Raw genomic sequence first — 144,179 nt, 5'->3', positions numbered from 1 at the left:
AAAAACTCTTACTGATTATCAGTTAAATTGTTATGGTTTGGATATGGCTTTGGGCCTATTATGCTGCGTGTATTATTGTAATGGATCAGTAGGTAGTAGGTACTTTGCACTTGAGCGAGCAGCACTAACGTTCATGGGCACTTTCATACTTAAGATTATCGAGAGGAGGCGGGTCTTAACTCAATCCTGGTGGGTTTAGGAATCACGCGTACATGAGAGAGAGAGAGAGAGAGAGAGAGAGAGAGAGAGAGTGCCTCCCCCTCTCTACTTCCTTCCTACATCTGTGTGACTCACTGAAAAACTAAAAGCCTCCATTTTGACATTGATCTCGTTTCACAGCCCAGCCATACATTGATGTCAGTGTAAAGGTATGTTAAAATACATTGTTTTACAAAACCAATGTGTGTGTGTATGTGTCATTGTGAACGTAAATGTGTAAATTCTGTTCCGAAGTTAATTCCACAGTCACTGTGCTCTGCCCGATGACAGGCGGGAAGTAAACTGTATTGTAGGCTGTTGTTTCGCATGAATCAAATCTACTGTGCGTGTGTGTGTGTGTGTGTGTGTGTGTGTGTGTGTGTGTGTGTGTGTGTGTGTGTGTGTGTGTGTGTGTGTGTGTGTGTGTGTGCGTGCGTGCATGTGTGTGAGGGCGCCAAAAAGTGACAGAGATCTAGCCTGAGAGGTAGTGAGTTAGCGAATGGGAGAAGAGAGATACAATACAAAGTGTGGGACATACGTTCATACAGTACATAATAGACAAACCCAGATGTAGCCTACAGTAGGAGTGGTTAGCACCTATCGAAAAGGCAGAACTAAAACAACTAGCAACATCAATAAAACATGGACACACAGGAGGATGAAGATGATGATTTACATTTATACTAGCATGCTTAGAATTCTAATTTATTGAACATTATTTCATTTATTATCTTTTATTGAAAATCACGTTTTGATAATAGGAGCTGTATTATGTTGTTAGCATCCTCTTCCTCACTACCAGCTCAGTGGCCTAGTGGTTTGAGTGTCTGCCCTGAGACTGACAAACCCCGGTCGGGTCATACCAAAGACTCTAAAAAATGAGACCCAGTGCCTCCCTGCTTGGCACTCAGCATCAAGGGTTGGATTTGCGTCATGTCCAGGGGGTGTACTTATAAATCAAGCTGCCTCACGCTACAGAAACAGGAAATAGGCTCCTGCCCTATGAGCCTCATGGCTCGGCCGAGTCATATGGGCCTCATGGCTCGGCAAGGCTTACTTACTTACTTTATCCTCACTATCAGGCAGAAACTGTTCATGTCCAAAACAGAAATGGAAAAAAATAACCTGTGTCCCAATGGATACAATGTAGTTATTATTTAATCACAAGCTCTTGTTAATACAAACTCACACACAGATGTGACAAATGTGTCCACCTGTTGTCCATATTATGTAATTAAGAACATTTTCTTTTAACCTATTTAGGACAGGGCTTTAATCTTTAAAGACAGGAACCCCTTTTTGGGTCATTGTTGTTATGTGTTGTTATGTGAGGTCATTGTTTATTATTGTGATGTTTTATCTGCTTATTGTAAATCACTTTGGATTAAAAGTGTCTGCTAAATGCCTAAACTGTAAACTAAACTGAAGAAACTTATTATTTCACAACACTGTCATATAACAAGTGTCTGTGTTTATATTCCCTGTGTGTGGGGAAGAGACTGCATATCACTGATCATTTCTGCACTTTTTTATTGTTTTTTTACAGAGACACAACCTCCATACAGTGATCATAAAAAGAGCTATACAGCAGATGTTTGTGGTCTGGGTCTGAACTTCAATCAGAACACAACACGCCCAATGCAGAATATAACGGGTGTGCATTAAGACGTAAGACTGATAGAACCAGACACACCCATAATTAAATAGGAACGGACAAAACATTTTAATTGACACTATTAACATTTTCTAACTTATTGACTCAGGATAGTATAGGCAAAGAAGAAGAAGAAAGTGACATGGCGTGTACAGGAGTGTCAGCAGAGGAATGCCTCCGTAATGCCAGACCAAACCTGGTGAGGGGATTACACAATATTTCAATTATTGTGGAGAATCTGCTTCAGCAAGAAGTGTTCACTAAGGAGGCGGTCAGTCAAATAGAGTCAGAGAAAAATGACTATGATAAAACAAGGAAAATACTGAATTCGATCACAGACAAAGGGGAGGCAGCCTGCTATGAATTACTGAAGATCATTTACAAAACTAGGATGAGGACCTTAACACCAGAACTACACCAATGGATCACCTGCTTTCCTTTCAAAGATGATGTGGACATGGATATAAGCTATTCTACAGGTACTATATGTAAAGCATAAATTGCCAAATACATTTGGGGAGGAAGCGATTGTGTAACTTTATGAGTTATTTTATTGACACATTAAGTATGGGGTGGGTGGTTCCAAGGTGAAACAGTAAGTAAGGGGCAGAACGGGCATAGCCTGATTTCAGACTCTACTCTGGGGCTTGAGTCTGAAGTTGTCTCCATTCTATTTGATTGAAAAGGGGAGGGGATTTAAAATTTGAAATTCCCAATCACAAGAGATCTGGTGGGAGGGGTTGTGTTTGACTTTTGCACACAAAACATTCCCTCCTCCCCCTCCCCTCTGTGACATGCACCAAACAGGTCATTGTCTTTGATGTTTCATTGATTAGAGAGAATCACTAACGAGCTATCGACACTTGTAGTTGCAGCTCTTCTGAAGATCAAAGGAGGCAATTAAGAACGCTGGTGAGCCACCCCTCCCTCCACTGTTTCTGTTGATTTTCAAAAGTTAGACGCACCCCTCCTCCGTATTGCATTGATTTCATTGGTCGGTAGGCCAAGATACCGTATCAAGAGACGCGTCATATGACACATCCAGACCAAGAGATGCAGTTCACTCAGAGAGTGGGCGGGTCTATTGGCTGGAGCCAGGCTAGAACGGGCAGGCGGTCAACAGGTGAAACAGTCGATAAATAGGGAATCTTCTCTTGCGTGTTTGACATTTCTACCTAGAGCTTGAATGCCCGGATGAAACTCATTGTCTCCTCTAAACATAGTGATATAGTAAAGCCCCTAGCAGGGAGTAGGAAAATCATAAACCATGTTAATCTAATCCATGTAATCTCTGTCAGACTCTGTCAGATGTTTATTCGCAAAGTAATGCCTTATGCCTCATTCACATACAGAAAAGCCAAGCTAATGGGTTGCTTGGTAATTCAATGTATTCTCTATGCAAACAAGCTTTTAAAATTTCCAAGCTGGAAAAAAAGCTTGGAAATTTTTAAAGCTGGTTTGCATAGAGAATACATTGAATTACCATTAGCTTGGCTTCTCTCAGTGTGAATGCAGTATAATGCCTCATTCACACTACAGATATATAGTTGAACGTTTTGCTTGGTAATTCAATGTAATCTCAATGGAAACCAGCTTTAAAGGCTGGGCATGTCGGCTGTCCTTGGAATCCAGCCTTTAAAGCTGGTTTCCATTGAGATTACATTGAATTACCAAGCAAAACGTTCAACTATATATCTGTAGTGTGAATGAGGCATTACTCTGTCATAGAAAAGCAATGAGTTAAAACATTTCTTTTTTTAAAGTATCGGATTTGGGCACAAGGTTTCCACCCAACATCGACGATATTATGCTTGGTAACTGTTGAGTATTACTGCAACAGGGTAAGAGTTCATATTATCATCATTGTCACTTATTCTCTTCCAGGGTTCAACATGGAGGCTAGAGAAGTGATCAGACAGAGCAAGACGAATCTTCAAGCCATTCTAATGTCAAACATTAACTTTGTCACTCAGTATGTGTTTGAAAAGAAGCTTTTGGACTTCTGTGAGTATGCCGACCTGAAGAGCATCTCTGCCCCGTCCCGCGCAGCCACTGAACTTGTGGACACAATGATTTTCAAGGGGGAAACAACTTGCAGCGATTTTTTGAGTCTGTTACAAGACACCAAACTAACAGACGTGTTTCCTGATCTGAAGATCAGGAAGGACCTGATGGATCAACTGAAATCTGAACTAAAACCTCAAGAGGACAAAAGAAAACTATACAGAAAGGTTATGGATAATTACAAAGCCATGCTTGAAGGCAACAAGAGGCAGGTGGAGGTCACAGAGAAGCTGATCAGAGCAGAGTTTGAAAATAAGCACCAGTTCCTGAGAGAGGAAGAGGAGGCCCGACTGGCAGCTCTGAGGGAGGAAGGGGAGCAGAAGGAGAAGGCTGTCATCGAAAGGATGATGATCATTGAGCTTGAGATCTCCATTCTCTCGAATAACATTTCTGCTGTAGAACAAGAGCTGCAGACATTTCACAGCAGTTATGAACACAAACAACGTGTCCGTTTGGCTGTGTCAGAACCACAGCTATGTGTCGGTTTGGCTGTGTCAGGACCACAGCTGGCCTCAGGAATGATGATAGACATTGCCAAACACCTTGGAAACCTGACCTTCAAAGTCTGGGAGAAGATGAAGGGGAGGGTCAAGTTCACTCCTGTCATTCTGGACCCAAAGACTGCATCCTTCTTTATGTATCTGTCTGATGACCTGACCAGTATGAGATGTATGAGAATCAAATGTAACGATATGTCAATTTGGCCTCACCCTCCAAACCCAGAGAGGTTCACACAGTCTGGCATCATTGCTGATAGACTTCGGGGTTATGTTCTGGGTTCAGAGGGTTTCATTTCAGGAAAACACAGCTGGGAGGTGGAGGTCGGAGACCATAGAGAATGGGGTATAGGTTTGGCTAATCATTCTGTTTACAGGAAAGGAGATATATTTGAATCACAATTATCACAATTGGAAATATGGCTCTTAGGTTTTGAGGGGGGTTGGTACTACACTAGAGGGGGTTACAACATCTACCACACTAGAGGGGGTTACACCTCTAGTAAAATCTCAGTCCAGAGGAATCCTCAGAGGATCAGAGTCGAGCTGGATTATGATGTGGGGGAGGTGTCCTTCTACAACCCTGAAGACAAGACTCACATCCACACTCTTAGAGACAGGTTCACTAAGAAACTCTACCCTTTTTTCGGGGTTGGACCTGAAGACGAAACAAAGGCTATACAAATCTGCCAAGTAGAGACATGTCTCTCTAGGAAGATAGAGATGTCAGAGAGAGAGGGAGAGAGAGAGAGAAAGAGACTGAGAGAGAGAGACTGAGAGAGAGACTGCATGTTGTGATGCCCCTTTCTAGGATAGTGGGGTGTGTCAGTCAGACTTGATGACTCATGGAGGCATCAAGTTCAGTTCATGTCATTCACTGTCAACTCAGCCGTTCAGTTATGCCATCCATCAATACTTTAGTTGATTATGTTGGGTTATTTTTTTAATAAACATTTATTGATTTGACACACCAGTGTCCCTCCCCTTATTTGTCATGGCTTTGGACCTGCCATGACTGTACTAGAGTAGTGAACAAGTGAAGTGTGACGTAATTTACACATCCTACCTGTAGGGCTGTCACGATATGACATTTTACATGACGATTAATTGTCACTCAAATAATTGGCGATTAACGATTTAATTGTGTTTTTGTCGTTGACAATTACATTTCTGTTTGGCTTTTAGGCTTTGAAGTTGCACATGGCAGATATGACACAAAACCTAAATAAACGAAGAAATTACTGACATATTTGACAACTTACTACTTAAAAAATAACATTGATAGTGGAAATAGCCGATCTACAAGCTCACAACGCGTGCTATTTCCACTTTCTGACATTTTTCAACATTCACGATTATGACGATTGACAAAATAATTGCGATAATGTAAACTAATCACGATTAGACGATTATGTAATAATTGTGACAGCCCTACCTACCTGGTTCGCGGTTTTCTACCCCCCATTCTGAATTCCCATAGACCTTTTTCATACCGCGTCATTTAAGAACTGTGTTCCAATTATAGACAAATTATCTCAGCGGTTTGACTCGTATGGATATGAAGAATCAACTGATGGTGAGAAAATGCTAATGTTACCGTTGCCAAATTAGTTACATTTTCTCTAGAAACAGGCTTTATCAAATATGAGCGACTAACTATCATAAACCATACAGAGCCACCTCGCCGACAATATCGCAAAGACCGTTTGTTTATTTTTGGACCGCAATGCTTATATGAGACGATTTAAGGTGACTCAATGTTATTCTCTCCATAGAGGATTACTTCCGTGGAACCGGGGGATGAGCGAGTCACGTCATGACTTCACTGTTCTATTCTCACCAGGATATGTATTACTGCGATGAAACGAAGCCTGGAACGCATTGTTGTAAAGTGCCCTTTGTTTGGGCTGGTGTGAAGGCTCATTCTGGTGCGAATCAAGCAAACAAATTCTAATTTGCCAAAAAAAACAGGGGTTTATCTTCGCTTCCAGGCGCAGCAGAGTTCGGTTCACTGTACTGTGGTGAATGTGAATGCAATCCGCAGCAAATACACACACATATAAGGATTAGGGTTCAGACATTCCTCTCGTACTGAGCGGGATTACTATTGCAACAACACATCATCAGTAGGGTAAAACTAACCTGTCTCACGACGGTGCATATATTTTGGAGCGGTGCAAACCGGTCCTACATTTCACTTTGTGTTAGTCAAAAATCCGTGTTAGCCCAATCACTGGCCGGTCTATCCGTGACGTCAGTTACTCTCCATACATGGAGATCCAAATATATTATCCAAAATAAATTGCACAGATCTCCATGTGCGGGTGCAAAGTCTGGCTAACCCCACATCATGGACCTCGCCTGAGCTTCAAACACCACCCAGGAGGACCCGAGATTGCAACAACACTAACAGATTGTAGTCACTGTCCCAGGTCCCAGGCGGCATCCAGCCAACACCAGCACAATATAAGCAAGGGGATTATCTCGACTTGTCCTTAAAAACAACCCGACCTAACTAACTAACTAACTAACTAACTAACAGCAAACAAACCCTTATATCCACAAGTTTCCAACATCCCATCGTGCATTGCGCAGAAGGTGTGCGGCAGTTTCTGGCAGCCGAGTGTGATCTACAAGCTCACAACGGTTGCATCTGCGACACGACATGAGCTTGTATGTCTGCTATTCTCCGGAAGTGTCCCACAACTACAGTAAATTATCACAGAAACAGGTGGATAGCCTGACCAGGACTCTAGTCTGACATCATACTCAACAATAAAATATTGCCATGCGTGACTCACAACAGGACGCCCGCTGGCCTAGTGGTCTAGCCGCATATACCACACAGGCTCTGATGCCTGCTGGTGGGCTCGGGTTCCATTCCCTTTATTCCGAAACCCCCTGTGTGTCTGGAATAAAGTTTGAATTTAAATTGAAATATTTAATGTATTATTCTATAACAGATTCCGACCAAATCATTAACTTTTTATGACAATATTAACCAAATAAGAATAATTTAACTGCCAATAGCATGACTTGCAAAACGATTACCTTATGCATAAAAAAAAGGTTTTCATTGGTCCATCATTCATCTGACTATTTTGTTAAGAAGTATTCCAGACCAAGTACCGAGTGCATACATTAACAACAACCTTTCAGGAGTTTGACATTTCTCTTATTATAAATCCTTCTTTTGAGTGGTTGTGTGTACTATTGTAATATTTTGAGATATGGATTTTTTGGTCTTCATGAGCTGTATGCCATACAAATCTAAGCCTATGGCTTGTTTCAACTGAGATCTTTTTTTAAACTCATATAACATTGAATGACAGATACATAGAACACAGTACTATGGAGAAGATAATCGTTAAACAAACAGTCGTAAAGTAAAACACAATGCAAACTAAATGGTATTTGCAATAGAAAGGTCAGGGGGGGGTAAGGATAGCTCTGGTCCATCGCTTTCACCTCCCGCATTGCTCGGGAGCAATGCGGGAGGTGAAAGCGATGGACCAGAGCTAGGGTAAGGATAGGCTTTGTTTTCATTTACCAGTTTCGATTAACAGTGGCTTTTCAGTGCCGATAATATGTTTTCATTGCATAAACAAAAAAGAAGGGAAAAAAACAACACAAAGAAACATACCTCCTCCAAGAATGTGTCCTGTTAGAAAACACACTTTAACGCTGCTCTAAGTAAGGATTCTAGTCTCCACTGCTTTCAAGCTTCTTTTTGAAAATCGACTTTATATTTGTGTAAAATAAATTCCTCCCGTTTTCACAAGGAGCCTGTGTCGTCACTCTTTACACAGACTGCTGTGCAACGACACTCTCCAACACGAAAGTTAGTAAGTTACACTAAGGTTTTTGAGAACCTCTATTAGTTTGTTTATAACACAGAATTGCTCTGTATCATGTTCGCTCTGCTCTGTTTACGGTGTTTCAACCCGGACGAGAGAGAGGGAGGGAATTAGGGAAACGGTCCCCGTCCTTCCCTCTATCTTGTCCGGGTTGAAACACATCACACTACTCCAAGTTCCGGCCCCGCAGAAGTACCAAAAAAAAATGCTGATTTTGATTCAAATGTAAGCCATTTACCATGAGAGGGAGTGTAACTGGCGTCATTATTGTTATATTTTTTGTAATTTATTTCATGTACTTGCTCGCTTGTTTCATGGGTTTGTTTTATTGTGAAGTGTCTACCGGAACTGCTCACCGGAAATGTACCATTTACTCATTGCCCGGTAGCCTTTAAATGTAGTCGCTTCAGTATGGCAGACCAAGTGGTTGCTCTAAGCACTTCCTCACTTCTCCCATGCAAGCACAGAGTCGGGAGACAGGTTCGTTATTTGTTTGATCATTTGTTCATATATTTTGTTATCAAAGCCAATGTTGTTTATTGTGAACGTTTTGGTGATTTATTGATTTTGTTGTTGCAGTTTGAGTCACTGCACCTTGCTGCAGTTGTTTGTCGCTTAAGTTGCCTTACCTTGCTGTGGGCACACGTTTGGACTGGACAACCATTCATTCCCTTTAGTAGTACATGCAGCCAGCGAGGTGTGTTTGTTTGTATTTTCCTTTATTCCTTATTGCATTATGTTGTACAAGGTTTGTTTTTGCGTTCTATTATTTATGTTTGTGTATTGTTTATGCTTTTGTTTTGTACAGTTTTACGTTGGGTCTTTGCCAGCAAGAGCGCAAATAAATCCACCAGTATACAGAACAAGCTGTGTCGTTTTTGGGACTAGAGGGAGTGACAGTAAAACTCGACTGCAAGAAGCAAACCTCGGCCACCGAAGGAAGCCACGGCGGTCCATTCCAACCCGACTGAATCGACGGCGGTTGGCGACGACGGTCAACACGGTTCTGCTTCTGCAAAGTAGTCTCTCCGACAGCAGCCATATCGGAGCTGCCTAGAGCTCAGCCTGTGACAAGCCAACTCACAGGCAGGCAGTTCAACACGCCGCTGCTCGGCGGGGACTTAACCCCTTAGCGTCCAGCCCAGAGCCACACACAGTCAAGGCACAACGTGCTACAGACTGTCTAACGCCTGCAACAGGTTAGTGCACGACAAACAATGAACAGTGATGGTCGTTTAAAGGTACATTGAAGAGTCATTAAGAAGAGACATTTCGTTCAAGGACAAAGGAAGAGAAATTAGCATTATGCAAATGAGCAATTGAGTGATCTAAGGACAGTTTTATTTGTGATGTTTCAATTTGATGGGTTTAAGTGTTTCTTATTGTTGAATTAAATGACAGTTTAAATTTACACTTTCGATGGGACTGTTGGAATGGTTTTAATGGATTTAAGTGTATGGTTTGGTTCAATTTATGGTTAAGTGTGTGAGCTATATATATAAAAAAGATGTCTCAAGAAAATGGGAAAATGAAGGCATCCAATGAGCCACCCCCCTTAACTAAAGAATTGGAACTAAACAAAGAACCAGCCCCAACACAAGAACAAGCCAAATCAAACCGAGAAACTAAAGAGGCTGGAACAGTCCTAGATAAGCAGGCTTTGGAGCCTCGCAGAGGTGAAAGGCAACGCACACTAACAGAAAAAGGAAGAGAGTTGCAAATCAAAAAGTTAAGAGCTTTGTCATATACCTTTGATTGTGTCTACGAACACTGGAAATGCCAATTGAAAAGAACAAAAAAGGCTGTAATCGGCAATGCTCTAATTGATAACCTACAAGAACATGTTGCTGATGTTGAAAAGGATATTGCTGAATTGAATAGCATTTTTGAAACGTATAGAAAACTTGATTGTCCAAGTAATGAGATGCGCTGCAAGGTGGACAAGTGCAATTTGGTAAGCAAACATGTCATAACTAATGCTCAACTTCAAATACAAGGACTTGAAGAGGAATTTGCCTGGCCAGAAGTCAGCTCTGTGTTTTCAAGTGTCTCTAGTATTTACACTGAAGATTTGCTATATGACAATCCTAACCATTCTCAGCTACAAGGCAAGGAACAAGCTGAAGTGGAACTTGCAGCTACACAAACGGTTTTGAAAATTATGTCTGAGCAGGAAGAACAGCAGCAACAATTAAATATGTTGAAGGCACAGGCTGCAGCTGCTCAAGAGGAAAACCTCAAAAGATTAAAAGCAGTAGAGGAGACAAAGAAGAATATTGAGCATTTGGAAGAGCTTAAAAAGCTAAATGCTGCCAAAGCAAACATTACAGTTCATGATCAACCCCGCCAAGTTTTATTCTCGAACCCACCACTAGTAACAGTTGTTCCTCAAAGTGTCCCTGCAGATAATACTGCAAACCTCGTAAAGATTTTGGCTGAAGCTATCACAGCTAACCGGTTACCCATCCCAGAGCCCCCCATCTTCACTGGGGATCCCCTCAAATTCAATTTGTGGAAAGCTTCCTTTCAGATCCTGATAGAAAGAAAAAACATTCCCACTGTGGAAAAGATATTTTTCTTACAGAAGTATATTGGAGGTATAGCTAAAGAGGCCATTGAAGGATATTTTTTAAGTGACACAGAGGAGTCATATGTCGCAGCATGGAATCTTTTAAATGAAAGATATGGTGACTCCTTTATTATTGCAAAAGCTTTTAGAGATAAATTGCATGCTTGGCCAAGAATCGCCCCTAGAGACAGTGTTGAGTTGAGACGGTTTGTAGATTTCTTAAGAAGCTGTGAAGTTGCCATTGCTCAGAATGTGCATTTGAATGTCCTTAATGATGCGATGGAAAATCAATCCCTAGTTACAAAGTTGCCTGACTGGCTTATGAATGGCTGGAACCGCGCAGCCACACAGTTTCAACTGCTGTATGGACACTTCCCCAACTTTAGTTATTTTGTGACATTTCTTAACCAAGAAGCCAGCATTGCTTGTAACCCTGTAACCTCATATAATGCATTGCAGGCATTGCAGCAATGTGAAGAAGTCAAACTCAGACCCAAGTACCCACCTCCTCATGCTAGAACTTTCACAACCTCTGTAAGTGACCGCCGGTCCACAGTTACATGTCTTTATTGCAAAAGGACAGGACACGGTTTGCATAATTGTCGTGAGTTCATCACAATACCAATGGAGGACAAGGTCAAGTTCGTACAGTGTGAGAGGCTGTGTTTTGGATGTTTAACCCCAGGTCATCAATCCAAAAGTTGCAGTAACAGGATGGTCTGTGACACATGCTCAAGACGTCACCCCACCTGCTTACATGAAACCCGTTCAAACCAAGAACAAGTCCAAGCACAGAGTTACAAGGAGAAAATGGCTCAATCGACACAAACTAACATCACAGAAACAATATCCCACAGAGTTATGCAATATGATAACGATGCTCAGACTTCAGCAATTGTCCCAGTTTATGTTTCTAACCCAGAGAATTCTAAGGAAGTAATGGTCTATGCATTGTTAGATTCCCAAAGTGACTCTTCTTTTATTTTAGAACAGGTGGCAGATGTTCTTGATGCACCTACAGAAGCCGAAAGGTTGAAACTATCTACAATGTCCTCTAGAGGTTCATTTATTACCTGTAAAAGAATTGCAGATCTAAGAATAAGGGGGTTATTCTCATCAAAGGAGATTACTGTTCCTACAATGTACACCAGGGAATTCATACCGGCTAATCGGTCACACATACCAACTCCAGAGACTGCCAAAGTTTGGCCTCATTTGAAGCATCTCTCTGAGAAAATCGCACCAAGGAAAGACTGTGAGATTGGTCTACTAATTGGGTATAATTGTATACAAGCACTAACCCCCAGAGAAATTGTAAGTGGTGAAGATAACCAACCCTTTGCTCAAAAGACTGATCTAGGTTGGACCATAATCGGAAATGGTGGGAGCCCATGCAAGCTCAAGGAAAGGAGCATAGAAGGCCGTAAGCAGCAACAAGAAGCTCCGGAGGAGAGCAGTACTAAAGTGTGTGCTTCTGTTACTTGCCAGCTCAACAAGGCTGAAGCAACAAGGGCAAGGAAAGTAGTACCACCTAAGCAGCAGCAGCAGCAGCAGTCACTCCATCAACCTGTTCTTGTCAAGGACCCTAAGGAAAGGACGAGCAAAAGGAAGGCCAGGAGGCCTCTGACTGCTAGGAACCAACTAGGCAACAGTCACACAAGGACTGATGTTAATGTAAATAATGTTTCAACAACTAAGGAAGCCAAGACAAAGAGGAGACCACTTTGTTCCTCAAATGAGGATGTGAATAAGAAAAAGAGGACAAGATTTAAAGGTCAAACCGAACGGTAGATGTTAAGTGTCAAGGTGGGAAAGTTCCTTGGTAGACCACCTGATTAGTGTCAAATGTTTGCTCAATTTAAATAACTGCTGAACAAGGTTCAAGGTCGAGTTAAAAATGCTTTTAAGTGAAGCCACAATGTTTTCACTGTAAATTTTGTATGGGTTTTGTACGGTTTATTGCACTGCTTGTAGCAGGTTATGAATTTTGACATTTGAATTAATATTGGTATAGAAACTGTGAAATGATTTTGACATGTAATGAATTAAGACGAATTGAAATCCAAAAGATGAGATTTGGTGGGAGTGTAACTGGCGTCATTATTGTTATATTTTTTTGTAATTTATTTCATGTACTTGCTCGCTTGTTTCATGGGTTTGTTTTATTGTGAAGTGTCTACCGGAACTGCTCACCGGAAATGTACCATTTACTCATTGCCCGGTAGCCTTTAAATGTAGTCGCTTCAGTATGGCAGACCAAGTGGTTGCTCTAAGCACTTCCTCACTTCTCCCATGCAAGCACAGAGTCGGGAGACAGGTTCGTTATTTGTTTGATCATTTGTTCATATATTTTGTTATCAAAGCCAATGTTGTTTATTGTGAACGTTTTGGTGATTTATTGATTTTGTTGTTGCAGTTTGAGTCACTGCACCTTGCTGCAGTTGTTTGTCGCTTAAGTTGCCTTACCTTGCTGTGGGCACACGTTTGGACTGGACAACCATTCATTCCCTTTAGTAGTACATGCAGCCAGCGAGGTGTGTTTGTTTGTATTTTCCTTTATTCCTTATTGCATTATGTTGTACAAGGTTTGTTTTTGCGTTCTATTATTTATGTTTGTGTATTGTTTATGCTTTTGTTTTGTACAGTTTTACGTTGGGTCTTTGCCAGCAAGAGCGCAAATAAATCCACCAGTATACAGAACAAGCTGTGTCGTTTTTGGGACTAGAGGGAGTGACAGGGAGTGGGTTGTAGGCTGATTTACCACTGTTTCAGGGTTGTTTTTTTAACATCCGCTGTACCATGAGTTGCCCAGTTTGGGACATAATAAACGTGACCCTTATGGGTCAAATTGGTTCATTTTACGGGAAAGTCCCGATCTGGCGAAGCAGTCATCGTTTTATTGTCTTAAACATGGCTCTGTTTTAAGGCATTTTTCGTAGTTATTGAGTGCTTGCGCATTGGTCTCGCCTGTTGCCCGTGGCGTTATTGTAAATGACGCCGCAGCTCCAGGCGGAGCCGCTCGATTGTCCACGACACTGCAAGCGGCGCGAAGGCCAGCGGACCTTGGTCCTGCTCTTCGCCCCCGAGCGCCGCAGGCGCGAGTGGCCGCGAGTGGCGCTCCGCCGGCCGCGCGAGTTACGAAGCTGTGGTGAATGCAATCGTTATATTTATGCCCAGGCCGTAAGGCCTGGGCAAGCGCACGATAAACGCCCTGTCCAGAAGGATTAAACGAAAAAGACGAAAAATATGCAGAAGGTTTTTTTTCCCCCTTTTTTTTTCGCCAGATCGCTACGGTAGGGGACATTTCCCCTGTTCGCCAGTTCGGGCTTCGCCAAAAAGGTACGTGCCCCATTTTACACTCTCAAGAGCTAAATATCAATAGAGTCCAGTTGGTTTCCAACTCTCCATTAGGCTATTTTGCTGGGGAACCCCACTTGGAACCCCCTCAAGGACCACTGGTGATCCCCAGACCACTGGTTGAGAACCACGTTACAGAGCTATTGGTTTTAGGCTATATGATACCAGGACTCCTGTATCGTTTTGCAGTAGTTTAGGCATTTTGGTATGATAAGGTTGTGGGCAGAACAATTTGTCCTTGTTTGTTATTTGACTATTTTTACTTTAATTATAATTAAAGACACTTCATAGTGAATTAGTGATTATAATAAATAGCTATGTCGTGATTGTTGTTATAGCTAGATCAGATTGTGTTTATAATACAACACCGGCAGCCTCCCCCCCCCCCTGTTCCATTGTCAGAACTGCGACGCTGTTTTGATTCTACGCTGCCCAAACGGGCATATAATGGACCCAGTTCCAAGGCCCAAAAACCAGGCCCAATGGCCTATAGTGGGCCCAGGTCCAAGGGCCCGACAGGCCTAGTGCATTGCATTTTTCATGTTTTATTCCCCTATATTATCTGTATATATTACTTGTATGTTTGAGATCCTTTTTATTACAGATATCCATTTTAGAATCATTAAATAACTTAAATCAGTTCATGAACAGAGCTGTATTTTTGTGTTTCCCCACACCCTCCTGGAGGATGGAGCCACACATCAACAATTCAAAGAAAGTTAACATTTACATCTCCAGTTTCCTATAGTTTCTGTTGTCTAATGTGGGGTTTATTGTTCTCATGTTTCAGCTACTACAGATCACCACCAACAGGTTAGGGGTGTAGTTTAGAAGCCATTGTCCACAACAGCCCTTGCCACCAACAGGTTAGGGGTGGGGTCGGGGAGGGGTGGAGTTCAAAAGCCATTGTTCACACCCCTTACCTGACTGCTGCCAGTAGTGTAGTGTTGGGGGAAAAAAATGATAATTTCAGTGAACAAACAATTTTGTTCATGTTCACAGCAACAATCCGTTCAAATGTTTTGTTCATGTTCACCGTTCATTAGCGCTACTATTATATTGTAAAAAGAAGAAAAAAACACACCCTCGGCCTCCCATCCTGTGTGGGTGAACGAGTTTCAGGAAGTGAAGCAATTTTGTTCCTGTTCACAGCAATGTACTATTTATTTTGAAGGAATCAATCATGAACGAACCATCACTACATTAATGTGTCATTGAGATCGAGCCTTTTTACTCAGGACTAAATTGGTAACATAGCAGAAATGTCTCCGTGGATGAAAGATAATAGGTCTTTTAGCCAGGATCACGTGGCAGGGGGGCAAAATGCGGTGTCTGGCTATGATTGAGGCGAACTTAACTACTTGGCACCTACTGAATATGCCCACCACGGGAGACACAAAAAACACAAAAAATAAATTAAAAAAAGTTTCCAAAAAGGAGCATGTTTTGGTCAGAATGTAAAGTATGTGTGTGGTGAAAAAACCTGGTACAGGAGTATAACGTATTTTACCATACTAGCTGTACTGCCCTCCTAAAGGTGTCCTTTAACTATTAGTAGACAGCAGCCAAACTCCCATGGAATAATACACAGAGAGTCAGGATGTAGCGTTCTAGCTCCGGTTTTATGACTTGATTTGTGCATGTACAAAGGAGTAAACTGAAATACAGAAAATAAAACAAACACAACATTCTGTCAGCAAACAAGACAAAAAGTAATCTTACATTACACATTCTTCAAAATGATGCAATCCAAATTAAAAACATTTACTTACAGGCAATGCTTGCGCTGGTGTACACAGAATGCAACATGTGCTAAACAAACACTGGAGTACTGTTCTCTCCTCAAACTGCTGCTGAACTGACAGAAACTGGCCTGTGCCTTGATTACTCACTCACAACATCAGGTGCTATTCTAGAGATCAAACATGCTCTAAACAGGTGTGTACAAAATGACCCATCCCCCAGTCCCACTGCTGCCGCAATACCACACTAGAACCCAAAGGTGGTGCTAAACACAAAAATAACTGCCTGGAGGGCAGAACATTCCCCGTCAGGTATCTGAGATACCACTATCAAAATATTCACACTTTAACAACTTAAATTGAGTCATCTTTAGGCAAAAGAAGAATGACTTCCGTGACGGGTCTTACAGTAAGAATGTCTTTGAACTCCTTTGAGTCGTTAAGTCGACCTTGCGGACCTTACCATACTGGCTTGGAAAGGTCGAGGTTTCCAGTGGTATGGGCCACTGGCTTCCTACAGCTTGGCTGTCCTTCAACAGCACATCACCACCCTTCTGCAGGTTGCGGTGATCCTCAACCCACTTGCGGCCTTGATGTTTTACCAGCTTGTGGTGATGGCGTACTAGTAGAGTAGAGATGTGGCTGTGTTCGTGTAGAACGAGGGTGTTCTTCTCAGCGTGTTTTAGTCTGCCACCAATTCCCATGAGGTGTTCCTGGCGCACAGAATTTAGCTTGAAGAGTGGACTACGTTTTGGCAAGGTTTTGCCATCCAGTTTGGGACGGATGAGGTCGAAGGACTCGGGTTCCTCTTGCATGTCCTTATATGGTCCATGAAGGAAAGCTTGTGCAGTCGACCATGGTTTTCCAAGGTGGGACGCTGAGCCCGCCCTGGGCGTATGATCAGCCGGCTTGTGCTCTGTTGCTCTCTCCAGGTTGGATTTGTGGGTGCTGATTAAACTACTCGGTTGTTCCCCGCCATGGCACACTTTCTCTTCCAGGTTCATGAAACTGTTGCTGGGTGTCAAGCAGGAAGGACGTCCATCTTCTAACACGTGAGTCTTGAAGGTGCTTGTGTTAGGCTTGTGGGCATTTCCAAAACATGCTTCCCCAACCACTACCCAGCCCAAGTCCAATCTCTGTGCGAAAGGGGCATTGTCTGGTCCGTTAATGTGCTGTCTCACTTTGTGAACTCTGACAATATCTCTTCCTAGTAAAAGAAGGATTTGGGCGTTCGGATCGAGCTCGGGAATGTGACCTGCCACAGATTTCAGGTGAGGATGTAGGAGAGCTGCCTTCGGAGTGGGTATTTCTGACCTATTGGAGGGGATCTGACTGCACTCAGTCAGTGGCGGTAATGCAAGGGTGTCTCCTCCGTTCACTGGCTCTATGTGGAAGCCTTCAGCCTTTCTACCAGACATTTTGATGACTCCGGCACATGTTCTTAATGAATAAGGAGAAGAGTGGCTCTTGACATCAAATAGCTCAAAGAATTCTGGCTTTGCGAGTGAGCGATTGCTCTGATCATCGAGTACGGTGTACATTGTGATCGCCTTGTCACGCTGTCCCTGGGGAAACACTCGCACCAGACATATTTTAGAACAGGACATTGCTGGCTTCCCGTTACCACAAATCTCTGTGCAGTGTGAGGTGACATTAGTTGAAGATGTAGGATCTTCTTCCTCCTCGCTGTGCTCCGGCGTCGTAGTTGGAACTGGTGGTACCTCAGGTGCAGGTCCTGGATGCATAGCAGTAATGTGGCGTTCACTTTCACACTCACTGCATTTTATAGAGGCTGTACAGTCCTTTGCTAAATGGGAGATTGATGCACAACACTTGTAGCATATCCAATGTTCACGGAGAACAGCCTTCCTTTCCTCCAGCGGTTTTGCTCTGAATTCACGACACTTCCTTAAGGGATGTGGTTTGCGATGAATAGGACAATTCTTTCCCGGATCCTCAACTTGCTTTGGAGAGCTGTTTGTGTCAGATTCAGTATCTGGGGAGATGTTTGTCTTGTGGACTGACATTGAGATTCTTTCTGGCCGATAGACTGGTTTGTCCCTGGTGAGAGGATTGTTGCTGCTGGGGAGAGTGAAGCTTGGGTCGTTCCTGACTTGTGCTTCATGGCAGATGAAGTTTGTGAAGAAGTAGAATGGAGGAAAGAGCCCCTTATGTTCTTCCTTGAACTTGGAACCTTGATACAACCACTTCTCCTGTAAGGCATGAGGGAGTTTCTCTAGTATTGGGTTAATGCCACGAGCATTGTCTAGGTAGCTCAACCCAGGTAGATATCCATCCTCTTTTGCAGACTGAATCTCCATGAGAAGGTCTCCAAGCTCTCTGAGTTTGATAGGATCCCTACTGGAGATCCTGGGAAACATGTCTAGTTTCTTGAAGAGAGCATTTTCGATTACCTCTGGTGAGGCATAACACTTGCTCAGTCTGTCCCATGCTTTCCTCAGTGCCGCCCCAGGATTATTGACATGCGCCTGACGAAGCCTCCTGACATGGTTGGATGATTCCTTGCCCAGCCACTTGGTCAAGAGGTCCAATTCTTCACTGGGTGAAAGGTCGAGACCTCTGATGGCGTTAAGGAAGGAAGACTGCCAAGCCCTGAAACTCTCAGGTTGGTCGTCAAACTGGTTAAGCCCTGTAGTCACCAGCTCCCGGCGTGCTAAATACTTAACAAAGTCTAGGCCAGATGGTGTGGTGTAGTGAAGAGGAGTATAGGACTTAAATGGGTTGGATTGTGTGGGGTAGTGAGGAGAATAGGACTGAGCTGAAGGGTTCAAAAACGTACCTTGTGGTACAGTATGTGGCTTACTGTCTTCCTGATAGGTATTATTGCCATGAGGAAGTGTTTTGGAGGGCGTGTGGTCGGCAACTGGGGTCTTACTGGCGTGAGGAATTGACTTGGAGGGCCCGGGATCAGCAGCCGGGGTATGCTGATCAGGCTTTTTGTATGGGGTTCCCCATGTAACTAGGCTGTTATCAAGTTGGTCGGTCATGGGATCGGGAACATCAGGAGATGAGATAAACTCCTTCTTTATCTCATACTGCTGTTTTACATATGCACTAGTGCGATCTTCAATCTCTTCCTTTGAAGACTTCTTACTGTGTTTGCTGTGCTGTGATTTGTCCTCCCCTTCAGCTGCCTCCAACACCTCTGCCTGTGCGCTGGTGGCAGCAGCTTCTCTCTCGACTGCTAATGTTTCCAATTCAACCTCCACTCTTGCCTTCTCCAAAACATTGTATGCATCCTCCATTTTCTGTCTCGCCTCTCTCTCAGCCTGCTCCGACGTAAGCCTTGCTTCTCTCTCAGCCTGCTCCAATTTAAGTTTAGCCTCCTTCTGTGCATATAATGCACGTACGCGTGCTGCCTCTGCCATGGCTCGGGCCTTTGCTGCACCACTGCTTGAAGATGTAGATGTGTTCCTTGAGCTGGACATTGTGTAGCTTTACAAACTGTGTTTGATGTTGTATGTTGCAGTGGTTGATGTTGCACCAACTGGTCGCTTGCCTTTTACTGTACTGCCCTCCTAAAGGTGTCCTTTAACTATTAGTAGACAGCAGCCAAACTCCCATGGAATAATACACAGAGAGTCAGGATGTAGCGTTCTAGCTCCGGTTTTATGACTTGATTTGTGCATGTACAAAGGAGTAAACTGAAATACAGAAAATAAAACAAACACAACATTCTGTCAGCAAACAAGACAAAAAGTAATCTTACATTACACATTCTTCAAAATGATGCAATCCAAATTAAAAACATTTACTTACAGGCAATGCTTGCGCTGGTGTACACAGAATGCAACATGTGCTAAACAAACACTGGAGTACTGTTCTCTCCTCAAACTGCTGCTGAACTGACAGAAACTGGCCTGTGCCTTGATTACTCACTCACAACATCAGGTGCTATTCTAGAGATCAAACATGCTCTAAACAGGTGTGTACAAAATGACCCATCCCCCAGTCCCACTGCTGCCGCAATACCACACTAGAACCCAAAGGTGGTGCTAAACACAAAAATAACTGCCTGGAGGGCAGAACACTAGCCCTTACCCGTTCAAAGATATGAGCTCCAAAATGATGTGCAGTGTGTGGGTTATGGTATGTGCACTGTGCATACAGTATATGAGGGATGGAAAGTAACTTTAACTGGTGCTTGCATGATAATATGTAGGAGCATCAATGTAAGAAATACCCGTTTCGTTTAATGGCCCCCCCCCCCCAGCCCGCCCACCCACCCGCCTGCGCACACACCCGCCTGCCTGCACACACACACACACACACACACACACACACACACACACACACACACACACACACACACACACACACACACACACACACATAGAGAGCTGGTTAAACATGTTGCCTCATGCTAGATGCAGAATAGATGTGCCTCATGCTAGATGCAGAATAGATAGTAGATACACCATAAAAATGCTAATATACAGTATATGATTTGTGAAAGTGACAAACGGGCTTCACAGTTATGTTAGGTGTGTTCATATGCTAATGGTGATGCGATTTCAGATCAATTGCTCCAGCCACTGAGGAGAAACGCTGTTTCAGACAGACAGACAGACACTCACTCAGACATTCGCAAAATTATAGTATAGATATGGTCAGCAGGAGAGTGAAAACACTTGGTACAGGAGTCGTCAGGGGTCATCGTCATGCTGGCTTGTGGTGGACATTTTGGTCAAACTAGCCCTGAATGACCATAACAGGTCTGTAACTGAGAGTGTACATAAATTGAACCAATGGAACAAATTAAACCAAATGTGGTTCCATTTGTACATTCTCAAAGTTGTGTGGGTCCTTGTAAATAAAACATTTGAGAACCACTAGTACTAATGGACTCCTCATAATGCCATAGTGTCGTAATAAATAAGTGTTATACATAACTGGGTCTTATGAGCAAAATAAGAACATAATAATGGTGGGTAAAAAAGTAAATCTCAAATGTGCCCTTGTCACAGACACATTTTGTCTGTGTACGGACATATCTATGACCCCTGGGAGTCGTTTGTGTCTGGAAACATTCTCAGCTTGGCCCTAGTGTTGTGTGTCCTGAGGACCACTTTACATTGGACAATTAAGGCACACACACACACACACACACACACACACACACACACACACACACACACACACACACACACACACACACACACACACACACACACACACGCGCGCACACACACATACAGAGCAGGTAAACCTTGCAAGACTGGTTTACCAGCCTTACAACAGTTACAAGTGGAACCAGGTATCAGTGTAGTATCATGGCTGCGCGCACTGGTCACACCCCCCTGGTCACTGACATGTTGTTGCAACAACACACTGTGTGCCCAATCCTGTGAGACCTAATATAAAAGTGTCTGTTTCTACACACACTTCACACTTCTCCATGGACTGCACCACAAGAGCACAGGTAAGACTTGATTCATATGAACACTGGGTTGTGTCTTGTGGGTGAATGTTTCATTGCGTTGTACTGTATCTTGGCTGACTGTGGTTTATGGAATTCAATGCACAACAGGATTCATATTCATATGAACACTGGGTTGTGTCTTGAGTTCATATGTCTTGAGTTCATTACTTTGTGCTGTATGTTGGCTGATGTGGTTTAAGGAGGCTAATGATAATTTGTTGTTGGAATAGTCTAAAACAGTCTTATGACTTTACATGGAAGAAGCAGATATTAGTCGGTTTACTGTGAGTAACTAGTTAGAGTGAGTAACTAGTTAGTGTGTACTAGAGTGATACTGTCCTGCTAGTTCTATCAGCTAATGTGCAGCATACAGTATGTATTGTTTTGTACAAAATTAATGATGGCTTCTGGAGTATGGCTTAAGTCCGATGCATAGTACAATTTTAGTGCTGAAATAAACTCGGTTTGGGAGAGGTCCCTGACCCGATGCAATTTCGGCTCTATACAAGTCAACTCATATACTAATGTGGTCTCGTATAAGATGCTTACCCGCTTGCCCCAAATGTCAATGGTAATATATATTGACAAGATCACCCCCCCCCCCCCCCCCCCCCCCCCACACACACACACACAATAGATATTGTATAAAATTGTGTTGCAGATTAAAGGCTTCTCCCTCTACACCAAACCCTGGCCGGAAATAGCAGATCTACAAGCTCAACAACAATGATCTTTAGATCTTCTATTTCCGCAGAATGTCTCAACCCACAATAGGGGTGCCGGGGTTCAAGTGCTTTAAGGGTAATACCACTCATTTTCAACATTGAACTATGTGATTAATATACCTTATGCTGCATTCACACTGAGAAAAGCCAAGCTAATGGTTTGCTTGGTAATTCAATGTTATCTCAATGCAAACCAGCTTTTAATGCTCAAAATGCTCAAAACAAAGCTTGGAAATTTTAAAAGCTGGTTTGCATTGAGATTACATTGAATTACCAAGCAAACCATTAGCTTGGCTTTTCTCAGTGTGAATGCAGCATTAGAGTTGTAAGAAAAAGGTCTACACTTCTATGTTGCCTAGAACTGGAGGATTGATTCTCGGGTCATGTTATCAGATTTGGCTTGCAGAGTAATTTATTTTCTTCTTATTTCCACACGACAACTCTAATGACATAGTTCAATGTTGAAAATTAGTGGTATTCCCCTTTAATGACTCCCTGTTGAAAACCCATGCTATAGGGAAAGCAGCTGTGAGTGACATTTTGGGGTATGATCTATGACTATGACATAGCTAGAAGAATATGTTTGAACCATGTTATAAAATGTTTGTTGCGACCGTCAGGGAGCAGTTTACTATGAAAACCTCCACCGGCCGTCCGTCCGTCCGTCGGTCGGTCGGTCGGTCGGTCACACGTCACACGTCACACCTTTGCCCTGCTCATATCTCCGCATCAGTATATAGGGCTTGTTTGTTTATTGTATGACATCACGCCACATCATCAGCTGTGGACTCTGTGATGTCATCGTATCGCATCAGTATATAGGGCTTGTTTGTTTATTGTATGACATCACGCCACATCATCAGCTGTGGACTCTGTGATGTCATCGTATCTCCATATATGGCCATCTCCGTATATGGAGATATAAGTCGTCCATGCCCAAGTATGGGCTGGTGAGGTCAGACTTTGTGTGATGCGTAGGTTATCTCCATATATGGAGATTCAACATTCCAGGCAATGCTCTCTTCCCTAACTATGTAACTGTGTGCGTGTGTGCGTGTGTGTGTGTGTGTGTGTGTGTGTGTGTGTGTGTGTGTGTGTGTGTGTGTGTGTGTGTGTGTGTGTGTGTGTGTGTGTGTGTGTGTGTGTGTGTGTGTGTGTGTGTGTGTGTGTGTGTGTGTGTGTGTGTGTACCCCAAACATGATGCCACTCATGCTGATCTATTTTATTGATTGTAATGTTGACAGGTTTAATAAAGATCTAAAGATGAGTCGCTGTGTGGAGAGAGATGAGGAGGGAGCTGACAACCATCTGGCATCCAGCTGTGTGTCAATGAAAAGTGATCGCCCTAAAGGAAAACCTTCTAACTTCACTGAACCTGGACGTCCACACACACAGTATGTGACTCGTTCTCAATATACACAACACTATAACTATAACATGACGTCATCTCATAAGTGCAAATTATTCATATTAATTATTATGAAAACATCCTTTAGCTATCTATTGATCAAAAAGTTATTATGAATGCAGTCATTATTGGTGGCTCTTGGACATTGGGTAATTGAAGGGCCTATCCCCTGCTTCCTATCTGTATTTAAGCCATTTTGTCGACGCTTCATGCTATGACCTGTCGAAGATGTACTGATATTGAAACGTTGAGAACTGTTAAACTTTATTTGCTTGCACCCTGTAATAAGAACAGTCAGAGTCTGCTCAGGTGCCTTCCTTTAAACATACTTGACTCTTGTCTGTGTCTGTTTGCCAGGACAAAAAGACCAGCAAAACCATTCACTGCAAAAAGAAAAAAGAAAAAACCAACCACTGATTATGATGACGACTGGCAATGTAGACCCTGTACCACAAAGAACACTGCTAAGGATTTAAGATGCATGTTCTGCAGAGTGACAAAGATCATATCCAAAAAGTAACGTTGATTCTTTCTCTTTCTCTTTCTCTTCACACACACACACACACACACACACACACACACACACACACACACACACACACACACACACACACACACACACACACACACACACATATATTACATATATGTAATGGAATATTATGACATATAATAACAATAATAATAAGGGTAAGGGTAATAATAATAATAATGTATTTCTCATTGTTTCCCCTCCTCTTTTCTAACAGCTGGGACTCCATCACAGCCATCTCTCTCCGTGCAACAGACAGAAAAGAAAAGTCTTGGCATAAAGTCTTCACAAAGAGTGGCCGTGACCACCGTGTCCGCTGGCTGTGAGTGTTTATCAAACAGGAAGCAGAATCAATACAATGTGTTCTCACCATCTTCTTGACCCCAGACTAGCTGAACAATTATCACTTATTGAATGATGAGTTGTATCTGATGTTTGACTTTGTCTCTTTCATTCTTCTGTGTGTTGGTGAGCAGTGTAAAGGGCATGTCAACAGAAGACCCAGCAGAGGACATTACGGACCTGGTGAATGATGCTCGGTACATAGAGCGGAACATCTATAAGACAGCTAACGGCAGGGTAAGGATCTAATATTCTCTCCATGACATTTATTTAAGCCTACATGGGGCAGCAGTACTGTAGCTCAGGGGTAGAGTGGGCGGTAGAGCGGCTGGATGGAGAACCGCAAGGATCCCAGTTCGATCCTGGGCTCCCCCAGAGTTAGTGTCGAAGTGTCATTGAGCAAGACTCTGAACCCCTAACTGCTCCCGATGAGCAGCTTGGTGCCTTGCATGGTTTCCTCCACCCCCGGTGTATGATGGATGAATGTAATGCACAATCTAATTAGTTTGCTTATATATGAATGCACCATTTACCATGTTCTAATGCAGGGGTTCTTAAACCTTTTTATACCACAACCCACTATTATGAGGGAAAGTATTTGGCGACCCCCCCTCCCCCCCCCACCCACCCACCCACACACACACACACACACACACACACACACACACACACACACGGGCACTGCAAGCATTACAATGCTACGAGAACAGTATAAGCTATGGAGATGGTTCTGTACACATGTGTACTGTAAACTGAAGCATTTAGCCAAAATATGTTGCTAGAAGCACAGAATGTCTCCGAAAACCATGTCCCATAGCACCGAAAAAAACTCATAGCTCATTAAACTGCGTTCCAACTGTCCAACTGTCATGGCACTCCATCTTTAAGTGTTTATTTTTGTGTTGAGAAGAGCTGTACGCTGTGCGCATCCAACAAAGGCATTAGCTTGATTATATAGTTTGTCGGGCAAGTGTGTTGCGTCATGCTGAAAATAGCCGATCTGCAAGCTCACATAGCGTCTAATCTATGACGTATTGTGAGCTTGCAGACCATCTGTTTTCACTGACACATGGAAATGCAGTCGATAGGCTACGCAATGTCACCAAGACTCTCAGTTTGACTCTCATTGTCTATTGCTGTGTTAAATACAGGAGGAATACAGGAAACTGGTGGATGTAAAAACGTCTGAGCTGATGAAGAAGAGTAGAGGTAAGATTCTAGACCTCTGACTAACATGCGCTCTCTCTCTCTCTCTCTCTGTCTGCTATTTTTGCAGATTGTTTGCATATTTTCACTGAATTTTCATTGACTGATTACTTTATTAGCAGTTTGCAACAACAAAAAAAGCTGATGGCTTGTTTCCATTGGGGTTTAATAGATTAAACATTTAATCTATTAAGTCCTGGCCAGAATAGTGAGAGGTTGATGTGTTTAAACAGTGTGTCCATTTAACTCTTACTTCATATTGGAGGGGGAGGGGCCAACTCCAAGTATGAAAAACTAAATGGCCGTTGTGTGAATATGGTTAATTGAGTTTACACTGTAAAACAGTGTATCAGACCTCATGTCTTCTATACTCATCATGTGTAATGAATGTTTGTTGGTTGTTCTTCTGTAGAGATGAAACAGTCTGGTCAGATGGAGATGAAGTCCATGGATCAGACATCAACACTTCCCCTTCCTCCTGGTGACAAGGTTATTATAGTCATGCTTTTTCCCTTTGTTCTTAGTTAGTGTGTGTGTGTGTGTGTGTGTGTGTGTGTGTGTGTGTGTGTGTGTGTGTGTGTGTGTGTGTGTGTGTGTGTGTGTGTGTGTGTGTGTGTGTGTGTGTGTGTGTGTGTGTGTGTGTGTGTGTGTGTGTTGTCCAAGCCTTTTGCATTCAAAGGTCATATATTATTTAGATATGTTGCATATGCCATAACAGTAAACGTTCACCCACTGGTGGGCTGGAATTAAATTCACCTTTAAAACGTAATATTACACGGCTTGGTTGAATGTTTGATTCTGATTGGCCAATCACTGAATTCAACCCGGTGTGTGTTGTTTTCCGAGCTGTACGCGTTGCACTGGAATCACCTTTCATTTCCGTAAATAATAAATCCTTTTGGGTCAAGGTAGCCTATGCATTTCTTTATCAATTAGCGGTATAATACGTGTGATCATCAATAGGGAATTATTGCGACCGTAGGTCGCATTTACTATCAAAACCTCCACAGGCTGTCCGTGAGTGAGTCAGTCACACGTGAGTGAGTCAGTCCGTCAGTCACACGTCACACGTCACACTCTTGCCCTGCTCATATCTCCGCAACCGTTGCCCCGATCCATGCCAAATTTTGCACACACACTCCTTACCCCCGGAGCTCCAGGGACCCCCAGGTCCCTGGGGGACCCCCAGATGTAAAAAATGACCAAATGTGCTAAACTGACCAAATGACCACCCCAACGGGGCTGCTCACGGGGAATTCCCGGGGACCACCGACTCCTGGTGCTCCAGAACGGATGCAAAAGTGGTGGCGCCCCCAGTGGAGGACCCCCTACACTGCAGCTCACATAAAATGCCGTAACTCCGGCTAGGAGCGACCGGGACAGCCGGGGCCGGTACCTATTCGTCCGCCTTGGCGGCGCGGAGACCCCACCCCTCATTTCTCACATGGCCCTCTTCTAGCGCCACCATGAGGCCGATTCTTGCAAAACACATTTTTGGACACTGCTCCTACAATTTTTGCCCTAAAATCACGCAAATCGGTACACAGTATGTCTACACTCATCCCATCAACATGAATCTCTCCCATATAGCGCCACCTCCAGGCCGATTTTTAAAAACACATTTTTGGACACTGCTCCTACAGATTTTGCCCTAAAATCACGAACATCACTACACAGTATGTCTACACTCATGTCATCAACATGGATCAGGAAGATTTTGGCAAAACAAATCTTTGCCCTATTTGTGGAGATAAGTGACCTACGGTCGCTTATCTCCCGATTAGGGAGTCTTACTGGTTATTACCCTTATTATTATTATTACCCTTATTATACAATCAATCTTGAGAAACAAACCCTGACTGGATGATTAGACGCAGATCCAGCATTTATAAATACGAACAGATATTCTTTACCTTTTTTAATATCATGCCAGATGTTCTGCTTCTGTGATCTGGGAGTCATTCAAGGCTTAACCTAAATGTTTTGTTCTCTCTAGATTCATCAATCGTCCACATCTGAAAGAAAACATCCCGACTTCACTAATGAACCTGGACCTTCATACACAAAGTATGTATTTATAACACTAATAAACAACACTATAATACCAGTAAGACGCCTACGGGTGAAAAGCGACCATCTGTCTTGGCCATAAATCCCTTTCATGCCCATATATGGAGATCCCTGCTCTGAGTAGCTGACATCACAAAATCCCTTTTAAGCCCATATATGGAGATCCCTGCTCTGAGTAGCTGACATCACAAAATCCCTTTTAAGCCCATATATGGAGATCCCTGCTCTGAGTAGCTGACATCACAAAATCCCTTTTAAGCCCATATATGGAGATCCCTGCTCTGAGTAGCTGACATCACTGTGATGTCACCTGTTTTTATGCCCATATATGGAGATCCATGCTCTGAGTATCTGACATCACTGTGATGTCACAGTCATGTGTCAGGGGAACCTTTGTTCAAGTTAACATTTGCATTTCACTGTCAGCTCAAAGCTAACTCCCCTCTAAATAAAAGAAGACAACTCAACTGTGTTTATAATAACTCAAATCCCCTAAATGTTTTATTGTTGTTGCGACCGAAGGTCGCAGTATACCATGAAAAATGTTGTAGCTGAATCATTGTCTGATTTAGTGATTTGGCTCTAATCTTTCATTGCCTTTCAACAAAATCGAATTTCAAAACTAAGCAAATGCGCATACAAAGGCATGAAAGGCCTGTCAAATTGACCCAAATCTACCCGAACTGAGGTTGCCACAGCTAACACACAACTCTCTCTCTCTCTCTCTCTCTCTCTCTCTCTCTCTCTCTCTCTCTCTCTGGACATTTTCCACCTGTACAGTTATACATTGTCATAGAATATCATGTATTATTGCAACATAATATCATAATAATATGTTCCTCATTGTTTCTCCCTCCTCTTTCTATGTCTCTGTCTTTTCTATCATTTTCTCTCAGCTGGGACTCCATGCCAGCCCTCCCTCTCTCTGCAGCAGACATGAGGAAGTCTTGGCATAAAGACATCACCCAGTACAGACGTGACCGCTGTGTCTGCAGGCTGTGAGTGTATAGCACACAGAAAGCAGAACCAATACAATGTGTTCTCACCATCTTCTTGACCCCAGACCAGCGGGACAATTATCACTTATTGAATGATGAGTTGAATTGAATCTGATGTCTGTGTCTCTTTCATTGTCTGTGTTGATGAGCAGTGTGCGGGACATGTCAACAGAAGACCCAGCTGATGACACTAAGAACCTTCTGACCGATGCTCAGAACATAGAGAGGAACATATATGAGACAGCTAACAGCAAGGTAAAAAACCCATATGCTTGATGACATTTATTTACCAACACAACACGTTTTAATCACATTATGTGAAAATAGCAGTTCTTCATGTTCCCAACATGTCACTATGTGGCACGTTGTGAATATGTAGATCATCTACAAACAGATTTGGTGTTGAGGGAATAAAGCATCAGACCTGGTACAGAGCCCTGGTGGGCTACGGTCAACTAAGTGTGCTACGGCATAAAGTTGCAGTTCACACATGAAGTATTTGTTCTCATGCAAAAAACATTTATAAAAGAGTTTTATAGCACCTTGAATTTGGCTCTGTTTGTGCCCTCATTATAATGGATGTATCAATTATGCCAATATGCCACGCCGGCAGGAATGACTCCTAATGAATTTGCTAATAAGCCCTGTCCCTGGAATCAACATGCATGCAGAAAAATATGTTCAATATTCCCAAGCTTTATGAAGAGTAGTCTACTTAAAACAAACTGCTTACTTATAGTCCTACTGTACCTAGTGAGATCTTGATTATTTTGGAAATACAGGGAATTAAAGTCAATTCTAAGCAATGTCAAGGAACAGCCTGTTAACATCTTGATGTAGTTTGACTCTCATTGTCTGTTGATGTGTGAAATACAGAAGGAATACATACACCTGATGAAAGAGAAGATGGATGAGCTGCAGGAGAAGAAGTCGATGAGTAGGGGTAAGGATAAACACACGCACACACGCACGTATGCACACACGTATGCACGCACAAACGCACACACACTCTCTCTTTCTCTCTCTTTCCCTATACACTTTATTGACTAGGGCCCCACAGAGGTCTGTACTTGTTCCCTTCTACACCACATCTCTTTGCTGAAAATAGAGGATCTACAAGCTCACAACCTGATGCGGTGTGAGCTTGTACATTAGCTATTTTTGCAGATGGTTCATCTGTTGACCTGTCCAGAATAGTAACCATTTAACTCTTACTCCATATTGGAGGTGGAGCGCGGAGGGGCCAACTTCCAAGTATGATTGATGTAAGAACAAAATGGCTGCCATGTGAATGGTTAGCCTAATTGAGATTACAGTGATGTTCATGTATACAGTCATAAAACCTCGTGTCTTCTATACTCATCATGTGTAATGAATGTTGGTTGTTCTTCTGTAGAGATGAAACAGTCTGGTCAGATGGAGATGAAGTCCATGGATCAGACAACACCTCCCCTTCCTCCTGGTGACAAGGTTATACAGTTTTATTTTTTGTTTTACGTATATAATTTTCCCTTTTGACTAGTTTGATTTGTATTTATTTTGTATACATTTTAGTGTTAGTTTTATTTATTTTAATTTTTTTTATATATATATATATATAATGGGTATTAAAAAGTTCATGTTTTATTTATTTGTTTGTATTTATTAATTTACTAGCCCCAAATACACAGTTTCATTTGTGTAAACCCTCATTGTTATTTTTGCCAGACCCATGAAATGGGTAGGCCTACATAAGCAAATGTCGGTCTGTCCCTTTTCTATATAAAGGGTATATATGATGACGACATGATGATGACATGCCTACAAAAGGCATGATGTCATAAATGATGATGACAGACAGGGGGTCTGGCACAACCAGGTTGACCTGGTCTAGTTATTTCAGTTATTTCACTAAAATAACAACCTCTCTCTTTCCATCCATGCATCCATCACAGCTGTCTCAGAGTTGTTCTAGGATGACAGAAGGACAGGCTTACACTCCAGCATCAGTCAGCATCACTACAGACCTCCAGACAGGAAGCTCCATGACCTCCCAGAGGGAGGTGAAGATGGAGGAAGAGGAGGGGGGAGCAGAGGGAGAGAGCAAGAAGGTCAAAGATCAACCTGATGTGAAGATCGAGGAGAAACCAAAGGTGAGACCATTATTAACACAGAGGTTATCAACTCAGCAGAGCCCATGTAAAGGCAGAGTCTCTATAGTCACATAAGGAGAAGGGAAGCTCTTCAATGAGGACCTGGTTCTTTGTGTTATTGAAGCGGTGAAAGCTGCTTCCAAGGAGTGGCTTTGTGTGTCCCATGTCCATATATGGTCATTTCAGTCCAGAATGAACAGGTTTTATCAAAAAAAAAATGTGTGTCCCATGTCCATATATGGTCATTTCAGTCCAGAATGAACAGGTTTTATCAAAAACAAAATGTCTGTCACCTCATGTCCATAAATGGTCATTTCAGTCCAGAATGAACAGGTTTTATCTGTCCCGTACGTCCAGAATATGTGTGTAGTGTCCGTCCCGGTCTGATGATTGGATACTTTGAGGATTGGTCAAGCTTCACATGACAATTCGGCCCTCCAGATAAAATCATTCATTCATTCAGAATATAAAGAATGTATAGATCACAGAGTTCATAACTCTAGAACACATAGAATAAAGTTCACCGCTTCACTTCGAACCGAGGTTTGATTTTTTTGGTTCACAGTCTAGATATAATATTTCTCGGCTGACTGACTAGGTGTTCAGTGAGTGGGAGGAGAGCAGAGATGGGACAGCAGATCCTCCTGTAGTTTAACAAGGTGAACACTACTGATAGATAGATAGTTGGGTCGAAACTAGCCTCGGAAACCCAGACTTTTATTAGGTTGAAACCGATACTTCCGTGACCATGGAGAGCGATGCTCCATTTCTCCATTTCTCAACTACGAAGGTTAAATAACAAATTGAACTCCCATGAGCTATCTTACTGGAAAGTATTTCATACAGCTTTGGTTAAAAAAAAAACAACACTTTAAGTAAAAGTATATATAGTACTGTACTATAGAAATAAAAGTCAGCGATAAATTCTTTTTTGTAAAAGTACAAAAGCATTGGTCTTAAGGGTTAGTACAAAAGTAAAAGTACTCATTGTGCAGAAATATCATTACCCATAAAGAATTGCTGATCTACAAGCTCACAATGTAGTGGAGTAAAAGTGGAATATTTTCCATGTAGTGGACTAGAAGTAAAAGTATTGGAAATTGGAAATACTCAAGTAAAGTGCAAATACCTTAAATATTAAACAATACTTAAATAAATATACTTAGTTACTTTAAACCACGGTTTAGTCCAACTCTCTAAAAGGCTAGTTTAGCCTTGTAAACTTAATGTTTACATTTAGGCTATATTTCAATATATATTATAATTCCATGATTATATTATTGTATTTGTATTTTCTGTTAATTAACATAGCTTATTCCACAGTTTAACGAAACAGTGATACTCAATCGTTTTAATTTCAAAGACTCCAATCTACATGCTCAAAACATGCTACATGCTCAGTGTTATCTAAGTGTGTACAAATGGTAGGCCTAGAATGCTCACATCATAGAATGCATACATTATGTAGCCTACCATGGCACATACTGTACATTACACAATACTGTACGCCTACTGTACATATAGGCCTAGACATTCTGTCTCTTGTATTCATCATAATGCCTGTCACTTCTCAATATCAGTGTCAATGCATTGTAATTTTGTTGACTCATTTATATTTTGTCAACATGTATCTCCCTTTGTGTGTTCACATCATAATACTGAATAATAATGCTAGGTTTTTTTCATCATTTTTAAATTTAACTGCACCTTGTAGGCCTAACCTAGCCTCGCAACAGCCAGACTCTCCCAAGCACATTGGTGATGACGTAACTCGGGATGGCTTGCGAGGCTAGGCCTAACCTACAGTTTAGATTTAAATAAGCCATAACTTGATATGACCACACGGTGCACTCATCATAAGTTGCTCAGCAGCTGCTCAGGTTGCGCTCAGAAAAGGTTGGAGTCTTTGCTCAGACCGGTGAAAAAATAGAGGGAACATTGCTTCCCACAGGCACCACATTGGGTCGCAACCCATAGTGTGAGAACTGGTTTACTTTAGACGGATGCTCGGTTCTTGGTTGACCCCGGATCCTAGCATACTGAGGCTGCCATTGTGCCATACACTGTCTCTGCATTCTATGTACGGTATGTGTTTACCCCACTCTTGATAAGAAAGTATGCTAAATACATGTTGTTTTGATACTCTTTATTTATATTCATTTAATATCCTTGAATATATTTTTACACTTTTCTTTGTTTTCAGGGAACTATGCCTTTGCATGGTGAGATGGAAGAACATCCTGTTACAGAGTCACAGTCCTCTCCACATCCTTCATTGAAGCTCCAAGATGATTTGAGTTCATGCTTCAGCAGTTTGAATTTAACCTCACTGAGCCAAATTCCATCTATAGAGAACAAGACAGGTTTCAGAGCAAATAAACTCTCCCAAAGTATAATTGATGTTACACAGAAAATTACACCTGATACCATTATTGTTGAAAACAAGGAAAGCTACAGGTTCCACTGCACCCAAACAGGACTGTTCCAATGCAGCGTGACCGACCTGGTGTTTAAGATGGGAACAGAGGGAGATGTGACTTACAAGACAGTCCCATGGCATCGAAGGCTTCTCTCCCAGCTTCGCAAGGATCCTGTAGGACCACTCTATGACATAAAAGGTTCTCAGGGGTCTGTGTGTCAGCTACGCTTTCCACATTGTGAGATCCTCTCCACGGGTGCAGGCAAATTCTTGTCTGTTGTCCATGTGATGGATGATGGCTTTGAGCTGATCAAACCCCATACGATCACAGAAACTCATGTCATCATAGATGTAACTGGGTTTTCTTTATTTGGCATCATCATTGATAAGATGAAAAAGAAAAGGCTTGTCCAGGCATTGGTGTCACTGTTTTATACACCACCGATTGAAGATGATCCCAGTTCAATGCTGAAAGTATTGCTGCTCCCAATGAATGCTTCACGGCATGACATGCTGAAGGAAAGAAAGAGCATGGAGCAAAAACAAGAGGAGATTTACATTGAAATGCCTCCGTGTGAACTAATCTCAAACCATGAATACACGCTCTCCACTTCTCCTCAAGATGATGCCATCATAATTCCACAAAATAAGGCAAGATTTTTGGTTAATGAATCATCCTACAAAAATTACAATGCAACATTTGTAATTAATTTAGAGAAAAGGATGGAAACTGTTATTCTGCATCTACGAGACAGTAAAACCTCCACCTGTCCATGGAAAAGTTTTGTGAAACTCCCAGCTGCTGCTTTAAGAAGAGAACAAGTTCAGCCCACAGTGACTCTTCCAGCAGAAGCCAGACTGCTTTCTGTGCGGAGCAGCTTCACTGACAGTGTTTCTCTTCCCAATCTCAACTGTCTCCTGGACCAGCTTTTTACGAGGGAGGTGTTAACTGATGCCGAGCGGGAGATGGCTGCTGAGATGCAGGGAAGAAAAGAAAAGGCAAGTTTTGTCATTGACACAGTGAGGGGCAAAGGATCTGATGCAAGTTCAAGCATGATATTGATTCTCTGTGAACTGGACATGTGCCTCTCTAAACATCTTGGGTTGATGTAGAACTGGACTGATTGCGACCGTAGGTCGCATTTACTACCAAAACCTCCACAGGCTGTCCGTGAGTGAGTCAGTCAGTCAGTCAGTCAGTCCGTCAGTCACACGTCACTCGTCACACTCTTGCCCTGCTCATATCTCCGCAACCGTTGCCCCGATCCATGCCAAATTTTGCACACACACTCCTTACCTGCCAAACTACAACCTCCAAGGACCCCCGGAGCTCCAGGGACCCCCAGGTCCCTGGGGGACCCCCAGATGTAAAAAATGACCAAATGTGCTAAACTGACCAAATGGCCACCCCAACGGGGCTGCTCACGGGGAATTCCCGGGGACCACCGACTCCTGGTGCTCCAGAACGGATGCAAAAGTGGTGGCGCCCCAAGTGGAGGACCCCCTACACTGCAGCTCACATAAAATGCCGTAACTCTGGCTAGGAGTGACCGGGACAGCCGGGGCCGGTACCTATTCGTCCGCCTTGGCGCCGCGGAGACCCCACCCCTCATTTCTCACATGGCCCTCTTCTAGCGCCACCATGAGGCCGATTCTTGCAAAACACATTTTTGGACACTGCTCCTACAATTTTTGCCCTAAAATCACGCAAATCGGTACACAGTATGTCTACACTCATCCCATCAACATGAATCTCTCCCATATAGCGCCACCTCCAGGCCGATTTTTAAAAACACATTTTTGGACACTGCTCCTACAGATTTTGCCCTAAAATCACGCAAATCACTACACAGTATGTCTACACTCATGTCATCAACATGGATCAGGAAGATTTTGGCAAAACAAATTTTTGCCCTATTTGTGGAGATAAGTGACCTACGGTCGCTTATCTCCCGATTAGGGAGTCTTACTGGTGTACATACCTACAGTATCCAGGCAACTTCCTGCTTCTTTGTTTTTGTTTCTGTAGATGAAAACACAAGTTGGACACATTGTTTGTTGCAGTTGGGTTATTATTTAACTGTTATCTTCTTTGTGACATAATTATCCAAAGCAACGTCAAAGTAAAATATAGCTGCAAGCAGCGATAAAGTGGCCAAGCAAGGAAAAGGTAGGAAAGCAAAAAAGCAGCAAGGGGGAAAAAAGCAGTAAAAGTGGGAAAATAAATCAAAGAAAATCTAGAAGCAGTGTTCTTCCGAGAACAGGTACAAACTGCTCAAAATTGGCAGATATTACTTGACAAAGACACAGATGTGTTCCTCTTGAATCAAAGCACACGTGTAAGCAAGTTGCATGTCTTCAAGCCAAACGAGGCGTGACTTATGCCCGTTTGAAGTTTGAATTTTCAAACGCTTCGTATAGCGTATATTCGTATAGTTGACCTTGTACCAGTGAACTACTGTCATTAAACTGTACCTTTTCCTATGTAAACTTCTAATAAATACTTCAATCATTCAGTCTGCACTAATACAAACGATATGTATACATTTATATCTACTTAAAATGACGGTCATGTAGCGACTCCATGGTCCAGAGCGACCATGCAGAGCTAACACAATGGAAACATGTTTACCAGTTTCTCCACAGTTGGTTTTGTACTGAAATACAAATAAAGTGTTGAACCATAATTTTCTATGACTCCAAGCAAACCTTTTTCCCCTTCCAATTCCACATCAGGATGCTGGTTCATGTCAGACCTCATCCTCCACTGTTATGGCGATGTCATCATGAGACATCGTTGGCGTGTGTCGTGTGATATGCATAATGTTTTACAAATAGGCCTAAACATGTCAATAACTCAACCCAGTCCAAAACTGACATAGGCTACATGCTTAACATTAGCCCTGTCATTATTCCCTGTCAGTTATGCTGTGTTCATTATTATTTCACTATATCAATGTAAACTAGAAAAATATTGTTCCTTCGAAACAATTGTGGGCTCGCTTCAAGCCAGAAAACAATGGCTATAAAAGCACAAAATGTCAAGATCGCAGGCAGTGCTCTCTTTGACGTTACTGACGTCAAAGATTGGTCCATTTTGTTCCAAAAATGTGTTGTGCAAAAGTTGACCCGCTGGTGGCGCTATAACAGGCCAATGTGAGAAGGGTGGTATCTGTTCCTTGACCTATTGGGAATGTGCTTGCAAGATTTCACGCACATTGCAGGCTGTGTTCATGATTTGAGGTGTTTTTGGCTTTGGCCACTTTATCGCTGCTTGCGATAATAATATATTCATTATTATTATTATTTTTTCTTCATAGGCATATTAGATAAAGGTCCTTAGATTGTGTGTAGAATGTTTCATGCAAATTGCAAAAAAAAATCCTAACGGGTTTAAGCGTTTCATAAACTGCTCAAAATGATATAGCGCCCCCCTTTGGCCAATTGGGGTAAGATTGGTTTTAGTGATATTTGGACTAACACTCTACATCTTTGCCAAATGCCATGAACATGTTACTTTGCATGTATGATTTAGAGGCAGAAGAATAATTTGCATAAAACTGCAATATTCATTGAATTTATTTTAAAAAGCATGTTTCAATTTTAAAGAAATCCGATCTGACAGATCTTTAGATATCGGTCCAAAGTTCACGTAAAAAAAGTTTTGTGCACGTGGAGCGAAAATTCCAGAATAAAAGCGGGTTTACGCGTTTTACAAACTGCTCAAAATGGCGGAAAATCGAAGGGCGGAGCTTACTTAACAACGACACAGATGTCTTTCGCTCGAGTCAAAGCACGCGTGTAACAAGTTGCATGTCTTCAAACGAAACGAGTCATGACTTATGCCCGTTTGAAGTTTGAATTTTCAAACGCTTCGTATAGCGCCACCCTTTGGCCGATTGGAATAAGATTGGTTTCAGTGATATTTTGACTAACCCTCTACATCTTTGCCAAATGCCATGAACGTGTAACTTTGCATGTATGATTTAGAGGCAAAAGAATAATTTGCATAAAACCGCAATATTAATTGAATTATTAAAAAATTATATTTCACTTTAAAAGAAATCCGACCAGACAGTTTGACCGTATTGGTCCAAAGTTCATGTGAAAAAAGTTTCGTGCGCGTAACGCGAAAATCCCAGGAGGAGATAGATTTTTACTGTTTTTCATATAATTCCAAATTGTGGGAGACCTAAAGGTCAGAGGTCAAAAGTCAGAGGGTAAAAGTTGTTCGGCATGAGGAGACGCATACGTGTATACAGGTTTCATGACTGTAACTCAAACACAGCATGAGCTATACCTGTTCAAAGTTCGCACTTTCGAAGGCTTCCTACAGCGCCACCATTTGGCCGATTGCTATAGAAAATAATAGCACACTTCGCCACTGTAAACTGAACACATTGATGTTTTTATTTTCATTTTCTCACTAAGTATGTAGGAGTAGAAAGGAACCGAAGTTCCCGTCTACTGATTGCCTGCCTGATAGATAAATAAACTAGAATTGACAGAGTCAATTTTGACAAGTGTGCCTGCAGCGCGCTGAATGCGCGACCTCGTGCGGCGGTTCGGACCGTGAGACCGTCCGCCGAGTCGCCTGCGTTTCGTTGTGAGAGGGTCGGTCCCCGTGAAAAACGCGTTTTGGCACGAAGCGGTTACGTTTCGCGCGTTTGTGACGCCCCCTAGGGGTCGAAGTGGAAATGCTTTTGGGGATTCGTTGAGTATGCCACCCCCGACCTGTGGTTGAAATTCAGTGTTGACTCGACCTATTGTTTGTGATTTATGGCTATCGTTTGCGAAACGGGCCCCTCCCGCTAACTTTGGAAGCGCGTTACGAACGAACGGTACGGACTATCGAAATATCCTTTGACTATGTTTATCGCGTGGCTGCATAGATCATGTGTACCGGTTTTTAAGACATTTGAAGAAAATATGTGGGAAAAGGAGCAAAAAGTGTGTTTTGGAGAAAATTCAAGATGGCGGAAAATCTACCCATACGCAAATGGGCGTGGCCTATATGGGGAGATGCGTCTTGACCCAAGGAATCCAGGGAAAAAAGAATTTTAATTTTCCGAGCTACGGTTCAAGAGTTACGAGCCAAAACGTAAACTGGGCTGTTCTAGCGCCACCATGAGGCCAAATGACACTATTATTTTTTATTTAATCCTTGAAATCATTACGAACCTCCTATCCAAGTCTTGAAACTGTAGCCCCTATGGTTTGCGAGAGAAAAATAATTGAATGTGAGTTTTTGCGATTCCCATTATAAGTCAATGGGGAAGCGTTACGTTTTGCGCGTTTGTGACGTTTGTGACGCCCCCTAGGGGTCAAAGTGGAAATGCTTTTAGGGATTCGTTGAGTATGCCACCCCCGACCTCTGGTTGAAATTCGGTGTTGACTCGACCTATTGTTTGTGATTTATGGCTGTTGTTTGTGAAACGTGCCCCTCCCGCTAACTTTGGAAGCGCGCTACGAACTAACGGTACGGACTATCGAAATATCCTTTGACTATGTGTCTCGCATGGCTTCAAAGATCATGTGTACCGGTTTTTAAGACATTTGAAGAAAGTATGTAGGAAAAGGAGCAAAAAGTGTGTTTTGGAGAAAATCCAAGATGGCGGAAAATCTACCCATACGCAAATGGGCGGGGCCTATATGGGGAGATGCGTCATGACCCAAGGAATCCAGGGAAAAAATAATTTTAATTTTCCGAGCTACGGTTCAACAGTTACAGGCCAAAACGTAAACTGGGCTGTTATAGCGCCACCATGAGGCCAAATGACGCTATTATTTTTTATTTAATCCTTGAAATCATTATGAACCTCCTCTCCAAGTCTTGAAACTGTAGCCCCTATGGTTTGCGAGAGAAAATTATTGAATGCGATTCCCATTCTAAGTCAATGGGGAAAATTAATTCACTAATAAATTAATATCAATTAAACTATAGAACCTTTCTCTTAGCAACTTACTAGCACACCATTCCCGCGTAAGCCGGTCGATTTGACATATGGCGCGAGTGTGTGGTGCAAAAACTGTGGGAGGAGTAGCGTGCCAAACTTTGGGGAAAAGTATGGACAGAAAGAAAGACCTAAATAAATATGAGCGAGAACAATAAGTGTCCCATGCTATGCATAGGCACACTTAATAATGACAACTAGAAAAATATTGTTCCTTCGAAACAATTGTGGGCTCGCTTCAAGCCAGAAAACAATGGCTATAAAAGTACAAAATGTCAAGATCGCAGGCAGTGCTCACTTTGACGTTACTGACGTCAAAGATTGGTCCATTTTGTTCCAAAAATGTGTTATGCAAAAGTTGACCCGCTGGTGGCGCTATAACAGGCCAATGTGAGAAGGGTGGTATCTGTTCCTTGACCTATTGGGAATGTGCTTGCAAGATTTCACGCACATTGCAGGCTGTGTTCATGATTTGAGGTGTTTTTGGCTTTGGCCACTTTATCGCTGCTTGCAGCTAGATTTATTATAATTATTTTATATTTTTTTTGTGTGCACTTCATAGGCATGTTAGATAAAGGTCCTTAGATTGCGTGTAGAATGTTTCATGCAAATTGCAAAAAAAATCCTAGAATAAAAACGGGTTTAAGCGTTTTACAAACTGCTCAAAATTATATAGCGCCCCCCTTTGGCCATTTGGGGTAAGATTGGTTTCAGTGATATTTGAACTAACCCTCTACACTATTTTGTCATGAAAATGTGACTTTGTATGTATGTTTTAGAGGCAGAAGAATAATTTGCATAAAACTGCAATATTGTTTGAATTATTTAAAAAAGCATGTTTCAATGTTAAAGAAATCCAATCTGACAGATCTTTAGATATCGGTCCAAAGTTCACGTAAAAAAAGTTTTGTGCACGTGACGCGAAAATTCCAGAATAAAAGCGGGTTTACGCGTTTTACAAACTGCTCAAAATGGCGGAAAATCGAAGGGCGGAGCTTACTTAACAACAACACAGATGTCTTCCGCTTGAGTCAAAGCACGCGTGTAACAAGTTGCATGTCTTCAAACGAAACGAGTCATGACTTATGCCTGTTTGAAGTTTGAATTTTCAGACGCTTCGTATAGCGCCCCCCTTTGGCCAATTGGAATAAAATTGGTTTCAGTGATACTTTGACTAACCCTCCACATCTTTGCCAAATGCCATGAACGTGTAACTTTGCATGTATGATTTAGAGGCCGAAGAATAATTTGCATAAAACCGCAACATATATTGAATTATTAAAAAATCATTATTTAACGTACAAACTTCTCACCACATAGCCTGTGTAGATATAGGTTCAAAGTTCATGTGAAAAAAAGTTTCGTGCACTTGACGCGAAAATCCCAGGAGGAGATAGATTTTTACTGTTTTTCATATAATTCCGAATTGTGGGAGACCTAAAGGTCAGAGGTCAAAAGTTAGAGGGTAAAAGTTGTTCGGCATGAGGAGATGCATAAGTGCATACAGGTTTCATGGCTGGACCTCAAACACAGCATGAGCTATACCTGTTCAAAGTTCGCACTTTCGAAGGCTTCCTACAGCGCCACCATTTGGCCGATTGCTATAATAAATAATAGCACACTTCGCCACTGTAAGCTGAACACATTGATGTTTTTATTTTCATTTTCTCACTAAGTATGTAGGAGTAGAAAGGAACCGAAAATCCCGTCTACTTACTAGATAAATAAATAAATAAATAATGACAATATCTAAAGTGTGCTCGCCAGGTACTGGCGAGCCCACAATAACTAAAGTGTGCTCGCCTATAGGCGAGCCCACAATCATCCATTTAATCCTAATCAATGCAATACAAATATCCATACATATTTAATATTCATTTAATCGTCAGTCAAGCATGCATGGGAGTGTCTGGGGCTGTATGAGTATGAACATGTACTGTAACATAGGCCTGCTCACGTATTAGGGTAGTATGACTCACATGAAAAAAATGTGTTTGTTTTTAATGAATCTATCATGGTAAAAATGGAGTTTGAAGTTACAATGGGTGTGTATACATGTGGAGAGGCCCTGGAGAGGAGGGCAGGATAACATTTACCGTTACAACAAATATCTAAATATTGAACGAAGCAAATTAAAAACTGTTCAGGGTGTTCATAAAAGCCTGATTAGATGATAAAATTACCAATTTTTTTTTTTTAAAGTTATACTATGTAACTTTTTTTATAAAACATATCTTAAAATTGTCCTATTAAACTTAAACTAAAGTTTTAGAACCCCCACTACGTTAATTTCAGCCCCAAAAGCCTTTTCTTTATATGTTTTCTACTTAGCCGTGACAGGGGCGGGATTTCGCGGCAAAATGACGTTGATGTGCATCATCTGTATACGTTGTGTATACGTTGGCCAATCACATTGCAGATCATACACACATGATACACTACCGGCCAATGACAGTGCATCTTGAGGTCTCTTCAGGAAATAGCTTGCTTCAACAGCTTTGTTTACACTGGTCTAGAAGTCTAGCCTGTAAACCTCCCCAACGCCGGTCCGCAGAGGGACACTACGGATGCGTGGCGACTTGGCGAGGCGGACGCGGGGGTCTGAAGGCCCGGTCCGCGGCGAAAAACGGCCGAAAACAGCAGACGCGACCGCGGTTTGCTATAGCGCTACTGACCACTAGTTGAGCAACTTACACAGTATAGCTTTAAAGTGAAATATCCCTTTAAGGCCTTCGGTAAGGCATTCCACATTTTGGTGGTATACTGTAGCAGAAGAACGAGTTTGACACTTTGTTTGAGTTGACTGATCTGTGGCTCTGCCTCTGGTGTTGTAATTGTGGACGTCCTTAACGTGTATAAAGTATTTTGACAGGTACATGGGTATCATAGTGGTGAAGCCTATCTTGTACACCAGGCCCATTGCAAGTTGCTGTACTCTGTCATCTACTTTGAGCCACCCCACAGTAGCGCTGAGGTGAGTCTGATACAAACACGACCTGCATGGAAATTATGTCAGTTTGTTATCAGAGTAGGTTCAATGTTCTATGCAGGTACCAAAAATACTCAAGGTGTAAAAATACAGACAGAGGAAAAATAAAGAATACACAGGGAGGCATCAGCTTCATGCTGGAACACAGCTCACACAGAACTGGTGCAGGTTTATTAAGTCAGCCATTAAATACCACAGAGGCTAACAAGCCCTTCCGGTCCAGCCCTTCACAATAAAAGCAAAACACACACAACAATAATAAATACAATAAATATAATGGAGAGCATATCTCAACAACATTGCAAAAGCAAGTGCCAAAAAATAAAATGAAAACAGTTTATAAGGGAGAACAAGGAAGGGGGTACAGCATTAACAGAGTTAAATCACAGACAGACAGCCATGCGGGCTTTGACGCTGTGCGAGCAATGAAAAGGAAAGGGACATGGCGAACGTGTGAATTCGGCCGAGTGCTAATGTTGTTTGGGACAAAGCGAACGTGTAAATTCGGCCGAGTGCTAAGAATGTTGTTTGGCGAGAAATCAATGGTTTCATTCCGCCCATGTGTGCATCCGCCCATCTGTCCATCCAACAATTACAATTTACAATTTAAGCATTTAGCAGACACTCTTAATCCAGGGTGACTTACAATAAGCAATGTAGTCTGGTAGGATTCACCTCTAAACATGGGCTTCAGATTGTTGTAGTGTTGTTGTTTGATTTCTATTCTGAATGTTCTGAGGGTTTGCACAGGGCTCTACATCCAATATTGTCCCAGCTCAGATTCTGAGCCTGGGACAACTTCCTGGCCAAGGATATTGCCCATACATTCTTCTCGCCCCCCAGGGGCAAAAAAAAAAAAAAAAAAAAAAAGTACTTCTGGGAGCTCAGATTATAAGCAAGCTAACTCCAGGGCTCCACTGGCGGGGTCGTGTTGCTCTGCGTCGTGGCGGCTTCATTGACGCCGTCACATTGACGTCCGACCGGCTCCACCGCCTATGCTTCACCACAGCGCAGAGGCTGTGTATTCATTCTATGGCCGATGCTCGACGCGCCCGGTGGAGCCGGGGGGTAATACATCAACATCAACACGAAATAGAAAAAAATAAATAGTAGGCAAATCTAAGAAAAATAGGTAGACCAAGCGCCTATTAAGTAAAAACTTCATAACAAATCAAGAATGCAATACATGTATGGTCATTTGAGGGTAGGCAAGTGCTACGGTAAGTGCTATGTGCTAAGGTGGAGTCTGATTAGGTGAATCTTAAGATCACGCAGGAAGCTAGGAGTTCTAAGTGCAACTGGGAGTTTATTACACAGTTTGGAGGCCAGGAGGGCGAAGAGTCTAGGGCGAGTGGATCGTCCATCTGCCCCTGTGTCTTCTTAGAATAGCTGACATGATGCTGGTGTGGAATCACAGGCCATTAGATCCGTACACAGCAGAGAGCAGACAAGCTGCTTTGAGTTGATCTCTCTCCACGTTCTTTGACACTATGACCTAACTGTCGGGTGGACACCTTTTAGTCCAAAATGGTTACTCTTCGGGAAGTGGAAAAATAGATCCAATGTAAGTTATATTGTCACCAGCTCTCTCAAAACTAGTTTGTTTGTCCACTACTGTTGCTGTCCTTAGTCATGGCTGCCAGTTCCCACCTAATGTTGTGTGGGAGTCCCGACTGGTCCACACTGTACTGAATAACTGCTAGTTTGCATAACGACTTCAGACTAGGACTCAAGTCTAAGATGTACAGGGCATCGGGTGTGGAGTTTCCTACAAAGAGGATGACACGATCTCCCACCATGCAACAGCACATCCCTGCCATCCCATCCGGGCCTTTTCCCTTGGGCTCAACCTTCTTCCAGGAGAAGGTCTCTGGATTTAATTTCCACATATCATTGAAGATCTGGTTCCGGTTGTTGCTACCAAATATGTACAGCTCTCCATTGTAGGTAAAGGCTGAATGATCACAGCATCCTTCTGGAAGGAGTTGGGCAGAAGGTGTGCTCAGCCAGCAGTTGGTCTCGGTGTCAAACACTCTGATGATGTTGTAGTATAACTGTTCCCCCCGGCCCCCAAATACAAACATCTTTGTCCCGATGATGGTGGCAGAGTGATATACTGAAACACAAGGAGGAGTTCCTCTGGTGTTAATTAAAGACCAGACCATTATTGTGGTGTCCAACTTGTAGGTGTCATTATTGCATACAGACATCTGGGAGCTGTATCCTCCATGGACATACATGAGCTTCCCAAAGACACAGGCTGAGTGACCCCTCCTCCCCACTGGAACAGTCCCTGACACCTTGGGCTTCAACCACCCGTGGGTGTTGACATCAAATGCATAAAGAATGTTGCAGTATGATATTCTGTAACTAGAGCCCCCCCACATGTAAATGATATCATGTATCAGTACAGCTGTGTGGCCCCAGCGCCTGGAGGGAACCTCAACAGGACGTTCTCCTCTGCCAGTCGTCACTGGAGGCAACGTCCCCCAGCGCAAAGACACTGTGTTGAAGATGTGGACTTCAATCTGATCACTGTCATTCATGTTACTGTACCTTCCAAAACAGTAAACCTCGGGTTCCACAGGAACAGCAGCATTATGACAATATGTTGGTCCTTCCTTCAGACATATGGTCCACCTCAACATTTCACAAACAGTCGATGGTGAATAAAAGAAACCTCTTCAAGTGTTGTTGAAAGTTATGTGTTCTCTCTGCCACTTATATTGGTACAGTGTCAGTGTGATCTCCGATTACTGATGAAATGTTGATGATATCAGTCCTGTCCAATTATGGAGTTCCACCCGGCCTGGCGGAAATGGGCGCTCGACTGGGCACATACACTATCACTAGTAATAATGACTAGAAAGATGCAATTAGGAATTGCAAGTGTGGTTGCCTATTTATTGTCTGGGTAGCCAAATTGTCATGTGAAGCTTGACCAATCCTCAAGCTAGCACCATTCCCCCATTGAACTCAATTGCACACTGCTCGTTGCACACTGCTGCGTTTTTTCGGTCGAATACATGAGCAAATTTCGGAGCACGTAAATAAAGAAATCAACCTCACGTTATATCAATCACGTTTGCACACTGCTGGATGCACTGGGTCCCTTGCTCTCTCTATATTTCTCTCTCTCTCTCCTTGCCCTGAAAAACACATTTTGTCCTACTGGCAAACACACTAATAAATCTATAGCTGCAAGCAGCGATATCGGGGACTAAGGAATAAAGAAAGACCCACCCACTTTTAACCACCCCCACCCACCTCATCCACTTTCACCCACCTCGACCCACATTCACCTACCCCCACCCACCACTACCCACTTTCACCCACCTCCACCCACTATCAAACCCTTTACCCCCTTTCACCCACCTCCATCCAACTCCACCCACCACTTCCACCCACCTTCACCCATCTCCTACCACCTGCATCCACCTCCGCCCACTTTCACCCACCTCTACCCACTTTCACCACCTCCCGATTAGGGAGTCTTACTGGTAATATGTTCACGTGTCACATTGTAGATCAGCTTTTTTCCGAATAGTCAAATTAAGACATAGATCTTAAGTGGTTAATGTATGTTTGCATTAATAATAAAATGTACAAAGTATAAGAATTTAGTAAAGATGTCAAAATGATGTACGTACAGTAGGTCTACTGTATAGTGGAGAAAAGCTGAATGTTTAGGCTTTTATAATGTCCTATTTTATAAAGTCCTTACAGTGGCATAACCATGTGTATAACACATGTATAAATATGCCAGCAGATACACTTACACTACCGCAGCAATAGTAGCCTAAATCTGTATATATCTAGTGACATTATTTGTCATTATTATTAATTATTTGTTATACTTATTATGCCTTTTTACGTATTTCTTACACCATTTATTAACAAATTTAAAGGATAAGAACTATGAATTATGTTAGACTTCAATAAAACAAGTCTGTTTGTAGTAAAAAGCACTGTTTGTCTGCGGTCTGTTATAGTGTACAGGGCAGCAATGTCATGGAGGCCATGAAAGCCATGGCCCCCAGACCACAGTGGCCTTGATGCCCATGCCATGACACAACTGCCCCAGTTTCCCAGCTGGATAGCCATTCTGCACATCAGGCTCATTAAGGTTTCATTCTGGTCAAACAGACAGAGACAGGGTGCTGATTTTGTCCATGTTGGCTCACTGGAAACACTCTGCTACAGCAGTGGGTCTCAAAGTGGAGTCCATGGACCCTCATGGTTCCTTGAGGCGGTTCCAATGCCCCTTATGTAAGCCTTGCCGAGCCATGAGGCCCATAGAGCACGAGCCTATCTCTTGTTTCCTTAGCGTGAGACAGCTTGATGTAGCAGGCTACACACCCTGCACATGACTCTAGTCACAGGGATGTCCCCAATCCACCCCTTGATGCCGCATGCAAAGCAGGGAGGCTTGGGTCCCATTTTTCAGAGTCTTTGGTATGACCCAGCCAAGGATCGAACCCCGACCTCCCAGTCTCAGGGCGGACACTCTAACCACAAGGGAGAGTGTTTTCTGCTGGTGATTCAGTCCGAGTGTATCAAAGGGTGCGTTCGGAAATGTGCACCGGGTGTGGTTAGGGTTAGGGGTTAGGGTTAGGTTTAGGCATAGTTTTACTGAGGTTAAGGTTAGGTTTATGGTTAGGCATAGTTTTACTGAGGTTAGGGTTAGGATTACGGTTGGGTTTAGGCACTCACTACATGCACTGAGCACACACCCGGTGCGCATTTCCGAACGTACCCTTTGATACACTCGGACTGAATCACCTGCAGAAAACACTCTCCCCTAACCACAAGGTCACAGAGCTGGTGGCCCCTTACGTGTGTGTAACTCTGAGAGTGTACAAATGGAACCAAATGGACCCGAAAAGGCGAAAACTCAGTGTCATGGGTGTCACTCGGAGTTATGGGGGTCCTTGAAATTAAAACGTTTAAGAACCACTGTGCTACACTAAATGGAACAGAGCCTAGTATAATTCACACATGGGCGACATACTGTATGACCCGAGGGCTAGACTCCCGCCTTTTGACCATTTCAAGCTTGTGAAGTCCTGAAAAGTAGCCATGTATGGCCTACTTTTGCGCCAGCAGAGAGCGCCTTGTCAGGTTGCACTTGTTGATGGTTACGTCACCAAGTATGGGTGAAAGTTAGTCTGAGTCTCCATAACTCAGAGTTGTTGTTTTTTTTTCGCCACTAGGGGGAGGGTGAAAGTAAACTGATTTTCCTGGGGACCCCCAGCCTGGAAACCCTCTCAAGGAACCCTGGGGGTCCCTGGACCCCACTTTGAGAACCACTGCAGTGGGTGGCATATACATGTTTCCTGTTCTGGCTCATTTTCCCAAAGCTTCATTTGATTTACTACTCCTGAGCCAATAGCCCCTTTTCCACTGCTACTGTAGGTGGAACCAGAACTTTCAGGAACCTGAACCTATTCTTTTGGTTCTGGTTTTGTTTCCATTGCGTACGGCCTGGTTCCAGACAAGGTTCCTGGAACCTTTTTTAGGTCCTGCTCCTGAGGTAGAACTAAACTTGAATTCTGGGGACCTTTTTTTGGGACCTTCTCGGTTAGTTCTGGTTATAAACGTAAGCAGAACGTGGTCCCGGAACTTCACAGGTTCTTGAAAGTTATTGGTTCTGGAAAGTTCTGGTTCTAGTTCTAGGGTGGAAATGGGGCTAATGAAACAAAGCTAGGGTTCCGAACTGCCAATATGTGTTGTTTTTTTCTTTGCCTTTATTACTGTGGGAGAGTGCAATCATTCAATGCTCCAAGCAACAAAGGTGAACACCAAAAGAACAGTATTGCAGGCCTGCCAGGCCATTTGACAATTTTTGGAGGGGCGCTTCGCCGCTACCCACACCTGTGTGGCTGTGTTGCTCATTCCACGAATGCCAGATCCTTACAAGCTGTACCTTGTTGTAAAGGTGACAAATCAACGATAACAATGATATCAAACACAATACCATTTGGTATTTGCGACCGTAAGGTCGCAGTTTAGTATCAAAACCTCCACCGGCCGTCCGTCACGTCACACGTCACACCTTTGCCCTGCTCATATCTCCGCATCAGTATGACATCACACTGCTGACATCAGTATGAACCTTTGTGTACGTTGCTGTGGCAACAGTCTGTTGTTGCTGGTCTGTTAGTGTACGTTAGCAACCACCTTGGCAACCATGGTTTTACCCTAGCAACCAACTGTTTACCCTAGCAACCAACTGTTTACCATAGCAACCATGTTTTTTTACCCTAGCAACCAACTGTTTACCATAGCAACCATTTTTTTACCCTAGCAACCAACTGTTTACCATAGCAACCATGTCTTTTTTTTACCTTAGCAACCAACTGTTTACCATAGCAACCATGTTTTTTACCCTAGCAACCAACTAAAACAAACTTTTGGCCTATTTGTGGAGATAAGCGCTTATCTCCCGATTAGGGAGTCTTACTGGTATTAAAGGGGAGATATAATGGACTGAATGTTGGCAAATGTTGGGTCGGCGCTATACCCACCCACACGTTTGGCTGTGCTGCTCATTCCACGAATGCCCGATGCTTACAAACTGTACCTCGTTGTAAAGGTGACGAATCAATGATAAAAATGATATAAAACACAATACAAAAATTGGTATTATTAAAGGGGAGATATAATGGACCGAAGTCAAGTTTCCTTTCTTTTTGTGCTGAGTTTATATGCACAGAGAACTTAACATGAGTCTTAAAATGGTGTAAAATGAGGGGTCCGTGATGGTGTATCGCGTATGCGTATCAGACTGACAGAGGGTCCTTGAATCAGAATCAGTGCTGCTGTCTGTGTGTCTGTGCAGCGCGTTGGCTCTTTAAACGGGAGTTCTCCGGCATGGGAGGGGGGAGGATGGAGAGTGGGTTCATCGGGTTCACCCTAGTTATCTGAAGCAGGCGCCCTTGCCTGGATTGGACGACTCTCTCTTTACACACACACACACACGCACGCACGCGCACACACACACACACACACACACACACACACACACACACACACACACACGGCAGGAAGGAAGGAAGGAAGGAATGGAGGAACGCAGAAGTATCATCGGCGTGAATTGCGACGTGAAAACGGGGTAAAAAAAAGGACGCGCTGCGTTTTTTATGCAAACGCAAAAAAAGAAGACGTCCGAAAAAACCGTCGCGTCTGACCTTTAATCAGCAGGACAGGCTGCTACCCCCCCACACACCCCCCCCTTTCGGTTTGGAACGCGCCGAACTCGGGTCATTTGAGGTAGGGAGCTCGTGGACACACACACACAGGCACGCACGCACACATGCACACAACAGGATGCCACCACATTATTAGTATTATCAGCGGTTTCGGCTTTTTGTCCCTTTCTTTTCCTTCTTCTTTCCCCCCACTTTAAAGTCTTCGTCTTCCACGCATTATTGTTGTCTCTTGGCGTGGAAAGAAAAGACAAAAAGACATGCGGGGAGCATCGGCGGTGGAATTCTTCTTCTCGACATCATGATGGCTGATGCCTGTTCCAGAGGGATGGAGCGTGGAGGAGGTGGTGGTGGAGGAGGCAGACCGGGAAGGATGCTCCAACCGGCCGGGGACGCGGCGGCGGTGCACCGAGCGGCGGTGTATCCCCAGCACTACGTCCACACGGCGGCCACGTCGCAGCAGCAGCAGGGGGCCGGCGGTGGTGGTGGAGGAGGTGGTGGAGGAGGAGGTGGTGGTGGTAAGGAAGGCCCCTTGTCACAATTCTTACATAACGTAATTATTTCATTTTTTTTCTTAGATCGTCATGATCGTTTTCCCCATGTTGAAAAAGAACGGTTCTGAAAGAATGGTAGGTATAGGAATTGTGGGAAATACAGATCTGCAAGCTCAGCCGTGAGCTTGCAGATGGGATATTTCCACAATTTGTATTTGCTCTGTGCAATTTTTATTTACGAAGCCCTATAGCCGCACAGAAATGTGATTTGATCATGTTCAATACCAAAAACACATCATTCATAGCAATAATCTTTGTGTAGGCTATTTGTGTGTATATTTCCACTATTTTTAAACAATTTTGAAAGTATGATATTAAAAATAATGTGTTTGTCATAGGCTTTTTGTCCTGTGTAATGTTTGTTTTGAAAGAAATTAGATTTTTCGAATATTAAAATGCCCCAAAAATAAACGAATAAAATCGAATTGAAATCGTTGATCGAAATCATTTGTGTGACAAATAACCGCCAACTTAAATTCCCTGAACCCCCGTGACACGCCAGGCGGTGGCGCTGTGGACATCCAGGAGCTGGCGTCCAAGCGCGTGGACGTCCAGAAGAAGCGCTTCTACCTGGACGTGAAGCAGAGCGCCCGCGGCCGCTTCCTGAAGATCGCCGAGGTGTGGATCGGCCGCGGGCGGCACGACAACGTCCGCAAGAGCAAGCTGACGCTGTCCATGAGCACGGCGCCCGACCTGCGCTACGCGCTGGGCGACTTCATCGACTACTACGCCCGCATCGGCCTGCGTAGTGGGGGAGGCAGCGCCGCGGCCACGCACCGGTAAGGCCTTAAACATGTGTGGGTCACGGACACGGACCAAGTTTTATAGGTCACGACTCAAGTAATTAAGAAGTGGTGAAAATAGCAAATCTACAAGTTGCCTGGCTCCAGCCCATAGACCGGCCCACTCTCTGAGCGGACTGGTTCTCTTGTTCTGGTGTTGCGTAATGAACCTAGAGTTTCTCTGGTCTGAGGAAAGACCAGGCCAATGAGAGTCGGAGCCTCGGAGGAGGGGGTGGGTCTAACGAGACAGCAAATCAGCAGAAACAGAAAATCAACAGAAACAGTGGAGGCAGGGGGAGCTCAGCCAGAGCTCTTAATTGCTCCCTTTGAACTTCAAAGGGGGTTGTGCACCAAGTGTCAATTCCTCGTTAGTGATCTCTCTAATCAATGAAAGCATCAAAGACAACGACCTGTTTGATGCCTGTCATAGAGGGGAGGGGGAGGGGGAATGTTTTCGTGTACACACAAGTCAAACAACCCCTCCCACCAGATCTCTTGTGATTGGGAATTTCAAATTTCAAATCCTCTCCCCTTTGAAATCTCTTGTCAATGGGACAATGTCAGACTCAAGCTTCAACGCAGAGTCTGAATTCAGGCTAAATCTGCAAGTGCTTGTAGATCTGCTGTTTTCACTAGTTTGGGTCCCGGGCTAACGTCTAATATCTCTTTTGGGTCATGAGCTAAAAAGTTTGCAAACCACTGAGTTACAGAATCGTCTTGATCGGGATTATTTGAGCTAATTATTTATTTTTGTTTTATTTGTGCATGGCTAATTGTCAGAATGGTTTCCATCCCTCCGTATAAATTCAGAGGTTGACAAATCACGCCTCACAACGCATTGCAATGTGATGCGCTGTTGATGAACTATTTTAACTATAGCTAGAGTATAAAAAAAGAATAAATAGGCCCATATGGCCTGGTTTGATCATTTGGTACCCGTCATTGTCAGTGATTTCTTTGTATTATTATTAGTTCTTTGTCATATCTGCCCTGCACACATTGCAGGGCAGATGTTGCAATGTTCAGTGACAAAAACACTATCAAATCATTAACCTAAATAGACCACTGACGTCACTGCCGCTAGATGGCGCTATTACCCGCGTTCACATTGTTATTTCTTTAATTGATGTAGTTACTGTATGGCAGTGTTGCCAGGTCTGCTCGTTCTAAGCGTCTTTGATCCTGTTTTCCTATAATGTTGCTAGTTGTGGGTTGCTTATTTGGCCTTGCTTTCAACATTCTTTTAGAAAATAACTAATGTAATAGAGCTCAATAGGTGGAACTGATCGCTTCTTTTGGGCTTATTTCATAGACCCGCTTGTTTCACTCACAGAATCTGGCAACCGGAGGACGGAAGCGGAGATGTGGTGTTTTTTCCTGCTCTCACCAAAACAATACTCGCACTATAACTAGCAACGGTAAAATGTCTCTGGCTTATTTAGGCTTGCTTCTGGAAAGTTCTGCACTGTAGCAGACTAGACTTTGGTATATTCTAGTGGAGGATTTACCACCGACCGCAAGCACCGACTGAACATGCTTAGTTTTCCATCGATGGGTTCCGCCAGCCCTATCGACGGCAATCGCCTCTTGCCGACAAGCTGCCGATGGCTTCCTGTCGGCAAGAACGCTTTCCGACAGGGATTCGTGGGAGATTCTGTGCGGTTAAGACCGCTTCATATAAGAATTGTGTTCCAAAAATAAACAGACCACATCAGCGATTTTACTGTAATGGATATGAATCCTTGACTAAAGGTAGAAATGTAAATGTTTACCCAATAAACAATAAACGCTTGGAACAAGTCAAACAAAACCCAACGATTACATTTCCCATGAACGCGGTTGGTAGGGAACAGTGATTTCAAACTCAGAAGTGTCCCGGAAGTGTAGTTTCCGACTTTTCCTTGCCGTATTAACAAAATCTTCTCCAGAAACAGGATATATCAAATATGAATGAATACCAAACGATGCCTGATCTAGGATTCCCTTATAGCATACATGGGCAACTGGCAGCCTGGGGGCCACATGCGGCCCCCATATTCACTTAATGCGGCCCGCAGGTTAATATCGGAATACTAATATATTTTGATTTCAGCTGTTACAATTCCAAACATGCAAACATGACCCACTTTACTTCCTTCAGACTATAATAGTAGCTTAATGACTAGTATAGTAGTAATATATAGGATTTGTATTTAAGTTCATAAAGTTAACATGAGTATAACTAAATGGATTCAAAATGTAATATAAATGTTGCATTTCAGGATTTCAATACAAAAAATAACAATGTGAACCTGGGTTCACTGCCATCTAGCGGCAGTGACATCAGGACATGTTAAACCATTTAGAACAGGTACACATTATTGTGTATCATTATTTTATGCTTTAACAGCTTTAGCAGATATACAAGCTCACAGAGCTTGTAGATCTGCTATTGAAAAATCGTGAAAAATTATTATTTTTACCCGATTCTATAAGTGTCTTTTGAATCCGTCTAAGACTTTTTGAAAAAACCTATGTTTCTATGTCAGCAATCTGGCCAGCCATCGTCAAAGAAAAGGTCCTTTTCACTTAAATGGAGCTCAGTTAGTCTGTTCTTGAGAGACTACTATGTCATTGGTTCTCAAACCTTTTCATGTGAAGGACCCCCAAAATGATATATATTTGGCCACGGACACCCATCTCAAAATATTTAGTTCCAGGGACCACCCAGAAGCAAAATTTGAGATACAAAACGTTCGCTTTGAAAATACATATATTCAAAGATTTGCACACATTTTCACGACTTTTTCAAAAATAGCAGATCTACAAGCTCACAGCGCGGCACTCGGTGCCGCGCTGTGAGCTTGTATATCTGCTATTTTTCACTGGTTAAAGCATTCAATAATTCTAGGCCTAAATGTATGAAACTGTCAACTGAAATGTCCTCATGTGACAGCTCCACTCACCGGCCGGACGTGGTGCAGAGCAACGGCCAGCAGGCCCGGGGCGCCCTGCCCCCGCACGACGGCACCGACGAGCCCCGCCGCCGCCGGCAGGCCGAGCGCCGCGCCGCGTCCTCCGCGTCGCCCACCGGCTCGGACCCGCCGTCCGAGCCCGAGGAGCAGCCGCACAGCGGCGCCACTCCCCACCGCGTGCTGAAGAGCGAGCTGATCGAGCGGGACAACCGCAAGTACTACCTGGACCTCAAGGTAGGGATGCAAATGATTGATTCTTTCATTAATTGAAAGTTCATAACCTTATCGATCGATTCATCAATTAATTGATAAGCGGCGTTTTTTTAGGACCAAAAGGAAAATTCTTGTCCAAAAACAAAGATTAGTGCAGAAACATAATTGCCTCGATGTATATAACTTTAACGAGCGTCAGCGAGCTTCAGCTGGACACACACACACACACACACACACACACACACACACACACACACACACACACACACACACACACTGCAGTGCAGTGCAGTGCTCTGAGGTTAGGGTTAGGATTAGGGTTAGGTTTAGGCATAGTTTTAACTGAGGTTAGGGTTAGGGTTAGGATTAGGGTTAGGTTTAGGCATAGTTTTACTGAGGTTAGGGTCAGGATTAGGGTTAGGTTTAGGCATAGTAGCATTCACCAGGTTAGCATTCACCAGCATGGGACTAATGGGAGCAATGGAGGAAAAATGAGACGTGGGACCAAATGCAGTCAAATGCCCCACCAACTGAGCAGCTCCCCAATGACATCGGGTTCTTCCAGGGACTGCCCATAAGGTGAACTAAAACAAGCGCTCCGGTCCCAATCTTACTGGTACCTCAAACAAACTAACATATATATGTATATATATATATAATATATATATATAAAGCGCAAGCGAGGGGCACCCGCTGGCCTATTGGTCAAGGCGCATACCACATACAGTACTAGGCTATGATGCCTGCTTGTGTCGCTGGTTCGATTCCCGATCCGGACGACCTTTGCCACATGTCATTCCCCATCTCTCTCCCCATTTCCTGTCAGTCTACTATCCTATCAAATAAAGGCATAAAAAGCCCCCAAACCCCCCCAAAAAAACAAATATAAAGTGCAAGCGCAAAATAAAGCGCAAGAGTGTGTCCAAATAATTACCAAAATAATGGCATCCCAAGTGTTAACGGCCATGAATCAATGTTAGATTAACTGTTAACCTCCCTGCCTCAAGGAGAACCAGCGTGGCCGCTTCCTGCGCATCCGGCAGACGGTGAGCAAGGCCCACGGCACCATCGGCTACTACGGCCAGCAGGGCATCGAGCAGACCATCGTGCTCCCGGCGCAGGGCCTCATCGAGTTCCGCGACGCGCTGTCGCAGCTCATCGACGACTACGGCGACGACGACGGCGGCGGCGACCAGCGCGGCAGCGGCATCGGCGGCCTCAAGGGGGAGGACGACCCGCACCCGGAGCTGCCGGACGCCGCGTCCTTCCGCGTGGACAACAAGCGCTTCTACTTCGACGTGGGCTCCAACCGCTACGGCGTCTTCCTGAAGATCAGCGAGGTGCGGCAGCCGTACCGCAACACCATCACCGTGCCGCTCAAGGCCTGGGCGCGCTTCGGCGAGAACTTCCTGCGCTACGAGGAGGAGATGCGCCGCATCTTCGCCTCCGGCCACAAGGACAAGAGGACAGACGTGGCCCTGGGCGGCGCCGGCGGCGGCGGAGACAGCGAGGAACACGAGGATTGACGTGGTTTGAGACGCGCCAAGCGGCGGTAAGGTCGGGAGCGTGGGACGGGACATTTCCACTCGGTTTGATGTGATCAATACGTTTGGTTGTACTGTACTGTATACGACTATTGTCAACATGCACTTTCCCCACTAGAAACCGAATTCATTAATGCTGGTACGTTCTACCCCCTCGAAAAAAATTATAATATTGTGGCACGGTTCTTTTTCCCCGTAATGTAGGCTAATTCAATAAGTGAAACTTTCATAATATTACAGATGTTTCCTGTTGAGTTGAGGCACATTTCACCCAGGTTTTACATTGCAGGTGCTTTTTGAGAGTGACAAAATAAGAAGACCTGTGTGACATGTGTGATCTGGGCAGCTTGCCCCAGGAAATGTGCCAATCTCAACAGGAAACAATGGTGTATATTTGTCACAAACAAAGTGAAATACTCCAATACTTATCTTGATAATTGAGGCATAGAGTTAATCCAGTATCTCAAAATATTAGAATTTTACATGAGACCAATTCAAAATATCTTTATTATGTACATGTATTTACTTTTTGAATTAGTTTACCAAAAAGAATTAGAAGGAAGCTTTCCACAATATTCTAATGTTTTGGACTGCACCTGTAGTCTACCAATGAATTGGTGTCTACTGGTATTGATTTTGCACAATGACATTATCATGCTTATTATGGGATGGTGGTGTGAATATGTGTATGTTTGGGGGATAGGATTCCTCTTTCAACATTTTAAAAGACAAAGGGTTAATAATATTAAGAGGAATCCTCCAAAAGAGGCGGGTCGTGGGCTGCGCGCATGGCTGCGTGTGAGCAAGCTCGGATAAAAAAAAAAAGAAAAAAGGGAAAGAACGAGTATAATGATGCTTTTTATTTTATTTTATCTACAGCACATACACGTGTGTGATCATACGGATGGATACCAAGACCGTTAATCCACTCATTATTGTTACCATAAAGAAAACTACAAGTGATATTTAATATTTAAGTTATTTTACGCTTAATTTGGCATTAGCCACGATTCTATTAAATATGTGAATCAAAGTAATGCTGAATTTACCGTTGTATGACGTGCGTTTCTCGCCGGAAGTCTCTGATGTAGAAGATCAGCTATTTTCGGAGAGCGATGCGTAATGCAACTAACGCCTTATTTATACTTAGTTATACACGATGTCACGCACTGAAAATATCTGATCTATAAGCTCAGAAACGCGAAAGTTTTCAGTGCGCAACACAATACACAACCAAGTATAAATCCGGCTGTAACCCTTCCTTATAAGGGACAAATCCGTGCACATTACTGCTTAGTTAACACTTAATTCATGATTAACCCCATCAACAAACCCACCACTAATTAATGATGAATACATGTATGCGTCAATCATTAATTAAGTGTTAATTAAGTGTATGGATTTGCCCCTTATGAGGAAGTGCTAATCGGGCTAAATATAACTCGAAAGACGTACCATATGGGCCCAACTTGTAATTGCATCATTATAAGTTGTTATTATCTGAAAAACGGACACACACAATGTTCAATGCCTAAGGAGAGGTATTTTAATGTGAAATGTTATCTTAAGTATATGGCCTTAACACATCGGGTGCCCGGATGTATGACGTGTGTGTGTTTGCTGGTGCCCATGGCAACGCGTCATTTTACCTACCGGCGAGAGTACTGGCGAGAAAAGTAATCCGAGTAAATGTAATCGGAGTATGTCCTGTTTATTTCGCGAAAATCTTCTCTTTCAGTCAGGACCGTTTTTTATCAATTCTGAGCCACATTGTTTGTGTGACGGCCGGTAGAAGAGGCTGCCGTTTTGAGAAAAAAATGAAAAAAAGAAGAGAATCCGTAGAAAACAGCACTTTTGTGCAGCCGCTAGACAGGAAGTCAACGAGGCCGACGGCGCGTCCGGGTGACGTAATTGCGCGCTGCATGTTGGGAAATGGAGTTTGTTTCATCACCGCGGTAGCCAAGTACAGTAGCACAGTACAGTATAGTTTACTGTACAACGCGTCAAACGCGTCGTTGGGCCCTCGTAAAGATCAAAGAGATTGACGCGTTAACACCTCGTGGGCACCCGGTGTGTTAACAACAGCTGGTCTTAAAGGATACTTGATACCTTTACTTGAAACACTGAGATCTCCACCTTATTGCAGCTATATTTCTAACAATGTCCCTATAAGACTGAGACAGACAGCACAGCCGCTGCGCTGATACCTCCATAACAAATGGGATTTCATTTGTCTTGAATGCACTCATTACTGTGTAGGACGGTCCCTGTTTTGATAGGCTAGTACTCCACTTTATTCTACTTCATTCGTTTTTATTATATATATTTTTTAATCATGTGGTGCTATAGGACAATGTCTGTGTTTCAAAAAAAAGAAAAAGTTTGAAAATTAGCAGAAAATCCACACACACACACACACAAAAAAAAAAGTTGTTTGAAAGCCATATCATTTTGCATTTGGTCACCGATCCCTTTGTCGAGTTAGAAAAAGGGCAGGTCGTATTGAAACTTGCTGGTAGGCCAGTGGAGCGACGGCAACAGAATCTCGGGGGCCGGTCACATCGGACACTGTTTGTCGGCCGCAAAACGCAGGGCTTTTCTTGTGCAGTCTATACAAAGCAGAGCCGCTCGCAGATTCTTCCTGTCTTGAAGCTGCCTGCCGCTCACTTTCAGGTGAAACATTGCTGTCATCTGGACCAGGAGTGCATAAATATAAGGCGGCCTGCGACACAAAAGCAGCCAACAAAATGCTTTCATTCGCATTGATATCAGTTACAAAAAAGACGCTCACCGAGGCTAAAACAGTGTCTAGTGTGAGCGGGCCTTTAGACCTTTTTTACTACAGCCCTTTTGACATGAAATAGCCAGTAGCGTAGGGTTAGGGTAGGGCGTTACCAATACTCCTACTTATCCCTAACCCTAACCCTAAGTAATGAGACGTCGGACTGACGTGTGCCCCCCATGATTCGACCCGGTGTTTTAAGCAACATGACTCCCCTGTGTCACACATTTAGATGAAACCCAAGACGCAAAAAAAACAAAACAAAAAAACTATTAAACAGTTAAAACGATGGAGGTATGCTGTCTGAAGCGGACGAGAGACACCACTAAGCCAGCCAGCCGTAAGGCATTGGCCGAATATCGAGTTTCAGAGCACTTAAATACAAAAATCAACCTATTATGTCAATCACCTTTGCACACTGCCGCCCGTTATTTCGTATCCACCTCTTTCCGCGGGAATTTACTGGAGAATTCTTTGCACCACACTTCCAGTTAACTGCAGACATACAAGCTCACGTCGCGTCGCAGATGCAACCGTTGTGAGCTTGTAGATCTCAACAATTTTCGGACCAGGGTTGATTTTTTCTGATTTTCGCAGCTGTTGGCACTGGGTCCCTGCTTTCTCTCTCCTCTCTCTCTCCTTGGCCTGAAAAAAGTTTTTGCGGATTTCCAAAACGTACCAATGTGACTGCAACCACCTTACCGATAGGATCGGCATCGTAACTCATCGCTCCACCCAGTCAGCGTGTGGCGCTGCGGGTTCACCCGGCACGTCAAACGTTTGACTTATGGTCATATCCGCCCCAAGCCGTCTCCCGTTTGCCGCCTTGAGAGTGAGAATAGCGTAGGAGAACATAGCAGACCTATATCGTCGTTGTCCGGCGGGAACCTTGCATCTCCAAGTTTCAAATGTGTACATCTTTCGCAAAGTAAAGCCCTGCTTCATCATACAAGGCCGTCGCACAAAAGTAGTGAATACAACCGATCTACAAGCACACAACGCCTCGCGGTGCGAGGCGTTGTGTGCTTGTAGATCGTCTGTTTTCACTAGTTTAAATCATTTTTAAAATGATAAATGCAAAACAAACGGTTTTGGACATACAAGGTTTTCACCCGACAACGACGATATGCTAGCTTGTAGATCTTCTATTTGTTGACAGGGCTGTGTCCGCCAAGGCATTTTTCTAGGACGGATAAATGTGTGCAATCAATCTGCAGTGGATATAATGACGAGCAACATAAAATCTGTCAACAGTAACACATCTACAGCATGCTACCCTACTGTTTCATGTCAAAATGGCTGCCGTGATGAACGGTCACTTTGGCTTATCGTCTTTGTTGCTCCGAAGGCCTCTGTCACCACAGGAACAGATGAAGGTTATTAAATGGCATAGGTCGTAAAGGGCTCAACATCGTGCTTAAACAGGGCTTTTAAAATAGTTCCTTGTGCTGTATTTACCAATGTGCTGTATTTGTAGGACGTACCATTTGTTTTGTTTTTTTATCCTTTTACGATTTTCTTTTCTTTCCATCGACGAGGACGCTATCAAGTTGTCTTTAGTCCTAACCGCTTAAACCCTCTGTACATCTTTGCAGCGGTGGAAAAAGTACTCAAATGTTTTACTTAAGTAAAAGTATCAATACTTCAATGTAGAAATACTCTGTTTTCCGTAGTTCATAATGTACTTGAGTAAAAGTACGAAAGTATTGGCATCAAAATGTACTTAAAGTACCAAAAGTAAAAGTACAAAATGTTTGAAAATGGTAGATCTACTACCAGTTTGTAGATTGTAGTACAGTAATTAAGTAAATGTACCTAGTTACTTTCCACCACTGCATCTTTGTATGTCAGATAGCGGAAATAACTAACCTACAAGATCACGAAAGATTGCAACGCTCGTGTAGCTGCTATTTTAGGCGACAGTTCGCCTGTTTTCGCCAAATGTGGCTAACGACTATTATGACATGCCCCAGTATATAGTAGGGGTGCTAGGGTTCAAGTGGTTAACATCCAATTGAACCATAGCATCCCTATACTAGGGTGAACAGTCGGCAGACATAGCCGGTCTACAAGCTCACAGCGTGCAGCGCGTTGTGTGAGCTTTTAGATTGACTACTGTTTCGGCAAAGAGATTTGTAGTAGAGCTAAAAACACAAGGGGACCCGTAGTATAGTTAAAACCCCGGGGGACCAACATATATGGGTTAATAACGTATAGGGTTTAAGTGGTTAACGTAATAACAAATCACACACACGCACGCACGCACACACACACACACACACACACACACACACACACACACACACACACACACACACACACACACACACACACACACACACACACACACACACCAAATGACTGCTTCGCAGATTTCTCAAAGATAAATGTCCACGTCCGGACGAAGCTACTGTATAATATAATATCATGGGTATAGGTTGATGCTGGGGAGAAAAAAAAGAGACAAAAACGACGTTAGTGTACAAATAGTTCTATTGTTGGCTGTCCAGTTTCTTGTTGTCTACAGAAAACAGATGCATGATGGTTGAACATAAGGATTAGTGGTTGTGTAACAATGTATACATTGTGGTTATGTTCTTTGGAATGGACTTTGATGGATTAGAGAGTCATTTCATTACAATTCCAACAAAGAAACAAACATCAGTATTTCAACGATAAGTCGAAACAATGTTTGTTTTGCTATCTATAGTGATGATCATACCGTATGTTTTATCTGAACCGACCCCGATACAAATTAATTGTTAGATTTGTTTGTGTATTTGCACATCAGAGCGTAAGCTCTGTGCACAGCAACAGTTGGAGTGTTACCGGTCCATTTTGGTTCCATTTGTACACTCAAATTAAATAGATGTTACTGTGTATACAGTACTATATACTGTGTAGGGCCATTGCATTTGGCTTTTAGATGCAGGCCTTAATGACAAATGCAGAACCTTTGAGTTAAACTTGAATTCTTGCCTCAACAATTATATGGACAGAATGACGTAAACATTTGTCTAGAATATTAAGAGGATTATACAGAGACGCATACAGTGGTATCCTGCAAAAAACAAAGTCTTTAATCTCTTCCCAAACAAGCACTTTAAAAAAAAAAGAACTGCTGCTTTTGACGTTGAAGGACCACTGAGGGTTAATTTATACCTCGTCACATGACAAAAGTGACATATTTTTGACTGAAAAACGTGTCGACTTGACACGTGATGAAGTTAAAATTAGCCTTAAGACCCATTCTGTTTCGTTTCGTTCATGATGACAATCAAATGAAGATTCTAGCCATGAAATTATACTCCTAGATGGGGCATCCAATTCACTTTAGTAAAACATTCCAAGGTAGAGATGGTTTAGAACTTGGTTCAGAAGGTATAGTGGTGATTCACCAACTTGGTTAAGATGGTAAAGATGGTTCAGGACTTGGATAAGAAGGTATAGATGTTCTATGGCTGTTCAAGCTAGGTGTTGCACTTGTATTTACCACTGTGATTCCTTTGAGATGATAAGATAATCCTGCTTCTACAAATCATATCCTCTTCAATCAGATGAACAGATGAGCTTAAGCAACGTTCCTGTTTAAAGGAATAGTTCTGTTTCTTTTTTTTACATTTGGATTTGATATCACACATCCCTTGTAAAAAAACACTTTTAGGCGTTACTCAAACTTTTACTTGGGTAAAATTACAAATGTATTAGCGACAACATATATTCACAGTACCAAATGTAAAAGTACTCAATTTGTAGAGTTAAAAAGATTGAAAGATTGAAATACTCAAAGTAAAGTAAAATTACGTCAAGGTGGTTATTTTCATCACTGGTTTTAAATCATCACTACACTACTGTTACAGAGGAAAGTCCAATGCTATCTAAAAAATGGATGCCGGCTAGCTCAAGCCCATTTGTTTCAATTCATTTATAAAAAGGAAATTGTTGTCTTAGCTAGCCAGACGTTTAAGCATACATGCGATTTCAATTTCTGGTTGGATATTGCATTCATAATAGGCTACTGTATATGGTGATTTTTTTAATGAAATTAGACCCACCAATGTTTTAAGCAATTACAGGCAGACAACAGTATGGAGTATGGATACAGTTAGTCACATGACTGACAAAATCCCCTATTGTGTGGGGGAACAGACTGGGTCTGTGGTGCCCCCTATGGGTGTAAGTGAAATCAATTTTTGTTTTTTGTTGGCCCCTCAATGTGTGATTCAAATTGGTGTAGATCTTCTTGATTTGGAGATCAGTCTGGCGAAGAGAAAAACAGAACTATCCCTTTAAGAAGCGGTAATACATTTTCATTAGGACTAGAGATTAAGGGACGTATTTTTGTCCATGCCTTATCCCTAAACTCTTTTATGTTTTACTATTTTGGAAAAAAAAGAAGAAAAAAAAATCTAAATATTTCAAATAGCTGATCTACAAGCTCACAGCGTGTCATCGTAGATCGCCTATTTGAACTGTTTTAAATTGTTTTTCAAAATAGTAAAAAAAAGGCAAAGAAGTTAAGGGATAATGGGTAAGGCATGGACAAAAATATAGCTCTAACACAAGAAAGAAATAACAAATTATCAGTGTTAATTTAACCCTGAGATTGTACAAATGTAACAAGGGTGCGTTCGGAAATGCGCACTGGGTGTGTTCTCAGTTAAGTGAGTGCAGTGGGCGGTGACGTTGTAGAGTGCACTCAGCGTAGCTTATTACGAACGACCAGTTAAGGGAAAGCGGTGCGCTTTTTCAAAAGGAAAACCTTCTGAAAAGCAGCCGTTGCTAAAGTAACGTTGCTATTGAAAGGTAATTTAATTCATAACATTGGCCTTCCTTCTGTTAGTTTACACGTTGATGCGTGTGTAACAATAAACCTCAAAAGAGAACCTATCAAGCAGCAAATTCACACGGCGGCCATCTTGCCATTAAGTTAATGAAATGCCACCCCAGTTGCCACCCAGTTTCAATGCAAATTTCAAATATGGCCGCCAGGTGAATATGGTAAATTGTTCACAGCTGAGAAGCGTGAGACACCGCCATGAAAATCAACCAATCAAAACACTGCGTTGATGCACCACACTGCCAAACGCCAACTTCTGAGTAGGGTCGTTCGAACGACAACATGGCACACCAGTGCGTTTAGTGCACTTTTCCGAACGCGCCCGGTGGCACATCAGTGCGCTGAGTGCGCATTTTCGAATGCACCACTTGGCTACATTTGTTACGGGTCCATTTTGTTACATTTGTACTCTCTCAAAGTTACACATTTAGAAATGAACACTCATTTTACTGTGCACCATGCAAAATGTTTATAGAAGTGGAACATGTTATTTTACACTTTAGCCAAAAAAAATCTTGAAATAAAAAGGTTAACTTTAGAATTAAGAAAAGGTGTCACAGACACAATGAAGCGCCGTTCTTAAAACGAGTGATTCCAAAGCACTTTATTATAATTATGTGCACACAGGTTTTAAACCACTCCCCCTTATTCTTCCCTCTATTTATGAGCGATAACCAAGAATTATTATAACGAAATTTAGCATCAATTTTAGAGAAGTGTATTATGGTGAAAGTTGTGTAGTGTTGCTATGAAAAGAAGGAAAAAAAAGTGTTTGGTTTATGTATTGAATGGAGTGCCAGCATGATTGCTTCCAAAAAAGTAGTGACAATTGTTCCATATGATATTGTAGAAAAGAAATGTGGCTTTAGATTTTTATATATTTATTAGTGATATTTTACCGCCCCACCCCCACCCCAAAATCCCATACTAAAAAAATAATCATGATATATAATATAACATATTTTGCATTTTAAAAAGAGGTGGATCGGTCCTGTACAAAGTGAGAATGGTCAACAGAGGGCGCTAATCGATAGTCTATTAACAGCTTGAATGAATGGGGTTACGGACTGTTATTGCTTAGATCTAACATTTCCACCTGTAAGCCTTAAAAGATAATTATAATAATAATCTTAGAATTTTTAATTTGATTTGTTTTCAATTTTTGAAAATTAGGAAGAAAAAAAAACTATATTTGTATTTCTTTTGTTTAGCTGAAACTAGTTGCAAACGCTGGCCTCGTAAACCGCCCGCTTCCGGAAAAACACATTCTCATTTGTCCCCCCCTCGAGTATGGAGGTTGGTGGTTTACAAGGCTGGTAAAACACAAGGTTTAGTGTCAAACTATCCCTACACCAGGGGTCTTCAACAGGGGGTCCGGGACCCCTAGGGGGTCCTCAGAGTTACTAGGAACATTTGGGTCCTCCAAATCTTCCAAAACTTGAACCGTAGTGTCCATATTCTGAGAACTGTAGCCAAAAATAGAAGATCTACAAGCTCACAACACCTCGCAGCGCGAGGCGTTGTGAGCTTGTAGATCGGCTATTTTCGGCAAAGAGGTTTGGTGTAGAGGGGAAAAAGAGCAGAACAGAGTGAAAGGTCAAGTTTATTATTATAGTAGTATTAAGGACCATTCCCACTGGGCCAGATAACAGATTAAAAAAAAATCTTTCTCAAGATAAAAAAAAAATCTTTCTTTTTTTTTTATCTGTGACAGACATTTCTTTTTTTTATCTGTATCTTACCATCCACTAGAATGGAGAAACAGATTTATTTATCTGGAGAAAGATACATTTTATCCAAAATACACTGATGATTGTGCTGTCACACAATGAAACCTGAAAAAGGTTGTGGGGGTCCCTGCTTCATCTCACTCTCAAATAAGGGGTCCTTGGCCTGAAAACGTTGAAGACCCCTGCCCTAGTGGGGGGAAAAAAGAAAAAAATGGAAGTTGGAGGAAAGATTTTCTTGAGCCTTTTTCTAGTACATGGAATGGTGTAAGCATGCATTACTATTGCAAACACAGCTAAATCCTTAGGGTTCATGTATCTCTTTGTAACTCCATGAGTGTACAAATGTAACCAAACAGACCCTCAAAACAGGTCCATTTACATGTGTACGCTCATGGAATACAGGTCACTTCACCAAAAATCCAACTCGCCAAATCAACTTGCGAGGACACCTCGCCAATGAGCAGGGTTGTCAACATTGACTGTCAGTCCAGGAGAATCCAGGAGATGTATTTTTAGTGGAACTCCTCAACAGGGGTCTGGTGGTCCTCCCCCCAAAACGTCTTAACAGACATATATTTTCTGTGTTCTGTTGAGTTTTGTGCATGTTTGATACTTTTATCAGGCTTGCTTTACTAGCATGGGTACAATTTCAGCCTTAAAATGCCAAATGTAGGTGTACAGATTTGATGACCGAAGCAAAGTAAGACATCCTTAATAATGACTTCTCATCTGGGGGTCCCCCCCCCCCAGAAAATATTTAACATAGTAGATGTAATTGCCAATCATCCTGGCAAATCCAGGAGCATTGACAAGCCTGCCCAATGAGCGTGGACAATTTGGCGAGTTGGATTTTTGGCGACGTGACCGGTTACCCGCTCATGTCGTCAAATGAACCCTCCGGGTTTTACAGTGAAAGGATCTGGAACAAGCAGTGATATACTGCTAACGTACAGTAGAATAACTCTGACATAAAAAAAAAAGTAGAAGTGAGTTTCGCTGCATCTACAGTATAGTCGTGTATAGGTACGGTATAGTCACAATAATATGAACATTATGGATATTTAAAACAAAGCTTTATCGTTACTTTTCCTTTGCCTCGTTGTTTTTACATGGAAACCGTTCGATTGTGTGACAATGATTAAAAAAAAAGGTTTAAAAGGCGGAAACGGACAAAGCGGAACATGTTTTTAAGTGTAGATATAGGTGTAACGTAAACACGTCTGTGTTCCTGTAATCCTTATAGAATATTACAAATGACTCCAAATGAAGAAGCAATTGTTTTTTGGTAATCCTATAGCACTTTCTTTATTATGGTGTGTTTACTGTGTCAGTTCATGTTCTACATGTATTGTACTATTACTCAGTATTCATGAATTGCCTTGTTAATGTTTGTAAAAGTTACGGCATAACACAGTTACACGACACCTATCGAGAAAAGAACACGTTTTTTTTTTACCTGGAGTCTATGCATGCTGACAGCTGGGGGTCCCGGTTATTATTGAAAAAGTCTACGAAAAAAAATGGTGCTATTATTATGACATTATGAAGGTGCTTATGGACCCGGGCTCATTGCATGCTGGGGGAGATTACAATACAAATAAGAAGAAAAAAAAGAAGAAGAATAAAAAGAAAAAACGTAAATAAAGTTGATGTCTTGCTGCGATTGTGGTCATACACGGGGGTTATTTTACAGTCATAAATGGTTAACGTGTAAACCAGTGGTGGACAAAGTACTCAACTTACAGTAGTACATTTTTCCCCTTTTTAAATCAATGCATTGCTTCATTGAAAAAAGGAATTTCAGATTTTTTACAACCACTTACAACCATTTACAACATTTCAAAGGTAATGAAAATAACAGATCTGTAAGCTAGCAATGCGTCACATCGCGCCGTATCATAAAGGAATTTCAGATTTTATATATGTACTCAAGCAAAGTATATATGTACACACTCAAGCAAAGTACAGATATTCAAAATATGTTAATCTTAATATATTTATATATTTTAAGTACACTCAAGTAAATACACATTGTTACTGTCTGCCACTGGTAACGCGTAACTGTAAAAAAAGGAGGGCAAAAAGGGGAAAAAAAAGAAACTAGAAAAGAAATAGTGTAATTCCATTCAATGTTCAGTGAGGTTTAGCACAGTGCTAAACCTCACTGAACATTGAATTGAGTGGAAAGCTCTGGAACTATGGAACAAATGGAATGGTTGCATGTTCATTATGAGAATGAAAAATGGTTCTCTAGTAGGCAAGCCACCCGGATATTAGAAAGCAATTAAGACAATTAAAGCCCATTTATACTTCTTGTTATGACGCTGTCGCATGGCCAAAAAACTGCCGATAGATATATATACAAGTTTACAAAAGTGTTACATCGTGACTTGTTGTAAAGTTTGTGGATCGGCTATTTTTTGGACGTGACTTGAGTTTGACCGAAGTATAGATTAAGGGAATTTAGCGAATGTCAAGGCCTAATTAATCCAGTTCAATTAAATTAATGCTGCCTATTATGTGATAGGAAATTTGTGAAAAAGATATATAGACAATCTAAAGAAATTGTTTTTATTGGTTATGAATTAGATTCACACTACATTATGTGTTATATTTTCATGTAGCAGAGAGATGGGAGGTGAAATGTATTCTTTGGTTTCTATTTTTATTTCTCAAAAACGTTGAAATGATTGTCGTAGCAACCGTGTATAAATGCCATTTAAGGATATAAACATTTCAAAACACGGGGGAAAAAAACTCAATGTTTATCAGTTGTGTTAATTATGTTTTGTTTTTGTTTTGTTTGTTTGTTTTTGGTTTGTTAATTAAAACGTTTGACATGATTTACAATGATTTGGAGTCATTTCTGTTTATATAGGCTATTCAAAAGTGTGAATGGTGTCTTACTGTCTTATTGAAACTTTCTGCTAACCTGTCCACCAGAGGGGGATATTGCCTCTTGTTTCTCATGTCTGTGAGCACTGAGGGATGTGGTTGTGTTACATTAGACCAAGGAGGACAAATGATTATTCATTCATTCATTCATTCATCCGTTCATTCATTCATTCATTCATTCATTCATTCATTCATTCATTCAGGGACGTGCAGAGAATGTTAGAGAGGCAGGGCTGACATTTCTAAAGGGGGCCTTTTTGTAAAAATATTGAAAATAGCAGACCTCCTCCTTGGAGGCCGTCTATTTTCGGTACACTAAACTAAGCATCATCAAGTGAATACTGGAGATGTGGGTTATGGCATGGATTTTTACACAGAGAGAGGGCAATTCTTTCAACATAAATGCATTCCAATTTTCAATACTTCTATACTCCACTACATCTCAGGGGCAAATATTGTACTTTTGCTCTACTACATATATTTGAAAACTTTACATTGTAGATTTTGATTATTATTATTACAAACCACAATTACCAGCCATATATATATTTCGGCCATTTCAAAATAGCCGATCTACAAGCTCAAAATGTGTCGCATAAACTCCATAAGAGTGTACAAATGGAACCAAATTGACCCGTATAGGTTTGTATTTGTACACTGAGTTTCAGACCCATGTGGTCATTTAGGGTGAGCTGGTTATGTGTTTGTCTCCCTATGGTTTGTCTACTCATTTTGTCCATGGCAAATATAGACGTTTGACAAAAATATCCACCACACAAGCCAGCATGGTGATGATTCCTGCTAGGAATGCAAGCATCATGCATTGTATTCTGGCCTGTCAAAAAGCCTAAACGCCAGCTGACACAAACAATCTGAGATTATTTTATTTGTCCCAGCAGACTTAACATTGTGCAGGCCAGGGTAAAGAACATTCAGAAAATCGCTAAACAAAGGGTAGTTATTAAATGTAGTATATCAAATAATGTAATATTAAAATATGTTTTCACATAGGATCAAAGGTTGTATGGTCATGATTCACTGCCATCCTGGATGGCTTGGTTTGAGGCTTAACATAATTGTTATAAATATCTTTGTAAAAGTCTATGGCGAAAATGAATGGGGAATAATAAGTGGCACCAGGAAACCACTTCCGCTGTGACGCTCTATAGACAGTACTGTCATAGGCCAAAAGATATCTAGAAATGGGTCTTTTAAAGGGGAAGACCACCCATTGATATACCTTAGAAGAGTTGTGTAGAAATAGAAAAAAAGTTCCCCCCCTTCTGCGTTGCCTAGAACTGGAGGATTGATTTTGGGGTTTGTATTGTAAAGTACAACTTGATGACATCACACCGTTGTACTTTACAATACAAACCCCAAAATCAATCCTCCAGTTCTAGGCAACACAGAAGAGGGGGAATTTTTTTTCTATTTCCACACAACTCCTCTAAGGTATATCAATGACATAGATAGTTCAATATTGAAAATGGGTGGTCTTCCCCTTTAATGATTAGTATTACTAGAGGTTTGTGCCTGCTCCACCCGTTTTATAGTAAGATATTATGATGTCATGTGAAACTTGACCAATCATGGCGATTGGCCCATAATCTGGTTGGCTGAAATGTCATGTGAAGCTCACCAATCCCAGTGGCATATTCCCATCTGATTGGCTACAGGCATAGACGGCTCCTCTTGTGGCCCTTACTGTATATATGCCTCGCTATCATGAAGTCACTCTTTTCCCTTCTCTGATTGGCATAGCCCGTGATTGGCTATGGGCGTAAACACACACACACACACACACACACACACACACACACACACACACACACACACACACACACACACGCACACGCACACGCACACACACACACACACACACACACATACATACATAGATGTGATCAATGTATGTATGGCCTACTTGTGTGCCAGCAGAGCGTGCCTTGTAATTTATCAGGCCGCACTTGTTGATGGTGACGTCACCAAGAATGCTGGTCCCTCATTGGTTGTTGATGGTGATGCTGGTGACGTCATGATCATCATCTGTGTTATTCCTGACGTCACCCTGTGTTTTTTCAAGGGTTTTCCCATTGGATGACGTAAGGTAATGTGTCACAGTCAGACAGGTTTGGTCATGCTTCACCTGACATCACAATATAATATATATTATTATAATATAAATGGTCTGTGCAACCACACTTGAAATTTCCAGAACTGCACCTTTCTAGTTACTTCCGCAAGGCGCAAGAAGTACTGTAATCGGCTGGGTATGTATGTCGGTGTCTCCTCTTGTTGAAGACCGTAGCCCAATCAGGGACCAGCACCTCTGGCGACGTCATAATTAACAGCCAATGAGGGACCAGCATTCCTGGTGATGCCACTGGTGATGTCAGATGTCAGCAGAGTTTGGTATATAAGAGCATTCCTGGTAATGTTCTCATTAACTGCCAATGAGGCCAGCAGGGCACACCTCATGAGTCATGACACGCTCTGCTGGCGCACAAGAAGGCCATGTGTGGCCTACTTGTGCACGAGCCGCAAGTTGGCACCTCGACAGAGAGCAGTAGCAACACACACTATTATGTCAGTGAAGTGTATCCAGGCTAGGACCTGGATGTTAGAGATATAGTACTGTACTGTACAGTCTTGGGATGCTAGGTTATGTAGTAATGGCTCTATCTAGTGGATACTGGAGGCTTTCAGCAGTACTGATCCTGTCTAGAGCCCACCTACTGTATCCGGTAATTTAATAGCATGTCCACATACATGGACGCAATATTTCCGTATCCGCTCTAGACCCAGACCAGATCAGATCATCAACATGTTATACCAGACCAGTCAGTCTACTTTTGTGGAACTTCAGGGCTCCGTTCTTTTGGCGAATATAGGACATCCGATTTAGGAGAGGGTGAGGGTGAATAAGTCTTCTGGTCACCTTCAAAATAAGATCATAGTAATACATATTGTTTTTGGAACGTTTGTCCATAACATTGCTGCCTCTAAGCCAGGTCGCTCTTTAAAGCAAATAGGGAGAACGGAGTAAGATTAACCAGATTAATCAAAACATCTAGACATATTTCAGGATGTCTTCTATCATTTGAAATCTATGACAAAGGGCCATAAAAATGCGATTTATTTAAAAACTAGACCAGGTCAACCTGGTTGTGCCACTTTGTCTGTCGGTCTGTCCCTCCCTCATGTCATTGTGATGACATGAAGGCTTTGTCTGTCGGTCTATCCCTCCCTCATGTCATCATCATGTCATCATCATGACCATCTATGGAGAAAAACCGGACAGACCGACATTTGCTTATGTAGGCCTACCCATTTCATGGGTCTGGCAAAAAGTGGTCATGTGGTTCAACCTGCCCCAGGTGTAATAGGTTAGGTAAGTTGATCCAAGTAAAGGGGGTAAGTTGACCCACATGATATTCTAAACTTACGGTTTAAACTTGAACAGATAATGTATTTAATTATCAGAAATATTTTAACAACACATTTCCCATTTGCTAATTTTTACACATTTGCAAAATGTATTTTCTTACAGTCATTTAAACCGTAAGAAAAGCTATTAAAACCAATTTCTTATTTAGAACTTTTTAATATTTGCAATTATTAATATAATATTAAAAACGTATCTTAAATGAGTGTATATTCATCAAAATGAAAGATCATTCAGCATAATCTGAGTGGCAAAGACCTAATAAAAATATGAATGGTGATTCATCATATTAGGATTGGTTCAATTTACCCCAAGGCATTTGGTTCATCTTGCCTCACGGCCACCATGTTGGCAAAACCAGGACATACTGGACATATAGCTGCGTCAGCCTGTGCGACGCATGGCAGCCTGCCGTATGTCTCACTGAGAGTGACAGAACTTTCTCCCAAATAGGTAAGAAATACATCATGCTATAAATTAACCCGATTATATTAACTCATACAGTGCCAAACGACTTTTAGATCAACTTTCTCACTATGGACTTCCCTGCCAGACGACTTAAATCGACTTTTACTTAGAAAAAAAACATTTTTTTTTTTTTTTGTGATTTTTTTAATTTTTTTTTTTTAATTTTTTTTTTGGACCCCATTAAATCTAGTAAACATGATTTCAATCGCGATTTTGCATGTTCCACCCCCCATACAACCCCATCTTTCATACAGGGCAGCCATCTTTGCTTACATAATGTAAAACATAATGGCTATTATCTCAAGAATGCCTGAACGGATTTCCAATCTTTTTTTTTGTTTGAAAGCTGTGAACAGCCTGCACAAACATGGTGCATGATCTGTGCATGGGCGTGCATGATCTGTGCACTATGAATTACATGGAAGTCTATGGAGATTTTCTGGCAATAATGCCACTCGAGGGCATATTTAATTGGCAGTAACTGAGTTGTTTAAGCCTAAAATGGTTCCGCCGCCGTGCAGAACTGTTTTGAACAGTTTTGAACCGCTTTTAACCGCAGTAAAATCCGAGAAAAAACAAACAAACATGTGTGCATTTGGGACCTTCCGGAAATGCTGATCTCCAGGTTGGGATGTCTGCATACATGTGTCAAAAGTGCTGACATCACGAAGAGACGTCTGCTGTCCAACGTCCACAAGTCTGAAAATGGCGTCTAACCGCACTGGACGGCCCGCCATGCCTTTTTCTTACACCTCTCTCGCTTAGCGGAGAATGAGCTATGAGAGGGCATGTGTGTGTCACAGGAGCTGACACGAAGAGCCGTCTCCTGTCCAGAATCCAGTGAACAGTATCCATAATAGACATTTTTTATATTATTAAAACATTTGTTTCACACAGAAACATGATTTACGTTGTATAGCTTCGTGTTTAAATGCTTATTTTATATTTTTAATGTGCATACCATGTGCAAATTAATCAATGTGCAAACACATTTTCAATGGCTTTATGGTATAGGGTTACTCTTATTCTGAAGAGAATGACCACCGGAAGTCTTATATTCGCAAGCTTATATTCGCCAACAGTTGAACAGAACGTGCACATCTGGAGGCATTTTCCACGGTGGAAGTTACAGTAGCCTACGCCTATGTCTTTTTAGTTTCAAGTTTGTACAATCCCTGACTGCTGGTTTTGTCAAAACCTCTGACTTCTCCTCTGATTTTTTTTTATCGGATTACAAAATTGACCTTTTCCAGAAAATCTCTGAAGTTGAAGGTAAAGTCCAGTCTTATGTCTACTGTTACATTAGCTAAGTTTGATAACATTAGCACGAGCCATTCTGTAGGCCTGTAATTGTTGTTCAGTTGTTTGCCCTCTCAGAAGGTTCAAAAGTCTTTTGTCCTGGTGTGCATTTTTCTTTTCTTTACATATCTACTGCATAGTAGCCTACTGTGTTCTATTCGTCTGTCATTCAATGTTATATGAGATACTTAAATGGTTTCCTGTGGAAATAAGCTTAGTCTTTTCATGGATCTCCTTTTAGTAGACCTTGTACCAGTGAACTGTAGGCCTACCGTCATGAAACTGTACCTTTTCCTATGCAAACTTCTAATAAAGTCTTCAATCAATCAATCAATGCCTGCAAGCGTGCGTGTTGTGTGCGCGTGACAGATTCAGCTAAAAAGATTCTTTCTTTCTTTCTTTCTTTCTTTCTTTCTTTCTTTCTTTCTTTCTTTCTCTTTTTTTTGGCCAACGGGTCTCCCACTTTAATCTCTCGAGACAGCCTCAGAGAAGAGAGACAGACCGAGTGTCGCCCTTTTCTTTGCGATGGCTTGCCAGATTGACCACTTCCTAGATTGGATTGTGTGTGACGTGTTGCCTACAGTATGTGGCCAGAAACTGTGGATCAACTTCATAAAACTGATCAGTGCTGAACACACATTGATTATTATTTGTTGAATAATAGCCTACTTTATTAACAGTTTGCAAAAAATGCACCGTTTTCAAAATGTTGCCTCTTTCTTACATGTAATGTTTGACAATTTAATGATTTTAATTTAATAATAACTAATAATAATAATAATAATAATATTTTAGAGGTATTAAAAGGGTCTTAAATGTATTACTAGCAATTAGTGCTGGGAAATCAACTGAAACTATATCAAAGCCAACATCTAGAATAACCAACTTAATCTTGCTCATACTGTAGGTTAATCGAATAATCAAGACTCACAATTTTTCTTATCAACAAATTGACAGATCGGTTCAAATAGATTTGTTATAGGCTAATTTGCTAAATCAGACCGATTGTGTTGCATTGTGACATGAGCTTTTAGAGCTACTTTAGTTTTTAGAGTTGAAATAATTGTGATCAAGGGTCATCGCCATGTTAGGGCTTGTGGTGGACATTTGTGTCATGGACATGAGCGATCAATATTATTACCAGTCCAGAACCACATTAAGAGCTATAGCCCTAAATGACCATGACAGGTCTGTAACTCTGAGTGTACAAATGGACATAGTTATGGGGGTCCTTGACAATAAAACAACTGTCCTAGTGAACTCCTAATGTGTCACTGTCATTGTGCCGTAGTAAATCAACGTCATACATATTCTGAAGAAAACCTGGAGTAATTGGGTCTTAATTAGGCCTATGATCAAAACATTATGATTTTAAGTAAAAACTAAATCCACAGACAAGGCCACAAGCACATTTGTCCGTGCAGACATATTAAGAAAGAAATAAGAAAGAAATACCTACTCCTCCCGCGAGGGAAATTCAGATATCGCAGCCCAACCCAGCTGCTTTTTTTTCAGCTTTAACCCAGCTGAACCCAGCGCTGCCCACAAGGAGCGCGAGGGAAGGGGAGCAGTGATAGCTGGAGCGGGGAATTGTACCTGCGACGTCTGGGGCCTCCGGAGTCCTAGGTATGGACAATAACCACTCAGCCATCACTGCTAAATATTGAAGACCCCTGATCGTGATATTGATTTGAAGTCTCATCGCCCACTGACGCCCCCAGCCCTAATAGCATTAGCAGTATGCAATTATAAATGTTATGGTCAGACTGTACACAGTTGTTGGAGTGACTGGCACCGCTCAATAACCCAGTGGAGTTTATAAAGTTCACCTCATTTAACATACATTAAAAATACTGCTATATAAAAAAAATCACACCCAGTGTGAAGTGAGTGTTGCTTTTATGAGTTAATTTCATCAAGTGCCCTGCGAAGCTTGGCCAATGAGCCAAGTGTGGGACATATTATGTACATACAGACAAAGCCAGATGTACAGTAGGAGTGCAGCAACAATCGGAAAGGCAAACCTAACGCAATTAGCAACATGATGATGATGATGATTTACATTTATTATGTTGTTATTATCCTCACTATCAGGCAGAAACCTTTTATGTCCAAAACAGAAATGGAAAACAATAACCTGCGTTCCAATGGATACAATGTAGTTATTATTTAATCACAAGCTCTTGTTAATACTGTTAATTTACCTGTTGTCCATATTATGTCATTCATTATAGGGAACCCCTTTTGGGGTCATTGTTGTTATGTACAGATTTTATATATATATATATATATATATATATATATATATATATATATATATATATATATATATATATATATATATATATATATATATATATCATATGACAAGTGTCTATGTTTATATGCCCTGTGTGTGGGGAAGAGACTGCATATCACTTATCATTTCTGCACTTTTTTATTGTTTTTTACAGAGACACAACCTCCATACAGTGATCATAAAAAGAGCTACCAGCAGATGTTTGTGGTCTGGGTCTGAACTTCAATCAGAACACAACACGCCCAATAAAGAAGATAACGGGTGTGCATTAAGATGTAAGACAGATAGAACCAGACACACCTGTAATTAAATAGGAATGGACAAAACATTTTAATTGACACTATTAACATTTTCTAGCTTATTGACTCAGGTTAGTATAGGCAAAGAAGAATAAGTAGAAAGTGACATGGCGTGTACTGGACAGTCAGCGGAGGAATACATAAAGAACGCCAGAGACCGCCTAGTGGGGGGATTACAGTTGGGGGGATTACAGAATCTTTCAATTATTGTGGAGAATCTGTATCAGCGAGAAGTGTTTATTCAGGAGGAGGTCAGTAAAATAGAGAAAGAGAAAGATGACTTTGATAGAACGAGAACAATACTGAACTGGGTCACAAAAAAAGGGGAGGCAGCCTGCTATGAATTACTGAGGATCATTGACAAAACTAGGAAGAGGACCTTGAGACCAGAACTCCACCAATGGATCAGCTGCTTTCCTTTCGAAGAGAATGTGGACATGGATATAAGCTATGCTATAGGTACTGTATGTACATCATAAATTGCCTAATACAGTATTGAACACAAAATGTTGATTCATTTCTGCATTGTGAACATAGAGTTGTAATATGTTCAGTTTACACTTGACTCATCCACTTGCTATTTATTTTAATTTTAGGTCCAACACCATGCCACAGATACCAGGAAAAGTTAAAGAAAAAAGCCCTTAAGCTATCAGAAGATGTCTGGAAACAAAGCAACGGGTTTCTACCAAAGTATAAGTATTCGTATCTGTCTTACACTCCACTGGTGTTAGACACTCATGAAAAGAAAGATCCAACTGAAAGACTACTATCCAAGAGCAAAAAATGCAAGAAAAGCCGCCCTAAAAAAATGAACACATACATTCCTGAGAATAAACAGGAATTAACTGTAGATTACTTACTCAAAAAAGAAGAGCGCAACATTCTCCTGGTTGGTAACACCGGAATTGGAAAGACAACAGCTGCATGTGAAATGTTGAAACTCTGGGGAGGAAGCGACAATAGTGACCTAGATTACATGTTCTATTTTGATATGAGAAAAATCACAAATCCCACGAGCTTGGAGGATCTTCTCTTCAACATGTTTAGTGAACCAGATGAAAAAAAAGAAGAGGTCTTGGAGGACATAAAGAGGAATTCCGAAAATGTTACTCTCATTTTTGATGGACTCACAGATCTCTCCTCCTCAGTGATAGAGAGACTTGTGGATGGGGACCTGCTTCCTGAAGCAAAGATTGTGATCACATGCAGACCAGAGGTTGAATCAGAAGACTTCCTATTAGACTGGGCTTCTCTCAGAGTGGAGGTGAAAGGCTTCAGCACAAAGTCCATCAGGGCTTACTTAGCCAAGATGTTGAACTCTGAGCAGTTGAGCACCATTGAGAACAACCTGGAGTTGTTTAGTCTTTGCCATGTCCCAGTATATGCACTGATGGTGGTTGCTTGCTTTTCTTTTATGAACCTTATAGATCCTAAAAAAACATGCACAGTAACTGAAATATGCATCAACATTCTTCGAGGGTGCATTCAAAAGCACACTGGCAAGTCAATACCAGGATATAAACTGAACAACTATATCAGGGATCACTGCAGTGAAACGATATTTGCTTTGGCAAAGGCTGCTTTCCAGGCAACTGAAGGGAAATCTGTGAACTTAACAGACCTGCCTTGTGAAGAAGACAGTGTTCATTCAGCCTTCCTTACAACACTTGCTGTTCAAGTTGGACCTACAGGATGGAAAACCCACTCTGCATTTCTCCACTACAACATACAGGAGTTCTTTGCAGCATTGTGGTTTTTGAAGAATCCTGACAAAATAACCGTTCTTCTGCAACAATGCTGTACTGAAGAACTGAAACACCTGAAACATGTGATCCCTTTCTTGTGTGGTTTGTGTAGCGAGAGAAATCGTGACATGTTAGAATGTCTGTCTCCAGTTCAGCGGTTAAAGGACATTACAGCGGTTAAGACTTTCATCACAGACGTGGTAAACACGTTTCTCTCTTCTCCACTAAACCAAGATCACAGTGACACTGGTGACAACATACTGTTCTTATGCCAATGTTTGTATGAATCTCAGTCCACTGAGGCCTGTCTTCTCTTTCTGGGCAAACTGTACTACTGCCTTGATTTGAGCAAAGGGAAACTTGACCCTCACCAAATGTGTTCTTTGTCTTATGTGATCAGTCAGCCTAAAGCGATAGAAGTACAGCTGAAACTTGACAATGCTGTACAGAGACACGACATCCTGCTTGATCTTTACCTCCATTTCAGCAGTAAAGGATATACAAACCTTCATCCAATTCTGAAGCCACTTTACCCACCAGCTCATGAAGTCTGGTCAATAAACCTCTCAGATAGAAAGGCCTCTGTCCTCCTGGAATGCTTGAAACTCCAACCACGGAAGAAACGGGTAGAGCTGAGAGGCTGGTCAGATGAAGAGAGTCAAGTGAAGGGGTTCCTTCAGTGTCTACCCTACATCTCAAAGCTCAGGTACGTGTGTGTGTGTGTGTGTGTGTGTGTGTGTGTGTGTGTGTGTGTGTGTGTGTGTGTGTGTGTGTGTGTGTGTGTGTGTGTGTGTGTGTGTGTAGTGGCTGTTGCTATAGCGTGTTTGTTTGTCTACATTTACGTAAACATAGATAACATTAGAGTCTAACGATTGGAATGGATTTAGCCATGTATATGTCATGAGCTGTATTGTGATCAGGGATGGAGTTTGTTAATTTTATTGATAATGAGCAACTTATCGATCCTGCTTATTGAGCCAGGCTTTTATCGAGCCCACTATTGTTTTCTAATTGTGTTCTGAACAGATGAACAGAACTGGTATATTTTTTTTATTGTTGTTGTACTGTGAGTTTCTACGAAGATGACATATGACAAAACTAACACATATTAACAATAAATATCATTAAAACAATCATTCATTACTGTGCAATACATGTTAAATGGCTTTATATTATGCATAGTACTGTAATAATTTCTTAATCGCCTTTTGTCTCAACTCGAAACCTGGCAAAGTGAACTCTCCCCGGTGTGAATTGAGCGATGCTAATGATGATGATGATAGACCCACATGACGTCACATGATATCAGTATGTGATACCATGGGAAAACACTTGAAAAAACACATGGACATACACACAGTCACATATTGAAGCGGTTAGCACCGCTCAAAAATACATTCTGAGCCTCAGAAGCGACAAAATAGGATGAGGATTTTACTGTGTGGTCATGGTCACAGTCCTGCGTCTACTTGTGTGCCCCCATGTATGGACTAGTAAAGAATTATGTAGAGAAAGATGCAACCAATCAATAAGTGAGAATACAATTAGAGAATACATGACTCTCTGCATGTTACTGCTGAGTTGAGTGTTAACATCATTGTTATCAATGATGTGGTCTCTTCCTACTACTAAGGGAAACATAAGACAATCTGCAAAGTAAATCGTTACCAAGAAATGTCTTCACCAATGTGTTTCTAAAGGTGTGTAATAATTTGTACTAAAAGTTTGAAATTCAACTCCAGGAGGAAACCTCATAAAAAAATGATTTGTGTTTGTGTCACACCTTTAGAAACACATTGGTGAAAAAGTTTCTTGGTAACGATTTACTTCGCAGATTGGTCAAATATCTTATAAAATCCCCTTATTATTAGGAAAACTACTACTCTATATAGTATTAAAATGTGACCTATGACCTTAATGAATCATATTATTTATAATTCATTTATTGTCATTTGATTATATTTGACAACATAATGTACAGCTCATTCCACTTTCATTTCATATTTACAATACTACTATAAAAGGTGTCTACATTTTCTAAAGACAATGAGGTATTCTTATAACTTTAGTTAATTATCAACTGAGTATTTGTCACTTGGCTCACAGAATTTACAAGAGGAAGATATTAACACTCCGACCGTTGTGATTGGCTGGCTGTACGCCTTGGCTGTATCCTGTGTGTTCTGTTGCTGTCACATCGCGCTGGCTTAACTTAAGCACAAGTAGTGTGGAAAACACCATCTAATGATGCATAATTCGAATACTATACCACCTGAATGGCGGAGATGAAATTAGAAATCTGCTACAATGTTTTCGTGGCATAACATCCCACCACATAATAATGCACACTATAGCCTACCACCAGAGATCATTTGTGACCGTCAGGTTTTTTTTTAAAAAGGGGGGGGGGGGGATATTTCAGCTTTGTAAAATGCATGTTTTAGGTTCATGGATCAAGTATTTAATGTTGATTTCTCTTATCTTTCAAAATCCAACAGTTTTCTTAGATTCTGGGACACAATGGGCAGAGACAGATTTCGGATGAATCTGTGTATGCAAGCAGCTCTCCATGAGAAGTTCAACACACAAATCATAGAGACAATGTTTTCAGATCCCAATGAGAGGGAGGATGACGAAAAATGGCACTTCCTTCTGGACCTGTACTCCCATGCCAAAGACTATGAGACTCAAACACACAAGAGTGTTCTACCAGCATTACTACCAGTTTACAGTACCATATACCAGTCAGCTCCTGCAGTCTGGTACATAGACCTCTCAAAGAGGAAGGCCTCCGTCCTTCTAGAGGTGCTGAAACTCCAACCAGAGAAGAGAGCAGTACAGCTGACAGGCTGGTCAGATGAAGATAGTGAAGTGAGGATCTTCCTTCAGTGTCTACCCTACATATCACAGCTCAGGTTAGTGTTTCCTTCCAATAAAGAAACATCAAAGTTCCTAGGGAAGCTCATCTGTGAAGCAGCAGAACAGGAAGAAGATACAGGAGAGAAGATGCTGGAATTGTTTTATTCTCTGATTAATTACGAAACATTCCCTGAGCTTCCATTTTGTGCAATCCATACGTGTCAATCGGATATACTACTGGGCCTATACTCCTATGTGAAGAACTACGAGACTCAAACAGGCAGAAGTGTTCTTCCAGCATTACAACCAGTCTACCAGTCAGCTCCTGCAGTCTGGTCCATAGACCTCTCAGAGAGAAAGTTCTCCCTCCTCCTAGATGTACTGAAACTCCAACCAGAGAAGAAACCATTAGAGCTGACAGGCTGGCCATATGAAGATAGTGAGGAAGTGAGGATCTTCCTTCAGTGTCTACCCTACATCTCACAGCTCAGGTTAATGTGTTTCCTTTCATTTCACATTTCTTTACATATATAAGCTGCTTACCATTTCTAAAATAATGAGGATGAATCATTTTTGGTACGGGACAAATATACATTTGTATACTTTTATCCTACTACCAGTAGGCCATCTGTCTTGGCCATAAGTGGATTCTGTTAGTGTGGTTCCCCTAAAAGGCATCATCTGGGAATATCCATATATGGACTTTTATTTTATTTTATCCTATTAATATATATTGGACCAGTTACCCATATGGAGATCGCTGATACCCATATGGAGATCCAATGTGTGCTCACTGTCAGCTCGAAACCTGGCAAAGTGAACTCTCCCTCTAAATAAAAATCACACCGATGTGAAGTGAGCGGTGCTGCTGCTGCTGCTGCTGATGACCTCATGAAGTCACAGGATATCAGTATTTTATACCATGTGAAACACATGGAAAAAACATACACACAAAGTCACATATTAAAGCTGTTAGCACCGCTCAAAAACATCTCAGCCTCAGAAGCGACAAAATACTTCAAATGCATCACTCAGTTTTTTGCATCTCTGTATGTTACTGTATGTACAGTATAGCATCCATCACTGCTGAGTTGAGTGTTAACATCATTGTTATCAATGATGTGGTCTCTTCCGAGGACAATGGTTACACTAGCACTAGTGCAGAGAATACAGAGAATATAATATTAAGCAGACACATATTTAGTAATGTGTGACATCATTGTTTTGATGCAGCAATATTTCATGTTGGTTTTCATTTAAACTGCAGATTCATACATGGTCACACGCCAGACCCATCCAAGTTCATGGAGAAGCTCATCTGTGAAGCAGCAGAACGTGAAGAAGAAACAGGAGAGAAGATTCTGGAATTGTTGTCTTCTGTGTGTAATTACGCCTCATTCCTAGATAAGATTAATGAAGAGTGGTACTGCACACACTTTCAATCCTGTGAACTACTGGACCTATACTCCTATTTGAAGAACTATGAGTCTCAAACAGGCAGAAGTGTTCTTCCAGCATTACAACCAGTGTTCCAATCAGCTCCTGCAAAATGGTACATAGACCTCTCAGAGAGAAAGGTGTCCCTCCTCCTAGAGGTGCTGAAACTCCAATCAGAGAATACACCAGTAGTGCTGAGTGGCTGGTCAGATGAAGAGAATGAAGTGAAGAGGTTCCTTCAGTGTCTACCCTACATCTCAAAACTCAGGTTAATGTGATTCCTTTCATTCATATTTACAATACTACTATAAAAGGTGTCTGCCTTTTCTAAAGATAATGAGTTATGCACTTGACTTAATTATCATTATCAACAGAGTATTTGTCACTTTTGGTGCACCGGACAGTAACCATGACATCAGCATGGACCAATCAAAAGCTGTTCTGATCATGATGTCATGTGTTAAGCAAACAGAACAGACCAATCGAACACCAGTTTGACCATAATGTCATGGACACAGAGGCTTGTGATTGGTTCGGCAGGTTCGCAGTGGGTTTAACAAAAAAATTAGCACCGTTCACAGCCTTTGATTGGTCCGTGTTATAACCACAATCATGACGTCAGCACGGACCAATCAAAAATTCTACTCATACGAGCTGAATATTACCTTTGATCTGAGATAGTTACCACGCTTGCACAGATTGTGGTTATTGTCACAGGTTATTGTCCCATATCCCAGACACTCATAGACGAGAATTCTTCTCTTCTATGGTCTATATAATAAACAAATATTACAGCATAAAAAACCTTATATAATCCGACCAGGCCTCTAGTCTGACATCATACACAACAGGAGTGGGAGTCAGGACATCGGTTCTCTATTATATTGTAACTAGAAGAAGTCTGTAAGAGTCTGTAAGATTTATACAATAGTTTCAGAATTACAACCCCTCAGGTACAGGGTGGCCTGCTCTGTTTTGGCTGGGTGGGTTATAATAAGATAGAAAAAAGCACCCCCTGTGCGTTTGTTTAGGTGGCATGGGATGTGTAGTGTAGTAGGAAAGGCAAAGTTAAATATTATGTTGAAATAAAGTGTACAATGGTACTGTTGAATATTTTTTTTATTATGAGGTTGTTGTAGAACATGGAATGATGGGTGACAGTGTGTTCTTAGTAGTATACAGTGTCGTCAAATTAAAGAAACAGACAAATATATTCAAGGTTGCATGAATCTGTTTTGAAGCACTTGTGTTATGATGACAGGCAAGTTATGAGAGAAAGGGGAAAGCATGTTTGAATGATCATGTGTAGTAATTCAAAGGAGTTTCTGGGATCCCTACTCGTCTGGAACAGCAGCGGGTGACCGAGAGAAAGACAGCTGCTGGTCGACAGATCTCTCTCTCTCTTTTCTCTCTCCATCTCTCCCTCTCTCTCTCACACACACACATACATGCACACGCGCGTGCACGTAGACACACTTTTCATACCGTCCACATCCATCCGCCCAGGTTGTATCATGACTGCTTGCGATGGGAATTAAAACGCAATACAGGTTTGTTTTATATCAGCAGAAATAGTCGCGTTCCCAGTTCCCAACAGCACACGAGTGACTGTCTGACACATCTCGCTTTGCTCTTGCAAGTACACGCCTACTGCCTGATCTACAAACCCTCCAACGTGGCGCGGAGCGACACAGTTTGATCTTGGAAATCTAATGTTCTGTGTGCCACACAGTCATACGACTAATCATAAATCAGGCTCCTTGAGGCATGAGAAGCACTCGGCACGCAGCACTTGACCAGTTTAGCAGCGGAGAGAGAGGGTGAAAGTCAGAGTTGAACAGAGGCATGGATGGACATGAAACAAACGTGTCAAAGTGAACTCATATTATCATCAAAATGGGACACAAATTCCTTATTCAAGCGTTTTTTTTCCCCTCCATTGCGCGAAGCGATGCGATGGTGTGTTGTGTGGATAACACGTTAATGTGTTTGTGTGTGCGTGCGTGTGTGTGTGTGTTGCAAGGCGAACAGTCCCCGTGACATTTTGTATTGATCATTATATTATGTATTATTGCTTTGTTCAGGCCCGACTCAATCTGAATAGAATCCCGTAGCGTGCGGAGCGCCCGACTTTTCAAAACGGCAAGTGTGAGCCCGTTTAAAAAAAATGATCCTGTAGTGTTTAATGCTACCCGATTCAGTCGGGTAAGATTATCTGTTAGTGTATGGCCAGCTTAAGGGGTGTTGTTGTATAGACTGATCGATTGAAGAGTTGGAGCACTTTGCAATAGAAAAACAAAACTATAGAAGATCTGGTGACAATTCGAAAACCCGTGGACAAAATTAAATAGGTATTAAGGTTGCTCCCGCTCGTCTCTCTCTCTCGTGTCTGTCTCTCTCTCTCTCTCTCTCTCGTATCTCGCGTCAACTCAGTGCATCGGCGCACGCCAGCGCACACACACACACATTGAGTGATTGCTTGCTTGCTTTATAGTTTGCCAAGCAGAAAGTACACACACGTCACACACACAGTACGGGTCCTAACAGGTCCTCTTGGGTTATACACATGATGATTACAGTCCTGTGTTCCGAAGTGTTCCGAGGGAAATGCGACCGTTTCCAACACGGCTCAGAGTGATTATGATAAAACACAGACAGACAGAGTGGAACAGTTATTGTGGGATTAATTATGACACGTGTGGGCACATGACGAAATTAGATAGGTCCTTTGTTGCTAGCTGCATTAAGGTTGTCATTGCAGGAAAGTCAGAAAGGGTAAAGTAGAAGGTTTAAAGCACGCTATTCCTATCATATGTTATACTGTGCCGTTGCTCTCTCAACTGCCCCCCCCTCGCTCCATCTCTGCATCTCTGGCAGTGTTTGTTTACGCCCATTTGTGGCGTGAATCACGTCGTCGGTCAACTATGGCTTGTGCATATGCAAAAAAAAAAAAAAACATTTTGGCATTATATGAGAAGTAGAGACACATGTTGGGCAAGGCACATGCGTTATTGATTTTTGTATTATGTTTTTTAGACAATTGAGCAACTGCTGAACGTGGAGTTACAGATGGACCGATGGACAAACCAACACACTATTTATTGGGGCGATTCTAATAAAGGTTGTGGGATGATATAGTTTAATGTTGAAAAGTGAGCAGTATTCCCCTATATAATAAGCTTAGTGAATCATTATTTATATGTAAGTAATTAATTAATTTATTGTCATTTGATTGTGTTTGACAACATACAGCTCATTCCACATGCCTTAATGGACTATTTCACATCAAATCTGATGGATACAGTCCATCAGATTTGTGTCCATCACTGATCGGTTCTGTTTATGATGCAGAAATCAATATTTCATGTTGGCTTTCATTTAATCTGTTGTAGTGTCTGGTTTCAAGGAGCATCCACGTTTCTGGGGAAGCTCATCTGTGAAGCAGCAGAACAGGAAGAAGAAACAGGAGAGAAGATTCTGGAATTGCTGTCTTCTGTGTGTAATTACAAAAAATTCCCCCTTATTGACTGGGATGATGATTATTATGACGGGAAGTATCAATGTGATGTGCTACTGGGCCTATACTCCCATGTGAAGAACTATGAGACTCAAACAGGTAGAAGTGTTCTTCCAGCATTACAACCAGTCTTCCAGTCAGTTCCTGCAGTCTGGTCCATAGACCTCTCAAAGAGAAAGGCCTCCCTCCTCCTAGAGGTGCTGAAACTCCAACCAGAGAAGAAACCAGTAGAGCTGACAGGCTGGCCAGATGAAGAGAGTGAAGTGAGGCTCTTCCTTCAGTGTCTACCCCACATCTCACAACTCAGGTTAATGCTTTTCCTTTCATTTCATATTTACAATACTACTATAAAAGGTGTCTACATTTTCTAAAGACAATGAGGTGTACTTATAACTTTAGTTAATTATCAACTGAGTATTTGCACTCTTGATTGTCAAATATTGGACTAAATGCTTTTTAAGAGGTATTGGTATTAAAATAGTTTGTTTAGTTTTACCCACCATTTTTAGACCATAACGTATTTTTTCCATTTTTATCTTGTTGTTCTTTATCGGATGCTAACAGTATAGGTTGAAATGAGTGTATATCCCGATTATACCTTAATAATGGCAGTTTGCTGTCTAAGACACGTTTAAAAGACGTCGGATAGACCTTAGTCCTTTGAAAAAGCTAAGTGTTAAATAACGGCATTTCGCACTTAGCCCGCGATGCTCGGCCGGTGTTAGTACCCTAAACATAAAAAATAATTGTGATCCACACTCTATCAGACTTTACATATATTTGATGTGCAAACACACACTCCCCAAACCATGCACTGTCCCCTCCATTATTCAATGAATATTGAATAATATATAATATAAAATAATTTTAATAGCTATTCATGAAGTTAGTTTGCTCTATCAACAAACAATAAATTGCACTAACCCAGCGGTAGCGCACAGGTTTCATTAACAGGAGTTCCCGAGTTCGAATCCCGACGACTTCCTGTGTCAAATAATATCGGCGCAAGAATGCATTACAAATTCGATCAGTTACGGTGGTCCAGGTAGGGTACAGCTCTCAGAACCAAGAAATAGGGATTTTAAGCCCTGCTGGCTGCCATCATTTTTCACTACTTTCACCGGCTGCTAACGGCTAAATGTAGCTGTTTGAATCACGTAGATACAACGTCTGGGTTAAATCTGGGTTAAGTCAAGACGGTGAAAAAACGTTCACATTTAGACTCCCAGGAAACCACATTCAAACCTGGCGTCAGGTTACGGATAAGACGTCAAATGAACGTCATTTAACCCTCAAATTGCTGAAAGGGACACACTAGCGCGATTTGACAGCAACAGAACACACAGGACACAGACAGGTCGTACAGCCAGAGGTTGGGGGCACAGTTCAGATTACCGGGGGCGTGGTTATTCATCTTGTCCGGATACATCTGTAATCCATGAGATGCAAATACTTTCCACAATACAGGCTGGCAAAAGCATAATACCAGTAAGACTCCCTAATCGCGAGATAAGCGACCATCACGTCGCATACATAAACTTTAGAAGGCAGTCGTAGCCAAACGGGAGGGAATATGGGACAGATCCATGTTGATGACATGACTTTAAAGATACTGTGTACCGCTTTGCGTGATTTTAGGGCAAAATCTGTAGGAGCAGTGTCCAAAAATGTGTTTTGCAAAAATTGGCCTGATGGTGGTGCTAGAGGAGGGCCATGTGAGAAATCAGGGGCGGAGGTTGTGATTTGCCATCCAAGGAGTGTGTGTGCAAAGTTTGGCATGGATAGGGCCAACGGTGGCTGAGATAAGAGTAGGGCAAAAGTGTGACGTGACGGACAGACTGACTGGCGGACAGACTTACAGCCGGTTTTGATAGTAACTGCGACCTGACGGTCGCAATTAAACTATTAACATATAAACAAGATGTTTAGATGTTTAGCTACATCTTCATTCTGTGTATTAGACCCATTCCCAAGATGTCCCACGATCTTTCATGGACAAATGGGGGCTGTAGGCTACTGTGAATATCAGAATTATTTAAAATACAACTTTGTTTAGATAATAATTAGAGAGAAGAAAAGAAGAGTGTTACATTTGTACTGCTTTCTATTATATTCCAAGCATGCAGGCTGTGTCTCTGTAATGGTAAAGTGACGGTGAGCTTTTTTTGGTGCCACGCCACATAATATTTAATCAAACAACAAGTTTATCTAGTGTATGTGGCTTTAGAATTCCACCTCACTCTCCATCTGCCGGGGACGCTCTCCATTCCGACATGCTGCCATTCAGACATTGACTTCTAATTGTCGGCAATTCCATAGAGATTAGGGTTAGGGTTAGGTTAGTGTCGGAATGGGAGGATGTCTGAATTGCAGCATGTCTGTGCCGCCACTCAGATAATTAAACGTCAATGTCTGAATGGCAGCATGTCGGAATGGAGAGCAGCCCCCACCCCTGTCTGCCGCGTCCCTTGATATTATTATTATCCTACAATTTAGCCAAACTAAACTTCCATTCATGCTGAGAATCGGACATAAAAGAGAAGGCGGAGACCTGTGCTCCAAGGAGTACACCTTTCTAGTTAGAATCTTTACACAGTAAAAGTGTTAATTTAACTTTAAGAGTGTCTAAATGTAAACAAAAGTCAGCCTTTATTTTTGCAATTCCCTCAGGGTAATCCTATATCTTGTCATACTGTATAAGAATTAAGAACTGTGCTACAAACCACCCTGGTGATTGTATTCATATTATGAAGCATCAACTGATGGATAATGTGAGCTAAGATTCCCCACATGGGGCAGTATAGGTTTCCAGAAGGTTGCATATCTATTTTGCTTAATAGTAAACAGAGAGTAGAAAAACAGAGAGTAGAAATACAGTTTAAGTATACACAGCCATTTTACAATATGCTTGTGCGCTTATAAGCCAGGAATATTAATCATTTTTCAGAGTCACAGTAGATCGCCCTAAAATGCATGAATAATTGTAGGATGTTGTCTATATAATGTACACTTGATGTCGCCAACGATTAAAGAAATTTCACTTTTCCTATTTTAAAACCTTTTTTTGGGGTCCCACTAGCACCTTCTATCCCTAAGTCCCATTTCTGACCGTTGTGTCTTTCTCTGGTTTTGAGAAGGCGAAGGTTAAAAGTATCCCACGGGTTCTCAAAACAGGTTATCCAGATTTGCTGCCGATTGTGACGTCATCATCGGCCGTTTTTGAGGGGAGGGGGGGTGGCGCAGTCCAGGCCAAAGGTGGTACTGCAGCTGAAATGCTCTGAGAGCCATTCAAAAATGAGAGAGGCTCTCTATTCAGGAGTGGTAATTTAGCCTCAAACCTTTTGAAAAACGTTTTTGGGACATAAACAATATGACATAAATACTTTTTAAATGCATGGTGTATCACCTTTAAGGTCTCTGGCGATTCCTATAAGGCCCCATGATAGCAGCCTGGCCATCCACTTAACATTAGCGTTAGCATGGTAGAGCGTGGGACTGTGCACGCCATACGCGCACTTGATGGTCTAAAAAACTTAGCGACTATCGCCTGGGGCACGCAATAGACGCACAGACACTTCAAACCGGATCAAAATCCGACGTATTGATGCTGAGATTTAGTGGAGATGCTGTAATGGCTTCCAGTGCAAAAATAACATGTTGTTTACGTCTGAGAGACAATACATTTCCTGTTTCCGGCGATGACGTCATTTCCATCGCAAAATCATTGCTTAAGCTTATATGAACCTAGAATGGTCAGTTTTTGCTCTAAAATTTTCAAAAAAATACCAAAAAATTCCAAAAATTATCGACATGGCGACGTTTGGCGATCTGGCTTCTGTAAAATGGCGATTTTTGGCGTTTTGGCTGGGAGAGGGTTAAGACAGTTACGTTTTATATTTATTTATTTTTCATGGACTATTTCAATCAAATCTGATGGATTGAGTGTTTGCTTCTGATTATGACGCAGAGATCAACATTGGTGTTCATTTAATCTGTTGTAGTGTCTGGGATCAAGAAGCATCCAAGTTCCTGGGGAAGCTCATCTGTGAAGCAGCAGAACAGGAAGAAGAAACAGGAGAGAAGATTCTGGAATTGTTTTCTTCTGTGTGTAATGACAAAACATTCCCCCTCAGAGTCTATGATCAGGTTTATTACCTAGGCATTGAGTATCAATTTGGTCCACTCCTGGACGTATACTCCTGTGTGAAGAACTATGAGACTCAAACTGGCAGAAATGTTCTTCCAGCATTACAACCAGTCTACCAGTCAGCTCCTACAGTCTGGTCCATAGACCTCTCAAAGAGAAAGACCTCCCTCCTCCTATGGGTGCTGAAACTCCAAACAGAGAAGAAACCAGTAGAGCTGACAGGCTGGTCAGATGAAGAGAGTGAATTGAGGCTCTTCCTTCAGTGTCTACCCTACATCTCACAACTCAGGTTAATGCTTTTCCTTTCATTTCATATTTACAATACTACTATAAAAGGTGTCTACATTTTCTAAAGACAATGAGGTGTACTTATAACTTTAGTTAATTATCAACTGAGTATTTGTCACTTGGCACACAGAATTTACAAGAGGCAAATATTAAAGACCCAATGAAATTACTATTTTGGGGATTTTATTTTGAAGTTTCAGTTTGAAAAGGAAGCCTGTGTGTTTCTGAACCAATCCGAGGGGACCAGCCCTTCAGGCGATGGGATTTAAAATCTGAGTAATGGGAGTAATGGGAGCCAGCAATGGGAAACAAAGGTGATTGTAATCAAAGGTTCATTTATATGCAAGCGGACCTGTCTATGTCATCACTTTTTGAATTCACAGGAAGTAATTAAGAATGGCCTATTTAGGGACCTTTGATATAAATATACACAATTATTTTCTATTTTTTTTTTGCATCTAGTGTTAGGTATGGCCATATTATCACTACAGATATGCTCTAAGAGTGTGAAAAACATGTTTTTGATTTCACCCTGTCTTTAACACTCCGAACCGCGCCCCCGACCATCGTGATTGGCTGGCTGCACGCCCTGGCTGTGTCCTGTTTGTTCTGTTGCTGTCACATCGCGCTATAGTGACGTCAAGCTTTTGGATGGCTACGGCAGATGACAACGGTAACCGGAAATGATCAGCGCTCGATAGATAAACCTGCCGCCGTCGCGGCCGTCTCTAATGCCAGAAGCTACCTTCTCACGTAGCGTCACCATGGGAACCAACGCGTTCAGTGAAAGGGGTGGCACCCCGTCGCGGATGGCTGTTTGCTTAACGATCTTGACCCCTACGGCGATTCGATTATGTCATAGCAGCCGTAGCCGTAGTGTGTGCTAAGAAGGCTACACAATACGCATGCCATAATACTTGCTGGCTACAATGCTATAGTACTAAAAATAATGTATGAATACGCGGAGACCACCGCCTTGTTCTCCGTTTGTCAAAATGAAAATGTTCGTGTCTGTTCTTACAGTTCTTTTACGGCAGGGCTGATGAAATGAAAACACTTGTCTGTTGTTGGACTGTTGTTGACACATGCAAGGTGATATTTCGCCACATGCGCTTCTCTGCTGGCTTAATTTAATACATCTCTAGTTTTCGTGGCATCTTCTCTCCCAAGCTTGTCAAATAAACTCTAGTAGTCTACTACATAGTCTATGGTAACTTATTTATCTCAGGTGGTAGGCTATAGAGAAACGAAGCCATGTCGTCATTTGTGCGTATTCTCGCCCTCTAGGGGGTTCATGCTGGTATTGTTTTGTATTCAAATCGCCATTGGGGAATCTGCGAAAGCCGCATATAAGGACTGTGTTAAAAATATAAACACACCATGTGCGCGTTTCTGTCAGCGGGGGGGTTCTGCATAGTTTATGATATTCATTCATATCTGATATAGCCTGTTGTAACTCGTTTCTAGCGTTTATTGTGTTACTCTTTGGGTAAATCTGTACATTTCCACCTTAGTCAATGCTTCATATCCATTTGGGTCAATCCGAGAGCATGGTGTGTTTATATTTTTAACACAGTTCTTATATGCGGTGATCGCAAATTCCCCAATGGCGATTTGAATACAAAACAATACCAGCATGAACCCTGTAGAGGGCGACATTTCACGCCATTTCACACTTCGCTGCTGAATAGTGTGCATTATTATGTGGTGGGCTGTTATGCCACGGAAACATAGCAGCCTTCTTAGCACACACTTGCGCGATTTGACAGCAACAGAACACACAGGACACAGCCAGGTCATACAGTTAAATACAGTTAAAGTATAAAGACAGTTAAGTTTTATATTTATTTATTTATTTTTCATGGACTATTTCAATCAAATCTGATGGATTGAGTATTTGCTTCTGATTATGACGCAGAGATCAACATTGGTGTTCATTTAATCTGTTGTAGTGTATGGGGTCAAGAAGCATCCAAGTTCCTGGGGAAGCTCATCTGTGAAGCAGCAGAACAGGAAGAAGAAACAGGAGAGAAGATTCTGGAATTGTTTTCTTCTGTGTGTAATGACAAAACATTCCCCCTCAGAGTCTATGATGATGAGGATGGTGAATACCTCAAGTATCAATGTGGTCCACTCCTGGACTTATACTCCTGTGTGAAGAACTATGAGACTCAAACAGGCAGAAGTGTTCTTCCAGCACTACAAGCAGTTTTCCAGGCACACGCAGTCTGGTCCATCCATCTGAACGTCTCAGAGAGAAAGGCCTCCGTCCTCCTAGAGGTGCTGAAACTCCAACCAGAGAAGAAAGAAGTAAAGCTGACAGGCTTGTCAATTGATCGTAGAGAAATGAAGATCTTCTTTCAATGTCTACCCTACATCTCACAGCTGATGTAATTTTTTTCTTCCTTTCAATTAACATTTGTCTGCATGTAGAAGCTAGCCATCTATTTTTTCTAAAGATAATTAGATTGATTACAAAGTGAGGATCTTTCTTCAGTGTCTACCATACATCTCACAACTCAGGTTAATGTGTTTCCTGTAGGCCCTATACATTTTATGTCATAAAATTCTAATGCAGAACAAAATCTGTGACAGACATAATTCAACACAATACCTATGTTACACATTTGCTCCACTTTGCTCCACAAATGTACTACTTCGACACCACCCCATTACAACTACACCCCGCATTCTCTGGCCCTACCTAAGCAATACATTTGTCACGCACATCCCCCTACACCCAGGAACCAATGCCACTTACAGGCCAACATGGTCGCTTATCTTCGGATTAGGGAGTCTACAGGGTTGTTTCCTGCTCCTATACCTTTTATGTTTACATAAAATACTAATGGTTTTATAATGCTTTTTTTAGTAATTTATTACTGTCTTCAGGCAATCTAAGAATATGTCAATCGGTGACCCCATTTCTTTTCTTTTGAATCTGAAACTGCACACACACTTTCACTCTTTTAATCTCCCTGCACTGACATTAAAATAGGCATATCTACGTTGATGTACATAAATCGAATTACCATACATGCATACGGCTTTCCCCACAAAATACATGGCGCTATCTATACCGGTATGTTTCAATGTTGAGAGAGAGACTAAGACAATAAACAGGGGGAAGGGGTTTATTCTTACTGGCTAGAAATGGATTCATAACCTGAGCCATCTTCCGGGTTTTTTTTTTGCAAAATAATTTAGCACTTTAAAACTATACGCATCACAGCATCAGCTACTTGAAGATTGCCCATCTACAAGCTCACAACAAATAAAGCAACCAGCAACTATTCATATTTACAAGCAACTTTACGGAAAACAAGCCCAGAGTTGCTTATAATTAGCGGCGCCACACTGGTCGCTTACCCAAGTCGCTTCAGTTCGTTGACTGTCTCTCTCACCCTGAACCCTACAAATGGATATTTGTAGGGTTACAAGAGGTTATTATAAGTTACAAGACATATTCTTCATGCTACAACACATAAGGTTCAGAAAGGATCGTTGATGCAACGTGTTGCACTTGTGTGGGCTTGTTGCAGAAGCTGAGCTTATGTTTAGGTTTAGGGTTAGAGTTAGGGTTAGTTTTTGTTTTCGGAATACCGGCCCGTCGGCACACTGACCCGTTAGTATTGGCTTCTTTCACGCACCGGCTTGTAAAAAAAAACGTAAAAAATTCACTGCAAGGACATTTGTGTTCTCCTGGTACTTTCAGCTAAGATTACTAGGTAGGTTGCCGTGACATTTCGGACGCCAAAACTTCTGGCACACAAAATAAGTGGCTGTTTTCACATGGTGTGAATTTCAAAATTACGGTAACTTTTGAAAAAGCCTCCAGAACATTGTCTCTGTGAAAACTGGGCACTGGAGATTACATTTAAGCACAGTCCATATCCACCATATTGTTCTGTATTTTGCATTGGACCTATTCATAAAAATGCTTTTTAAGAATTTGTTTGGCATTGTAGCTATACCTACACCATTTGATTGGGTGCCACCCTTTCTGGTTGTTGTCATGGCAAACTTCTTCAGTCAACAATGACCCCTTCTACACCTTTGTAACACCCTGAGTTGGAAATTAACCAATGTAACATACTTCCCTCTCCCCTAAATTGTAATACGGCTCCCCTGTAATGGAATTCAGACTTTGGACTTATTCAATGTACAAGAGCCCACCTGCTCTCGTGGGAATCAGGGATCCCTGTTCTGCAATGTCCACCTGTGTGCTTCTGCCTCCACTCTTTTGTTACCCTGTATTCCTTGCTCTTATAGAGCCAGAACGTTAACAAAATGGTTTTATTCTAAGAAGAAACAGTTTTCCAACCACATTCATCTCAATGTTCTGCTCATTGTGTATTTCTTCTCCAGATGCAGCCCTACCCTCCTTCTCCGGCTGATATGGATGGTCCCTGGGGGCAGTGAAAGGGAGACGGTGATGCGTTCCCTGGCTGGAGCCCTGGGAAGGCTGAACCTCAGTGGGACCACACTAGATCAGAAGACCTGTAGACGTTTGGCTCTGGTTCTGGAACACTCTGAGGGACTGACAGAACTGGTCCTCAGTCACTGTCAACTCACTGACCAGCTGCTAGAGACGCTGATCCCCCACCTGCACAAAGCACAAGTCCTGGAGTGAGTAGTTTTATAGAATGGAGTGGTGTGCATACAGTTTATGTGTGTGACCATGAGATACTAATCTGTTCCTTTGTCCTCTCCTCTTTCTCTTCCTTGTATTGTTGTAGTCTGAGTCACAATATGCTCACTGATGCTATAACGGACAGATTACTCCAGCTTCCCTACATCAATCCCTCCATCCAAAAAGTGCGGTGAGTAAAATGGACTTGTGTTTGTTTGAATGATTATAAAGGTGAAGGACTATAATTTCGGGAAATTGCAAGTGTGGTTGCCTATTTATATTATACTAGTCCTGTACACAGTATATGAGGGAGTCCCTGAGTCTCAGAAGTAATAGTTGGAGAACCCAGACCGGTGCCTGTTGGGCATAATAGTCACCATTGACGTCCAATTGTGCAATACCTGTTGTATCTGTCTGTCTGTGTCCCTTTCATGCCCATTCATTATATGGAGATCTCTTAATTCTGTCCGTCTGGCTCACGGAACACCATATATTATATGGTGTAACGTGTCCAGGCCAGTCTGTGATTTCATCTCCAAATGTTGTTTCATCATGTCAGACAGACATTATTTGGGCATTGTTTCAGCATGCGGTTGTTACCTTGGTGGTGAAACTGTTTAATATCAGTGATGTCAGCATGCAGACTGTTTCACCCGTTTAAGCCCATATACGGTGTTCAGTGATGTCGGGCATTGTTTCATTATGCAGCTGTTACCATGGCGGGGACACTGTTTAGTCAGTGATGTCAGCATGCGGACAGACATTCCGTAAATTCATTGTTAGATAGATATTGTGATGCCATGTGTCGTGAAGCTTGACGAATCCTCAAATCCATTATATTGTCCGAAAAGGGACATAGGCCTACAGATTGAGACGTAGATGAAAACACAAATAAAGTCGGACAAGAACTATAGTCTCGTTGCCCTGTTTGGCAACCATACTAATAACTTATTGCTCACAGGTGTGTATGTAACTCATCCATAAACATGGTTTACTAGGCACATCAGACATGTTGAATAAAATGTTCCATCATTTGATGTCTTTCCAGGCTCTGCTACAACTGCTTCGATGACATAACCCCCTTCCTGAATGACAAACACTTTGAAATAATATTTAAATTATATTATGATGAACCAATCAACAGCAGGCTTTGAAATATGGTGTGCCAAATCAACAGCAGGCTCTGATCCAAGTAGAGGAATGTGTCATGATTCTCAAAAATGTTAGTGTCATGGGTCAACTGTGCTTAATACGTCAAGCTTGAAAGTTGTCTTGTGAAATAGCCATATTGGGGCAATTTTAAGTCTGTCAGTGTTACTTTTGTTTACTAAGACTAAAAGACTTTTTGATATTTAGTCTATACTAGACTAAACAAAAATGGCTAGACTGATGCCTCATTCACACTACGAAAAGCCAAGCTAAAGGTTTGCTTGGTAATTCAATGTATTCCCTATGCAAACCAGCTTTAAAAATGTCCAAGCTTTTTTTCCAGCTTGGAAATTTTAAAAGCTGGTTTGCATAGAGAATACATTGAATTACCAAGCAAACCATTAGCTTGGCTTTTCGTAGTGTGAATGAGGCATGAGACTAAACAAAAATGGTTTGTTTTTCAAAAGACCAAGAAGACTAAATCGTAATTTGCTGTCAAAATTAACAATGGTCTGTTTTATTATTTGCCATCAACTGAGTTGTCTCTCTGGTGATTGTGGCTTTAATTTTTTTCCCTTCATTGAAATGGTTCACAGTGAAGCTTGACATGTCAATGTCAATATATATATAACTCAAGTAGTATATTGTACAGTTTTGTTAAATTTGTTCTGGCATCTTATCAGGAGACTGTCAATTCAAGCAGCATTGTGCAATATCTTTATCTCATTGTTCATGCCTTTATTTATATTAAATAAAGCACACAGTGTCATTCATTTTGTTTCTTTAGAAAACAATATGGGAAATACGAAAACAGAATTATACAACTTGAACCACTTAAACCCCAGCATCCCTATTGTGGGGAACTTGGCTTTCGCAGAAAATAGCAGATCGACAAGCTCACACCACGAGCTTGTCGCGTGGTGACATGTTGTGAGCTTGTCTAAAGCTTTCCCCAACAGAACAGACACTAGTATAGAGCCCTGAGGGACCCCAGTCAACCATATGGGGTTGAAGTGGCTGTCCACCTGCCAATCCTGGCATCAGCATGACTTTTTATGTCTTTGTACCTGTGCATGCATGTCACTGGATGCCTCTACATTTATACATGTATCTTTTTATATTTACAGTATATAAAAGAAAACATTGTCATAATTGGTTTACAAAGCTTCATCTTTATTGTCATTGAAAAAAGGTTATCCAATGGCATTTATCATCATTCAATGATAAATTCTCTACATTGTTTGTGAGCAAACTTAACAATGATCACCAACTCCCTGCATATTGTGGACATAATGGCACATTTTGAGACCACCTCTTGTCAATTCAACACATGGTTGCTATAACAACCCACCGTCATCTCCCATGTTTTGCGCTTTTTCAATTAAATAATTGACTTTGTGATTGATATGATCATTTATTTTTGTGAATCAGAACACAGTATTAACATAATAGAATGATCCATGTGTGACCTAACGTGTCAGAACGACAAACATATCTCTCCTATATCTCTTTTCCCTACAGCCTTGTTTTTGTCACCCCCTGGTGGCACATTTTGCAGACAGGGTGACATACATAAATAGTACATCAACACATACAAACAGCCTACTGTATTTACAACTGTTTTGCATCGCGGCTCAACTAATAGCATGATAATAACGGTCTCATTTGCATAGGTTTCCCTTGTAGCCTAATATTAATTGTATTTCAAGACTCAAATCTTCCATATCAATATTCTTACATTGCATTTTCAAAGTTCAACGTTAAGCAATCAAGACATTGAATCTAATAACAGAATGGACTTACCATCCATCACTAGAGATTGGTCAGGAAGTTCAACATCATTTTGACATTTCCAGTTACACAATAATAAAACATATGATTCATAATCATTAGTTTTTCCCCCTCCATTCTCAGCTTGCACCGCCTTCCTAAAGATGGCGTTAGTGCTACTTCACAGTAGCTAGTGTATGGAAAATCACGTCGCTTAAACCCTACTGTATATAATTAGTTGACCGGAGTCCCCCAGAGTCCAACATTAGGACCCCTCCTGTTTTCCCTCTACACTATGTGTGAATACCTTAGGCTATTTCCGCCAAATGTTCCCCCCCACAGCAGAGGTATGCCAGGGCTCATGTGGTTACTTTGGATAAACCTGTCACACCAGAAATACAGTTACAATGAGTATTTTTGAGCGGTGCTAAACGCTCCAATATGTGACTTTGTGTGTACTGTATATCCATGTTTTTCCATTGTATCAAATACTAATGTTGTACTGATGCCATTGTATCAAATACTGATGCCAACATCACGTGGGTCTATCAGCAGCAGCACATGCTAACTGCTCCTACATCTGGCTTTGTCTGTATGTATGTTTACAGTTTAGGCATTTAGCAGAATGCCTGTCTGTCTGTCTGTATGCATGTATGTCCGTCCACACTTGGCTCATTGGCCAAGCTTCGCAGGACACTTAATGAAACTAGAAAGATGCAATTCTGGGAAATTGCAAGTGTGGTTTCACCATTTTTGCATTTTCCCAATTCCCATTCAAGTCAAAGGGGGAAATGAATTCACTAACAAATTATCTAAACGTTATCTCTTAGCAAAATGTAAGCACACAATCCCCAAAACTGTGGGAGGAGTAGTCTGGCAAACTTTTGGGGTTACTCCATCAAGTTGGACAAGGACTAGTGTGTTGCCTATGCCAACCACACAATTTAACTCATAAAAGGCACTGCTCACGTCACACTGGGTGTGATTTTTCAATTCGTAGGTACAGCAGCTCATTTCATTTCGCAGTGGCGGTGCCATGACTGAAAAGGTATTATGATTATACTAGGAGGAATCATTTTTCAAAAAAAAGTGTACAGTACCAGTTCATTAAGTATGCCTGGTTGTCATGGTGGGTGGTGACCCAGCTGAAGTTAGCCACACCCACAGTGTTGGGTATATGGTAAAGGGGAGGGGTTCATTATATGATGCAATTTACCGTAATTGCTGGACTATAAGCCGCACCTGAATATAAGCCGCACCAGCTAAATTTAGAACAAAAAACAAATGTTTACATATATAAGCCGCACCTGACAATAAGCCGCAGGTGTCCTTCCTGCTTCCCGCTAGAGTGCCCCTGGTGGCCGTTAGCTGGAAAATCTATATATAAATCCTTGTTAAAGACCATTGTAAAATTAACTAACTGGCCGTTAGCTGTAAAAATCTCTATATAAGCCGCACCTTTGTATAAGCCGCAGGGTTAAAAACATGGGAAAAAAGCTGCGGCTTATAGTCCGGCAATTACGGTACTCAGTGTTTTTCAGCTGGGCCTTTTGACTCAGGCTTTCAGCGTTCAGGAAGTAACCAACAATACACAGGGAAGGCAAATTTGCACACCCTGTGGTCTATTAGAGTAATCTTAACTTCATAGACACATACAAAACAGAAAACAGTACAAAACTATGGCACCACCTCTTTAAATCAGAATACTTGGTCTCATTGGTCTTATATAATGTAACTTAAATACACTCCTTGCTTATGTATTTGTTACATCTACTGTATACGTATGGCAGATCCAGATGTAGTTTGCCTTTCATCGACTGGTGTCCTCTAGCAGTAGTAGTATATTAAGTTCATATTTCCCAATCAAATGGATTGATTGACCAACCAAAACCTTCATTTTAACAGAAAAAGAAAGCAAACTCACTGCCGTGTGACAGTGACATATCCAAACGATAATACATACAACAATAATGTTTTTCATGACCAGATGGATTCGGAATGTCGTAAGATACAGTTGATTGATTCACTGACTTTTGACAGTTGGTTGATTCATGGTCTCAATTGATTGAGAGACCATTTGGAGGGTTGGTGGTAGAAGTATTCATAAATCAATACTGTATGTTGTATGTTGTACAGTAGCACATTTCCCTCTTATTTCTCGATAGTATTTCAATAAAAAAAGAAAGAACAAAATAAAAAAGCACCGGCAAAAAAAGGGGCTCTATTTGTGCACGGCCCCCCTGTCGACACGGACCTGCCTTCGCTTGTAAACATCTAAGTGTCTCATTGGTTCGCTATGTAGTAAAACCCTACATAGTCCACTACACTGAAAAACTCAGAGAGTTCACTTTAAACTCACAATTTCCCGCTGTGTGTGCGTAAAGAACCGACAAAAACGTGGTCGGAAACGCGCGAGATATCCCACAATCCCACGTTCCCTTTTAACTTGACTGTTGAGAAAAGTTAAGAATGATCTTTATCTGTGGTTAAGTAAACTCGTTCGGTGATAGCCAACATTAGCATAAATGCCACACAAATTTAAGCTACAAATAGCCAAGACAAAGGGCAAATAGCCATAAAATGTAGCCTTAATAAAAAGCTATAAAAAAATAAAGTGAACACAGTTTTACAGAGGCGGAAGGCGCAAAGTCTTCCTCACTGCTGTCGCGCTTGTTTCTTTTTGAACAGTCAAACGCTGCTGCTTTGCATTATGGGACACTTTGCGCTGACCTGGGTTGTTGATTCGCTCGCTACATTCTGAGGTGCATTGTGGGCAATGTTGCAGTGGACGTTGCTGTCGGGTGGGAACCTCAAATGTCCAAACCTGTTCCTTTTCAGGGTTCAAAAGCAAAAATAGCAGATCTACAAGCTCAAAACCCTGTTGCCTCGCAACGTTTTGAGTTTGGTACACCTGCTGTTTTTGCTACTTTTGTGTGGCACGGTAGTGTGACAAAATAGGCTATTCATTTACGAAAAAACATAAAACGTTAAAACACAGAGCTTTAGTTTCTACCTGATAGCAACAACAATACTGAACAGAGTTTTTTTGGAATCACCCTCACAAAAATGGCCGCCACCGCATAATGAGCCATTTCGGGAACCATGTTTGGACGCCATTTGGGGCCCAGTTTGGAGTCCAATCTCTACATAAAGAACTGTCCCACGAGGTTGGCGACGCCCAGCACGATGAGGAAGCTGTGGAAGAGCACAGACGGCCAGCGGAGCCTCTCCTGCCGCTTCAGGGCGATCATGTGCACCATGGCGGGGAAGACAAACACCAGCGCCAGGCCGCACGTTGCACCAGAGTACCTGCAGGGGGAGACAGAGTCTTGTTTTAGTTTAGTAGACACAGCAGGGTGGGCAACTTTGATGATGGAGAGGGCCACTATATTTTCACACTCACTCCAGAGGGCCACAATGCATATACAGTAAAAAAAATTGCAAAAATAGCTGATGTACAAGCTCAAAACGCGTCGCACTGCAATTAGTGTTGAGCTTGTACATCTGCTATTTTTGAATTGGAATCCTGATTTTTATTTTTATTTTTCAAATGCATTTATATGTTCTTTGTCAACTTTATGAACTTAAATACAAATGCATTGGACATAAGAAAAAGACTAGTAGTAGGCTACTAGTCATTAAGCTACTAATATACAGTAAACTCAGGTAACTAAAGCTGGTCATGTTAGCACGTTTGGAATTATAACAGCTGAAACCAATAATTCATCAGTATTCCTGTGGTAGGTGTAGGTGGGGGCCGCATGTGGCCCCCGGGCCGCCAGTTGCCCATGTATGCTGTAGACTGTAGAGCTAGCCTCGCAAACCAGGCTACTGTAGAGCAGGGTTTCCCAAAGTGGGTGCCGTGGCACCCTAAGGTGCCATGAAGCCAGTCCAGGGGTGCTGCAGGATAATATGATAACATTTGGAATTCATCAATGTCACTACATCAATATCACTTCACTATGCTTAGTAAAACCGACCTGATTTGCATTGTACTCGATGAATTCTTTTTCCATCTACGGTCAACTCTCTCACCAAAAATAGCAGATCTACAAGCACACAACGCGTTGTGAGCTATTTTTGGTGAACCTTCACCCCAGAATAGGGACTACAGCCAATATGAATGCATTCATTTTGTGCCACTTTTGGTTGAATTGGAATGCATAAGAGCTTCAGCCTAAATTTGCAATTGAAAGGGAAATAAATACGTCTCACAACTGAAAGGTTTGTTTAGGCCAAGTCCCAGTCTGTGATTTGTGAAACTTGGCTATTTTCTGAAAATCTTGACCAATTTTCTCTAAATCAATTTCAGATGTTGGTCTGCGGCTAAAGCGTGCTCGTTCGTGCATGCGCAGTTGCGCACGCGGGCAGCGCGCGCATGCACAAAGATGATTGTGTTCATCTTTGTGAAATACAGCACTGCGTTTACTCACTGAGCGAGTGTGTTTGTGTCTCACCGCGGCGCAGCCGCCGCTGATCCTAGCGGGAGCCCCTGCTGCTCATCTGAAGGGCCCTTTAGGCTTACAGTATGTTAACCCGACAGAGGTGGTTTCGGATTGAATAATAATGTTAGAATGTATTGTTCATACCTTATGATGGATCCAATGTTTGGGTAGAACATGGCCATGAGGACCCCGGCACTCACAATCACAATGTTCAGAGCCAGAACATGAAGGAAACTGAGGGAGAAGATACTCATTAATGACGATGTAGGACAGAAGGACAAAGCGAAAACATAATCTCTGCAGATAATCACTACTTGTACTTTTGTACAATCAAAAATAGCCTTTTCACAATTTTAGAGCATATCTGCAATCAGTGGATGCCAAAAGAAAAGTGAAAAATGCAAGTATTTGTGTATTATAATGAAACAATTAGAGCCCTAAGCACAGCCTAACAAACAGAAACAAAAACGTAAAAAAAAAAAATCAAGAAAATGTATAATTCATGAGGTCAGAATGACTGACAGGTGTCTGTGTCAATAAACGTCATCTACTTCAACTTCAGCGACTGCCTGCGAGCCGCTGGTTCGCGTGTCTCCCCCCTTCCCCCGCCTCCCCGGCTATTTTCACAATAGAACCGTATCATATAAAACATAATGACTCAACTCTTAGTTAGGGATGAAGCTTGTTAATTTTTATTGATAATGAGCACCTTATCAATCCTGCTTATTGAGCCGGGCTTTTATCGAGCCCACTATTGAGCGTTTTCTAATATTCCGTGGAATGCTATGAGACGACAAATTCAGAACATAACTGGTATATTTTTTTATTGGCCAGTTGTGACTGTGAGTTTGTGGCTTACCACCATCTATGAAGATGACAATATTGACAAAAGTAACAAATATCATTAAATATATAATTTAAAAAAATCATTCATTCGTGTGTATTAAGTGTTAAATGGCTTTATATTATGAATAGTACTGTAATAATTTCTTGATCACCTCTTGTCTTGCTTGTTTAAACATGACGACATGGGCCGCTATGCTCGATAACAAGCTTGATAAACCCCTTGATCAATTCCAAAACTTTTCCAGTACTGGAAAAATATTTTTCTAATTTCAAAATATTTCCAGGAATTTCATGACCGTGGGAACCCTGTAGTGCTAGTCAGGGTGGGGAGGGTCCCCAGTTCAAATATGATTCTTTTGAGTTATAATGGCACGCGGCTGTCAGCTCCTACCTGGGATACTGTCTTCCAAAGATCTGGCCCATGACCTGCACTCTGACCAGGTAGCCTAACAGTGGATAGACGGTGGTCATCTGGAATAACAAGCAGGTGCGAGCCACGAACACCATGATGTCACTGCTGGGGAAGTTATCCAAGAAGTTCTGCAGCAAAACACGACAACAAAAAGTCAATAACATACCACTTACTGTAAAGCAAAATTACTCAACTTAGGATGGCTCAGGGGCCACTCATGGCCCCCAAATGACGGTCCTATTTTGTCCTATTGTTTAGACAATGATTTTATAACACTACATGACTAGTCTAAAAATGAACGAAACAGAAAACGGACACATTTCCATATGGCCGAACCTCATTGAACAAAAAGATTGTCATGGAAACGATTCATGATGAAATTACTTTGGGTTTCTTCTTTTGGAACAAACAATTGCAAACAAAAAAAAAAAGTCTTGTAAAAAACAAGACAAACATTGGAGAGAAACTGAAAAATTACATCAGAAATGATTTGTCCACATTGAAAGTAGACAAAATATATTTTTTATTGGTATGACCTTGACGGACCACAGGTTGAATAGCGCTACTGTAAAGCCTCTATTCGTAGTTAGTAAAATAGACCATATCCCACTTAAACCCTCTATTCCTTCCTGCTTTTTTACATCCACAATAAATATGGTAACTAAAAATATCAGAGCTACAAGCTCACAACGCGGTGCATTGCAACACGTTGTGAGCTTGTAAACCGGCTATTTTTTGGCAAACACCTCCCCCAGAATTAGTCTCGCGAGCCAGACTGTTGTCTCCCACAATTTTCCTTTTCATACTGTCTAGAACAGGCCAGGGTTTCTCAAACTTTCACATTTCAACGTCTCCCCTTAACTCTGACAGTGTACAAAATGGAACCAAATGAGTCAGAGTTACAGACTTGTATGGGTCAATTTAGACCCCCCTAAAGGAACCCACAGAGTCCCTGGAATCCACTTTGAGAACCTAGAAAACAGAAGCTCTGGAAATGACCAACCGATAACAGTGGATGTAAAGTTTCTTCCCTGCTTCCATTTCGCCCCAAATTTGACTTAATATAAATCAAAATCATCTGAGCATATATATAGCTTGTCGCATACAAAGATATTTTAAAATATATTCTCGTGAACGGAAATGATGAACAGATGTCATCAACGAGTGCCGCGCTGTGAGCTTGTAGATCTGCTATTTTTGAAAAGTCATGGAAATTTGTGCAAATCTTTGGATATAAGTGTTTTTAAAGCAAACATTTGCAACTCAGATTTTGCTTCAGAAGACACTTATAGAACCGGGTAAAAAAAATAATATGTATATATATATATATATATATATAATATATATATATATAAAAAAAATTAAAAAAAATAAAAAAAAATAAAATAAATAAAATAAAAATATATATTATATATTCAAAAATAGCAGATCGACAAGCTTGCTAGGCGGCACTCGGTGCCGCACTGTGTGAGCTTGTTTATCTGCTATTCTTTAAAAGCATAAAATAATACTAATGTATACTAATGCGTACCCGGTCTAAATGGGTTAAACATGTATGATGAGGTGGTAAGCATCGGATACAGTCTCATTTCCTAACATATGAAGTAGAAGAACATCTTACTGGTTCAATGCACTTTTTAGCCAGAGGAGGAGATGGGAAAACACCAAAGATCAACACTCCCACGTACAGGTAGGTCAGTCCTACCAGGATGTACGCTATGGACAGGTCCCGTACCTGAAAAATAAAACATACAGTAAGCAATCATCTACCACGATGTACACACACCACACCCATTTATCACGCTTCAATCTTATAGTGTTCCAGTTCCAATTGTGTCTGCTCATTCTTTTGTGGAGAAAATGGATATTTTGTATTTTAAAGCAAATTGCCAGACATTGCCAGAGGGTTTATCACTTTCAATTCCACTTGTTTATCCTGTACCCTGAATGAGTTCTCTCTAAAAGCTGGTGGCCACCGTTTCCCTGACAGACCTTCAATAAAAGACCAGCCATCATCAATCCAATACTCATTAATACATGTTAAGGCTTGCAACAGTTAACCCGTTTAGTTTAGTTTCTGAACCAATGAGACACAGAGGGGCCTTTTCCACCAGCAAAGAACCGGTTCAGGTTCAGCAACTTTCTTGGAACCTTGGTTTGTTTTTGCGAACTGGCCACGAACCAAGTTTTGTGGTTCGGAACCAACTCGGTTCTCGGTGGAAAAGCTCACCTCTGGTTCATCCCATAGGCGGAAGAAAGAACCAGAACCGGTTCTTTCCTGGTGGAAATGCCCCAGAGTGAACAGACCCATAAGGGACCAAGATAATAGTATATCTTTTATTCATGTGAAAATGTATGGATAGAATACTGACTAATAAAATAATGGATAGTAGGTGCAGCCCTACTCACATTGTTCTCCTGGTGTTTGTTGCTCTTCATCAGCGTGATGACACAGTTGTGGATGAAGAAGGCCAGCGTCAACACTCCACTGAGCTGAGGGAACGTCACCCTGAACTCTACACGACACATGGAGGAGACAAGAACCAAAATAAATTATCTACAGGACACATGCAGGGTTCCCACACATTTTTACCAATTCATTTCCAAAACTTTTCCAGAATATTTAACCCAATTTCCAGGACTATATAACAATAATTCAGCTCAATAACAAGTCGCTTACTCCTATGTGCAATGCCCAAAGACAGGTAGTGTATGGCAGTGGTTCTCAACCTTTTCAGGCTTGACCCCCGAAATAATTATATTTTAACTGGGGACCCCGGCACCAGTTATCTACGTGATCATCTACATGCTCACAACGCCTCGCGTTGCGAGGCGTTGTGAGCATGTAGATCTGCTATTTTCACAATTTCTGCCTCTAATATTTGACAATTTGGCCAATGTTTAATTTGTCATTTCAGAGGTATTAACAAAATCAATAACCAAAGACAATGCATAGCTATTTTTTCCAGGACCTTCCAGGACCCTTGATCAATTCCAATACTTTTCCAGTACTGGAAAAATATTTTTCTAATTTCAAAATATTTCCAGGAATTTCATGACCGTGGGAACCCTCCACATGGAGACAAGACCCAAAATAAATTAACTCTACGGGATTCAACAAGGAGGAGGAGAAAGTTAATGATTAACCATTTAATTGTGTTTTTGTCGTTGACAATTACATTTCTGTTTGGCTTGTAGGCTTTGAAGTTGCACGTGGCAGTTATGACACATAACCTAAATATACAAATAAATTACTGCCATATTTGACAACTTTAAACTTTAAAAAGAACATTGATAGTGGAAATAGCCGATCTCCCGTGACGCGTTGTGAGCTTGTAGATCTGCTATTTCCACTATTTTTAAATGCTATGAATATATGAAAATCTTTCAACATGGAAACGATTATGACAAAATAATTGCGATTATGTCAAATAATTGCGATTAGATGATTATGTAATAATTGTGACAGGCCTAGAGACAAGACCCAAAAGAAATTAACTCTAGCAGGAGGAGACCCAAAAGAAAAATGTTGACCGGGACCCACACTTATGAAAATAGCAGATCTACCAGCTCACAACGCTGCACTTCAGTACTTCTTAAAACTTGTATTTGTGGAAATAATAACAATTATATATATATATATATATATATATATATTATTATTTTTTTTCCTTTTTTTTTTTATAGAATTGTATTCATGAAATACGTTTTGAAACAATTTGGAATACTTTTTAATTGATGAAAAGTATTTTCTTAATGTAGCAAAATGAAAAAAAAAAAAAGTGGATATTTTGTAGCGACCCATACAAATTCATAGGTGAAATTTCTTTCAAATATGAAAATAGATTAAAATGTCCAGTGATATTGTTAGGTTAAAACCAAACATAATTTGACGAAAGATTAAAGTTCTATATTTGGGATATAATCATTGCTAGAGTGTTTGTTCAGTAACACGGGTCTCCCTGTCTCTCCAGCTTTTTAATAAACAGATTTATTTTCTTTTTCAGGTGGGTTACAAATGTTATCAAATATATATATCAGCTTTAATTTTATAGTGCTCCAATCCAATTCCAATTTTGTCAACTCATTTCTTTGTGTCATCACTTCCAATTTCACAAATAATCTGCAAAAAATCTACACATTTGGTTGCATTTCCACAATCATCATAATTTTGGATACATCGTCTTCATGGACATGGCATGCCATTAAAGAGAGGTAAACTGACCTGGAACAAAGTACGGCGTGTAGTCAAACCAGTGGAACTCCATGTGAAAACCCAGACGAAACGCTTTCAGCGTGACCAGGAAGATCAGATAGACCACTGAGATGGTACCTGAGGAAGACATGAAACTATCAAAACAGACCAGTGGTTCTCAACCTCATAAGGCAGCGACCTCCCGAGAATAATCATATTTGACCCACCCTAAAAAAAAGATCTGCTATGTTTCAATAGCTAACGCATAAAATACTCCCAAGGTGTTAATGGGTTTTTAAAACACGTCTTCTTACCCAGGAAGGTGAACCTGGCGAAGAAGGAGGCGGAGCGGAAGTTGAGCAGCGGCAGCAGCAGGATGATGAGGTAGAGAGGGACGGTCTCCGTCTTGTTCCACCAGCGGTCGAACGCCGCCGCGTCGTCTGTGGAGTTGCCGCCGCCGTCCCCCGAGACGCCGCTGCCCAGGGGGTCCATCTGGGACGGGCAGATCACTGGAGCGTGCGAAAAACGGCACGTTAGGGCCAGTGTTGTTTTTGACAGCAAACTTTGATTTGGTTTTAGTCATAGTCTTTTGAATAAAATATAATTTAGTTTTAGTCATAATTTAGTCTAATTTTAGTCGACTAAATATCATAGGATTTTAGTTGACTAAATCTACAGTTGATTTAGTCAACTAAAATGTATTTTGGCAGGCCTTGATGGCATGACTGATTTTACACTTGGCTGCGTGCTGAAAATAGCAGATCTACAAGCTCACAACGCGTCGCAGCACGCAACACCTGAGAGCAACCAAACATAAAATGACTGTCTTCTTCACTAGTCCCTCCCTAACGTTTTAGTCTAGTTTTTATTTTGTTGACGAAATTGTCAATATATTTACATAGTTTTAGTCATCGCAGCTTAGTTTTTGTCAGTGAAAAAAACCCAGTCGACAAACATTTTTCGTCATAGTTTTAGTCGACGAAATCAACAATGGTTAGGGGGCAGTGGTTCTAACCCCCAAAATAATCATATTTGAACTGGGGACCCCCTCTCACCCTGCACAAGCACATTGTAGGAGTTGGCATTCCATTTAGTTTGACTCAATCTATTCTGTTGTGAAAATAGCCGATCTACATGCTCACAACATCTCGCAAAGCGAGGCGTTGTGAGCATGTAGATCTGCTATTTTCAATTTTTAAAAAGAATATTTGACAATTTGACTAATAATAATATAATGTTTGTCCAGAGGTACTAAAAAGGTATTTAAAGACCTTAAATTGTCACTTTAGAAGAAATGTGCAGACCCTGTATACTCTTATACTGTATGTTGGTCTATTTACTGTTGTGCGAGAAAACAATGTTAACATTTCACTAAACATCTGGGAACCCCCCAAAAATTGTTTGGGGACCCCTCTGGGGATCTCAACCCACAGGTTGAGATGTGTTAAGGGGGCGCGCAGTGCTATTGTGAGGTTCAAGTAGTCTGAGGCTAACATGCCGACGCTGGTGAATGCTAACCTGCCGACACTGGTGAATGCTAACCCTACCCCTACACCCAACAGGACTACTGGGACCTAGAAACAACGGGACCACCCCAAATAATCATATTTGAACTGGGAAACCGCTTCACCCTGATTAGAACTTGGAATGCAGGAGTTGAGGGCGAGGCATTCAATTTAGTTTGACCTGGTTCCACAGATATTGTGAAAAATAGCAGATTTATAAGCGCCGCGAGTCATTGTGAGCTTGTAGATCAACTTTTTTTTCAAACTGAAACATTTTGCCTCATTCTTACTGTATTATTATTGACAATTTGGCCAATGTGTCACCAAGTTGTTTTATAGTTTGTTGATTACTTTTGATGCAGTAATTGACTTTTTTCTTTTCTTTCTTTTTTATATCTATTAAAAAGGACTTAGAAGTCATCTGGGGACCCCCACAAAATCATGTGGGAACCACAGGTTGAGAACCACTGAGTTAAGGCATTAGTTCTCAAACATTCATGTAAAGGACCCCCAAATTGTGTTTATTAGCCCACGACCCCCATTTGAAAAGGGCCCCCATAAGAGAAGATTTTTAGGCCGTGGCTCTACATGTAGCAGCAGTGTTACGCAACCAAGGACCCCCATTTGGTACCATATTTTATCTCTGGGACCCCCACTCCCCAGGTCCATTTGGTTCCATTTGTATATTTTGTATACTATATACTGTATATATAATCTAGTTACAGACTCCTAACTATCTAATAACTAATCATTTTGCAAGGAATCCCCTGGAACCCCCTCAAGGACCCCTTGAGAAACACTGTGTTAGAGTACGACAGCTAATCCATCAAATCAATTTGATTACGAAAGATAAACAATTTCCAAATTAGCAAACTTCATGTTTTTTTAGCTGATTGACTAGTGATTCCCACTGTGTCTGGGCCTTGTACCCTAGATAGACGATAAGCTTTACGGAAATGAAACAAGGTAAATATTGATCTGAGAACTTTAAGATTGCAAAAGCACAGATACGACTTGTTTTCCGTGGTATGCTATGTGTCATATAACACCCTCATCAGTGTGATCTTACCTCGGTCTGAGCCGTTGGTCCCGTAGTCTCCTGAATCTGCCATACTGACATTGTAGGCATAATCTGTGGACACATGAAGAAAACTATTCAAGTTTTAAATGACTAAAGTAGAGCCTGACCATTTTTTTATCGTAATTCGACAAAAACATATTTTTACCAAAATATAATAATAATAACGTTTTTCTACAAGTTGGTTTTCATAGTGTACCAAGAGCAATGGAATCCAATCGCTTCCTGGGAAATCAATAAAACTACAAAAGGCCCCTTAAATTCAATTCTGAACATTACATCTTTCTCCCAGAGCACTTTACAATGTGACACAGATGGTGGAGGAAACCATGCAAGGCTCATCGGGAGCACTTAGTTGTTCACTGTCTTGCTCATGGCCACATGGACAGTCCAGGGGGAACTGGGGATCGAACTGAGAAACCTTCCAATTCGCAGCCACCGATGCAAAAAACTAACTGTGCTACAGTACTTACTATGGATGAATTTGCCAGTGTTGTAGAGGAAGTTGGACATCAGGACCCAGTAGACAACCATGGCACCGATCAGAGACACCATGGAGAACACCAGGCTGGACCACTGGCCAAACTTCCCAAAGTAGTACTTACACACATCTGGAAACTCCCAGTCTGATGTGCTGATATACGCTGTGGAGAGAGAGACATGTCAACATATCAAAGACTGTTTTATTCTGGAACGTATTACTACACATTATTATTTTAGCCATTACAAAAATAGCAGACTATATTTAAAGATTTGCAAAAGATTTCGCGATCAACAGTGTGTACTCACGTATGGACTTGGGTGACTTCAACACTCGTAAACAACAGTAGAGCATCAACAAGCCCATGGAGATGAGGATGATGATCCCCAACGTGAAGCCAGCCTGACAACACACACACACAGTCACACACAATGCACACACAGTCACACACAATGCACACACTCAGCATCAATACCTTATTTTACAATTCATATAACACATCACAGATTGACGCATTGTGACCATAAAATAAATATCTTCAGTCTGTGGACTGAATATTGAACCAATGAAAAGTATTAACAGGTAACGTTTTCATCTTACAGTGACAATATGTTACATTGTTTTTTGTTGTTCATATTTAACAATCATGAGGTAAACACATTCCATAATCCCTATGAAAAATTAATGCAATGTGTGTTTTAAGAAGTTATTTCGAAATTAACCCACTTAGAATGGGTACACATTATTGCGTATCATTATTTTATGCTTTAACTATTGAAAAATAGCAGATATACAAGCTCACAGCGTGGCACCGAGTGCCGCACTGCGAGCTTGTAGATCTGCTATTTATGAAAAATCGTGAAAAATAGAATTTTGACCCGATTCTATAAGTGTCTTTTGAATCCTTCTAAGGTTTTTTGAAAAACCAGTTTCTATGTCAGCAACCTGGCCAGCCATCGTCAAAGAAAATGTCCTTTTCACTTAACTGGAGCTCAGTTAGTCTGTTCTTGAGAGACTATTAGTGGTTCTCAAACCTTTTCATGTGAAGGACCCCCAAAATGATATTTATTTGGCCACGGACCCCCAACTCAAAATATTTAGTTCCAGGGACCCCCCAGAAGCAAAATTTGAGTTACAAACGTTCGCTTAAAAAATACATATATTCAAAGATTTTCACACATTTTCTAAAATAAGTGAAGCAGATATAAGCTCACAGCGCGCTGCAAGCTTGTATATCTGCTATTTCTTCAATAGTTAAAGCAGTCAATAATTCTAGGCCTAAATGGGTTAAGAAGTTATTTAGAAATGTCAAGACTTCTGTACTAACAGAACTCAAGGATATGTAAATCTACAGTATAAATAATCACCTGTTTTATTCCCCAGGGTATACTGAGGATGGAGGTCCCCATCATGGTGTTCCAGATGGCAAATCTGACAGGAAGGAGGAAATTACATCATTAGAAGCGGGAAACAGAGCGGGTACGTTTGAGTTGATGGACAAACATTCAGTAAAGATGGTTGATCTAGAAAGGGACCTTCCCAATGGGAGCCAGAAATGGTACACAAATCCTACAAATGGTCTCCCAAGTCAGTGGTTCTCAACCTGTGGGTCGGGGGTTCCCCAAATTATTATTGTTATCCCCAGATGATTAACCTAATGTGCAATACTGTTTTTTCACAGTAAACAAAACAAAACAAAATAAAGTTTAAGTGTATAGAGGGTATATGGCATATATGCACATTTCTAAAGTGACAATTTAAGGATTTTTTTAATACCTCTAAAATGACAAATTAAACATTCGCCAAATTGTCAAATATTAAGCTGCGTCCAAACCTGAATGGCAGGGGTCCCAAACATTTTAATTCATTTCCAAAACATTTCCAGAATATTTAAAGCTATACTGTGTAAGTTGCTCAACTTGTGGTCAGTAGCTCTATAGCAAACCTCGGTCGCGTCCGCGTCTTTCGGCCGTTTTTCGGTTCTCACACCCCCGCGTCTGCCTCCACCTCGCCGAGATCTATCTTTTGAGGGGTCCCTGGTTGCTGTGCGTTCAGCCATTCCGGAGATACACTCCTTCACCCATGCTTCACCGTGCACCCGAGTATAGAGACACACGGGAGACTACAAATATGGCCGCCCTAGCGACCCCACTCCAAGATGCGCTGTGATTGGCCGGCAGTGTATAACCCTCGCTGTGATTGGCCGGTAGTGTGATGACGCAATTTTGCCGCGAAAACCGGTCCCCGGTAGGGATCATAGAAAACATATAAAGAGAAGGCTTTAGAAGCTGAAAATAACGGAGTGGGGGTTCTAAAACTTTAGCGATTTAACAGTTAGGACAATTTTAAGATTTGTTTTATAAAAAAAGTTACATGGTATAACTTTAACCCAATTTCCAGGACTATATAACAATAATTCAGCTCAATAACAGGTCACTTACTCCTATGCGCAATGCCCAAAGACAGGTAGTGTATGCCAGTGGTTCTCAACCTTTTCAGGCCGTGACCCCCGAAATAATCATGTTTTAACTGACGAGCACTAAGAGTTGAGGAATTTTGTATAACACGGTTCTATTGTGAAAATAGCAGATCTACATGCTCACAACGCCTCGCGTTGCAAGGAAAAATCCAACTGAAGCAACCGTAGCTTCCCCCTGACTCCGCCCATCGACCGGGTGTTTCGCCTTGATTCCAACGGGACATGATTTTTTACCAACGCGGACCTGCGCGACAAAGTGACGCGATAGAAGCGACTAGAATAGAAGAAATAGCTTCATGTTTGAACCCAGCTTTAGAGGCAGACATTGTGAAAATATCAGATCTACATGCTCACAACGCCTCGCAACGCAAAGCATTGTGAGCACGTAGATTACATTAATGAGCCAACTGCAAGAGGTCGAAAGAAACCACACCAAAAGGTTCTTATCACACAAATATTTGGTGGCCCCTGACTTAACTGTGTAACTGTTGAAGACCCCTGCAGTAGTGTCTACTTACATGTAGGGGTGGGCGATATGGAAAAATACAATATCACAATATTTTCCCAAGCTGTATCACGATACACGATTTTATCACGATTCTTTTTTCAAGTTGGTTTTTATGGATATTTTTCAAGTTACTTGACAAAAACTAGACTCTCTGGGTTCCTTTTGGGAGGTCTAAATTGAACTTTACAAGTATGTAACTCTGACAGTATACATGCTGTCAGAGTTAAGTGGAGACCATGACATTTTACATTTTGAGAACTACTGATTTAGACCAAAATGAAGGTTTAAATTGAATTCTGCAATGAATCTCTGCATTAACGATCAAACAGGATTTTTTACAAGGCTCCCTCAATTTGCATCACGATATATATATATACGATACCTCTGAAAAGGCATATCGTGGAGACATTGTATCGTCTCAACGATAATTATCACCATATCGCCCACCCCTACTTACATGGTGACGATACTGGGGTTTCTGGAGGCGCGGTCGCCCCCGGTAACCTTGAAGGCGGTCCCTAGAGGACTGTAGATGTAGATCTCCTCGGGCCGTGGGATCACATGGTCCGGGGGGCTCTGTGGGAGGGGTTTAAGATAACGATGAGGACGTGGAAAAGTCATCGACAGTATAATCACTGAGAAATGTATTAGTTGCAGCAGTTGATAAGCCACATTTTGAAGACGATAACGTTACAAATACGAAATGGAGTGAAACAGTTGCTTCCTGACCAGATTTATTTTAAACTGTGGTCATAACATTTCACTAAGGCCATTTCTTAAGTCAATATGTTAAAATGATGTGCCAATAAGTATTGTTTTCGATTCAATAACAGTTGTGATAATCAGGTTATTCATTTAACTTGGTTTAACACTTTATAGAACAGCAGATTCAGACAAAGTGTGTCAATGTTTTATAGGGCTGTCTTCGACACAGGATTTATGAAGTCGATTCGAGTCGCGGGGGTTAATCCGACGCGTCGACGAATCGTTTTATAGTCTACTTTGTGTAAAAAAAAAAAGAAAAAGTGTTGCTTTAAACCACGTCAACATAATAGAATAATACATTAAGAGATGAATTGAATACACAGTGTTTTCGGTGATATCGGTGCGCGAGCACAAATGTTATCTGCATAGCAGTGTACAACCATAGAGTTATAACACACCGTTAAAACAAATAAAACATCTCCGCTGTTTCAACTCTGCCCCGTCTCTCGGCAGCGTGCAGAATAGATGAGACATTCGCGAACGATTCCGCTCTCTTGAACGGCTCTTTTAAATGAACGATGGGATCCAGTCCGCAGTCGCGGGACACAGAGCACTGACAGAGTAATGAGTCAGTGTCGAGAACGGATTCATTTCAGAAAAGGATCATAAACAGGTGGAGGCACAGCTCCCGCTTGAGCCAGCAGTCATGGACGCAAACACAGCGAAACACAATCATTCATCATGGATTACAACACTGGAACAATTCAGAAGCACTTTAATTAGAAAATGTAACTTGTAGCCTACACTTGTGTATGTTAATTTGACTTTAGAAGATTGTTTACTACTTCGTGGACGCGCGTTTGTGCTGTGGCAGGTTATTTAATATGGGATTTTGACAGCGTGCTTCCTCCTCTTAACGGAACAGTCCCGGCTCTGAATGTTTTAACGAAGCGGCGGTCTGAACCGTTCTGGCCGTTCCGTCTCACTTTCAACCCGACGCTGGTGCAAGACAATAAATAACTGTTCGCCAATTGCTACTTCTCATTGGAAGTACATGACACCACACCAGTCCAGCAGTGCACCGCAGTACTGGCAGTAGTAGGCTAACTGGTGATATAAAAAAATATATATTTTCGCTTCGACTCAAACAATTGGCGTCGATTCCCGGGGCTTAAAACGACGCGTCGATTCGTCGATTTTTAGAAGACACCCCTAATGTTTTATCATTTAACATAAAACTAAAAAGCATTCTTCATTTACCTCCTGTAGTACCAATATAAACCCATAGGGGGAGACATCCCCCCATTTGAGAAACAGTCTGTTCTGATGATCCAGATAGGGAGAGTATTTTTTGCAGGTCTTTAACTCTGCAAGGCCCAGCGTTGCTTTTTGGCAACATTTTTTTAAATCATTTAAAAAAAAATGTAAGTTAGTTTTCCTGTTCTTTTTTCACATTAACATCACCATTAAATCCTATTGTTTAGTATTACAATGCCATTGGCCACGCTATTTGCATATAAATACCCCCCACAGGGGCTGACATTCACACCTCCCAGAGAAGTTAAAATTCCAGCGTCTGGACGAACTGAAGCTATTCCTCACTAAAACATAAGTAAAATGCCTTTAATATATTTTTTCATTATCATTAGAATGTCTAGAACATGTACATATGTTATTATTGTGAAAAATATCCCCAAAATGCAAATTAGAGCATGATTTATGATTTATGGGTATAAAACCTTACAAAAACATTATTATTTTTTTAACATTACATTTTCCTGTGATTAGGACTCCTACAACAGCATCTGATTTTTTTTTCTTTTTTTTAATTTGGCCAGTAGAAATTCATTTGGGTCTTGCAGGGTTAATGGAGTCATCCAGACCAAAACACATATAGGGTTAAATCTGTCTTTTATCATACCCCTTTATACCTGCTTTAGTCGATTTTTTTCATAGCTGCCCCTGTTGCTAGATTTCGGCTGCCCCTGTTGCTAGATTTTGCGGACCCTCTCATAACTAACAGAGTAGATAGACTTTATACTAGTGCGGTTATTTCTTCAGCTTCAAAGTTAGTATTTTTTATTGGATTGTGTTTACACAACGTCCTGAGACCAACAAAACCGCTGTTTTGACCTCACAGGCACCCTTACTTGTCAAACGGCTTCTGCTCTGCACCAGAGCAGGGAGAGGAGAGGCTAGAAAGGGAGGGGAGGGAGGGGTCGGTTTGACAAGTAAGGGTGCCTGTGAGGTCAAAACAGCGGTGTGGTTGGTCTCAGGACGTTGTGTAAACACAATCCAATAAAAAATACTAACTTTGAAGCTGAAGAAATAACCGCACTAGTATAAAGTCTATCTTATAGGGTGACCATAGCTGAGTGGTTAGGGAGCCTGCCTGGGGAACCAGTTCCCCTGGTTGTCCCTGGTTCGATTCCCGGTCAGGCAGCAATGTGTCAATGTGTCCCTGAGCAAGACCTTAACCCAAAATTGCTCCCCGAGCGCCGAATATGGCTGCTCACTGCTCCTAGTTGTTATAGGATGGGTAAAATGCAGAGATAAATCTCACGTATGTGCAAATGTACGCGACAAAAAACGTCCCGAAGGCGCGGGACCATATTCTCTTCTTCTTCTCTACTCTGTTAGTTATGAGAGGGCCTGCAAAATCTAGCAACAGGGGCAGCTGAAATCTAGCAACAGGGGCAGCTATGAAAAAAATTGGACTAAAGCAGGTATAAAGGGGTATGATAAAAGGCAGATTTAACCCTACATGTGTTTTGGTCTGGATGACTCCTTTAAGTCCGAGTGTATCAAAAAAGCAACTGGGTTAAGCACCGTTGGTCTGATCAGTTTAACCTTCAGCACTCAGCAGGTTAGCATTCACCAGGTTAGCATTCACCAGCGTTAGTTTTACTGAGGTTAGGGTTAAGGTTAGGTTTAGGCATAGGGGGTTTAGGTGTATCTCCGTGTACGAAAGTCCGGAGACTTTCGTGCAGCCAATCACAAGCTTCCGCTGCCTTAACCCAGTTGCTTTTTTTATACACTCGGACTGAACGACCTGCAAAAACACTCTCCTGATCCAGATAGTCTTCTGTAAAAGAGTGTGTGTGTGTGTGTGTGTGTGTGTGTGTGTGTGTGTGTGTGTGTGTGTGTGTGTGTGCAGTCTATCAAGAGCTCCCAGTCAGTCTAATGTAGTATGTGTGTGTGTGTGTGTGTGTGTGTGTGTGTGTGTGTGTGTGTGTGTGTGTGTGTGTGTGTGTGTGTGTGTGTGTGCGTGCGTACCAGCAGTCTATCAGAGCTCCCAGTCAGTCTACTGTAGTAGTGCACTCTGCTGTTGAGGATAGCAGCCTCTGCAGACACCCTCTCCTGCGGAGCGTCTTCCACGATGTTCCGTGGCTCCACGTAGAACGGCCTGTGACACAAGACACAGTTAGCATCATGACCAGCAAGTCTCTTAAACACCTACAAAGATGACAGGTGCGTCGAGGAGAACAAACGAGGTTCCATCGCACTGAAAAAGAAAACGCACCTAGTCTTCAATTGCAAAAAAAAAAAAAAAGGAATATACATTCCGGTCTGTTAGACCAATGGTTCTCAAACTTTTTCATGTCAAGGACCCCCAAATTGAGACGTATTAGACCCCCATTTGAAAAGATATGCCAGGGACCCCCATAAGAGAGGATTTTTATGGCTCTAGCTGTGATTCTCAACCATTTTGATTTCAAGGACCCGAGTTTGACATGCTGCATGCATTAGGGCTACAGTACAGACCCCAATGTAATGGCATTTCTATATCTGGGACCCTGATTTATATTGTAAAATCTTAGAGAGTACAAATGGAACCAAATGGACCTTAACGGGTCCATTTGGCTCCATTTGTACTCTCTCTGAGTTAAAGACCAAGGTCTTTTTGGTTACTCCTAACTATCTATAATTTAGCTGGGGACCCCCCTGGAACCCCCTCAAGGACCCCTGGGGGTCTCCGGACCCCACTTTGAGAACCAATGTGTTAGGCCTTCATCAGGCTATCTTCATTTATCAGACCGAAACGTTGTGTATTGCCATTAAAGCTTTCTTTTTTTCCTTTAGCATTTGAAGACGTAGGAGTTTTTCTTTATCAGATCTTCGGGACTAGGGATGTAGCTCGAAACAAGGGTCCACTACAAACTCGATAACAAATGTATTGAGTACCCGGTATCAATAAGCTTTGGGCTTATCAAGCTTGTTATTGAGCATCGTGGCCCATGACGTCATGTTTAAACAATCAAGACAAGAGGTGATCAGAAATTATTACAGTACTATTCATAATATAAAGCCATTTAATACTTACTGCACACTAATGAATGATTGTTTTAATGAATATATGTGTTAATTTAGTCAATTATCATCTTCATAGATGGTGGTCAACTGCAAACTCAGTCACAAAAAAAAAAAGAGTTCTGTTCAGAATTTGTCGTCTCGCATCTTTCCACAAAATATTACAAAACGCTCAATAGCAGGATCGATAAGGTGCTCACTATCAATACAAACCAGTAAGACTCCCTAATCGGGAGATAAGCGACCGTAGGTGGCTTATCTCCACAAATAGGGCAAAAATTTGTTTTTCCAAAATCTTCCTGATCCATGTTGATGACATGAGTGTAGACATGCTGTGTAGTGATATTTGTGATTTTAGGCCAAAAACTGTAGGAGCAGTGTCCAAAAATGTGTTTTAAAAATCGGCCTGAAGGTGGCGCTAGAATAGGGCCATGTGAGAAATGAGGGGTGGGGTCTCCGCGTTGCCTTGGCGGACGAATAGGTACCGGCCCCGGCTCTCCCGGACGCTCCTAGCCCGAGTTACGGCATTTTATGTGCGCTGCAGTGGCAGGGGGTCCTCCACTGGGGGCGCCACCACTTTTGCATCCGTTCTGGAGCACCAGGAGTCGGTGGTCCCCGGGAATTCCCCGTGAGCAGCCCCGTTGGGGTGGTCATTTGGTCATTTTTACACATTTGGTCATTTTTTACATCTGGGGGTCCCCCAGGGACCTGGGGGTCCCTGGGGCTCCGGGGGTCCTTGGAGGTTGTAGTTTGGCAGGCAAGGAGTGTGTGTGTAAAATCTGGCATGGATCGGGTCAACGGGTGCGGAGATATAAGCAGGGAAAAAGTGTGACGTGTGACGTGTGAGCACATTTGGTCATTTTTTACATCTGGGGGTCCCCCAGGGACCTGGGGGTCCCTGGGGCTCCGGGGGTCCTTGGAGGTTGTAGTTTGGCAGTCAAGGAGTGTGTGTGCAAAATTTGGCATGGATGGGGGCAACGGTTGTGGAGATATGAGCAGGGCAAAAGTGTGACGGACTCACTCACTCACTCACAGACAGCCCGTGGAGGTTTCTACAGTAAGTAGCTCCCTACGGTCGCAATTAACTAGTTCCATTCCCTATTCATGGGTTCAATTTGTAGTCCTACAGCGGCCATATTGAGGACCAACACAGGTGTTCTGATTGATGTAGAACATTCATTCTATGCCAATCAGACAAGTGAAACACCTGTGTTGGTCCTCAACATGGCCACTGTAGGACTACAAATTGAACCCATGAATTCGGGACCTCCCAATCAACACTGTAGTATCATCAGTGTTAATTTAACTCACACACAAATGGAATTTATGTGTCAGAGTTACAGACATATAATGGGTTGGGTGCATTTGGCTCCCAAATATAAATTTGGCTTGGGACCCCCTGGAACCCCCTCAAGGACCCCTGGGGGTCCCTGGACCTCACTTTGAGACCCAATGACTTACAGTACACCAACCACCTGTATAACCCACCCACACCATCTCTTTCAGGTCTCCTCTCGTTTCCTGTCACATGACCAATGATGACACTTTGACCTTTGAGTGAGTCATATCTTCCAGTTCCAATAAACAGACGGTGCCAGCAATAAACAGCAAGAATACTGTCGACATGAACCATCGTCAAACTAGCCTGATTTATACAACAAACTACACCATACATGGGCAACTGGCGGCCTGGGGGCCACATGCGGCCCCCACCTTCACTTAATACGGCCCGCAGGTTGATATTGGAGTACTGATATATTATTGATTTCAGCTGTTACAATTCCAAACATGGAAAAAAATGACCGGCTTTAATTACTTCAGTCTATATTAGTAGCTAAATGACTAGTATTAAAATGTTATTGTATTTTTTTATGTCAAATGTATTTGTATTTAAGTTCATAAAGTTAACATAAGAACATATTAATACATTTGAAAATTTTAAACAAAAGAAGGGGAAAAAAGTTACATTTCGGGGTTCCAATTCAAAAATAGCAGATCTACAAGCTCAAAACGCGTCGATATTATTGTATTTTTTATGTCCAATGTGTTTGTATTTAAGTTCATAAAGTTAACATAAGAACATATGAATGCATTTGACATTTTAAAACAAAAGAAGGGAAAAAAAGTTGCTTTTCGGGGTTCCAATTCAAAAATAGCAGATCTACAAGCTCAAAACGCGTCGCCCTGCGACGCGTTTTGAGCTTGTAGATCGGCTATTTTTGCTATGTATATGCAATGTGGCCCTCTGGAGTGAGTGTGAAAATGTAGTGGCCCTCTCCATCATCAAAGTTGCCCACCCCTGAACTACACCATAAAAACTGGTCAAACATTGGTCCAAACTGTCAAATAAAAACAGCAAAACCTTTTAAAATAGCCAATCTACAAGCTCCCAACGCTGTAAGCCAAAGAGCGTTGTGAGCTTGTAGATCAGCTATTTTTAGCACGCGACAACGTCGTTATGACAAAGTACACAATTACTGACCGTATACACGAGGGGGGGGGAAACCCTGTCCAAGACTAATTAACGAAGTCATATAAATCTATCTATAAATGGCACGGAATCTGTCTGTGCGTGCGTTGAGTGTGCCGCATGCATGGCATAACTCGAGCACCGTCCAACAGATGAACTTCAGACTCGGCATGTGTGTATCCCTGAGGAGCTAAGGGTGTGTTGTGCTGATGGGAGTGGGAATTTCGGTCAGAATCGGAAGTAATTGCGATTCAAGTTTTTGTCGTTGAAAATTACATTTCTGTTGGCTTTTAGGCTTTGAAGTTACACATGGCAGATATGACACATAACCTAAATATACAAAGAAATTACTGACATAATTGACAACTTTATACTTTATAAAAAGAACACTGATAGTGAAAATAGCCGATCTACAAGCTCACAACGTGTCGCATCGCGATGCGTTGTGAGCTTGTAGATCGGCTAATTCCACTATCTTTGAATAATTTTAATAGATGTTTTTTTTGTTTGTTTTTTCAACACGGAAATGATTATGATGATTAGAAGATAATGTAATTATCGTGACAGGCCTAAACCCGAGATCCCTGATGGGATCAATATGAAGTCAAAGTGCCGACACCACAGACTGGTCTCCAGGTACTATGATAATGGGTACTGCACAAGGGGAATGTGTTCCCAACAGGCATTGGCCTAATTATATGAATACAATATAATATGGAATTCTTATGCTGTCTTTTAAAGTGACCAGTTTGTACAGACAGCACACTAAAGCATGCCATGGAGGCATGGATGTACGACACCATGCTGGTTGAAAACATAAACACATGTTTTCATTCCACAGGTAGTCATTGTATGTTAAAGTGGTATTTCGCCTCAACTTAAAACACTTCTGGGGTCAAAATCAGGCGTTTATGTGCATACAAAAGTTTATTTTTTATTTTTTATTATTATACTTTTTTCAGTTGCTTGATTCAAAATGAGATATTTATTTTATCAGATGATGATAAATATAGAAACCCATTGTAAACCCATTAACCATGTTTTAGATAAAAAAAACACACGTTCTTGGTTCTCCACGATTTTCTTACCTTTTAGGGTGGGCGCGTGCGTGCCCATCGTGCGCGACGATCCGTGCGCACAGCATGGCACGCTTGTGAGCAAAACCCCCCCCAGTAAAATCCATGACACGTTCACTGCACTAGCTCTAGTTTTGTCTAAACGAAAAAGTGAACGGAGGGGAGATTGACACAGAGAAACATGTTGTCCCGCCCCCCTTCGTATCCGTTTCCGGACCCTAACCGGAAGCTCTGTTTTTGGAGCACTTAGGAACCCGATTTTGGCGATCCAATTTTTTATTGTTTTGAATTAAATCTATTGAATCCAGTGGTTCTCAACCTGTGAACCCCCAGGGGGGTCCCAAAAATATTTTGGGGGTCCCCAGATGATAAACTTAATGTGCAACATGTTTTCTCACTCAACAGTAAACAAACCAACATAAAGTTTAAGTGTATAGAGGGTATCTGCACATTTCTAAAGTGACAATTGAAGGACTTTTTAATACCTCTAAAATGACTAAATAAACATTTGCCAAATTGTCAGATATTAGAGGCAGAAAATAGCCGATCTACATGCTCACAACGCCTCGCAGCGCGAGGCGTTGTGAGCATGTAGATCGGCTATTTTCACAATAGAACCGTGTTAAACAAAATGTAATGCTTAAGCTGTTAGTGCTCAGGGTGGGGGGTCCCCAGTTCAAATGATAATTTTGGGGGTAGCGGCCTGACAAGGTTGAGAACCACTGGCACTGAATTAATCTAATAGCTCGGGAAACTCGGGTGTGGCGGTCTGAAACAACGGGACTAGCTCGTGGAAACTCGGGATATGGCAGTAAATTTAAAAAGGGAGATTGAATTTGAATGAACAGAGGCATGTCTGACGAATTGAATATCAAATATTGAATCGAAAGAACTTAAAAAATATAAAAACAAAAGCCAGAGTAGACGTAAAAATAAGTCAGAGACCCCTTTAAGCACATTAGGTTAGAGGTGAGTGCCCGCCACGGTATTTTTTTTGTTTGATCGCGTAGCAGAGGTTTGTTTGTCCAGTGTGTTTTGCTCAGATTAGATGCTTTCTTTGCTCAGCTGGTGGGTTTCTGTTGTATTGATCACATTGATTTGGCACTCACCAATCCCTTTCCTGTTTGTTTCTGTTCAGACACTCACTTTGTCTTGACAAATAAACGTCACATCACGTCATGTTTTCATTCGATATGTTACTGTCTCTCTAGTCTCTCATTTACAGACTTCTGCATTGCTGCAAAAAGAGCGACTGAACTTTTCCTTGACGATGGCTAGCCAGATTGCTGTCCCTCAATCCCCTAGAACAGTGTTTCTCATCCTTTTTTCTGAATGGGCACATTTTTCATGTTCCACAAACATAATACGGGGGTGTAAATATCGTCACCAAGTTTCAAATTTGTACGTTTCTTCGCAAAGTAAAGCCCTGCTTCATCATACAAGGCTGTCGCACAACAGTAGTGAAAACAGCAGATCTACAAGCACACAACGCCTCGCGGTGCAAGGCGTTGTGTGCTTGCAGTGTGCTTCACTAGTTTAAATCATTTTTAAAATGATAAATACAATACTGGCTTTCAAGCAGTTTCTAGGGGCACACTTGACCCTTCTCAGTTGCACACTTAAGGTCCCCAGGCACCGTGGTTGAGAAACACTGCCCTAGAACAGTGCTCCTCTACCTTTTCAGGCTGTGACCTCCCAACATAATAATCTTTGAATTATGATTCAATGATTTGTTCGACCACTTTCACCCTACAGTATAGGCCCACATTTGCTATTTGAAAATAGTCGATCTAAAAGCTCAAATTTGTTTGAGCTTGTAGATGTGCTATTTTCAAACAGCCGTTAAAAAAGTGAAAATATTTCGGCCCAGAACGGGGCACCTAAGCTCCAATGTAGCCTGACGGCGCATGGCGGGTTCGAGTCCTGTTTACGATGATCTTTAAGGCATGTCTCTCCCCATTTCTCTCTCTCCCTATTTCCTGTGTCTCTACTATAACAACATAAATAAATCCCAAAAAGCCCCAACAAAAATTGCTTAAAAAGGTTTTGGAATATTTTCAAATCATTTTAACAGCACAAATCTCTTGCACAAAAGCTTTTCAGGGTCCACAGCCAAATACATATTAATGTCTGTGGGGGTCCTTGACATAAAAGTTCGAGAAGCACTGCCCTATATACTACAGTATATCAGGCATTAGCTCTTCTAGGCCCTGGGTTCAATGGCAGGGTCTATATTTGGTTTTAATTTCCACATTAATGAATAAAAACACAATCACGACAACACCACAAACAAGGCAACACAAGCTTCCAGTAGACTCCACTTCATAATTGTCAAAACATGCATGGAACGTTCCAAAATAAGTGTGTGTGTGTGTGTGTGTGTGTGTGTGTGTGTGTGTGTGTGTGTGTGTGTGTGTGTGTGTGTGTGTGTGTGTGTGTGTGTGTGTGTGAGAGAGAGAGAGAGAGAGATACAAAGAGAGAGCAGAGAGAGAGCAGAGAGAGCGTGCGTTGCACAATACGGAAAGCTAGTTAGTAGCTGTGAAATACCAAAGTGGATTAAAGTTAACACAAACTGGCGAGGACATACACACACACACACAAACGTGATTGTTTTCTATGGTGGAGTCAGAGTAGGAATGCTGGTCCCTCTTACCAGTAAACAAGTTTAAAAGCTTAAAGGTCCAACCCAGGATTGTTCGGAACATAGGCTTCTATTCACGTCCATTATTATCATCATCATCATCATCATTATTTACCAGTTTGATTGGTAAATGGAAAATATGCTTTTAACTTTCCTAACCAATCATAAATCTAAATACTGTATATACTGTAGGTCCGTAAAATTATAATGTTAACAAAACCTAGGTGGAGTAAGTGATATTTTGTTGTTGTTAAAATGTTAAAGTTCTATATTATGATAATAACATTAAAACCTGGAATTATTTTATACTTTAGCTATTTAAAAATAGCAGATCTACAAGCTTGTAGATCTGCAATTTTTTTTAAAACCATGCAAATCTTTGAAAATATCTGTATTAAAGCGAACATTTGTAACTCAAATATTTGCTTATGGGGGGTCCCTGATACCTAAAAGTTTGAGATGGGGGTCCATGGCCAAATACATATAATTGTAGGGGTCCTTGACATGAAAAGTTTCAGAACGACTGTCGTAGAAACATGCGTTTTTCAAAAACCTTAGAATCGGGTCAAAAATATTCAAAGACTTGCACGTTCCCAATCTTTCAAAAATAGCAGATCTACAAGCTTGCAGCGCGGCTGTGAGCTTGTATATCTGCTATTTTTAAAGTAATAATGTGTTCCCGGTCTTAATGGGTTAATACACAGAAAATACATTGTCAGGTGGGATACCAATTTTCTCCAATGAGGAGAGAACTTGAGTTTTATAGTGTTCCAATAGTTCCAACACAAATGACTGCACCCTGTATCCTGCATAAGATCTCTCCTGGTTGGATGAAATTGGAATCCCAACCTGAAAATGTATGGTCTGTTTTTAACGGTTTACTAAAGAGCTGGAAAGATGGGGACCCCTGTTACTGAACAAACACTCTATAGCAGGGGTTCCTAAACTTTTTTGTCTCAGGGCACCCCATAAATATTTTTTTTTATCCGAGGTACCTACTTTGTAATTTTCTATTCACGTTCTACAAGCACACAACGTCTCGCATCGCGAGGCGTTGTGTGCTTGTAGATCGCCTGTTTTCACTTGTTTTGTGCGACAGTCTTGTATGATGAAGCAGAGCCTTGCTTTACCAAATGTTGCGAGGAAAACGTTGAGATAATAGCCATTTTGGTTAGAACTGACTGAAAATAACATTGCACTTAAAGTTTAAAATGATACTAAATATTTTTTTAAGTGTCCAAATAAATTCCAAATATCATCAAATTATCTTGCGGCACCCCTGGACTGCCGGCGCGGCACCACCCACTTTGAAAACCCCTGCAGCAACGACTACTATCACAATACAGAGGTATTTAACACTTATTTTAACTCCCATAATTCATTGATTCCACATCATTAACCATATAGTATGTGATACACTATTAATGTACCTTTTATAGTCACATTTGTCCTTCACAGTCAATGCTGTGGTCAATGCTGTTAGCCCAACCACAACACAGAGCTCTTTATCTGAAGCGTATTCGCCAACAAATGATCTTTATCATGTCACGCGTGTGTCCGTTTAATCTTTCTAGGCTACAGCCTCTTCACAATTCCATGAGTGACTCCTCTCACTAAACAAACTTGACTTCAGAGATCACATCCATGTCTCGAGTCATATGATACGCGCTTACCATGTTATCATTGGCTATCGTTTTACATGCCCATATCATTCGCTGCAGACGCCATGTCATGTACCGTGTTATTGTCAGAATCAGCGAATAATTCTAAGAACGCGTGGCAGCTGTAGCTTAGAGAGTAGAGAGGTAGTCTGGAGGGCGCTGGTTCACCTCCCAGCTGCAGTCTGTGTGTCAAAGTGGTCCATGAGCAAGGCATTTAACCCTTAACTGAATGCGTTTGTGTCGGTTGATTTTAACACATGGTATGCCTAACACGTCTACTCAGAGACCTGTTAACTGGTTACCATGGTAACCGATAGCCCCTGCATTGCCGTGGCCGGGGGTGAGCGGGGAAAAAAACTCAGTTTCCCATGATTCCTTGCTGGAACACAACATCAGCCGGTGTCCATTGAATCGTATTCATTCTGGCTGCAGAAACATGGATATATCTCGCCTTCTTTTCCCGTGATATAACCCGTTTTGTCAAAAAGGACTGTTTTCTATGGACCATAACGTATTCACGGATCATTGCGGTTGTATTTTTTGTTCTCCGCGTGAAAGTAAAGTTTGGCAGCATAAGTGTTAAAAGTATTGCAATTTCTTTTAAATAAAAATCGATCTTGGAAGATCAATTTATGAATGTTACTGGATTCACCTTCCATCCTACTGTCTGTAACAGACAATCGTTTACACCACTGGTTCTCAATGTGGGGTCCAGGGACCGCCAGAGGTCCTTGAGGGGGTTCCAGGGGTCCCACGCTACATGATTATGAGTGTACAAATGGATCCTAAATGACCCTCATGGGTCCGTCTGTAACTTACAAGTTAAATGAACACAGGAGGATTTTAAAGCGTAGATTGGGGTCACAGAGACAAAAGAGCGAAGTAAAAAAAGTATAGAATCTGTGGCCTAGTGCATTTAAAACTGGGGGTCTTCTGAAATGAGTGATTTAGACAAGAGAATCCCTGGTGTACATTATGATCATGATGGTGTACATTATGATCATGATGGTGTACATTATGATCATGATGGTGTACATTATGATCATGATGGTGTACATTATGATCATGATGGTGTACATTATGATCATGATGGTGTACATTATGATCATGATGGTGAGCGTACCGTTTGATCCTGGAGTCCAGGGAGTCTGTGGAACCGCGGAGGGAGCTCTCTTCGGTCCGTATGGAGCTCAACAGCGGTCTGCAATCCTCCTCCATCGTCACACGGTGGGCCGGCGGTCACTGTCTCTACCTGAGGAACCAGAGTCCAGGGACGTGAGGAGAATGTTAGAGAGGCAGCGGCTGAAATCTCTCAAAATAATTGCTTTTTGGTGAAAATGTAGAAAATAGCGGACCTCCAAGCTCACGACGTGTTGTGAGCTTGGAGGTCGGCTATGTTCGGTGCTTGATACCACAATGAACTTACTGTAAGCATAAAAAAGACAATACTGGAGATGTGGCTTACGGCATGGATTTCTACAAAGTGAGGGCAATTCTTTCAACATACAGTAAGACATTCAAGTTCAGGAGAGTCCATATATGGACTTTTACATAATGGAGATCCAGGTGATGCTCCACATAGGGATCTCCATATTATGGGCATAAAGGGGATTTGGTTCCCCTCACAGTGATGTCAGAGCTTGATGTCAGAATGTGAGAGTCAATCAACAAAAAAGACGAGCGTTACCCATACAGACACGGACAAGATGTGACGGTTCTGATAGTAAACTGCAACCTACGGTCGCAATAAATACGTTTATTGAAGACTTTCTGGCATGGGATGCAATCCTCTACGCCAGACTCATACCACGCATATGGATTATATGCATAGTATGAGTATGAATTTCTGTATGTTTTGTTTGCTTCATGCTAAAAAAGAGAAAAGACGTAATTAATGTTTTCCATTTTGTCATGGTACAGTATGATGTTTATGCGACTTTTCATACATAGATGTTAAATAGACGTTTATGTACATGTTTTCATTTCCATCTCTGCTATATGTATTTGACTGATTGGCCTATTAGTCCATTTATTACAACATGTCACATTGCGAGGCATTGTGAGCTTGTGGATCTGCTATTTTGGAAAATGTATGAAGATGTTTTCAACATGGAAACGAATATGAAAAAAAAAAAGTTAAATAATTGCGATTAGGCAATGATAATTAGGCTATTTGTGACAGGCCTACTATCCAGAGAGACTTACAACAAGCGAGGAGACTGTAATGCAGAGAGACTGTAGTGCTTCGTAAACTATACAAAGTAACTCTTCTTCATGCAATGCTGTATTGAAATTCAATATAGGGAAGTTTAATTCTACTATATGAGGGCAGATTCTGCCAATGCTTTGCAATGGAAATTAATTTTAGCAGAAATCCACGAATGGCGAAGGAACCAATCATCATCATAAAAATAAAATACATTAAGTAAATATGTTCATAATATAACAGTTTGCTTGTATGGGGGGAAATGCTGACAAAGCTCAATTGAAGCACATGAACTTGAATGCAAATCTAAAAAGGAGGGGAGGATGGGATCTGGGAATATATTACAGATTCATTCATTTATCAAATAAATACAATAATTAATGCACTTTTAGTGATCGCTGCCTGTCAGGAAAAGGAAAAGGGTCGTTACTTTGTTGTCAAGTCACTGAGGAGGAGCCGAGAAGGGCTTATCTTGGAGCGCCCTTGTTTTCGACAAGCGACACCGTCGTACGGTGAAGTGTCATTCAAGTTAAAGTTAAATTGAATGTAATCAGATTAGGATCAAATGAGATTAAACAGCTTCTTCTTACCAGACTTGCAGAAGCAGTGTTTCGTGCTGTCGGTCTTCCGCTGATCCCCAGTCAGCTGATGTTTACAACGAGCCACACCGGTCACGTGATGCGCAAGTCATCATGTTTTTGTTATGTTTATTTCGTTATTTTTTTTAAATTACTATGGTTTATTCTCTTTTACTTTAACTCTTAAGTAACCTTGTTCAGGCGTGGACTGTATTTTATAATCATAATTATTGTGTTCATTATATTTCATATTATTTTTGATGAATACCAAGGGCTTCCGCGTCCAATGGTCACGTGACATGTCGTCACGTTTTGGTTTGGGTTTGTTCTTCTATTTTATTATTTATTAATTTGACGTAAAGCACCTTTTACTTGTTTCGATCAGGGTTCCATAAAATAACGTTTATTATTCATAATGATTAATATTGATCCGAGCGTGGGATTCATTCAGCCAAGATCAAGGCTATGTGAAGAAGGAAAGGCCATATACGTCACTTTTGGTGGTCACAGACTCAGATCAGACTGAAACACAGGGAAGGAGCAGTAAAAGATACCAATGATAAAGATATAGGCCTAGTGGCCTACTGGGACTAGTAAAGCCTAAAGGAGTGTTACTACTTAGGCTACTGTACGTGGTTCTCAAACTTTTTAATTTCAAGGCCAATAAATAAGGGTCAGTCCAAATGAGTACAAATACATGAATTATGTATTTGACCCTAACCCCCATATGAAAATGTTTTGTGCCAGGGGGCCTCAACCAGATTTGTCTTGTTAGAATGTTCCAAATTCCAAATTTTATTTCAACATTGGAAAAAAGCAGATCTGCAAGCTCACACAGCGTCACATCTTGTAGATCTGCTATTTTCAATTAGCTGATGTACAGTATAGGCTACAGGATTAAATCATCGCCATGCCAGCTTGTGATGGACAGTTTGATAGATAGATAGATAGATAGATAGATAGATAGATAGATAGATCAAGAGCAGTACAGTACCAATAAAGAGAAGGTGCATCAATAGAGGGGGCGAATTAAATATAAGTATACATAAAGTGTCTTACAAAAAAGAGACCAAAGCAGTCAATGCTAGTTAGTGCAACAAGTATCTCACTGTCATTGTTAAACAAGACAAATACTCAGAAACTACCAACACAGGCTATTAGATTTTTGTCACGGACAAACAAAATGACATAAACCAGCCCTAAATGTAATTAACTCGTAATGTGCAGGTGTCTATGACAGTGTGGTACACATTTTAAAACAAAGACAGTTAACAGAAGGGTCTCATGCTGCTCTGGGTCACAACAGTCTCATTTTGGGAATGAGATCTATTTAGATTTTTTTTTTTAAAAGGTGTCATGCACATCAAACAATGATAGGCTACAAAAATGATTTGTGGGACTTAAAATCCTGATTATTGCACTGGACTTTTTGTATAGAAAAAAAATGTTGAAATTTCAGTTCTCTGTTTGCTGCAAATGTTTAGTCTGCAAGTGTCAAGTTCCCTATCTTCACCATGCGTCACTTCTCACAGACCCTGAAAACAGCAGTCATTGCACCACTCTTAAAGAAAATAACCTATAAGAGCAACAACAAGAACACAAACAGATATCCCACAGGAAAATAAAACGAATACATGAAAACAAAACAAGCTAATTACATGAAGACAAACAAAAGACACTCAATAATTATAGGCCCATACATTGAAAGGATGGATTTTCTTTTTAATGAAACTACTTTTGAAAAAATGTTAGAATGTCTTTAATTTATGAGTGAGTCTTGACCTAAAGTTTGGAAAATATTACTGTAGAAGGTGTCTGCAGATTTTGTTGACTAAAAATATGACAAAGACTAGCTTTTTTCACTGACAAAAACTAAAGAAAAATGAAAAAAGAAAGAAAAGGAACTAAGACAAGTCGTTTTGTGCTTGGTTGCACACAAGGCATCACATTGCAAGATCTGTGGGTGGTGCTGGAGTGGAGACTGCCTGTGAATCCTTTTGCTGGTGTGGTAGCTGCCTCTGATTACTGTCCCTCCACACTTGAGTAAAAGCACCTATACCTATATAGCTATACTCTTTCCACCACTCTACATGAAAGTGGATATGTGCTTATGTTTTTGTCTCATCAGCAACAACTGCAAAGGGATGGTGAAGAAAGGGAACTCGGAAAGACACTTTCTGACTAATATCCTCAAATGATGATTACATTTTTCCAACCGACAGGGAACTGAGAAAATAAAGAACAAGGTCAAAACGGTTCATACAGACTGTACATACAAGAAAGTGCTGAAAGTCCTGTCATCATCAACGTTTTAATCCATTAAGAGATGGAACTACTTTAACCATTAATTTATGCTTTAACTATTAAAAAATAGCAGATCTACAAGCTCACAGCGCTGCAAGCTTGCAGATTTGCTATTTTCTAAAATCATGTTTTTTTTTCTTCCTGTAGACTGACAGGATATGGGGGGAGAGATGGGGAGAGACACGTGGCAAAGGTCCTCTGGATCGGGAATCAAACCGGCGACGCAGCCAGGCATCCATGCCTATGTGACAATGCCTAAGTGGTATGCGCCCGGACCAGTAGGCCAGCGGGCACCCCCAAATATTTGCTTCTGGGGGGTCCCTGGAACAACATATTTTGAGATGGGGGTCCGCGGCCAGATGTGAATATAACCGTAGATCTGCTATTTTCAAATATCCGGTGTAGTGTTTAAAGTGGCTACACTTATTTTAATGCTACAGTGCATTAAGTAATTTTGCTGTGAGAGCCCTGGAGCTCCCTCAAGGACCCCTGCCTGGGGGTCCCTGGATCACACTTTGAGAAGCCCTGGTCTAATAATAATGCATCAGATTTATGAACAGTAGCGCTGCTTTGTACCCAGTCACTCCCCGTCTCTCTCCCTGTTTCCTGCCTGTCTCCACTTACACTAAATAAAGGCTGTTAATAAAGTACCATTTTAAAAATCAAACCTCGGTTCGAAGTGAAGCAGTGAATTTTATTCATGTGTTCTAGAGCTATGAAATCTGTGTTCTAGATCTATACATTCTGTGTTCTAGATCTATACTTTCTATGTGCTTTAGTTCTATATTTTTGAGCGGTGCTAACCGCTCCTATAGACCGCTTTTTTACCAAAACTATGATGTCACAAATGATGATGACATGAGTTCGCTAGACCAATGAAACACTTCGATTCTGTTGATCTGTCCATGATGTCATAGTCACAGAGGCACTCGATTGGTTCACCCTGATTTAGAACGCGTTTAGGCCGCATAAAATACGTCATAACGCGTTTAGGCCGCGTAAAATACGTCATAAAAAATTATTGAGCGGTGCTAACCTTGAATTTCAAAATTATATTAGATGAATATCACTTATAAGTGAAAAAATAACCACACTTTTAGACAGACTGTGGAAAATCTTACAGGTTATAAATGATAGGCAGGTATTACAAGTAAATTAACAGACTTTGAAAAACTAAAATATTCATCTTCTGGCCTCTTCTCGCCTCTCTGGAGGCCTCTCTGGAGGTAAATAAGGTCACTTATCATTACACTATGACACTCTTACAAGCTACAATCCGTAGCATGGTCAACTAACTGATGAGAAATGACAATAAAGACTTATATAGTCTGAGCAGACCTCTAGACTGACATCATACACAACAAAAAGAATATTGCCATGCATGCCTATCAACACTGATTTGCGCAGGAATTAGTTTGCACCGCTCACTTCGCACGGGTGCGATTTTTATGACTTCTGAATGAATGAATGATTTTATCTGGAGGGCCAAATTGTCATGTGAAGCTTGACCAATCCTCAATTCTGCATGCACGGGACACACAAAGCCACTCCTTGGAAGCGGCTTTCACCGCTTCAGAAATGGGCAAAGTGGTCCTTTAAATGAAAGTTGAAATCAACAAAGCAAGAAATATGTGGGTGTGAGGAGAAAGGATCATCTGTAACAGGGTGTGGCCCTGTTACAGATGATGTCCAAAAATCATGCAGATCGGTACACAGTATCTCTGTAGCCGTTAAATGGAACGGGTATTTCTTACATTGATGCTCCTACATATTAGCATGCAAGCACCAGTTAAAGTTACTTTCCATCCCTCATATACTGTGTGCACAGTGCACATCCCATAACCCACACACTGCACATCATTTCGGAGCTCATATCTTTGAACGGGTGTCTGTCTGTCTGTCTGTCTGTCTGTCTGTCTGTCTGTCTGTCTGTCTGTCTGTCTGTCTGTCACAGCGTTTCTCCTCAGTGGCTGGAGCAATTGATCTGAAATCGCATCACAATTAGCATATGAACACACCCAACATAACTGTGAAGCCCGTTTGTCACTTTCACAAATCGTATGCTGTATATTAGCATTTTTATGGTGTATCTACTATCTATTCTGCATCTAGCTTGAGGCTCATCTATTCTGCATCTAGCATGAGGCAACATGTTTAACCAGCTCTCTCTGTGTGTGTGTGTGTGTGTGTGTGTGTGTGTGTGTGTGTGTGTGTGTGTGTGTGTGTGTGTGCAGGCAGGCGGGTGTGTGCGTGGGCGGGTGGGCGGGTGGGCGGGTGGGGGGGGGGTAGCCATTAAACGAAACGGGTATTTCTTACATTGATGCTCCTACATATTATCATGCAAGCACCAGTTAAAGTTACTTTCCATCCCTCATATACTGTATGCACAGTGCACATCCCATAACCCACACACTGCACATCATTTTGGAGCTCATATCTTTGAACGGGTAAGGGCTAGTTTTAGATAGTTCTTAGAGCAAAGAAAAGATGAGGCATATTCAAAATCTTGGAAAAGCTTTATCTTTTCTTTTGTGCATCATTATTGCGCATTATTTACAGTATAGCTGGTAGGTTGACGTAAAACACATCTTTTTACAGCAACCATTGACATTTCTGACCAGAAAAATGATCGTCTATTCACAGATAGACACCTTTATTGATCCTGCAGGGGAAATCCAGGCGCCACAGACTGCACAGCAGTTTCAGTAACAAATACAGGGCATTAGAGGTAGAGTAAGAGGCAATCATATTATGTAGTGTAACATTACAATAAAAATCAAACCTCGGTTCGAAGTGGAGCGGTGAATCTGAGCAGCTATACCCTGTGTGTGTTGCTAAATGCCTAAACTGTAAACTGTAAACTGTGCCTGTGAGTGAGTGGTGAGTGTGCCTGGCCTGCACAAAACAGCGCCCCTCCTTTAACTAGTGTGTTGTGTGTGGCCACTCAAGGTATTGCCAGGCTACGGACACGGCCACCCAGCCACCCAGCCACCCACCCACGGACATACCCACGGACATACCTGTCTATTGGGAGCGCTTTCACCGCTCCAAAAACACCAATTATTATTAAAAAAAGTACAAACCTACAAACTAGGTACAACCTATATACAATTTCTTACATAAGTAAACAACCTATACAATCATATACAATTTCCACATGGAATCCAGTATAAATAAATAAATACATACATAAATAAAATAAAATAACAGTAACTAAAATGTGCCTACTTCAAGAAACTTTCACAAAACTTATTGCATTATTTTCAGGTCTTGTTACTATAAACCATGGACGGATTAACGCTTGTGCAGTATGTGCAGCTGAACAGGGCCCACAGCCAATAGGGGCCCACCAATTTATAGGCTATTTATTTATTTATGATCATAATAAACACGCAATATGATTAAGAAGAAGAAAACCTCAAATTCGCCCCCATAGCATGACTTCTAAACCAATCACAGCAAATGGGGGGCGGGAGGTATAGTACTACTGGTTTCTCAACCAATCACAGTGACTGTCTGAACGTCTCTGACAGCACCGCTGAAAAACAAACGGCAGATGATGACACCAGATTTATCTAAATAACAGAATTAAACAGTTGTTTCACAGTGGAATAATTATGCTACCTGAGGTTAATTACAGACATCCATAGGACATGTGGATAGCTTTTACATTTACCATACGTGAACTAAAGTTTTCGGCGCTGCTCAAAGAGGCTGGATTACACGATGTGTTGTGTGCCTCCAAGGAATAACATTGGATATTTTCTTGTCATTTTCTTAAGGTAAGACATGGCTTTATTTAACTAACTGTTCACTGTGGAGTTAGCCAGCCTGTTTTCTTCTCCTCCATGTGTGTGTGTGTGTGTGTGTGTGTGTGTGTGTGTGTGTGTGTGTGTGTGTGTGTGTGTGTGTGTGTGTGTGTGTGTGTGTGTGTGTGTTGCGTGCGTGCCATGCTTGCTTGCTTGTAAATATTGGTAGCTGCTGGTTATGGATCTTTGGTCTGGTATGGTTGTGGTCAGTGTGGTTGTGTTGTGCGCACATTGTGTGTTGGCTTGTTGGGGTGCCCGCAGTGTTCGACTCCGCTGCCGAGCGCCGTGGTGCGGTGTGGTACGCGGGCCGGTAAGGTACAGGACGCGATCGGCCCGGTGCGGGACGCGGGCGGCGTGGAGGTGGGGAGGGGGGCCTTCGCGATGTGGCCGCACAGGGCCTATCTTTCAATTAATCCGTCCCTGCTATAAACATATTGCACAATGCTGCTTGAAATGACAGTTAGACACAGTCTCATGACTGTAATGTATTTCAGAAACATGACATGTTTCTGTACTTGGGACCAAATTGATTTTTGGGTGGTCTCTAATGCGCACCCGGGACCTCTGTGTGAATCTGCCCTCAGATTCAGACTGATTGGTTTACCATAGTAGGGCCCAGGTCCATTACCTGGAGCACTACTGGTTGCTGATGGCCAGGTAAGTTTGACGTGTGCTCTCAATAACTGAAGTCCCAAACGTTGATGTGAGTTCATAGATTCTTATATTTATTCTGCTCAAAGCCCTATACTTTGCATACAGTAAATACATAAATAACCAAACAAACAGTCGACATTTAGGCTAAAGACCAGTCCAGCACTTGTGAGACACAGTCGCTCTCTCATCAGACAACACCTGTTGCTTGTTACAGACCCACTTAAATAGGCTACCCACCCAGGCAATTTGGCCTTGACAATGCCCTCCCCTTCAGTGATGTCATCAGAATAAGAAATGAGGCTCAAATGGCTCTTACAACCATATTTCAAAGTGCTTGTCATTCAGGAAGGGGGTTATGTTCACAAAGCAGTTTTTGAAGAGTCTGGAAAGACATCAAAAGAGGGAACATTTTATTTAACATATATGATGTGCGTATAGTAAACCATGTTCATGAATGCGTTCCTATACCTACACCTGAGAATAAAGTTATTCTATTAACAATGCACGCATTCAGTCCATTCTACTCACCGCACAGTTTGGATGGAGGTATTGATGGAGAGAATCTGGAGTAATCTGTCCGTTAGAGCATCAGTGAGCTTATTGTGACTCAGACTACAACAACACAAGGAAGAGAAAGGACAAAGGAACAGATTAGTACATCATAGTCACACACATACACATGCAAACCACTCCATTCTATAAAAGTACTCACTCCAGGACTTGTGCTTTGTGCAGGTGGGGGATCAGAGTCTCTAGCAGCTGGTCAGTGAGTTGACAGTGACTGAGGTCCAGTTCTGTCAGTCCCTCAGAGTGTTCCAGAAACAGGGCCAAACATCTGCAGGTCTTCTGATCTAGTGTGGTCTCACTGAGGTCCAGCTCTCCACGCAGGGCTCCTGCCAGGGAACCTGCTCGCATCACCGTGTCCCTTTCACTGCCCACAGAGACCAGAGATAGCAGCTGGAGAAGGAGGGATTTGCTGCATCTGGAGAAGAAATGCAGAATTAGAAGGTCACAACTCTGCTAGAGAATGCTTTAGTGGTTCTCAAAGCAGGGTCTGTGGACCACCAGTGGTGCTTGAGGGGGTTCCAGGGGTCTCCGGAAAAATAAGAAACCGCTGAATCACTTTTATCCTATTTTATACTTCGGATATTCAAAAATAGACGATTTACAATCTCACAAAGTGCCGTATTGGGTTAGGGTTAGCTTGTAGATCTTGGGTCCCTGCAACAAAATATTGTAAGACAGGGGTCTGACTCTGCAGCCCTGTCATGTGAAAATGTTTGAGAACAACTATTTTAGTGTTGGCTTCTCTGCTGGCAAAGTGACAAAGTCAATAAGACACTGTCATTTCTGCATTGGTTAAGATAAGACAAGACCTGTATTGATCCTGCTGGGGGAAATTTAGGCGGCAAAGACAGTACCACAGTTAAGAAAAGATTACAGGACAAAGGGAAAATGTAGACACGCCATGATGGAGACTTTACAGTCAATACAACACCATCAGTAGGAAAGAGATAGAGGGGTGTGTGCGCGTGCATGTACATTATGTTGCAATATCTATAGCAACAACTCATTTGAAAGGTATAGCAATGTAACATAACAGATCTAAATGGGTTAATAGTCCACACCAATGCAACTCCTTGCAACAAGTAGTTGCATAATGATGAAAAAGCAACATCAGGCAGCAAAGTGTTGTCCTTCTCACCTCAGATGGACTCTGTTGAGGACAGGGAACAACAGGTCCAGCCCACTGTCCTCTACCTCACAGTCTGATAGGATGAGCTGTATGTCCTGACTGCTGCTACAGTGTCCCAGGACAGTAGAGATGTCCCTGCAGTGTCCCAGGACAGTAGAGATGTCCCTGCAGTGTCCCAGGACAGTAGAGATGTCCCTGCAGTGAGTGACAGTCAGAGACAGAGACACCACCTGCTGTTGTTCTGACAGGTCCACAGAGGAGGAGCAGGACAGGTCCAGTTTGTACTGCAGAGCTCTGAGCAGACCTACTGCTGCCCCCTGCTGTGTCTGGCATGTAGTGCAGCAGTGGAGGAACCTCAGCAGCAGACTCTTGTCAACACTGGTATGAGGATGTACAACACAACACATTTAATCATCACTTCATTGATACATTATCATAACATATGCAAATACATAAACATACAAATAAGTTAGACACCGCAAATGTATTCATAGAGCAAATATTTATATTCACACTTATTCCCATTGCTCAAACAGTCGGTTGAATTTGTTCTCCTGCTATGCCGCAAAAATGGGAACACCCTAAAGGAAATCCATAACCTCCTTCATTGACGCTCTGAAAAGTCACTTACAGGCGGCTGCTACTTGAAACTGGTAAAAAAAAGACAAAGCCTATCCTGACCTTTCTACAGTAAACTGTTTTTACATGATGTTTTCTGCACAGTACTTTCATTTGTCTGTCATTCAATGTTATATGAGCCACCACGAGGTTGCTTTTTGCAGTGTGTATACATGCGACCTGACGGTCGCTTATCTCCCGATTAGGGAGTCTTACTGTTGTTTATTTAGTTGACCTGTTGTCATGTAGCCTACCATTTCCGTTGCAAACCTCTAATAACGTTTTCAATCAATCAATCAATCAATCAATCAATCAATCAATCAATCAAGCAATCAAAATGTGTATTATAACATTGTTAAATTGGTTGGGTAAATCCTACCTAAGATGAGAGACTTTATCCATAGAGAGCAGGATGTTTTCAATTGCTTGTGGTGGTATGAATGTCCACAACAGGCTGAGTTCTGTCACTTTGTCACAGTGTTTGAGGGTGAAGAGCAGAGCATCACAGTCCACTGTGTTCAGCTCTGTGTTGTTCAGGTTGATTACATAGTTTAATGACCTCAATAAACTGGGCACACTGTCACTGGAACGACATTGATATGTCTCTCTGATGGCACTCAATGTAAAGCTGGGACTGGCTCTGAAAACGTGCATTATTGTTAGTACAGATTGCTGAATTACAATTACAGTTATAACACTATAACAAGCCAGTATTTTTCAGTTAAAACATAATTTAACTCACCTTTTAAACAAAACTCTGTCCAGAAAGGGTAAAAGACCTGTGATGCTTCTCTCTGAGATCCTGTTCTTCCTCAAGTCCACAGTGAACATCTGGGCTGATGACTGCTGTAGCAGATAGAGAAGAACCTCCCAGTCTAGAAAGCAGGAGGTCAGATCTCCACCAACCTTCTCCAGGAAAGACTTTGCCAAGTCCTCATCCTGAGCTCTATACACAACACCAGCTAGCCCCTGCAGAACCCTTGGACGCAGTCTGGATAAATGATTAATCAGAGTATCAATCAAGTAATGTGTCAATGTAATAATGCAATAATTGAACACGGTTAGGATTAAGGTTGCTGAAGGTTTTTATTTTATATTTTCTTACACCTTTTTATGACTCAACAAAACAAACACACTCACTTGATTGTCAGTTGATCATGGTGACTCAACAGTGGAAGGAGGAGGTATGACTGGATGCTGGACTTGGTCATGTCCAGACAACTGACTGACCAGTGTCTCAGCAAAGATGCCACATTACTAACAACCCGGAACAATAGTCTCTCTGATTGCTGTGTCGACGTCTTTAGAATTGAAAGCTCTTCAATCAAGCTCATGCTCTTCAATCGCCCTGTTCTTACTGATCGAAAGAGTAGTAATACCATGCTTTCGGACAGTCTGAAAATCAAGAAAATATTTAATTAAAAATCTGTTAGTTAATTTGAATCCTATTCTTAACTAAACAACTACATCATATGATTGGGAGCCAAGATCATGTTTTTCTTTTAGGAATAGTAGCCAAGATCTAAACATACAAAATACAAATAATTAAAGAATAGCCCACCCCAGCCTTTGGATTTGCACTACATCTCTAAAAAGCAGTGAAACTCCTTTGAGAGAGATCTTCCTGGGTGTCAGGACCAGATCCACCTTAGAGCCACAGAGTTGCAGAACTTTCCCCACAGTCTTGCAGGTGTTTGTCCATATCTCTCCTGTCAGCACCAGGTTGAAATCAAGGAGACGGAGGAGAGAGACAAGCTGTTCCACCTCCTTTCTGGATTTAACAGGGATGGATCTGCATGTCCGCTGGAACAAATCTGGATCATCACACCTATATATTCATATGAGTTATGGAAGACAATGTTAGATCAGTAAAAGAAGATGTTTAATGTCATTGCATTTAGAATACAACACACTGCTTTGGTGATCCACTCCAAATAGCAGCATACTATTGTGAAATATACACAATTGATGTTGCACTACATGGCTTTACTTTATGGCTTTAAATCCTGACTTTAAATCATGTAATAAAGTGTGAATACCTCTGCATATTGTACCTACAGTATAATGTCATCAGTGAATACAGGTTAGATAAGAAGTCAAAGTGTAGGATTTATTTAATTCATACATCTATTATAAAGAATAATCAAGCTATGACAACAAGTAGAGGATCACATGCTGGGATAAAGTCTCAATAGTTCAAAATTACCAGTTCTTAAATAATAATTAGAGTGTATTAATCATATTATTATAACCTTAAAAGAATAGTGAGATGGCTTTTATGTAGAAACATATGATAAACACACACACACACACACACACACACACACACACACACACACACACACACACACACACACACACACACACACACACACACACACACACACACACACACACACACACACACACATTCTTAAAATAATTATATTTTTTATTATTATTATTATTGATAGGGAGAAAAACATAACATTAACCTGAGTTGTGAGATGTAGGGTAGACACTGAAGGAAGATCCTCACTTCACTCTCTTCATCTGACCAGCCTGTCAGCTTTACTGTTTTCTTCTCTGGCTGGAGTTTCAGTACCTCTAGGAGGAGGGAGACCTTTCTCTCTGAGAGGTCTATGGACCAGACTGCAGGAAGTGACTGGTAAACTGGAAGTAATGCTGGAAGAACACTTTTGCCTGTTTTAGTTTCATAGTTCTTCACATAGTAGTATAGGTCCAATAGTAAATCACATTGATGCTTCATGGGAACCACATCAAAATCATCCTCCCAGTTGATAAAAGGGAACGATTCATAATTACACACGTGATACAACAATTCCAGAATCTTCTTCCTGTTTTTTTCTTCCTGTCCTGCTGCTTCATGAAAGAGCTTCCCCAGGAACACGGAGGTTTTATCGGTATATTCCTTCTGATAGGTGACACTGTAACAGTTCAAATGAAAATCAACATGAAATATTGTTCTCTGTATCATAAACTGAACCAAACAATGATGGACACTGCATCCATTAGATAGCCTCTAATGGTTCACAATTGAATACATTATCAAACATTTTCAGATGTATCATTATCAAAACAAAAAAAATGCCAACATTTGTATTCAAACAAATAGTTAACTGCAATAAGACACAAAAACACAACACCGTCCAGATTTGCCTGTAACTGTCATATTTTAGTGTTCAGCGTAAGGACTAATGTGTTGAAAGAGAGGGGGAAAGAAAATCAATTATTTCCCCCCCAAACATTTTGTATGTGCTGACAAGGTTTCAAGTCAATAAAATATAATACTGTATATATTTTTTCATTATAGTAACTGTTGCATGCCTCTGAACTCTGAAGTGCAAAATGGAAACAAATGGACCCATATTTGTACTCTTCAGAGTTAAATGAACACAGAGTAGTTTACTGTTAAGTATTTGATACTTTATATTGATTACAGTGATCCATGTGTTACATGGATGATACAGTGTTCCATGTGTCTTGCTTATGATTCATTGGATCATGCATAGCATACTTCACATCTTTGCTTCTATCCTGTATATGCTGCACTGTATATCTTTGTATTAAGACAAATCTTCATTTCAATAATTTATAATATATTTAAAAAAGATTGTTACCAATGAATTCATGAATTATTGCGACCGTAGGTCGCATTTACTACCAAAACCTCCACCGGCTGTCTGTACGTCAGTGAGTCAGTGAGTCACACTTTTGCCCTGCTCATATCTCCACAACCGTTGCCCCCATCCATGCCAAATTTTGCACACACACTACTTGACTGCCAAACTACAACCTCCAAGGACCCCCGGAGCCCCAGGGGGGGACCCCCAGATGTAAAAAATGACCAAATGTGCTCACACGTCACACGTCACACTTTTTCCCTGCTTATATCTCCGCACCCGTTGACCCGATCCATGCCAGATTTTACACACACACTCCTTGCCTGCCAAACTACAACCCCCAAGGACCCCCAGAGCCCCAGGGACCCCCAGGTCCCTGGGGGACCCCCAGATGTAAAAAATGACCAAATGTGCAAAAATGACCAAATGACCACCCCAACGGGGCTGCTCACGGGGAATTCCCGGGGACCACCGACTCCTGGTGCTCCAGAACGGATGCAAAAGTGGTGGCGCCCCCAGTGGAGGACCCCCTGCCACTGCAGCGCACATAAAATGCCGTAACTCGGGCTAGGAGCGTCCGGGAGAGCCGGGGCCGGTACCTATTCGTCCGCCAAGGCAACGCGGAGACCCCACCCCTCATTTCTCACATGGCCCTATTCTAGCGCCACCTTCAGGCCGATTTTTAAAACACATTTTTGGACACTGCTCCTACAGTTTTTGCCCTAAAATCACGAATATCACTACACAGCATGTCTACACTCATGTCATCAACATGGATCAGGAAGATTTTGGAAAAACACATTTTTGCCCTATTTGTGGAGATAAGCCACCTACGGTCGCTTATCTCCCGATTAGGGAGTCTTACTGGTTTTAAATGGACACAAATATTACAGTAAATGAAAGGAAACACATTAACCTGAGTTGTGAGATGTAGGGGAGACACTGAAGGAAGATCTTCACATCACTCTCTTCATCTGAGCAGTTTATGAGCTTTACAGGTTTCTTCACTTGTTGGAGTTTCATCACCTCTAAGAGGAGGGAGACATTTCTCTCTGAGAGGTCTATGGTCCAGACTGCAGGAACTGACTGGTAAACTGGTTGTAATGCTGCAAGAACACTTCTGCCTGTTTCAGTCTCATAGTTCTTCACATAGGAGTATAGGTCCAATAGTAGACCACACTGAAGCTCTGTGTTATTAACATGACGCCAGTCAATGAGGGGGAACGTTTGGTAATTACACACAGAAGACAACAATTCCAGAATCTTCTCTCCTGTTTCGTCTTCTTGCTCTGCTGCTTTACAGAAGAGATTCCCCAGAAACGTGGCTACTTTTAACTTTCTTGACAATTCATCAGTGAATCTGTAACAGTTTGAAAAAAAACAACATGAACTAGTGATGTCTGCATCATAAACCGAATAAAACAACGGTGTACATTGTATCCACCAGAAGTGAAAAAATTAATAGGAAAATTATGGAATCAGAAAACATATTACTAAATTTGTGTCTTCATGTTTAAACTTAATTCCTCTATATGGATTCTATACAAATATCAAATAAAGCAGATTAACCTGAGTTGTGAAATGTATGGTAGACACTGAAGGAAGATCCTCACTTCACACTCATCTGACCAGCCTCTCAGCTCTACTGGTTTCTTCTTTGATTGGAGTTTCTTCTCTGGTTGGAGTTTCAGCACCTCTAGAAGGAGGGAGGCCTTTCTCTTTGAGAGGTCTATGATCCAGACTGCAGGAGCTGACTGGTAGACTGGTTGTAATGCTGGAAGAACACTTCTGCCTGTTTGAGTTTCATAGTTCTTCACATGGGAGTATAGATCCAGTAGTACACAACACTTGTTGCTGCGTTCGCACGAAAAGGGGAATGTTTTGTAATTACACACAGAAGACAACAATTCTAGAATCTTCTCTCCTGTTTCTTCTTCCTGTTCTGCTGCTTTACAGAAGAGCTTCCCCAGGAACCTGGATGGTTTTGGACCGCCAGCGACAACACTGAAACAGTTTAAAATGAAAATCAGCATGAAATATTAATCTCTGATGATAAACAGAACCAAACAATGATGGATTCTATCCGATTTTAGGTGAAACAGTCAACGGAAAATGTAGGAATCAGAAGACATACAGTTGATGTCAGATGGAAACCTTATATGTACAAAACCGTTATTTAATAAATAAAAAGGAACTCGTCTTCTAATTAATTTAATGACGCTATTATTTAGTCAAAAGCCCAATTGTTAACACTTTTCAGTTATTCAATATTTATAAAGCCCACAGTAACAGTAAAATCACTTTAACTTAAACATCAGAAGCAGACCTAGAAGCTCACAATGTGTTACATCTGTAATATGGCAGTCAGGCATGAATAAAAGTTGATATATGGACACAGAATATTTCTAAATATGTGAGTTAAATCTTGTGTTCCAACTTTATTTGTCTGTACTCTCTGCACTCATGTTGACTAGTGGCAGTGTAACCAATGTCACAGGAAAATACCACAGCACTCTGCTGTTCTGATACTCAGCAGTGATCATGTTTACACTAGTATCATCCATAGATCAATATTCTCTGAGTGATTCATGTATTGTCTGATTGTATACCTGCTTATTATTGGTTGTATCATGCTTTTCTCTTTTTGAGATTCAGTAAGATTGAGACCAGGAGCGCTCGTTTTTGAGCACAAGGTGGAGCAAGCGGTGCCTCCTTCGGGGAACTACCCATAATTAGTCATACAGGGTTATAGATTTAGGAATAGTTTTACTGAGGTTAGGATTAGGGTTAGGTTTAGCAAGGCATAGTTTTACAGAGGTTAGGATTAGGATTAGGGTTAGGTTTAAGTTTAGGCATAGTTTT

At 41.5% G+C, this 144,179-nt stretch overlaps 5 protein-coding genes across 5 annotated transcripts; 3 read left to right on the top strand and 2 right to left on the bottom strand.

Moving 5' to 3' along the window:
- Positions 1-3,744: 3,744 nt before the first annotated feature.
- LOC308299945 (E3 ubiquitin-protein ligase TRIM35-like) lies at positions 3,745-15,022 on the top strand (the record flags this gene model as incomplete). The annotated part of the gene is made up of 2 exons (XM_080743721.1): positions 3,745-5,064; positions 14,987-15,022. The coding sequence occupies 2 exons, from the start codon at positions 3,745-3,747 to the stop codon at positions 15,020-15,022; spliced, it is 1,356 nt and encodes a 451-aa protein (XP_080599847.1).
- Positions 15,023-43,751: 28,729 nt separating this feature from the next.
- Positions 43,752-44,702, bottom strand: LOC308299943 (kelch domain-containing protein 3-like; the record flags this gene model as incomplete). Its single annotated transcript, XM_080743719.1, has 1 exon — positions 43,752-44,702. One exon carries the CDS (start codon positions 44,700-44,702, stop codon positions 43,752-43,754), a length of 951 nt encoding a protein of 316 aa, XP_080599845.1.
- A 4,963-nt stretch (positions 44,703-49,665) lies between these two features.
- On the top strand, positions 49,666-55,393 carry purg (purine-rich element binding protein G; the record flags this gene model as incomplete). Its single annotated transcript, XM_080743718.1, has 4 exons — positions 49,666-49,891; positions 50,421-50,697; positions 53,813-53,888; positions 54,875-55,393. The coding sequence occupies 4 exons, from the start codon at positions 49,666-49,668 to the stop codon at positions 55,391-55,393; spliced, it is 1,098 nt and encodes a 365-aa protein (XP_080599844.1).
- A 20,182-nt stretch (positions 55,394-75,575) lies between these two features.
- On the top strand, positions 75,576-95,961 carry LOC308299941 (uncharacterized protein; the record flags this gene model as incomplete). Its single annotated transcript, XM_080743717.1, has 10 exons — positions 75,576-75,927; positions 76,341-77,859; positions 79,715-80,566; positions 81,343-81,780; positions 84,905-85,336; positions 89,031-89,465; positions 91,417-91,854; positions 93,833-94,093; positions 94,204-94,287; positions 95,146-95,961. 10 exons carry the CDS (start codon positions 75,576-75,578, stop codon positions 95,249-95,251), a joined length of 4,917 nt encoding a protein of 1,638 aa, XP_080599843.1. The 3' UTR covers positions 95,252-95,961.
- A 521-nt stretch (positions 95,962-96,482) lies between these two features.
- slc38a9 (solute carrier family 38 member 9) lies at positions 96,483-128,697 on the bottom strand. Its single transcript, XM_080743774.1, has 15 exons — positions 128,626-128,697; positions 126,953-127,081; positions 116,947-117,076; positions 113,423-113,541; positions 111,346-111,409; positions 110,287-110,380; positions 109,971-110,141; positions 109,489-109,551; positions 107,229-107,423; positions 106,945-107,052; positions 105,129-105,235; positions 104,341-104,454; positions 102,699-102,847; positions 101,606-101,695; positions 96,483-100,325 (listed from the first exon to the last, which is right to left on the bottom strand). Exons 2-15 carry the CDS (start codon positions 127,045-127,047, stop codon positions 100,160-100,162), a joined length of 1,665 nt encoding a protein of 554 aa, XP_080599900.1. The 5' UTR covers positions 127,048-127,081; positions 128,626-128,697; the 3' UTR covers positions 96,483-100,159.
- Positions 128,698-144,179: the final 15,482 nt, after the last annotated feature.

The sequence above is a fragment of the Nannobrachium achirus genome (genome assembly GCF_963921795.1).
Source record: "Nannobrachium achirus genome assembly, chromosome: 15".
Classification (NCBI taxonomy): Eukaryota; Metazoa; Chordata; class Actinopteri; order Myctophiformes; family Myctophidae; genus Nannobrachium; species Nannobrachium achirus.
This window is presented reverse-complemented; position numbering and strand designations above follow the sequence as displayed.

What these genes read in the sequence shown, in the direction of transcription:
- slc38a9 (XM_080743774.1), bottom strand. Translation starts at nt 127,047, where the DNA reads ATGGAGGAGGATTGCAGACCGCTGTTGAGCTCCATACGGACCGAAGAG. An exon ending in CACTGGCAAATTCATCCATA is followed by an intron (nt 109,552 to 109,970) that starts GTAAGTACTGTA and finishes ATGTGTCCACAG; the next exon opens with ATTATGCCTACAATGTCAGT. An exon ending in CTAAAAAGTGCATTGAACCA is followed by an intron (nt 102,848 to 104,340) that starts GTAAGATGTTCT and finishes GTTTTGCTGCAG; the next exon opens with AACTTCTTGGATAACTTCCC.